The 136,618-nt window shown below is 51.9% G+C and overlaps 17 protein-coding genes across 17 annotated transcripts; 7 read left to right on the plus strand and 10 right to left on the minus strand.

Moving 5' to 3' along the window:
• Nucleotides 1–9,296: 9,296 nt before the first annotated feature.
• Mgat4a (alpha-1,3-mannosyl-glycoprotein 4-beta-N-acetylglucosaminyltransferase a) lies at nt 9,297–18,410 on the minus strand. Its single transcript, XM_003738311.2, has 5 exons — nt 18,261–18,410; nt 12,142–12,346; nt 11,100–11,233; nt 10,754–10,894; nt 9,297–10,284 (listed from the first exon to the last, which is right to left on the minus strand). The coding sequence occupies exons 1-5, from the start codon at nt 18,408–18,410 to the stop codon at nt 9,301–9,303; spliced, it is 1,614 nt and encodes a 537-aa protein (XP_003738359.1). The 3' UTR covers nt 9,297–9,300.
• Nucleotides 18,411–24,674: 6,264 nt separating this feature from the next.
• LOC100907544 (smoothelin-like protein 1) lies at nt 24,675–27,943 on the minus strand. Its single transcript, XM_003738298.2, has 4 exons — nt 27,903–27,943; nt 26,309–26,388; nt 25,219–25,370; nt 24,675–25,077 (listed from the first exon to the last, which is right to left on the minus strand). Exons 2-4 carry the CDS (start codon nt 26,378–26,380, stop codon nt 24,948–24,950), a joined length of 354 nt encoding a protein of 117 aa, XP_003738346.1. The 5' UTR covers nt 26,381–26,388; nt 27,903–27,943; the 3' UTR covers nt 24,675–24,947.
• A 2,532-nt stretch (nt 27,944–30,475) lies between these two features.
• Nucleotides 30,476–34,303, plus strand: LOC100897180 (voltage-gated hydrogen channel 1). The gene is made up of 5 exons (XM_003738312.2): nt 30,476–30,754; nt 31,166–31,297; nt 31,490–31,594; nt 31,729–31,861; nt 33,794–34,303. The coding sequence occupies exons 1-5, from the start codon at nt 30,626–30,628 to the stop codon at nt 34,006–34,008; spliced, it is 714 nt and encodes a 237-aa protein (XP_003738360.1). The 5' UTR covers nt 30,476–30,625; the 3' UTR covers nt 34,009–34,303.
• On the minus strand, nt 32,136–33,411 carry Gmer (GDP-L-fucose synthase-like protein). Its single transcript, XM_003738299.2, has one exon. It carries the CDS (start codon nt 33,143–33,145, stop codon nt 32,171–32,173), a length of 975 nt encoding a protein of 324 aa, XP_003738347.1. The 5' UTR covers nt 33,146–33,411; the 3' UTR covers nt 32,136–32,170.
• An 859-nt stretch (nt 34,304–35,162) lies between the features above and the next one.
• On the minus strand, nt 35,163–35,927 carry LOC100897325 (RNA-binding protein lark). The gene has a single exon (XM_029113005.1). It carries the CDS (start codon nt 35,925–35,927, stop codon nt 35,163–35,165), a length of 765 nt encoding a protein of 254 aa, XP_028968838.1.
• Nucleotides 35,928–37,939: 2,012 nt separating this feature from the next.
• LOC100897467 (serine/threonine-protein kinase PLK4-like) lies at nt 37,940–40,462 on the minus strand. Its single transcript, XM_003738314.3, has 4 exons — nt 40,135–40,462; nt 39,943–39,999; nt 38,775–39,803; nt 37,940–38,652 (listed from the first exon to the last, which is right to left on the minus strand). The coding sequence occupies exons 1-4, from the start codon at nt 40,264–40,266 to the stop codon at nt 38,041–38,043; spliced, it is 1,830 nt and encodes a 609-aa protein (XP_003738362.1). The 5' UTR covers nt 40,267–40,462; the 3' UTR covers nt 37,940–38,040.
• Nucleotides 40,463–40,741: 279 nt separating this feature from the next.
• LOC100897615 (tetratricopeptide repeat protein 5) lies at nt 40,742–42,874 on the plus strand. Its single transcript, XM_029113009.1, is given in 4 exon segments — nt 40,742–41,201; nt 41,381–42,082; nt 42,085–42,164; nt 42,273–42,874. Coding segments are annotated over 4 exon segments (1,278 nt in total). The 5' UTR covers nt 40,742–41,008; the 3' UTR covers nt 42,576–42,874.
• Nucleotides 42,875–42,905: 31 nt separating this feature from the next.
• On the minus strand, nt 42,906–46,755 carry Strip (striatin interacting protein). The gene is made up of 9 exons (XM_003738300.1): nt 46,568–46,755; nt 46,042–46,236; nt 45,634–45,870; nt 45,254–45,511; nt 44,861–45,105; nt 44,549–44,743; nt 44,259–44,420; nt 43,364–44,159; nt 42,906–43,275 (listed from the first exon to the last, which is right to left on the minus strand). Exons 1-9 carry the CDS (start codon nt 46,640–46,642, stop codon nt 42,994–42,996), a joined length of 2,445 nt encoding a protein of 814 aa, XP_003738348.1. The 5' UTR covers nt 46,643–46,755; the 3' UTR covers nt 42,906–42,993.
• Nucleotides 46,756–48,168: 1,413 nt separating this feature from the next.
• On the minus strand, nt 48,169–49,818 carry LOC100897760 (transmembrane 7 superfamily member 3-like). The gene has a single exon (XM_003738316.1). It carries the CDS (start codon nt 49,816–49,818, stop codon nt 48,169–48,171), a length of 1,650 nt encoding a protein of 549 aa, XP_003738364.1.
• A 9,870-nt stretch (nt 49,819–59,688) lies between these two features.
• Nucleotides 59,689–63,752, plus strand: LOC100897907 (oxysterol-binding protein-related protein 1). The gene is made up of 6 exons (XM_029113004.1): nt 59,689–59,823; nt 59,999–60,262; nt 61,318–61,468; nt 62,092–62,302; nt 62,420–62,685; nt 63,229–63,752. Exons 1-6 carry the CDS (start codon nt 59,689–59,691, stop codon nt 63,408–63,410), a joined length of 1,209 nt encoding a protein of 402 aa, XP_028968837.1. The 3' UTR covers nt 63,411–63,752.
• A 4,950-nt stretch (nt 63,753–68,702) lies between these two features.
• LOC100898053 (uncharacterized) lies at nt 68,703–80,989 on the plus strand. The gene is made up of 14 exons (XM_029113006.1): nt 68,703–69,291; nt 69,403–70,986; nt 71,050–71,642; nt 73,755–73,791; nt 76,689–76,910; nt 77,077–77,422; nt 77,721–78,278; nt 78,401–78,521; nt 78,691–78,886; nt 78,996–79,402; nt 79,507–79,783; nt 79,966–80,172; nt 80,317–80,696; nt 80,813–80,989. Exons 1-14 carry the CDS (start codon nt 68,703–68,705, stop codon nt 80,987–80,989), a joined length of 5,694 nt encoding a protein of 1,897 aa, XP_028968839.1.
• Nucleotides 80,990–99,577: 18,588 nt separating this feature from the next.
• LOC100898193 (dual specificity protein phosphatase 16) lies at nt 99,578–106,313 on the plus strand. Its single transcript, XM_029113007.1, has 6 exons — nt 99,578–99,640; nt 102,274–102,539; nt 103,278–103,537; nt 103,948–104,404; nt 104,549–104,868; nt 104,999–106,313. Exons 1-6 carry the CDS (start codon nt 99,578–99,580, stop codon nt 106,225–106,227), a joined length of 2,595 nt encoding a protein of 864 aa, XP_028968840.1. The 3' UTR covers nt 106,228–106,313.
• A 6,596-nt stretch (nt 106,314–112,909) lies between these two features.
• On the minus strand, nt 112,910–116,895 carry Hsp110 (heat shock protein 70Cb). The gene is made up of 4 exons (XM_003738302.2): nt 116,484–116,895; nt 115,583–115,769; nt 115,367–115,480; nt 112,910–115,244 (listed from the first exon to the last, which is right to left on the minus strand). The coding sequence occupies exons 1-4, from the start codon at nt 116,588–116,590 to the stop codon at nt 113,259–113,261; spliced, it is 2,394 nt and encodes a 797-aa protein (XP_003738350.1). The 5' UTR covers nt 116,591–116,895; the 3' UTR covers nt 112,910–113,258.
• A 246-nt stretch (nt 116,896–117,141) lies between these two features.
• Nucleotides 117,142–118,698, plus strand: LOC100908199 (uncharacterized). The gene is made up of 3 exons (XM_003738303.2): nt 117,142–117,272; nt 117,855–118,207; nt 118,313–118,698. The coding sequence occupies exons 2-3, from the start codon at nt 117,875–117,877 to the stop codon at nt 118,493–118,495; spliced, it is 516 nt and encodes a 171-aa protein (XP_003738351.1). The 5' UTR covers nt 117,142–117,272; nt 117,855–117,874; the 3' UTR covers nt 118,496–118,698.
• A 76-nt stretch (nt 118,699–118,774) lies between these two features.
• Nucleotides 118,775–121,843, minus strand: LOC100898338 (WD repeat-containing protein 43). Its single transcript, XM_003738320.2, has 11 exons — nt 121,672–121,843; nt 121,326–121,415; nt 121,146–121,245; nt 120,876–121,044; nt 120,659–120,752; nt 120,392–120,530; nt 120,117–120,292; nt 119,838–119,947; nt 119,513–119,743; nt 119,151–119,345; nt 118,775–119,059 (listed from the first exon to the last, which is right to left on the minus strand). The coding sequence occupies exons 1-11, from the start codon at nt 121,816–121,818 to the stop codon at nt 118,849–118,851; spliced, it is 1,662 nt and encodes a 553-aa protein (XP_003738368.2). The 5' UTR covers nt 121,819–121,843; the 3' UTR covers nt 118,775–118,848.
• Nucleotides 121,844–126,424: 4,581 nt separating this feature from the next.
• Lis-1 (LisH and WD40 domain-containing Lis-1) lies at nt 126,425–131,912 on the plus strand. Its single transcript, XM_003738305.2, has 8 exons — nt 126,425–126,768; nt 128,401–128,554; nt 129,123–129,232; nt 129,340–129,529; nt 129,651–129,855; nt 129,989–130,194; nt 130,284–130,494; nt 130,633–131,912. The coding sequence occupies exons 1-8, from the start codon at nt 126,731–126,733 to the stop codon at nt 130,755–130,757; spliced, it is 1,239 nt and encodes a 412-aa protein (XP_003738353.1). The 5' UTR covers nt 126,425–126,730; the 3' UTR covers nt 130,758–131,912.
• A 1,490-nt stretch (nt 131,913–133,402) lies between these two features.
• On the minus strand, nt 133,403–136,030 carry LOC100908858 (transmembrane emp24 domain-containing protein 1). Its single transcript, XM_003738308.2, has 3 exons — nt 135,753–136,030; nt 134,617–134,883; nt 133,403–134,512 (listed from the first exon to the last, which is right to left on the minus strand). Exons 1-3 carry the CDS (start codon nt 135,936–135,938, stop codon nt 134,285–134,287), a joined length of 681 nt encoding a protein of 226 aa, XP_003738356.1. The 5' UTR covers nt 135,939–136,030; the 3' UTR covers nt 133,403–134,284.
• Between the last annotated feature and the right edge of the window lie 588 nt (nt 136,031–136,618).

The raw sequence follows: 136,618 nt of genomic DNA on the forward strand, positions 1-136,618 counted from the left end.
TCGCTTCAACGCAGCCGGGACGGAGAAAAGGAAGACGCAGAGATGCTTCAAATGACAATCCAGATGGATCAGCTTGGAGACGCGCGACGTCAACTACGAAGCAGCCCAAATGCAATTGGTGGATTGGGAGAGTGGGGCGGGAGGCCGCCAACGGAGCTCTTCCGAAGTTGTCTCGTTGCTCTCCGTGATCATCGGCACCCCGATTAGAGAGCTCAAGACCCTCGTTCTATGGCTGTTGCGAGGCACGCTCGACTTGCGTTCTCTTCCACGAAATTCTAAATCCCGGGGAGGAAGTACATTTCGCATCTCCGTTCACTACGTCCCTTCCTACTTTTGCATAATTGGGCGGATGACAGGGAGGGGGAACTCCCCACTTTATCCAGCTTTTTATGCTTCGTACGCTCATAGAAACGGGTGAGACTCGTTCACGAGAGTAATTATCATCATGGAACTTCGGTTGAGCAAATGCCACGGCTTGGGATGCCATTTCCCGTCGACTCCCGATGTCCCCCGGGCCCGCATTTGAATATAAGCGAGAGATGAATGATTCAACGAGTTCTGTGCTTGAGGGCGGGCGAGCCCTCATCCTTGCTTGATGCAGGACTAGTGTCAACTTCCGTCCGGTCGGACTCGGTCAATTAACTCTCGAGTGAAGAGGGACGATAGCTACTGCGATTCCTGAAAGACTATCGTGGAAACGTCTCGGCTACTACAACAACGAAACATCCGACACTGGCGATGTAGCCACCGAGAGGTCATCGGAACGCTGTGCCTCCGGCGGCTCTATGCTGCTCTTCTGTGTTCCCCACTCGGTCCCCGATCCTTCAGTCGCTCGCCTTGGTCGTCCACGAACTCGGAAATAGTGCTCGGCGGAGAGGCCGACTTCGTTGCTGCGAAGTCGGTAACAGAATCTGAGAAGGTTCCACGGCGCCTTCACCGGTGAACGGTGAACTTCAGAACCTTTTCACCCAGCGGTGCGTGGAATTTCCCAACAGCCTCAGCGACGCTCGGAGAGACACGGACGGGCGGCGGCAAACACAAAAAGCAAGTGAAGAGCATGCGAATCCGATTCCGTCCGAGACAGAGCCCTATAGGAAAACGAATTCGCGAAGCTCCCTCACCAATGTTCCTCTAGGAAATTCTTCGGCGAGCCGGAGTTCTGGCGTTCGTCGGAGTAAATTGACACCCGCCAGGTGAGAGGCGGACTGCTGAGGCTCGTGTGGACTGGATTCCGCGCACCTGTACCATCCCTGCAGTGCACTTGCTGCGAAGCAGACGTCTGCGATCGGCTGTTTGATCGTGCTGATAACGTATACGAGCAAATCGACTACATACCTACGACGGCACCGATAGCTCGCGAGTCGAAACCGAGGCAACGACGAGAGCGATAGAGGGGCGCTGCCCAGCAGTGTGGGGGACTGAAATGCCGTCCTCGGCCACGATAATGACACGACGACGACGTCGACGATGACAACGATGACAATGATGGCTTTGATCACGACGTCGACGACGACGACCTCACACCACTGAAAGGAACAACAGAGCTGCCTGCTGTCGGTCGTCGTTGCCGCCACAGCAGCAGCCACCATTAAAGGCGATGCTGTTGGTAAAACCAAGAAAGGCAACAATGGCAAGATCAGCTCAAATCTCATTACTGATCTCGAGTTTCTCTATTTTGACTCAGGTATGGCAAACAGGCCGCGGATAATCACCAGAAGAGACAGCCCGATGACGAAGTTGGCGAAAGGCCTGCGGGAGCGGCACCCGGAGAAAACGTATATATCAGGGAGGAAACAATGAGAGCCGCGCTCATGGCATCACCGACTAAGAAATGGACGAGCGAGTGCATAGCTCGACCGATGAATTGGCGAGGCAACACATGGGTAAACAAAGGAATCGAGTGAACAAACAATTATACACGGACGACCGAGGCGGTCGAAAGCCACTTGTTTGTTCTGCGAGCTCGCCCATTGATCTCTTTAGTGGCTGGCGTGAAACATACGTCTCGGAAGAATCCACAGCAGAGCAAACAAGCATAGGAACGAGTGAGCTGGCCTGTCGGTGGAGAGCTAGGTAGGTACCTACTTCAAACGGAGCCGGCAGGCAACAGCGCCGTAACATGATTCTCGGGTTGCATGATTCGGTTACTTCATCCCCCGACAGGGAGGAGGTGGAAGGGAAAACTGCGTACCATCGCGAGGAGTAGGAGGTTCTCTAAGACGTCGTCGTTCTCTGAACGACTCATTCTCAAGTCCGAACGTCACTGATCTATGGTGCACGAAACTCAAAGTCGAATAGCCCGCCAGAGGAATGCCGAAGACAAAGTCTGACTCGTCTCGTCATTCCCGCCACTTTTCCGACGTCTTCCGCCGACAAGAAGAACACCTTTACGCATCGAGCTGCGGGGATGCGGCAGCAATATTCCGACGACTGATCGATCCACGGTCCGAACCGTCAGTTCGCCAGACGAATATCAAACTGACGCCGCGCCGGCAGAATAGAAGTTGATCGCGTGCTCGCTCGAAGGCTTAGCTCGCCTGGAACGTACGTGCACGGAGCCAGCAGCATCTGTGATACAAACCAAACGGTCATATCCTGTTCAATCGATTCAACACACAGAGACCGCCACGACAAGCATCACGAGTTTCTTCATCGGAGTTGACGACTAGCGAATTCTGTCGAGCTGCCGATGATTATGCACGCTTATTCTCGCTCCCTTGATTACTCTTCCCGGTTCCGATGTGGGTTATGCCCTCTATTGAGTGCCCTTAATCGAAATTCGAGACTCCGTCAAGGATTTCTCGCGGAATTCTCATGTAGCGGAGCGTAATTACTTCACAGTCCCTCTACGGACCAGCTTAGTCAAACCCCCGTGACGCCGCCTCTGAGCCGCCACTGAGCTGTTCTGCATTTGGCGGCTCGCAAACGACGACGAAACGTTCTCCTTGATGTGGGAATGACTCCGACCAGACCGATATATTGCTGAAGCGGGGAAAGCGGAGGAAAAACAGTCGAACAAGATCTCCGGCCGCGCTTGTTGATTGAGCCCTCGGCGACTCGGCCGAATACCCTTCGTGGGTTCCCGAGTCAAACGGGGTGTCCGGAACATTCTCTTCCCGTGGAATGGAGTTTTTTGTCGAGGACAACAAGCTCCGTTCAGGCACTTTCACTCGGAGGCGACCGTGGCGATGTACCAGAAGCGGCGCATTCCTGAATCAGGTGGAACGGTGCAGTCATTCTCAGCGGACCGCATGCCTTTTTCGGTAATTGAATTGCAAGGAGCCCACAGTGTGCGATGCATGTTGGACGTGCGTCTACTTGACAATCGCGCGGCTCCTCGCCGGACGCTTTGCAGCTCACTCTTGAGACTGACCCTAAGTGAACGCAGTCTTCGGCGCTGTCATCGCAGCGATTCTACGATGCGCCCACTGGAGGAGCTGTCTCGCGGCTTCCTACGAAAAACGAAACGGTGCCCGCGGGATCAGCTGGTCGCAAATGATAGAGGAGTGTCAGCAGAAAGATTCTCTCTCAATGATGATTTAGCACCCAAATATCGACCAGGGAGGGAGAGATCCCCGACGATAGCAGATCGTCGGTCTAGTCTCGGATTTTGACCATTACGCTGGCGGCGGACAGTATTATCTCAAGTCCCATAATGAGCTTATTAGACCAGAGCCGTGGGAGAGTAGTTGGCGCTTTTAAGATCGGCGAGGGCATCATAAGAACTTCAGGACCGAGCTCTCCTCTCTCCCGTGTTTTTTCCACAAGGACATTCTCTATATCTGCCTCGATATAGGAACTCGAGATCTTATCGGCCCCCTCGAATTCACTCCATCTCGCGACAGTCGTGGGGGCGGGATGATTTCCGAATTATTCCATCTCTGCCCATTTCCTCGGGCGTAGCAGGTGTTATTTTCCCCCACGGAAGAGGGTTAAATGAGAAACTGTTGTCGAGTTTCTCGGCAGACAATAGGAGCTATAAACATGTCGCAAGATGTAAGCTTCTCCCCGCAGCTCGCGTCAGCCAGTCCGGACCGCAGGGATGCACGGTGCTAGGAATCAATAGCTGCTGACTCGGGCATCGCATGCCTCTGGAGGCGACGACACGTCGGGAAGCTTCAATTCAGTTGCTCACCAATTTGCGGGTCGGAGGATCGCCACTTTGCAGCAGGCGGTCGGAGAACTCAGGAGAGTTTTGTCGTTGTTTCGTCGAGTTGGCACTTTGGCAAGATCCGTGCAGCAATACAAACGCATTGAGATGATGGACAGTCTGCGTCGACTGGACATTCAATCCTAGAGCATTGTACGAGGAGTCTCGGGGCGCATTGTTGACGCCGGCCGGGTTCACTAGGCTAGAGTTGATGCACTAGGGGCACTGGTCCGCGGCCAGCCGTTTGGCACACTGTCGAGTACGACTGTGTTCCTTGCGATTTCTTGCAGTCTGCTGAGTGTCCTCTCCCTTTTCCCGCTAACCGCTTTCCCCACAAGTCTTTCAGCGCCACCCCCGGCCGGATGAACAAGTGGTTCGAGTTTGGCGACGATAAGCTAAGCTCCGAGGTCCTCCTCGACCCTTTTCCTTCTTTCATTTGGCCGTCGCTTCTCAGCTGGGCTCAAGTAATATTTTGTGAGATGAGCTTCGAGCAGGGAAAATTGTTCCGAAAGGACGCGTCCGGGCTCCATAGCCCAGAGATGAGGCCCGCGACTTCAATGAAGGGACACCAATGCGTTCCCGGGCTATTTCTCCGGAATCGCTTCCTAGATTGGCCCATCCCACGAAACTCCGAGCGACCCGCGTGCATCGCAGGGGGTCGTTTTCGGGCGATCTCGCGAGAGACTCGCTCGGATGAGAATATCGAGAGTTCTCATCGAATGCCTACGAGGAATCATAGGACTTCCGTTCCAGACGACTGCCCCCCGTGCGGGCAACGAATTCTTCCAGAATCCGCGGACAAGATACCAGGGGGAAACGCAGCTCCCGTCGCGTGTACTTCCAACTGGGTCACATCTCGCGGTCGTACTCCTGGAATAGGCGTGAGACAGATTATCCTTGAAAGCTCCCGACTTGCGGATTTAGATTTGCTCTTTCGCAGCCGTCAGCATCGAGAGGAACATGGGACACGAAATCGCTTTCGCGCAGATATTCACGAGATCGTTTTCTCCAGTTGTTCGAATCTTGCCGTTGCACGTTCGGGACCGTTTGCAAGAGATCTGATAAGCCTCGACGCACCATCTCCCACGAGCGAGCGGATTCTGTGAACCCGGTCCGACTAAGGCCACAATCAAGCGACCTCGAGATTCTGCAACTCTTTGATAGAATCTCCGCGATCCTCACTTTTTCTCCCGGGGTGGTCATTCCAGGCTCCCCTTCACGGTAGGAATTTTTCGACCTCCCTCTCCAGAGGGGGAAGCTTGAGAAGCTCTTTTTGGAGGACGGCCTCTATTACAGAGCCCGGATCAGAATGGACGTCGCATCGTCATCGTCGTTCCGTATGGAGTCAGAAAACTCGAAACGCGGGCAAAACTCACCCAGAGAGCGATGTGAAATTTCATCTTCCCGTTCGAGGGTCGTATCCCCCAAGACTGACGTCTTGCCTCAGCTGTACGTTCTCCGACGTCTAATCAAAATAAGCCCTTCTAGCGAGCTCTCGCTCGAACCCTCTGATCCGGCGAGCCGAGCATTGAGATTTGAGGAGAGGTAACCCGACACTGCTCAGCTGATAGCATACGTTGTTCCTCCCTCCAGGTAATTGACGGTCCTTCCAATTGTCGCGGGATATGTGCGGCCACTATTTATGTAATTCTTGTCCTCTTCCTCGATCAACTCTATTCGTCCGAGAAAAAGGTACGAAGGAAAAGAACCGCTCCCGCCGATAGGTGCGTGGGTCGTCCCGCACGGGGGACGGTGCGTACAAACAATCTCGAGATGGAGCTCCGTCTGAGGTATCTGCGGATTCACTCAGAGTTAGTTCACTGTATTCAGGAACTCTCAACCCGGCGAATGCGATAGTTTACTGCCTGACCGCCGCGGGTCTCACCCGGAGACGATAATCAAGGAGGGTTCGGGCTATAACGCCAGCTTCATCAAGCGGAGAGTCCTTTCATCGAATCCTTTGCTCAGTGACCCAGACTTTATTCCAAAGGCAATGCCAGATGTAGACTCTTGGATTGGCACCGGGAATGTTCCGGACAGATTCCGAACTTCCCCCCGCGTCCGGTTGACAAACGTTGATTACCCGCTCCGTATGCTCGGGTTCCTGAAGAGCGTCGCGACAAGCACAGACCCTCTCCGGTGTGGCTTTCGCGGCCAACCGATACACGACATGATTACCAGGTACTAACTTCGAGGAACGAACACAAGTCACAATCGCCTGGTTCTCAGAAGAATAGTTGATTTCTTTTATTGACCATTACTCCTTATTATTCACATTGTCCTCCGGGGGCTTGATCCAACAATACACTCCCGCCACTTCTCAATATATTATTCTCTACAGCGACTCTATCTCGCGAATATTCCATAGCGGAGATATCTCCACATGAACTTATAACACCGGAGCGTTCTCTTTGAGGCCCACGGAGCAGCTTGCACCTAACTAAGTCTCGCACAATATCCTAGCCTAAACATCTTTCATCCCGGCGATCCGCCGCACCGGAGCTCTTACTGTCGACTCTCAGCATCTGTACTAATTGATCAGTGATTCATTTTTAGAAGCATTGGCAGGTATCATCCAAGAATACTTCTTTGATCGACTGTCAATCGGACTGCACTGGGCTCCGCCAGGAGGAATTCGAGGCATTGTCCGTAGCAGATTCCCGCGCCTTCTGATTCCCGATCGAGCGCTCCCCAGGAGCCGGATCGAGACAGAAAACTTTAGGACGCCAACTCCTTCGTATCGTACGAGTCCGTGGATGGTTTGAACCCGCTTCTTTGGCAGGGAGCACTAAGTTCCGGAGAATGCCGTGCACCGTTCCTCCGTATCAGGATGTCTCGAGATCGGTGCTCCAGGTATTCGGAGTTTGGACCAGCTCCAATTAAGCTCGTGGGAAGGGATGGCTGCGCTCCACTGGCAGATGATTTTCAGCCATTAGAGCACCACGCCTAATGGAACGGCGGAACAAGCCGAACAGTCCTCTGGAACGTCACGTTCATTGTGTCTGTGCGATGCGTCGTCTCAAAAATCGGAGAGCGAAGAGACGGACATAGCCCTCGGCCGAAGTAATTATATGAATGGCTCTAACTCGTGGAGAACAATCCAGCGAAGCCGCATGGAATGCATCAGACAATGCCATTGTGCGTCACCACTCGAGATTGAGTCGAATAGAAGAGCGTTCCATTCGTTTATTTCCAGACCGATCCCTTTCGAATCGGTTCGAATGGATCGGCTCGATCCCAAGTGCATTTAAGGCGGCTAGAGAAACTACTTGGGCGATATTCAGACGCATTGAGTATGATACAGATGGGGCGAGCTGTCATTAGCGCGCTGAGTAAGAAGTTCACAGAAAGGAGAGCCTTCTCAGATTTCGGCCAGGCGGCAGTTTCTGCCCTTCCCCCACCGAAGAGGTACATCAAGTTCCTTTCTTCCCGTCCATCAAACATCAGACAGCACAGCTAACCCGTAACGACTTCTGTTAAAAACGACATTTTGTCCACTGTCTGTGACGATTGTGCCTAAAATGGCTCCACATTGCCGATTCAACTGTTGGATCTGCTTTCGCTTCTGCCAACGTTCAAGATTCACAGCAGACTTGGCGAGACAGAAGTGAGCAATGCAGCCAGCTCCCGTAGGTCTTAGACGTTCCGACGCAGAGCTGACTGAGATCTACTTTAAGCCGCAAAAACCTCACGATTCCACTTTGGAGAACTCTTAAGAGGCTCCGGAAGCTCCGAGAACTTCTGCCAGAGACACGGAAGCCAACAAAACCCCGGCTTCCACGAAACGGGCAGACCCATCGTGCCGAACTTAAATTCAATTTCGTTTGGAGGGACCCAGCTCCGGCAAGAAGGGAGCCCCCTCCCGCCGTACCCAATCAGGATTTGGAAAGTCTCACTTATCTAATCCTCACCATTCCCCGCCAAGTGCAATATAGACATCCGCGGTATGTATTCGCCCCATTTTTGTTCGGGAATGACTCCATAGGAAATTCCGATCATCGGGGAAAAGAGGAGAGGTTGACCGGGCTCCTTCACTTCCTCTATGCTCGAATCACCGTCTCGGGAGAAAGTCAGACTTCAACGACGGCGCTGGTGAGCTCTTGCTTCTCATTCTTGTCGGCGAGGGAAAAGTACGAGTCCCGTCCTCCCTGCGAGTTGTTTCAAATCTTTTACCCGCCGGATATGTGGATCTTTGAACTACGCCGAGCCACTAGACGTCCGGGACACGTCACCAATATAGTTTCTCCTCCGAATCTCGATCCGATAGCAAACTCACGCTCTAAGACTCTGGTAATGCGTACTATGCTATCTTCAGTAATCTACCTCCTAGCGAGGAAAACAAGAATAATTCATTCGTCTCAATTCCCAAAACATCCGCACAAAGGAAGGCACTATTGAACGAGCAGCAACGTGTCACTTCCAGCAATTCCAGTCTATCAATGTACAACAGTATTATGTAAGCTAACAAGTTCCGCAAACAATGACACATCCGTTCCGTTCTCGGCACGCGGCGTGCTAATACATAATCACTCTCATCGGTGAAAATCAAGCCATTCACATCCCTATGTTACGACAGGTTTCCTAATTGGAAAAATTCTTGAAACAGACAAGTTTTGACCTCGAGCGCCCATTGTTCGATTGGTGGCCACATGCTGACGCATCATGATATATACCTATGTTAATATATATTATCGACGTATCCATTCCGTGGGAACGCAGCTCGTTCCCATATCACAATTCGCGAATCTCGACTGATACCATTCAGTCCATGTAGTTACGTATTGATATTTGATGCCTAATTGAGATCCTGTTACTGAAACGTTCGAGCTCCCTCCCTCGATCTAATTTTCCGATTCTCATCGATTTCAAGCCAAGAAAATGAGCTGGGAGCTGTCGAACAATTGAGCCGCTGTCCGGCAACTGCGGGTCAGCCGGGGATTGAAGTATAATAATTGAACCCTGATGAAAATCCAAACTCCGAGTAGGGTGCGCGTCAAACGAGACAGTAATGAGATGGTCGCTGACGATTCGTTTAAGACCATGGGACTACTTAACTTCAATGTCTACGGCCCCTCTCCCTCACCCGTGTTGAGTTTCGTCTGGTCTATCGGCTGACCCCCAAACTCTTGAGTATTGTCCCGGAACTTCTGTCACAGCAGGGCCTTATTGACCTGGTGCACGCTCCCTTTGACCTGCAGCTCACTCAAAACCCCCCAATGATCCTGATCCACCAACACCACGAGACGGACCCCCATCACGGGATAAGGGATCGGGCCGCTCTGAGCCACGCCGCTATGGTCGAATCTCGTGATTTCCTGCCACGAATCATTCCGCGGCGGTTTATCCACGGAGTTTGTTTCGATTGTTCGATGGACTTCGTCGAGCTGTTGTCGCGAATCCTGCTGCTGCTGCTGAGCGTAAGGCAAGACCTCGATGGAGGCGTTGACGAAACGATCGTTTGGATGTTCGGCGTCACCACTGCGGAAAAGCACTTTCTCAAGAATCACCGGTTCGTGGAAGGCAATCGTGATGTGGTCACCCGCCGCCGGTAGCAAACCCCAGAACAATGAGTCTCCGAGATAAGCCCGCTCGATGGTGAACGTCTTGTAACTCTTTATCGAAGTTGTGACTTCAGCGGGCACGTTGTCCCGGTGCGCAATGAACAGGTTGACCTTCCCGAACTGGCGATCCTTCAATTTCTGCGTTTTGCCCTTAAGTGATGAATGGGTCCCAACGTGTTGGAAGAGCGACGGTTTGTGGGCAATCCATATGGTCCCCTTCATTTTTCGACAATGTTTGGCGTCTTTGTCGAAACGGCAGACCTTCGTCTGGACGTAATGGTCGAGAATCCAGTCGACCGGCTGATCCGAAGCGAACGTCAAAATGTACGTCGCGAATTTCATGAGATCGACGCATTTGAAAAGCTTGCCGATGAATCCGAGTTGGCAAAAATCGAGGACGAAGAAATTCTTCAGGTTCGAAGCCATTTGCCGTTGTGCGAATTTCAGCATTTGGGTCACGAAACCCGGCTTGCTCAGGATGTCGTCTTCGAGTTGCACGTAGAACTCTCCTCTCGACGACGCGTACATCATCAGATAGGCGAAGTCGTAAGCTTGTTTGGTGCGCCATTTCACCTGGAAACAGTCGAGACGGAATGAATCCCAGAATTTCTTCCCGATCATCTGCTAGCGGGCTCGGAGAATATTGATATCAGACCTCCATGTGATTCGTGGTGGTCACGAGCGCGCGCGGACGAAAATGCAGAGTGTCGGCCTGTGACATGGGGGGCAATGGGCTGTCACGCGAACAATTGATCATCGACATCATCATCACTACCGTCATTGCTATCTTCATCGTTTCAACATAATTTCCGCGCTCTGTCACGTTTTTTTCCACTAAACAAACTACGGGGCCGTCGTGACGGTCAGCAACACGGTCATCAGCGATGCCTGTTGTCGCACATGACAGGTATCATGAGGTGATTTTTTCGGAGCCAACAAAAATGTCGATTTAGCGAGCGATTCCGAAAAAGGAATAAAGCCGAGAAGAACCGCTGTCGTTCGTGATTGTGATCGTAACGGGGAGGTGAAATTCATTACTCACTCTCTGAATGTCGTCTCCAAGGGTGGTTCCGAGGGCATTCATGTCGGGATAAAATTGTTTTGGCGGATTGATAACCTCCACGAGGCCTGATCTCAAGTGTTCGTCGAGAACAGCTCGTACGTCCTGGAGCTGCGCGTCCACCTGCGGAAAAGGAATAAGGTTTATGGTTTCATCCGGACTGCGAAAGTCTCCCGAGTGGCTCTGAGATTTCGTGTCACGAGCGAGCTTGGGTGAATTTGAGCCGAAACATATTGCTTCATCGGAATTCAATACCCTCCTCTCCCGCTTCCCCCGTGCGCTGGACTCTGTGGATACCGACAAAGAGGAGAGGAAAATTCGAACGAACCTTGGACGTATTCGTGTCCGCGAGCAAGATCACGATCAAAGTCATATCTCTTTCCTTTGGGTTCATGTTGGCGATGAGATTCTCCACAGTAGACGTGAGGTATGATTGGATGTCACGCTTTACCGACGGAATCCCTGTAAACGCAGAGCATATGGTACATATTCACGATCGCCGCAAAAATCTCGGATGAGGGCGCTTCAGATTTTGCTCCCTTGCGCAACAACCGTCCGAAGCAGACCAAGTTCCAGAACGAGAGGAAATTATCGGAGGTCCCCGGAGCATGGGAGTCCTGTTCGCCGCGCGCTCTCGACCCGATCGGAAGTCAATTGGATCGGAGCGACTCCTCGTTCGAGCCGTCGGTGTTCGTCCTCCTCGATAGCCGTTCTCTTGCACCATCAACGACACCACGAAGATAGCAATTGACTGCAGTGTTCCGCTCGCTCTACCCGACTCGACCAGTAATCCTCGTTCACTGATTCGAGGTTCGGAGCGACGATGGTGTCGTCGAGCAAGGTCGAAACCCAGCGATCTGCTTTTCTGATTCCTCGTCGCTGTTCCCCTGTTCTCGATCTCTTCTCCCGGGTCGCTCGTCGTCTTCTTCTATCGACTCGCTCGACGAAAATCATCGGAGCATGTACAAGAAGGGTCATATTTTTGCCGAGAACCGATCCGTCACGCTGAACCGCATGGAAATGACGGCGTTCCGTTGGAATTCACTCCGAAGCCGCACCGATGGAAAATTACCGACGGACTCGTGCGACACCTGATCATCAGTCCCTACACCGACAATGATTCGCGATGCTGTTCCGATAAATTCTTATTCTGCGTATTCTTGGGAACGGCTCCATGGCCCCGGCGGGCGGCGGTACTCAACCGAGTCCAGGATCCTATTGGGACGCGACATCCTCATCGCGAGAATAGGCCGGCATAGCCCGAGTACGCGGAACGCGCGGAAATCACATTTCGATTCCCGGGGCAATTCCACCCAGCTACCGGTGAGGACCAAAGAACACCGCTTCCGGAAGCACGGTACAGGACTTACCGAGAACGACTCGCACTCCTGATCTCGATGAGTTGGATACTCGAAGGGCGGGTTCCAAGTGCGTTGAGTTCCTGAGGTATGGCAAGAAATCGAAGATTGAAGGCAACGGAAGGGAGAGGTTCGCGTTGCCTGCAAGCCGTGACTCGGTCTGCATGACGTCATGCCATTTCTTCTGCACCATCAGTTCTGCGTAGCCGACCCTTTGCTGAAAAGATTTGAAAAATTGAGATGGACATATCGATCAAGATCGATATGAAGACTTCACGTCCAAACAGTGCTTTCGAATTCCAGAATCCAGGCCGACTCTTCCCTCGGAACCGCTCCGACACATCCCTAACTACCGGAGGAGGATCGGGGCTTTCTCCGAAAATAGGACTTCCGCTCGGAATTAGTCAGAGGAAAGCGAAAATACTCGGAAATTTCGCCAAAACGAGTTCCGACAGACTGTCTCAGGGGGCACTCCGGCTCACGCTGTCCGTGGTCGTGTCTTGACGTTCCAGAATTCGCTCCGGCTCGAACGACTCCTTCGCGAACTGGCTCCAATCAATGCGACGTCACGATTTCTCGGACCGGGCTTGGATTTCGCGACTTCGATTGTGCGTATCGATTCGAGTTCAGTTCGGTCCAGGCTCCTGCTCGTGAGTCCGGGGGAGGCGTGAGCACCGAAACCGTGCCGATGTTGATTCGGAACCGCGGATACACGGATAAATAAATAAAATAAAAAATCCAGTGAACGGACGCGTTCTCCGCAAGCGGAACGGAGCGGCCGGGTAGGGGAAGCGGGAACCATCGAATGCGATGTTTTCGTCATGTGTGCTGCCATTTCAATTCGACGACGTAATGCGTTTCGTAGTTTGCCATCACTGCTCTAACTCTTTCCCGAAAGCTTCTCGTCATGAGGGTTTCTCTTCGTGTGTTCCCCCGATTCCAGCTGTTCTCGGATCGTGCTGCCCCTCGACCGAATCGAAGTCCGATCGCGATACTTCTGTCGAACACTTTCAGCGGATTGTTTCTCCGCGCCGTCAGTGGACGGTGCGAACTCTTTTTTGCGTGGAATCCCGTTCCAGCCACCCGCTAGCGTAAATGAAAGCGATGCATCGATTCGACGTGAGGTCCTTCTGTGTGGAGCCGAATGCATCTTAATCGTATTCCGGGGCAGAGATGACACTGGGATAAGTAGATGCACGAGAGAGGGTCGTCAATCTAGAGTTCGAACCGCCAGACCTTATCGATACACCGCGCGCACTGCGACCGTCACGCCTGTCGGGACGACCGCATGGTGCGCGAGCATGAGTAAGTGCTGTGTCCCCGCATGGAGACCATACCAGAGCTCGTGAGACTCCTCTATCATTGATACTGAATGCGAATGCATATGAACAGGGTCCTGCGGATCGACGCTGCTCGCGGAAAGATCATACATACTTGGTCAGCTGAACGATAAACTGGAAGAAGCTCGCACCATCAATCACTGGTGTCGCTCCCTCCATGACGAGCTCAGCTGTTGGAATAGTATTCCTCGGTGCAACACGAAAGGAATTCACCGAGCGAATGGCCGGCGAGCGGCGGCGGTATTGTGGCGGCGACAGGCGAGCCGGACGGACGGTCGTCCGCGCGCATATTTGGAACTCGCCTCCGGAGGTCAGACAACGTCCCTCGGGCAAATGTCTGCGTTCGTGGTGGAGGAAGCAGTCGGAACGGATGTTCGTACTCCTGATCGTCTACATTTAGAGCTCGTTCTCGGGAATTCCCGGCTCGGAACTGGTGTTTGTCGGAATGCTTTCCCGTTCATTCGGGTATGAGCAGATACATGTAACACGTAATTATCCGTAGGCAGACTAAGCGGGTGACCGGGCAGACGAGCCAGCTCAAACACAATACGAGCTCAGGCAAAGATATCCTTACGAGATATACTCCGATTACCCGACACGTCTTCGCGTCGAAACCGAGACTCTGTATTGACTGTAATTGATTTTTTTTCGGTCAGCGAATACTCCCGTGTGTACTCGTCGGGGAACCATTAGTGAATCTGCTTCCCTGAGCGGATAACGAGGTCCATTGATCTTGAACTTCCGCGCGAACCACGGAAGCGTATTGTGAGTCGGAAAGTGAAGACGAAGTCGATCGACCGAGGCGCCGGCTTATAGGCGCGAGCCACAGAAGGTTTGGCGTTCAGCAGCCGATCCGAGGGCATCTCGTCGTGACATTCACGCATGAGCTGACGTCTGCAACGCACCTTCACTCGTGGAGGTTAGGTGGATAGAATCTTGAAACGAAGGAACTTCCGTAAACATTCGTGGAGTCGTGTTAGCGTGATTCGACAACGTGGACGCTCAAAGAGGCTTATTCACGCTTAGGAACGCCTAGCGACGCTGAACGGGAGAAACAGCCAGCGGCAGAGCAAACGTTCCGCTTAATTCTGAGAAACGCCGGAGTCGAGCTTTTCGGATCAACTGGCTGGCCACGGACTCTTTCGACCGGAGGCGTTATCGCCGCCGTCGCTCGGGTGCCGCTGATCCCTCCGCTATGCACCCGCTCCGAATCGTCGGGCATTGTGTTCAAAGTGGACGAAAGCGCCGGACCGAGCTACGAATGAGAAAGTGATCAACAAAAACGAATTTTCCATCCAACCCGAATCGTAATTCTTCAGTCGTTTCCCCTCAGGATGATTTCCCCACGAAGGAGCCCCATCGGGTCACCACCTGTGCAAAGGTCATGCAGAAAATCTCAGTCGGAGTCGAGCTCTTTCGGAAACCCCGCAATTGATAGCGCGACAAAATGTTGTCGGATTCCAGTTTTCAATAACAGTGCCGACAGCGGCGGGAACGATATAAAAAGAACGACCGGGAAACGACACGACGCAGGTGCGTTACGCCTTCCCGCCCCCCTTCGCCCCCCCCTCCTGGGAAAGGGGAAGATCTTCTGGGCGGAAGCTTTCCTGAATGTTCTCCTTCATTCACTCCATCGGTGGGGCTTTAATAAAAACCCGACGCGGAGAGTGTCACGGAGCGAACCATCTTGCCCCGAGAGCACAACTCAAAATTTAATACGCTTCCCACGATTACGTCGGCGTGCGTCGCTCGATCTCATTGCAAGCGAGAATATCAGGAAGGGAAGCCGACGCCGACGGAGTGCACGATGAAATACTCGGCGGAGACTCGAGCAACCGGCTGTCCCGTCGGACAGATCGTCTTCCGAAACAATGAATTCAAAATTCGATAATTTCTAATCGATATTCCGCATGTCTATCACGCAGATCGAGGAGAAGTCTCTCGCCCTCATTGAAGTCCTGAAAATATCATAATTCCGAATCAGGAACAGATTCGGATGGGAACTGCAGTCCATGCCGTTCCCGAAACGATGCCCATTCGTTTCCGGAAGAGCGATCGTTTCCTCCCTTCCTTATTCTCGTTCAGTCCCCTTCCTTTCTAGTCTTCCTTTTTTCTTCTTCCGAGCGATTCTTCGCATCTAGTTCGTGAGTGAACGGTCGTAGCTCTTGAGTTTCTCATGGATCCGATGCAATAACAGGGATAACGGGTTTCACTTGAGCGCCTTTACAATTCGGCCGTTCGATTTCGTTGGGAGCCGTGGTCGCTTCCGAAGTGAGAACTGTTGCATCGTCGAGATAGGCGCATCGATTACCGGCAACAGAAGGAGCAGCTGCATCGGCGTATGGAATGCAATTCTGCTAATACACCGCATCATGAGGGCGGACCTTGGACATCTACATACTTATTTGGAACTATAGTGGACGTATCGCGACCTTGGCGTTACGCCACGCTGACCAACTCCAACGTGGCCCAGCGCCTAGCGACTCGGAGCTCGCAGCGTCGACGTCACAATTTCGACCGTCGGAGAACGTGCGAGGCGAGAGCCGAGTTTCGTTACGAGTCGTATCAGGCTCCGAGTCTAGTCACTCGATGCCATTGCTCGCGTTCTGTCAGAGAATGAACCTCTCCATATTCGAGTTCGTGTCCCCTCCCCGAGAGGCAGGGTGCAGCTACGAGAAAATCTCAAAATTGGGGTACCATTCGAATTTGAAAGATTGTCGCAGAGTCGATAAGTCAAAAGAAAGCTGAGGACGGGGAGTCTCTTTGGGCATACAGCCAGAAGTTCCATCTCCAGCATCGATGCATCTGATCCGTCATCGGACCTGATCGTTGACACGGCCACGTCACACGTAGTGGTGGACGGCATTGGTTACGACACAATAAAAAAACAATTGTGGGAACGATTCTGATGCCGCTGCCACGCGGACATCGTATTCTTACGGCGGATATCTGTGCTTCACCAGCTAAATAATTACCGATTGAAATCTTTACGGCGGTCATCAGCTCGAACTAGAGAAAACAGATCTGGATATCGAGAATGACATCTGCCTTTGGACTGATGGTGTCAGAGTGAAGTTTGTGGCTCGGAAGAATTGAAGTTCTCTTCTCAGTCAGAAACTAAGCGCGCGATAGACCGCCCCTGTCGACGGCGCGCGCCAGAATTTTTTCTTCTGAAGAAGAACGATATTCTGAAATTCAATTTAAAGTCTATGCAAACAAGCGCGGTGTCGGAGGTTGAAAAAACATGAAGGAACATTACAGAAAGGAGTAGACTAAATGGAAAAACGGAGAAGCAGACCCCGGGAAGAAATGAAAGAAACGGAAGACCCTAAGGCTAGCACCTGCATCGCATTCCTTCCTATGATTCCATCTCCCGTCCACCGACGGCAGCCGACGGATTGAGCCGTGCCATCATCAGAAGAAAGACTCCGACTGCGGAAACTTGTATAGGCGGATGAGGGAATCAACCGAGGAGGACTCGACTCCTGTTTCGCGCAGATGAACGCCTGCGTTGGATTCCGCACATATTGACGATCTTCAAGAGCGTCACAATTATCTTTGTGGTAACAATCATGATCACACTGACCGAAGGAACAAGGGACCCGGGCTTGAATCATTGCTCAGTCGGCCGCGTCTGTGAATCCTGAGTGAATCGCTGATTCTACAGAAGTTCCGTCACGACATTCGAGAGTGACACCGATTCATGAACCGCTGTCGAATATCATCTCAAAGCGGATCGAACACTGGACGGGGTCTACACCCTTTTTTCATTTCGCGTTTCTTTCTTCGTCACTGGAAAGCTCGCGGCCTCTATCCTCTTACGACGCGAGCGGTGTAAAAAAACGACGAATAATATAATTCAAGCCCTTCGGAATGAGTGTCCGCGTGTGATTCAATCGAGTAGCCGGTATCAAAGTCGCACCAGACTTGTTTTGCACAGATTCTCACGATTCACTCACTCAGTCAGTCAGTCAGTCAGCCAGAGCACCGGATTGGACCGCAAATCAAAGCCTGCTGAGTAGTGGTATCTTGAAACAGGGTTGAAGAATGCGGCACGGGCGGACATTTGCGATCTTTACCGAGAACAAAAGATTTTCCACCGCGACAAGCAGGGGTTCCAGCACGAGGTGGTTTACGCTCGTTCTCGTTCCACGTCCATTAAGAGAGGCATAAGCGTGACCCAGAACGAGCCACCGAGTATAAACATCTTGTCGGCGGTACGTGTACACTAAACAACAGGTTTTCATCGAAATCTTCCAGACACTTCGTGGTCAGACAGTCTCTCGATCGAGATGAGCAACAGCACACCTCTAACGCACGCGTACCGCCAGAGAATCGAACGAGATCTCAACGAGTGATACTATTATTTATTCTCCATCACCAGGCTCGAGATTAGCCCGAGATTGGAAGTCGAGACTGTCTCACCGTCTGAACGACGGAACGCACGCGAGCACGGGTGTCTCGTATCTGTTTATTCCGAGAGAAGAAAAATTGATAACCGACCCGCCAAAAAGAAACAAAGGATGTTTTTTGAACAACATCCGTTCAAGTAGTTCGGCCATCGTGTCTTTGAAAATGGAAAAACTGACATTGTTTTGTGTTTTGAGTGACGGAGCAAGTGACAGCTCGCAAGCCAGCTAGCTGGTTTGCCAACCAGACGGCCAGCGGAGCGACCGACGGAGAGCTCCGTGCTGCTGCCAGCACCATAACAAATCCAGATGGAAGGATGGAATCAAGACGGCCGGCGTAAAGATAAACCACCGCTCGTAGGGACGAGATAGCGCGACTAACCTGTAAGGATTCGACCTTTCCTTGGAGATCGAATTTGACCGTTTCCATCGGCGGACTCGGCACGGTGAGGGCTCCGTAGTATACGCACAGGAGAGCTCCGGTTCCGAGCACGTAGCCCGCGAGCATCAGAAGGATTTTCGGCCGTACCATTCTCGAGCTTCATAGTTCGAGTAGCGGCATAGTGTTCATCTTGGGAACGATTGTTGGACTTTCGACGGCTGCCGCCGTCTCCGTGGTCGTCGTCGACACTCAAGACACTGTAAACCGTGTTCCTCCTTCTGTGTGATGATGTCGGCGGTGGTGGCATCGAACTGGATGGGCGAGGACTTCGACGCCGGTGGCAAGGGCTCCTCGTGGAAAGCCGCCGCTGCGAAGGAGAAAGGGACTTACAAACCGTCGACTGAGTGAGCCACCATACAGCGGGCTCCCTGACTGACTGAGATTCCTGTCGGTTTGGCTCGCCGACGGCTGACCGGGCGCCTGACTTCGCTTCGAGGCCGGCCGGTCGGTCTGCGGCTCAGTCCCTCGTGCTCGCAGTCTATCAGTCAGGCAGTCAGTCGGTCGGCCGTCGCTCGTTCACGGTCTGAGCCTGGTGCTTCAACGGTCCCGCAGGCAAGGCTATGAATGGCAGGCGATCAGGCGATTATCCCAGCCTGAGGTACTCGGATGGACCCGGCTCACAAAACAGCGAGGGGAATTAGATTCCGGGGGGACTGGAGACTCATGTTCGACGCTGATAAGAGCGACACGCTGTCAGGCCAGAGGAAACCATTTCAACACTTCGACGTCCGCATCTCCCTCGGATCGGAAAAGGTTCGGAGAGAATTGTATGCCTCGCATCTGGTTCGAACTGGGCTAATCGTTCAAAGTACCTAAATCAATAATTTGAACTCAGGACAGCCCGGTCAGCATCGTGTCGCCCTTCCATCCACGTGAGCTTAGAAACGTCGCTCGCCAGACGAAGGCAGACTCAGTGGTCGCGCACAAATTCGATTGCAATCAACGTGAGGTGATATCGAGTTCTTCAATCATGGAAACGGTACAGCATTGACTGTTGGAACGCGCATGCTCTGCTCCCGGACCCGCCCCGGACAGGGAGCCCGCCCACGACATCAAATATGATGTACTCACATATTGGCATGAGAAATGTTCAATATGATATGATTGCCGACGAGGACGATGTTGGCGGCAAACGTTAGCTGCGGAAACTCCTCGGCGCGCTCTGTTCAGGGCTTCCGATCTGCGTCCGTTCTGGGCGTCGCGTAGAAGAGACGCTGGCAAATGCACTCCCTAGAGCCTAGTGCTCATACTCCGAGGTCTCGCCCATATTCCCGATTCTCGAGCCCTCCTCTTCCTCGGAGACAAACGGGAGAAAGGTTCAAACGTGGTCAAGCCGTAGACCGAAAACGCAGAAAAATCTCATACTCTTCGTTTATTCAAGATCTGAATCACGTGAATGTCTGGTCCCGATCTGAGGAGCGGGTGTCCATTGGGCTGTGAACTCCCGTGACTGGATGAGCGTTGACTGTGGTGACTCACGCGGTACACCCGAGGAAAATCAGAATCTGCCTCACAGCTGGTCAGGCGGATGATGGGATAAATGATACTGGCCTACAATCTCTTCTTTATTGAAAAATTCCGAGTATCGAAATATTTTCCCTCGAGTGGTAATGGGCGCTCTCGCTCCCCCTCGGTTCCTCGTTCCCCCCGGAGGACGGTCATTCGTCCCCGAGTAGTTTTCCGCGGCGTTGATCACGAGGAATGAAAATCAGAGACGAACTCGAAGGGCGCGCTGAGAGCCTACAGCGTGGAATTAAGGCAAGACGAACTCGTCAAAGAGGGACATTGAGCGCGTTCGACCCATCGTGTCATTTCAAATTTCGGAAGCGACGGCTTTAGTGTCACGCGATCTGGAATCGCTCATGGCTGACGGGGTCCATTCAGCGAGCGTCACTTTCTCTGAAAGCTCATCGAGTTTCAATAAAAGCGGAGAACTTTTCACGGGCGTGATTTCAATGATGACAACTCTCTGCTGAGGGCTTTTGTGCATCCTATCACGCAGTCCTGCACTGAATTTATTCGCGATTTCCCACATTTAGGCTGTGAACATGAAACCGTGGAAAAAATATCATAGTCTCCGGAGTTTCCATCTTTCTACCGGCGGATTAGAATCAGAAATTTCCTTCCGCGTAGCACGATCATTGGATGGGGGAGCTCCTTATCGCGATAATCGTGATAAGGAAGCCGTCGGTGCAAGGAACTTGGAATTCCGGATATAATCTGCAGGGACAGATCTCTTGCCTGATCCATTCGAGCAACTCAGATTGTCTCAGCCTGATTCCTCTTCCCAAGGAAACGGAATTCGAAAATTCCCATGATCCCGGGGATCATTCCAATAGGAGAGGTTTAGCGGGCTCTCCTCGTGACCTAAGCTTCCTAGAGAAAAATCAATAGGCCCTGTCGCGTCTGGGGAGGGATGCGTTGGCATTCCAAGCACTCAGAGAGCGCACAACGCCCCGAGCGGGATTCAGGATTCTCCGTCTAACTGACGTATTTATGGATCCGTATTTTCGTTTCCATGGAATTTGGATGGGCGAGTGATGTACGGGAGCGAGTAGTTTGCCATGGAGAAGTCAAACAAAAGGAGAAGGCTCTAGGCGGGGTGTATCCCGATTGATGTTCCGACTATCCTACCTCGGGAGCTCTCAAGACCGAGCTCTGAATTCTGTGCACTCGGTAATTCAAATGATGGAACTGGGGACCCGGACCTAAGCCGACATTTCTCGACTCCCCGGCGCACAGCTCCAGGATGGCCCTGATTCAATATGGGAATCCTCTGAATTTCCATCCGAATATCTCGATTCGAATGCAGCTCTCACTCCCATTCTTCCCAGAGATTTTGATTTCTCGGAAACTCTTGGATCCCCGAGGTATTGTGCACTCCGGTGCTGCTGACTCAGCGACAATGAGCGGGAAGCTCCTGTGATGACCCCGTTCGATGCCTTCTGCAAGTTTTCAATTCAGAGGGACGGGGAACCAAGTAAAAAAAGATCTGTTATTTGGATAGTGCCCTGCTCTTTCGAACGCTCCCAAGCGTCGCCGTCGCTTCTTCCGCCTTGTTCGGCTTGTGTTACAAGAATTTCGGCAGAGAAGGGGCTCATCGCAGCCTCGCCGCTGACTTCAGTTTCAGTGGCACCAGGGAACCCTCATGAGGGGAGAATGTTTCTGTTATGCAGCACATTGAATTTTCGTTCCAGGAATAGTGATGAAGCGTAGGTTCTCGGAGATCCACGACCGGAAATCGAACAGACAGGAGCGAGCTTACCCGGAGACAATAATGAAAGCATCGTATGATTATCATCAAATACCGACGTCATTATACCATGAGAGGTGTTCTGCCGTGATTCGAGAGTCAGCAATCGCGTTTTCTGCATATCGCCGGAAATTCAGGGAAAACTCCGATGTCCGGGGCCGATGGGACGGGATCTCCCTATCCTCTCGCTCTTGCTACGAGTCGTCGTATCCAATCCTATCCAATCTATATCTCGAGAGAGCCAGATAATGCGAAGGTGAGCTCGGCACAACGGAGGATCTGTGATTCGGATCGATTCCGGTGGACGAATGTCGCAAACAATTATTGGCGAACTAGTGCCGTAGTTTCCTGGAATGCCGAAATACACAAAAGAGGGGTGGGTGGTCTTCGCTTCATTGTACGCCCTCGTCTCAACAGAAGTTCGTATCCTTCCTTCTCTCATCTTTGCGGCGCTCAGTGTACTCCGCATAGGCTAGCAAAGTTACTTCCGCTCGTAGGATCGCATGGTGTGGCCGGAGCGAGATATCAGCGTCAAGCATAATCGCCCGAATCATCAGAGCTGGGATGTTCTTTCCAAAAAAACTTCGAGCTCCGGAGTGGGATCATCTTCAAACAGGCGAAACCGGATTGTGGGAAGTCCTTGTGTGAATGGTCCTCCCTGTGGAGGGAGACTTATCCTCCGTTCCGAGATATAAGGTGTCGCAGATCACAGACTTTATCCTCAATGCGCGTGGTGCGTCCAAGGCAATGATTTCAGCGAACTCCATGGGAAGGATCGAATAATAGCAGCTGACACGGAGACATAGAAATTATTTGCTTTGGCGAATCGAAGTTGAGACGCTCGAACCTCCGCAAGACTATCCCGCTGCAAACCTGCGAGTTTCTGCCATCCGGATTCGGCACCGCAGGGTATGATCCGAGGAAGTTGAGCGATATCACTACATGGGAACATCCGCTCGTTGAGGCTGCTCGAGTCTCCCTCGAAGTCATCATAGAAAATGGCGATGTTCTTGATGATGGTCATCCCCACCGTCTCCAGAGAGCTTGCATTTCCGAGTTCAAGGTTTTCTCGGACTCAGTAGCCTAGTGAGGCGGGGGCGGGGGGGCGGACCGCCCCGGGTGGCACTTCCTACGGAGCTTTTAGGGGCGGCATTTCGGGGTTTTGCATCTAAAAAAACGGAGTGTTTTCGAGGAAAAAATATCTGGCGGGGGGCGGCATTTTCGTCGAGCACGGTGAAAAAACGGAAAATTTCGAATCACCGCCCCGGGCGGCGCTCCGGCTCGCTACGCCACTGCTCGGACTACCCGGAAATTCTATGCTAATCAATCCCTGTTGGAGAAGTCTGTCTCTGGGGGAGAATCCGCGCTGGGAGCCTTTAGCGGGTGCTCCCCTCGATGGAAACGGATAAAAAGTTGCAGCTCCTTCCGGTTCACTGATCTCCGATCATCTTCACCGACTCTGGACTCCCGCGGCGCGTCCCTGAGAGGCCCTCCATATGCCCACCCGGAGCGGGGTAGGGCCCTTGAACTTGATTTTTCCGATTCCATTCGCAGGGGCCCATGGATGACTTTTTCTGCGTTCCTGCTGTTCAAGATATGCGCTCGACAGAATCTTGTTCCACTGGACTCCTCCGTCTCGATAAGGCTTAGAACGGTCACCCGGAGCTTCTCCCTGTCACCGTATAGGATGCCGAATCCGAAGTCAAGTACTCTCAGAACACAATGTTGGTATCGCTGTCGCAGGATGTCACATAGCAGCTCCGATCGCGGAAGTCCATGAGGATCCCGACGATTCCACAATTTAGAGTCTCAATGCGAGAGGCCAGTGCGGGTAAGCGTACTCATGTAGCTCCTGCGGACGACTCAGGATGATGTGCATATCGCCCCGTTCAGCAGTCAGCACTCCATTCTCCGTGCTCCCCATTTCGAGCTCTCTTGAGCGATTCCCAGAAGCCATTGGGATGAGATTGTGAGTCTCTCCAGTTGACCGAAGAAGGCTCGCGGGCGTGTGGGCGGTCGGCAGTAGGTCGAAAATTCCTCAATTCTAGAAGTTCTCATACACTATATACAAGGCGAAGTGTCGCGACTGCAGGAAGCGTCGTTCCATGTAACCGATGGATGAGCAGGTTCCTGCGTTGATGCAACGGGATCAATTTACGTTCCAAATCCATGCTCGCGAGCGACGTTCTATGATGATAATTGATTGCCCGAGAATTTGAAAAATATCGCTGTAGTTTCTTTCACAGTTAGCTCGCTTCCAGGACAATCAGCCTCCATTGATAAGCGTTCCGCGCCAAGGAATGCAAGTTTACCACTGTGGTGCGTAAGCTCGAGTCGGCTCGCTCGATTCCCGAATTCGCCGAGCAAGGTTGAAGGATCAGGCCCTCATCGAGTCATTAGTTTGACAAAGAAGACAATCGGAGCAGTTTCAGAGGAACACTCACTCCTGACGCCCCCAGGAGCAGAGCTCCAATGATCGAGATATATCCGGATTCGTCGATATGCGTGATGCAGAATGGCCCAATCAACGAACGCACTTGAGAGCATCATGCACCGCATGAACCAACTCTCCGAGACCGATTCTGTCGATTGACATTGATTGACTGGACAAGCGAAGTCGCGGGAAGCGAGCACTCCGTAGAGTCAGAGATCTCCCCCGGACTCGGACAAAGCGACGATCTCGAAACCAAGCATCCATCGAATGAGGAATGGTTGTCCTATGCAGTCACCGCTCGCCGATCGAAATTCACTATGTATAGAGCCATGAAACCGTTGATCCAGGAGCGCCCGATCAGGTTTTGTGTCTTGGAATGCGCCGTACCTCGAACATCCGAACTGTACACGGAATCTACCGATCGATTGAATCCAATACGCAGAAAATATCCTCGAAGAAAATGTCCCTCCCTGAGGTTTATTCATTCTTCCTATCGAGAGCGAGACTGATCCAGGTCCCTATTACAACACCGCATTCCCCGTTCCCCCTTCGGGATAGGTCAAACACGGACTCGGGACTCATGGTCGTAAGGTCGAGTCGAGATAAAATTCATTCAATGAAGCCTCTCCGAAGCGGATTAGGTACTCTTCTCTCGACCCCCTCCTTCGCTCAGGGCACGCTAGAAGCAGCTCCTTGGGAAGAAAAGTTTAGACATCCTTGGAGACTTTGACAACAGCAGCAATAATAATAATAATAATAATAATAATAATAATAATAATAATACAGATACCCTAGAAAGCATTTCGACGTCGGGATCAGAACGTCTCGCTAGGCAGAAATACATTATCACACAAGCGGCTCTATACAAGTTCTCTTGTAGACAGCATCCGAAAACCGTAAGAATTTGTCTTCGGAAATCAGAACATCAGCTGGAGCCGCATCACTTGGGCTCCAGAGCGATGAGTTTTCGATAGAGTGCCTGGAGGTATGTGAAAATGCATTTCCAGTCGGGTTTGTCCGTCAACAGCATATCTTCAGTCGCCAGGAGCGGTGTGACGCCCAGTTTTTCCCTGCAAATTCCATTCAAAGCGATGATGACAAACATGTTTGATCATTGCACTCCAGGACGGAGTCGCTGACTCCCGCCGAATGAGTATCGCAAAAGCTGGGAAGCGTCCGTGTGTTTCCACAATATTCTTAGAGGAACCCACTCAGCCGTGTTGAAAGCGAGGTCAAAGTTTTCCTTCTTGTTCGCCGGATCTAGAGCGGAATAGTCGAAGGCATCGGGCAGATGGTGATGAATCAGAGCACAGAAAGCCAGACCGTTGTTCCAAGAGGTGGAGAAATTCTCGATGTTCACGTTCTGGAATGAAAATCAATCGGAGCTCTTCTAACTTCGATCGGGAAACGGCCCTCCGAATCGCTGCGGCCTTGCCGCGTCCTCAACATGCAGGCGTCGCCCAGCAATGACGCTCCTAGGCGTCGGCGTCGCGCCGGAGCAATGCCTCGGTTTCCGCAAGTTGCGTCGCGTTATAACGAATGGAACAGCACGCTAGGACCCCAATTCCTCTGGGTCATTCTACATGAACGGGAGAATAAGTTCCAATTTGACCGAACGAGTTCGTTCTTGAAGCTGCGAAAGGTTTGTTCTTCAAGAACCACATCTGCTTGCTACATGCAACTGAGGCTAAGAGCGCGGGAGGTAGAGAAAGCTGACCTTGGTCGTCACTCAACAAGTGTAAGGTGCATTTCGCTGACTGCAAACGAGCCTGATCGTTTTGAAACAACCAGACCTTGTCAACTGTCTCGATTTGAAACTTATCTTCGGGACTTTTCTCCGGCTGAAGGGTCGCGATTCGCGAATAACCGGCGATCATGCATCACCATGATGAACAACGATGCCGGGTGAGCATGAGCCTACAGACTCTGTCTACATGCAGCGAGACCCCGGGATACACTCGGACGTTGATGGTGCTTGCTTTCAACACTTTCTCGAAGCGACCCTGAGGCGCTTCATTTTATTGACCGCCAGCAAGATACGCTGACGTCTGACGAAACACTTCGGATGTCTCATCAAAATTTACGCGTAGCGGCTCACGACAGTCACCTTGAGCCCAGAGCTTCGAGTCGGCTTTCAAGGCAGCAAAGTTTTCCAGAATCGCTTTTGTGTTTATTCCGGTGGTTCCTTCCCGCGAGCGCGGGATCCGAGCTCGTTTTTTCTCCACACTGTAGAGTGAATCTCCGAGCAGTCCCATTGTCGCCACCTGGCGGGTCGTCTGATAATAATTCGGATGAACTCACATCATATTCCTTGGTCTTAGCTTTCGCCCATCTGAGGAGCATGTCTTTTGCTTCGGCCACATTCATCGGCATCTTGACTCCTGGAATGAATAGAAGACCTGAGGAATTTCATCAATCACTGTGTCAATCCGCTGAGCTTAAACGGAATCTTAATGTCCATTCCGATAGCTTCTTCGATTGTCGGAGATTAGAGCTGAATCTGATGGGCTACGAGATGACGTTTCGCGCAGAAGTATTACCTCGATTCAATCAAACTCGCGGAAAAACCAGACGATTCTTACGATGGGGGTAGCGTCCGGGAGAAGCCCCGTAAACTGCAGCCCATTCTGTTACGCTGAATTTTGAGCGAAGAGAATCTGAGCTCCATCAAACACTCGGAGCCTGATGAAGCCTCCGGACTCATGCTCATTCGAGGCTTCCTTATCTCATCGCAAGAAGAGCGAAGCTTTGCATTCACTCAGCTCGAAAGACATACGGACCTTCTCTCGCGGTCACCGACTGACTCATCATTGCATCTGTGACTCGCTTGAAGTCAGATTAGAACCTGCTCTCAAACACCTCCCATTGCCTCGAGCTCTGCTTGCGCGCGATCCCGAATCATCGAAGTTTCGAATAAGAAAGCCGGAGATAATCGGGAGTACATCGCACCGAGGTAAAGGGAATGCTCTAGTTCTTTGGGGTGCGACTCAGGGTTGGGGAAAATCATAATCAAACCTATGACTATGATTAAAATCATAGTCAAAATCACAGATATCTGAAAATCACAAGTATGATTATGATTAGAGTCATAATCATAATCATAATCACAGCAATCCTGTGATTTTGCCGTAATCATACCCGTAATCATAGGATTTCCGTCAAGACACGGGTTTTGAGGATGATAGGTATGTATCTGGGGGGTTTCGGCATACTGGATCTCGATTCTTGCATGGGTTCGCCCTGATCCCCCCTCCTTCTCCTCCTGCGGCTCAGGCGAAGGCTCTCCTCGTCGATGTCGCCGTGTCGCGATCACTCGCCTGGATGTTGACCTTCCGCTCGCTCAGCGCGAAGCCCGGGAAATTTTTTCGCCTGCGCGGAATCTTGCGATGCTGGAAGCTGTGACTGCGGGTATGGTCACGCCTGTGATTATGATTATGAATTATGATTTCAATCTCAATCATCTTTATGTTTAATCATTGAATAATCCTGTACCCTGTGGTGCTAGGAACTGTGATTACGGGTATGATTACGCCTGTGATTATGATTATGGTTATGATTACAATCATAATCATAGTCACAAAAATCCGATCTGTGATTATAATCATAGTCATAGGTTTGATTATGATTTTCCCCAACCCTGGTGCGACTCGATGATCTTGAGCCTATCTGAGCTTTCGGAGAAATATAGGGAGATGCAGCACCGGGACGCCGGCGCCGTCGGAACGTCGCTACAGATCGGCACGGATGTCACTCCATCGAAAAACTCAACGGATCTTCTATGATTCTCGGACAATTCAGGGCGGGGAAAGCATGTGAGATCAGCCTCCGAAACTCGATGGCCGGTGTAGATGTGAGATGGGATCGTCAGCCATGCAAAGGGATTTCAGTCACTCACCGACAGGCGTACGTGAGTGGTTCAATAGTCTGCTTTTCCAGAGCAGTGGGCTCAGACATCGGCTCTAGTTCACTATATGTTCAAGTCGTTCTATGTGACCGCCCTATTGAGGGAGGGAAGAGGGTCAGGCGCCTACTGCCTAAACCGCATCTCAACCTCAGCAATCTCAGTGGTCTCCTTGAACAGTTATAAACAGTCATCGCTGCTGACTATCGAGACTTCTAAAAAATAGATCTGACTTTCAAACCCGTCGTATAACCTTAAAAGTACATCGGGAGTCCACAGCCTGGCTCTCTATCCCATCATCGGCAGACTCGATCCATGTGCACCCAGACACTCGGAGAGGTTGGAGAAAAGTCTAGCTCAAGGGCTTTCAGGAGCTTGATGGGAATGGGGAGCGAGCATCTCGCATCTTGAGAAGTTCAAGACGATCGCCGATCGTGACTTCACGGCGCGCCTCCAAGAGCACGGACGATCACATGACTTCAATCGCGAGGAAGGCGGTTGTATGGATGCTTCCCGCTAATGAGCCTCGAGGGAGCTGACTTTCCAGTGAGATTGCGCAAATTTCATGAGAAGCGTCTCCTTAGACTGTTTTTTTTCGAGGCCTCTGGGAAACGTCGAAAGCTTAATTTATTCGTGGTTGAGGGTAGGCATCCTATCTCGCCACATTATCCAGTCTGCGAGAGGCTATGCAGAAGCGAATGGATGGGAACGAACTCCTTTCTCATTTACACCAGCAGGGGACCCATGGAATCGCCGAAAGCTCGAGGATGTCACTTTCGTCCCGAGGCTACGCGGCGTGCCCTAAAACGTAACAGAAATCCGTCAACTATGCGGACGGTATGTCGAGTAATCAGCTCCTAGAACAAAGCGATAGCCGCTCAGTCAGTCCTCCCGATCGATTCGCGAAAGTCTTTGCGCAGCGAGGAAAGAAATCGCGTCGAACCACGGCATCAATACATTGCACGGGCGCAAGTCCTTGCTTCGATTCGGCCCGCTTGATCCGCTCGTCGAGGGAAGTCTCGCCCATCCGACAATATGATTTCGAGTCAAGCACGTGCCGTATTCAAGAAAGGGTTGGAATATCCTCGAGATTGAACTTATTCTCACATCGGAGGGAGGAGTTTCGCGAAGACTCTCCTTCAAAAGGTTGCTCCGTACGGGAAAACTAGCCTGCGATCGTCGCCGAACTCCGGAAGGTCTTTTGAGCTTGGCAATACAATATGATATATTCTGGAGTTAGGTACACCCAGAGCCCGAAATCCGTATGGAACGACGTTGGACAGCTTCCGATCGACTTCTTGACGAGGTCGTAGTTGCTCTCTAGACAGGAGAGCGGTGTGACTTGAAGAGGAAGATGCTACCTGGCCAAAGTTTTGCACAGCCAAAGGCAGAGCACGGGATCCTTCTTGATCAAGACGATCAAGCATAAGACGATGAGAGATCCATTAGAGCGAGCTCCGATCGGACAACATAGGAGATTCGGAGCCACAAATTGATGTTCGCAGTCATGGTGACCCAGATTCCGACTGAAGGCTGCTGTGCGGGAGGAAATCCCGTCGAGGGTGCAGTCGGAGGAGGTGAGGTCAGCCGGAGTACGACAGTTTCGGAGGAAGACAATGCCATGACCTCTCATGTGCACTGAACGTCGGAACCACTGATCGAACTTCAGGGTAGATTGCTCGAACAGTCGTTTGCAATTGGGCACCACATTATCGAATCTTCTGCGTGAATGAGATGCTAGACGTTTGAGGGAATGCGATGCCGTCGATGTACAAATGAAGTCGGAGCAGGGAGAGCGTGTTTGCCTAGAGGGCAGCCCGGCGTCGCATCGGAGCCAAAGAATGGAGAAGAATTGACCTTAACCCTGGAGTTTGTGTCACTTGGGTGATCTCGCATCAGGCTCACCACGAAAGGGTTGAGACCCAGCGCGTGAAGTCTCCTCATAAGCATCATATGATGTAGCCCATCGAGATAGTTCCTATCAGAAGACGTTCGTTTGTGATGATATCCGGATTTCTCTTACAGAGGATGATAATAATTCTTCCCACAAATAATAGTTCTCTTCCGAACTCTCTGTGCCCAGCGGCCGGCGATCACCGCCATTCGCCAATATGACTCACGTGCCGGAGCCGTCTGACTATCGACCCATCCAACGGAATCAGCAGGAATCCGATGCCGAGCTCGGAAACCTTCTTCTCTAGGAAGGCGTGCCGACATGGCGAACGGGCAACCGGCGACCGGCTGGCCCGCGTTCTCCACAGTCAAGAGCCTACAACGAGTGCACGAGCAAGAATATCTTATCCCCCTGTGGAATATCTCGTCGAGAAGAACGAAGCTCGGCGCGTGGTGGTTTGATTGACTCCATCCCACGAGCCTGCCTCTGGGCCACTAACCCAAAGTGGATGGTAGTGCCGTCGGGCCCGTGAGGAGCACCGTCTGCGCTCCCGAGCATATGCAGTGGCACTTTCTGAAAAACCGAGGAGAGCGTCATGCTCTTTCCACTGACAACAGACCGCATCGGGCCCTCTCCAGAGCGTCACATCATCGTGTGTCTGGTTTGTTTTGCCATCGCTCACTGTCGGAGTTCGCTTCTCTCCAGAGGAGAAGGACTGCGCTGCAGGAAGAATCGGAGCCGAAAAGTCGAACAGCTTAGGATGATCCATGAGTGGGGTGAACTTGTTGCTTCTGATGTGTCTTAAGCGATTGCCTTCGATGTCATGAGCATCACGAGCGTTGACTTGACCGATGTGAGTCGGGGGCCTCCGTCTGAAGCGGCCACCGACCTCAAGAAACATGAGAACGGGCGCGAACGTCTCCGCCGCCTGCTGCACTCCCAACGATTCCAAGTGAGCTATCCGTCGACATACAGCGATCATTCTGATCTTGATCAAGCCATTTCTCGGAGTGAGAGGCTAGGATTAGGATCTGTTGTTAGATGCTGACTTTCAGCAACAGAGAGAATAGTAATAAGGCTCAGGATAGACATAAGCTTTGATCGAAGCTTCGAATCATTAATGCCCTCACTCCGACAAGTTTACCTCAATGGATCCGCTCGATGAGACGCGTTCTTTCCTCATTATCAGCCGTTCACGGGCAACCCTCCGCCTGGCTGAAAGTCATTGAAGCGCGAAAGCAGACGGATTCAAGCTCTTATTTTAATCCAGCATTCTCATCGAACCCATGCATTCGCATTGTAGCTTTTTCTCTCCTAGATGGGACTCTGTATATCCTCTCTGAAGGTTTCTCTGACTCCCCAGCTCATCGTTTGCGTACTGATCATCCTGGATATCATCTTCATTATCGTTGAGCTTCTCGCCGAAATGAAGTTCTTGGAAACGAATATCCTCGAACTACCGGAGCACTCATTGTCAGAGAGCCAATGGGCTCATGTGGGTATCTCTGGAATGCAAAATTTTCTCTCTCGAGTCGATACCAGTCGATTCGTATCGTGTGTCAGAAAAAAGAGTTCATCGAGATTATCATCTCTCTGTTTCTACTGAGCGATAGCCTTTCACCCCATCCCGAGTAGCGTGCCTGCAAAACTGAGGAAGCCGTCCAGGATGACGCCCCTTCAATTTCAGTGGGCTCGTAGGTTGTCGATCACCGTCTTATTCATATTTCTGATCGAAATCTTCGTGAAGGTTTACGCATTCGGTTGCATCGATTTCTTCAAACACAAACTCGAGGCGAGTCCGATGGAACAGCTGCATGTCGTGTGCATTCCGACGCATCATCCCCCTATAACTTCGAATATCATTCGTCCTTCATGAATATTACCATAAGCAGCGGGTTGTCAGTCTGAAAAAAATCAAATTCGCAGGTTTTCGACGCTTTCATCGTCGTGACTTCCCTAATTTTCGATCTCACATTCCACCGGACGGAGTCGGCAGCCTCAATCGGCTCAGGATTAATTATTACGCTCAGGTTATGGCGAGTGGGCCGTCTGTTGAATGGTAAGCTGGCCCATATCTCACAAAATCATCACAGGACTTGACGCACTAATCTCATCGTACCACCCCCCGCCCTCCCCCCGACGACTGCGCGCCGAGAACTGTCGACCGGAGTTCTATCGTGAATCCACATGCGTGAAAACCTAGGCGGTCGAGACGACGGACGCTCCCTCGGAGCTGGCGAACCCGACGGGGAAGTAGCAGCCTCCTTCCACGAGAACTGGCGCTCCGCTTGCAAGAAACTGAACTGTATCGAAGGCTCTTTATTATCACATTCGCTTGATGATAAGACGGCTGCGGTGAATTAAGTTTCTATTTCCGTGCGACAGCAAAGTTTGCAACAAACCAGTCCACAGTTTCCTTCACGGCCTGTTCCATCGGAGTGAACTCGAACGATGGCAGGTACTTCCGTAACTTGGCGTTGTTGGCAGTTTTCTTGAACTGTCCGTCGGACTTCGTCGGATCCGTTTCGATACCGTTGCGCAAGTTCATAGCTTTGCAAATCATCTCAGCGACATGAGCGATACTGACCTCCTGTGATTCATCAACAGATAGAATGATCGGCTCTACCTCCGGATAATCCCGGACGGCCCATAGCAGTAATTTGCCCAAATCCAGACTGTAGATGAACTGGCGGAGGGGTTTTCCGGTGCCCCAGACTGTGAGCGGCGTTCCGGCTTCCTTCGCCAAATAAGATTTATGAATCAGGCCAGGCAAAACGTGTCCGTCTTCGATATTGAAATTGTCGTGAGGACCGAAAACATTCGTCGGGATGACCGACGTGAAGAAACGGCCATGCTGTTCGTTGTAGGCTCGATTCTGAATGTCGATTAGACGTTTCGCGTAAGAGTAACCGTAATTGCTTTGATGAGGGGGACCATTGTGCACCATGCTCTCATCTATGGGGTACTCGGTCTTGTCGGGGAAGATGCAGGTGGATAGACAAGATACAACTTTCGTCACATTGTGCTGGAATGCTGAGTTGAGAACGTTGTCGTTCATCGCCAAGTTGAAGCGTAGAAAATCGAGATTGCGTTGCATGTTCCGAAAGAGCCCTCCCACGAACGCAGCCAAGTGAAGAACGTGTGTCGGCTTATGCTTCTCGAAAATAGCTTCTACAGCTTTTGCGTCGCGCAAATCTGCGTCTTTCGACGAGAGGAAAATCCATACTTCGTCGGGTCGAGTGTTTGCCGGGTCTTCGAGTACTCTCCGGACACCCTGTCCTACGAGTCCGGAACCACCCGTCACGAGGATCCGTTTCACGATTCCCGTACCGGAGTTCGGCATGATCGGAGGTCGAGCAGTAACACAGGACAAAGATCAGGAGCAGAGTTTCTCGCGCAGAAAGAAGGCACAGAGAGGAATGTTATTGATGATACCGGCACAACTGCTGCAACTCCTCCGCTAGCGACATCGAACGTGGCTCCGTTCGGTTGACAGTCAAGCCTCTAGTTTGGCGAACTGTTGGGCCGAGGATTCGGAGGCGGACCTTCGAGCCCGGAGCGGAATCGACTATCCCGATCGACGAGGAAGGAGACCCTCCTTACCGTCGAATGTGTGTCTCTCAGCCGGATTCCGCAGGCACGACGTCAGCTCATGTTTGTGATTTTTGCTGACACGAACTTTTGGTCGGGCAGCCTTTACGCGTGTCCAGGTGCACGACCTACTCGCCTTCCGGAGCTTCTGACGAGACATATATTTGGACGTGCTCCGGCGTTGTCTCCGGAGTCTTCGCTGGGAACGAATCGATCCAGTCCTCCGAACATCGCCTGTTATGCGAAAGAATATGCGATTCCGTAGTGAGCTAGCTCCGAAGACAAGGAATGCCGGAAAATCTATCGGCGGAACTCTGAGCAATCCGATTGGACCGGGGTGCGAATTTCGTCGAGAGCGGATTGAAATGACGAATTATCGAGCTTTTCCCGTGAATTGCAGGAATAGTATTGACGGTCAAGATGCAGGCCGAGCGTCAACTGGAAAAAGAAATTCAACTTCGCGAAGACCTCAAACAGAAAATGATGACCCAGAGGGATTATTGCAACGCCTTGGAGCAAGACAATAAGTATTTGCGTCAATTACTCGCGGAAAACAGGATAAGAGCTCCACTCCCGGTGGATCCTCCTCACCTGGAGATACCCTTGAACTTCTGAAAAATCGAGGGAAACGAGCTATTTGAGTTCATTCGTTCCCGATGAATCCAGACGCATTCGTAGTGGGAGTTTCATGTTCCTACGGTACCTTCGGGAAAACTTACTCCGTACTTGCGGCTAAGCTATATCGGAGTTCTCTCATGAAGGAGACGAGTGCCATGGGAATCCTCTTTTTTCTCATTCGAATCCTCGATCGGAATTGTTGTATATTCACATTTTATGGCTCTGCATTCGTCGCTTCGCATTTCGAGTTTGTTTCAGAAGGATGTCCAGTTTTAATTGACCTATATTTCCTGTTATCAAAAATCGAATAAAAAGGTCGAGTTTTAATCACCGCGCGTCGTCACTCGTGGTCCATGACGAATTACGATCGTGAATCGCCATTCCGTCTTACTGAGGATGCTTACTGGAAGAATCGATAATTCCTTCGTGAATGACGAGGTTATGCGTCAAGACGATGAAGAGAGAGAGACGAATATGAATGGTAGAAGAGGTCGCTCCTCGAGCACAATAATGACAAAATTTCGTTCCATTGATCAGGGCAGGTCTTCCTTTTTTTATTTATCCCAGACACTCACGTGGGGGATCTTGATGTGAATGGATACAATGAACTTAATACGCCGCGTACGGGGAGGGAAGGAATGGGGGGTCCGCAGAGGCCAGATCCCGTATTTGGACCCGACAAAATCCCAAAACATCCGCCGAAATCTCGATGTAGCGATTCCACAAACCCGCATAATTTCGTGGAACTCATTTGATCTGCGGTACGATTACACGACCCCAGTCCGTGGACAAGATGACCGATTCTCGAGAGCAACCGCAGCTCCGGAATTTTCAAGTGCGCGAATAGGGCTCCATCGACTTCGAGAAGTTCACCAAAACATCGAAAATATCGTACGCTCCGTTTCCGGGATTAAAGTAAGTTCGATATGGAAAGACAATGATGGAGAAAGCAAGGAATCGTAGTGGTGAAAGAGCGTCCGGGCATCCCCGGAATCAGATGAGTTTTTGACAGGGCTCCCGAGCCAGGGGTGCGGAATGGTAAGGAAATGCAGGAAGTGCCACAAACGAAACATGCCTACGATGATTCTCGCGCACGCACCGAGGCACGCAATCGGGCGGCCGCTCATGGGAGTTTCTCCGAACTGCTAGATTTAGTATCGGCCGCCGTATCGGTTTCCGGGTGGGGGACCGCCGAATCGCTCGGCGCCGTAAGGAGGAGGTCTCCGGTTGTCGCCTCTGAGCCCGCCATTGGCGTAGGCAGGCTCCGGTCTATAGTAATCTCTCGGAGGGCTTCGTCGCGCGTAGTAGTCCATGCGTCTGTCGTCGAACTCGGGCCGATCGAAACCTCCTCCTGCTCCTCCTCTGGCATAATCGTCGTACCCGCCGCCGCCACCAACGCCGCGGTTGCCGTCGAATCTATCGTAGGGTCTACGTCGGTCGTAAGGAGCTTCGTCATATTGAACTTCATAGTTTGAGGGCGGACCACGTCTTTCGAACGCCGGGGGAGGTCGTCTGTCGTAGGGGGTTGGTCTGCCACCGCCCTGGCCTCTGAATCCCCCGCCACCGCCGTACCCAACGCCCCCGTATGGGCCGCCGCCGCCACCGCCCATTCGGCATTCTTTACTCCAGTGACCTTGCTTACCACACCGGAAGCACGTCATTTTCCCACCCATTCCTGGCTTCTGTCTCACGCGGGATCGAGATTGCTCGACGTTGATAGCAACGCCTCGAAACTCGTGTCCGTTGAGTGCAGCGATTGCCGCCTGAGCATCGGCATCGTTAGCCATATGGACGAAACCGTAGTCCTTGATGACGTCGCACTCCTGAACTTCACCGTGGGCTTCGAAGAGCGCGCGAACATCGTCCGTAGAAGTGCCTTCGGGGAGGCTACCAACGAAAATTTTCGTGGGCGCCATTTTCACACGCCGATGTCTTTGCTTCGATCAGAAAGAGAGCGAGAGAGACAATGGGTCGTGATTTTTCCTCTAATCCCGAACGTCGAATGAAATTTCCCGTTTCTCCTGTATAATTGTTCGTTCCGAGTCTTCGCTGCTTGGCTCCACGCTTGTTACGCGACCGCGCGCTCTGTTGGTTCCGCAAATCTGTAATACGCGCCGCAATCAAAAACGGATTATTCATTTGAGCTCATTCCAACAACGGATGGGTGGACCCTCCAAACGATTCGGACCATTTGCTCGCTTAAATCTTAGCGTGACCTTTGGAATATTCGGAACGGTGGCGATGCCTTGCCGCTTAATCGAAACGCTGCGCAACTCAATGGAAAGACTATCGCGACAGATTCGTCGCACACCGCTGGAGGCGGGCTCAGTTCAAGTGGGTATGTCGTTGCTCTACGCGGAACGATTCCCCAGGGAGAGCGCGCTGCGAGACCCGGTACTCCCAATAGCTCTCCTGGAGCCCAACGATTGGATCAAGGTTGTGCCGCAATACCGTGAACCGCTGGACTAGACCCATGAGCACGCACCCTCAATGCCCCGCGGTACGGGACACTTCAGAGCTCGAAGTCGCGCCGATTCCGATCGCCGTCCATGTGCGATCAATATCTCAGAAACCCCAGCGAAACGTCCCGCGGATTCGAGGCATAAAAAATTCTCGAGAGAATCTCTCGGACCGCGATGACTGGCGGGTCATCTTCGGTAGCGCGTTCGTTAGGAGGGTAGCCGATCATTAAAAACGGACGAGGCATCGAGTTTTCCCGAATGATGAGCAGGAAATATATGTGATCGGTGATCACTGTAGTCTCGTTCTCGATGCGATCGAACCGCTGAGAGCCGAACGACGCTTTGAACTCATGGTACGCGAAATGCAAAACACGCTGGCGCGTCAACTCGCCAGAAGATATGTAAAGGAAGGTAATCCAGAACACGCGGCCTCCCGCGACACGTCTAATTCCACTCGATAGCACGGCAGAACGTTTCCGGCTCTAAGAAGTCACTGAGTCAGGGGTGTGGAGGAGACAATGCTCATGAAGAAAACTAAGACGCGAAAATCCAATCGGCGGACCGCCGCTTAAAACTAACCTCTTGCTGCTCGTGATTCTGTCGATGTCGCCGCACGCGCTTTCTCAACCGGTGGCAATTATTCGACCGTTGTTCGACCACGCTCAAGCTCCCGCAATTATCTTCTCTGTGGCTGCAGATGCACGTACAATGAAGCACGTCGTCGTCTTCGCCGCTGCCGCTTTGGGAAGTGAAATTCAGCAAATCGTCGCAACGCGTTTTTTCCTACTACAGGGACTCAGACACGCTTCCCCGCTTATGAGAGCCTCGAAGCCTGCTCCTCGTCCACTTGTTTCGTCGGTTCTCAACAACGACTCGGATCATGCGGTTCCCCACCGGCGGAGTCCGTCGACAACGAAGCCTGCGCTCCACGCGGAGGAACACAATCTCACCCAGTAGAGATCACGCGGAGAATTCTCAACACCGATGGGCGCGATATCCGGAATTCGGATTGCCAGAGGGATGATTTGACTCTGTGAGATGTTCAACGGGCTCGTTTCCCCAAACGCGGTGGGTTTATGCGAGCTCCGTCCTCAAAACAAACGAAGCCATCTTTAGAATGCGAGGGAGAGGAGGAAAGAGCGGGCGCGCGAAATTCAAAATTTCAGAGGCGTCAACCCGACCGCGTTCGTAATGGGGGATGTTTGAACAATAGCGGCTCAATTCTCCGTGAGGTGCTCTAGCAATTCGGAGTAATTCAAAGCGGAGCCATATCGTTATCGTGGCTCGCGCGACAGAGCGGCGGGAATCGAGCGGGAACCGTAGGCCAAACATATCAGCATTAATTCCGCATTGGAATCTTGTATCAACACGGTGTCGCTGGATCACATCGTGATCCGGGCCGACGATGGGGCAGACGGAAAATAAATCTCCTCCGCCCTCGTCGCCTGCAAAGAACTCTATCTGCGCTCGGACGACCGACTTTATTCATTGTTCAATCATCGTATTCCAGGAATTTGTACAAAATATGACTTTCTCGTGGGTATATGTACTCATTCGACCGATTGCGCTACTTCAATAGGTCGATGACTCTCGGAAGGTGTCCTAGGCGCTGCCGAACGTGGATCGGGATAGAACTGCCCTCCGGATAGGATGTTTTAACACCGTTTCGATTAACGAAACAAAACTCGCTCGCTCTTCCCGCCATCGGAGCTTCGATGGCAACTTTGGTTCGATCGTAGAACTCTATGATGATCTCGCCCGAAGGCAACCTCCTAGCCACTCCGAGACCGTCGACGTGAACCTCTCGAGCTTTGACGAGTTTCGAAGACTGCACCGACTCCGGGCTGCGGTCGACGAGTGATGTGAAGTTCGTGTTGAGGGTGAGGTTGGATCTCGTCGAAGTGTCTCCATTCGTAGTTGTGCGTCGACCGAATATAGCCGGGAACATCTCTGGACTCGGATCGACTGCGCAGATGGACTCTTCCAGAGCCGATAGTTTGAGCGCAACCGTTTGTAGGAACTGCCAATCCTTAGCATCTATCGACGATGGGGAAACAACTTGATTGTTCAGCTTGATAGTACCGTCTTTCTGTCGCACAATTTTCTTCGGCGTCCCGGCGATACCGGCATCTTTGATCTCAACATCGCCATTCTCCATGAGGAAGCAAGCAGAATCACCCTGCGGAGGAGTTTTCTCTTTATTTGAATCCTCTCGTCACCATGTCGAACCATTCTCCTGTTTCTCCTGATTCCCTCGGATCGTGTCCCGGCGGATACATATGAGGGTTCATCTTGACTTACCTGATATAGAATTATTTTCACTGTTTTCTGTCGGACGAGGTGCACGAAACGCGACGCAATCGCGTATTTCTTCCATAACATCTTGGGCAAGCTTTCGAAGGAGAATCTGTCGTCGGTACCATCCAACGGCAGTCCTGCAGCCTGCGTCGGATGCCAGGCGATCCTCGGCTGGTAAACAACGATCCACTGTCCGTCGGACGACACTCTCAGCACGCTGTTGATCATTTCCCCCTTGAGGAACTCGACGACCACCTCACCAGTATCCAAGATGGAAAGCATCATTTTGCCGGACTTGATTCGCGTGGCTTTGAGACGAGTAGTGTTCAGGGGCTCACTGGGTTTGGGACCGTAGGCAGAGTTCGACGCTTTGGAGGGCACCGGTAGGCGAGCCCTATTTAGAAGGGACACGCTCCTGCACATGAAGGGATGCGACAACACCTCCGAAAGTCGGATCCTCTGTCTAGGATCTTTCTGCAATAACTTTCCAATCAAATCTCGAGCCTCCGCCGATAAATTGCTGGGGATTTGGATACTGCTCATGACGACTTTCGTTAGCGTGGACCGAATTTTGGGATCGTGGAATGGCGGCGATCCAGTGAGGAAAGTGTACAGCATGCATCCCAACGACCACAGATCAACTTCTAGCCCGTGTCCGGAGCGGGCCGCGATCTCGGGAGGTATGTAGTTTGGAGTTCCACACATTGTCGTGTGTTTTTCGGAGGGGTACCTTAGTTGGGTAGCTAGACCGAAATCACTGATCTTCACTTGTAGATCCTGAGTCAGGAGGAGATTACTCAGTGAAAGGTCTCGGTGCAAGATGTTGTGGCTCTGTAGATATTGCATTCCGTGTGCGACCTGCACTAGGAAATGCCGAGCCTCCGTCTCGCTCAATGTTTCACGCGTCTCTAAGTACTTCTGCACTTCGCCCCCGTGACAGAACTCCACGATGAGGTAGACGTTCGCGTCATCTTCAAAGAATGTCAACAGCTCGACGATTGACGGGTGCCGGAGTCGACAATGTATGGAGACCTTGAAGCAGAGAAATTGTGTCGTTAGGGATAAGTTCCGAATATGAGAGCGGGAACGAACCGTCACAGGTGTACGGACAGAGCAATCGATTCCGATGGAGGAATCGGGAATCCACACCCACTCAATCAACTCAAATTACCTCTTGCTGCACTCTCGAAGTGAGTCCCGCCGCCCGCATCTGCTCCTTGTCGATCATCTGGTATGGGAAGAAAGAACGAACGTCAGGGCGACACAGTATCAGAAGGCTCGGAATTCATTCGGCTCACGGGTCTTCACTAGAAATGCTTTCATTTGACGTGAGAGGAAAGAGAATGTGACTTGGAGGTCATACCTTGATTGCAACATCGACACCAGTCTTCCGACAGGTGCCATGGTAGACATGGGCAAAGCCACCTCTGCCGAGGAGCTTTGTGATTTCGTAGTCTTCGATTCGCTGACCGAGTTCTTTCGTTAAGTCGATCATCGCGGTCAGTCCAAGTCATGCTCAGAGCATTCTTGAGTTTCGAGAATGCTTACGAACTCGGCACACTTCCACTTCATCAAAGACCGAAGATTCTGACCCTTTCCGTCTAGGATCTTTTGTTTTTTTCTGAAGGGCTGTCTCTCCACTCGAAGTGTACGAAAACCGCCAACGGCTTTTCGCTTTAAATATGGCGCGGCTCTGCAGACGCGCGTCGACGATGGGGTGCCCCTCACTCGTAGCGCACTTTACCAAAACTAACTGGAAAACGCATTAGTCGCGGACCGATAGGCCCGTCGATCCAGACTCGACCCCTTGATGAACCGTTGAGCCGCGCTCCGATATGGGTTTTTCGTCTGTGACAATCATACTGCTTCGAGATTCGAGATCCGACCCGCCCGACCCGGCGGCGGGATACGAGCAGACAGCATGACCATCATGATGATGGTGATCATCATCATCACTGCCAGCTGATCCGATATGTTCGTGTGCAATGAAAACAACACTTAAGAGCCGCGATATTCTCCCAAGTTTCTGATTCTCTTCTGACAGTTGCATAATCTGTGCTCTCATTCCGCAAAATATTTCAATCATGGTCCCCAACCTCCCCTTCACCAATGATCGGCATCTCGGGGAGAACTGAGTCGGGCGTTCGCTCACATTGTGTATCTCACGGCGGACCAAGTTCTGGGAGAGACGCATCCGATCATACTGTCGTACTCCTGTCAGAGGCGTTCTGGAGAACATGACAGAAGAAACACCGGATTCCGATGGGAAGTTGGAAGAATTCGCTACAGCGGTGAACGACTTTTACCATAAACGGAAAGTCTTCTACAAAGAACACCCCGAATGTAGAGAGTGTGATTTCGAGGAGATGCTCAGTGAGAAGGGCAAAGAGCTGCTGCAAGTATATGAACCGCTCCTGTCGACTTTTAGAGGTAAGAAAACATCTGTCACCGACGATGATTCTTTTAGTTGACTTCAATCCACATATAATATAAAACACGGTCATCTCGTGCCGAATGAATCAGAGCTGTAAATTCATTCATGATGTTAATGGGTCCAACACAAGATTCGACGACGACGGCGAGCTAATACAAAGAATACCCTCCCTCAGGCACGGAGAAGTCTCGATGCCTCATGCTTATAGGTCGAGTCCACAATGCCTCGAATACGTACTCGAAGCAAGCGGAAGAATACTTGTACAAAGCCGTTAAGATGAATCCCAAATTATCTGAGGCGTGGAACGCTCTAGGCGAATGCTATTACAAGAACAATCAAGTTGACAAGGCTGTGAACTGTTTCCAATGCGTGTTGAAGCACGTGAAGGACAAGGTGGCACTCAGGAACCTCTCGAAAGTCATGCGGAGTCAGGACAGAATAAATCCCACCAGCTTGCAAGAGAGCATCAAACGCTCACAGGAAGCTCTGGAGATCGATCTCAACGACGGCGCGTCTTGGTTCAATCTCGGCAATGCTTACCTCACGGCATTCTTCTACGGGGGGCAGCCTGAGCGAGTCCTTCGGCAATCCCTTTTCTGCTATCGGAAAGCCTTGGCGGACGAGAGTCAGAACGACGACCCCGACCTCCACTTCAGTCTCGCCGAGGCCTCGAAGTACACGGAAGATTTCCAGACGGCCTTGGCCAGCTACGATAACGCGCACAAATGCAACCCCACCTGGACGGTACCCTTGGAGAAGATAGAAAATCTCGAGATGTATCTTAATGATGTGAATGAAGCTGTCACCCTCAAGGGTAAACTTCGACCGAAGAAATTGGAGCAGATGCTAAAGACTATCAAACCTCATCATTGTACCGTTTCGGTACGACCAGGAAGGACCTTAGAGATATCGAATGGGAAAAAACGTCGGAGGACCATGATTGGCACATCATTCTGAAAGTGAGTTCGAGACAGTCGAGTTGCTCCCTGTCATTTCCTTATGGTGTGGATTTTGGTCCGGAAGATACCACGCTATCGGAATCGACATAATGTGTCTCCTTTCCACAGGTCGTCACGACGCTGAGTAGTCGTGCATTGGCGTTCACGTGTTGCGCCGTGGACGAAAACCAGGATTGCGTGGCCGTGAGCATCTTCAATTTGGATGAGGGGAAAGCTTTCATCGTGGGCGATACAATCGCGATAGCTGGTCCTGAACCGAAAGTCCATTGTGTGACTTTACGGAATGACGTGAAAATTTCGTACAAATCCCTCCGAGTGTCCGACCCGCGAACGATAGCGGTCAATGGACGGCTGATCACTAACAAATGGCTCGCCCCTGTGATGCTGACTACGGAACTCTACAATTCATGATTCAGATCGTTCCTCGAGCCATTCGAGGCAAGGATTCCGAAGAAGGTCAGACACTGCGGGAAGGAGACTCCCGCGCAATAGGGCTTCCCTTCCGATTTTCTGGCTTTTCCCACTGTCGCTCGTCTGGAGAAAACGCCCAGGACCATCATTCAACGTGCCTTATCTCATAGGACCACGAGGTTTTGCATGCAGCAATCGGTTGAGCGTAAGAGCCTCGACGAACATCCGAATGGTCTTCGCCAACCGCGTGGAGATCGCGACCGAATGGAGCCGCTCCCGGATATGATAATAATAAACATGAGGCATTCCGAGATGGGAGTATTTATTGTCAGCCTCTTTCGTTTGTATTTCGACAAGCTGAGTCCGACAGAATTTATCGTCGGACAATCTTTGTATAGTATTAGCTTCGGACATGGATTTACAGGTTCGGGGATTCGAGCAATTTCTCCCATTCGATCGAGACGTCGTACACTTGGCATTTGAGCCAATAGCGATAATTTTCCTTGAAATCAGGAAGTAGCTCGAATTGCCGTCCCAGCACGGAGAGGAAGCAGTTGTCCACGGGGGTAATGTCCAGCAGAGGGTCTTTATCGGAGAAATCAAGAGCGTTAGCCAGGCCTTGGTTCTGGTTGCCGGGCAGCCGATCGTAACGGCGTCTGTGATAATCGTTGATGGCAGCCTGGAGCGAAAACTCTTCTCCCTGGAAGAAAGAGTTTCTTGTGTCATGAAGCGGATCGATTGGAAAAAAATCAATGGAACGAGCCATGGCATCTCAACAGCTCCCTCACCTGGAAATCCCACGGCCGCGCGTCGAGATCGCCTCCGTAAGCCCAGTCGTCACCTAGGCGATGGCGAACCTTCTGGTAGATAGCCGACATGGTCTTCATGTTGGTCTTTCGCCATTGACGGCCCAGGTACTTGGTCTGCATTTTCAGCAGCTTGAGGGCGTACAGTTGAAGCATTGCCTGACGCACCTTGAGGGCACGCTTGAGTATTGGGGCGCTCTTAAAGACGACAAGCATCATGACCCGCGAGTGTTTGTTTTTGGTAAGTTTGTTCAGAATTCTCAGAAGGTTGATACAGGCGAAGACGTTACGCCAGCAGTATAATTGCCCCGCCACTTCCGTGGAGCCTTCAAGCATCTCCGAAGTCAATTCTCCGGGGCTTTCTAAGATCACTCTAGGGAACTCGAACGCCAGGAGGGTATGTCTGGCGGCGGCGTAGGAAACAACGTTCTGGTTGAAGAATTTCAGTACAAGCGGGATGCAATTGGCAAACATCAGTTGTTGCGCGAGGTATTCAAACTGCAGGCAGTGCGAAATTTTGACGTGCTTCACGAGCAGAAGCAGAATCGCCGAAATCGCTTTGACCAGTATTTCTTTGTGTCGATTGATGTCCGCGGCCAACACGGTACTCTGAACGGTGGTCATGCAGTTCTCCACCGTGAGGTCGTGCGTTGGCAGCAAGTCCGCGAGAATGTTCACCGACTCCGTCTTCGCCTTCGACGTGGGAGCCGCAGCCAGAAGGATTTTCAACAGCGAGATCATATGCTGCGGCATGTGCGGCAGTAGAGCCTGGTAGAGTCTGGAAAAGATGAGGTGCCCTCATTGATCTATCGCAGGGACCTCTCTCCGGTTATGAGCTCAGTCCGAGTGACTCGGGGGACGGTCTTAATCTATTTACCTTTCGATAGGTGTGTCAGCCAAATCAATCGGATGGGTATACGGATGTCTTTCGATTTTCATTTCGAGCATGATCTGAACTTCGCTGAGAGGTGTGTATTTGTGCTTCTCGAGAATTCTGAGGCCCTCGTGTACGGGCTCGGGCAAGCCAGCAAGCGTGGTCCTATTTTGGCAAAGACTTAATTTTGTTCAACTTATTGCGACCCCATATGTATCTATCGACGCGAAAGGACCGATACAAGACTCAAGGGATAGAAGAAAGGAATCCGATGACATGATCAAAGGACTCACGTGTCGTTCGGAAGCTGGAATCCCACGAACTTCATACGAGCTTGAGCTAGGAAATTATCTATATCTCTCAGGGCAGCCTTCGGCTGCCATGGCAAACAGCGTCTCTCTTTGCTCTCAGGTGACGACTTAGATTTCGGTTCTTTTTCAACCGACTCTGAGTGCGCAATCTGAGTCTCGCCAACGACTAGAGGTTCTCTGGAAGGAACAGACGAACTCTATTAAAGAGGTCTTCGGAATAAACCAATGTCGTGAGAGCTTTCGGAACATTCAGGGGTCTGAAGACAACTTCGAGCTCTCTCAGGCTGAACATACGCGATTGGCTCGTCGGGAAGAACATCCGGCATTTCGGTCGGATCGATTTGATTTTCGACGTTGTTCGCAGCTTCTTGGTCATCCATTGAGCTCTGTTTGACGAGACTCTGCCGTTTGAACTGCATCCGGAAAGACTTGCGTTGTTGTTGAACTTCGATCATGTCGACGAGAGCTGCCGGGGGCGAAGCGGGACGCATCGTCCGCACGACATCGGTCGTGTCGGGTGGGCCGGGAGGCAGACCTTCCTGTGGAAACGTAGAACATCGTATTTCCGATGATCATTCAAGAATGGAGGACATGGAGGATATAGGTCCGTCCCGAGTACCCGCTACTGGATTCGATTTTTCGTCCTTCTTCTCCCCCTATTCCGTTTTAGGCCGGTGGCAAATGAACCTTTTCCCTAGCAGCCGCTCGGAGATTCTTCAAGTCTTCGATTCCTCCGAGCGAGAGGATGAGAGTTTTCCATAGGAGCAACAGAAGCTTCTTCACAGGGAAGTGTTGTGAAGTCCCGTTACAGAAAGCCGTTATCATTTTCAGAAGAATCACGGCCATGATCTCGTTGTTATCGAAGCTGCCGGACAATTCGTCACAGAAAGCTTTCTTCAGGGCGATTTCGTCCGCTGGACTCTCGGGTCCGATGTGGCGAAACACCTGGAAGAGCATAGACGGGATCCCGTAAGAAACTCGCGTGGTCTTAGAGCTCGAGTCCCACCGTCACCTGACACTGGTTTCTGATATAGCATGATGGAAGGGAAGTGTAGCGCAATACTCGCCTCGGTTATGGTGCACATGGTGGTCAGAATGTCTCGGAGTCTTCTTGAATCCCCCATGGCTACGTTGGGGGGCGATTTGGGGGGCGGTTTTTCTGCTTCCAGGCGCAGAAGCTGCACGAGGATCGGCCACGCCCCCAGGCGATACAGGAGCAAGCAGTTCTCCTGGATATTCGAAATCACCCGAGGTATCCGGTCGCACATGTCTGTGTCCTTGATCTCGTGCTCCGCCCAGGCGCCCTGTGAAAGGAGAAGGCCTCCGTCGGATCCGTTCGTTCGCAATATCCTGGCCCGAACGACTGGGATCATCCACTACGAGGCGGCACGAGCCTCGCCCCACGGATTGATCTGATTCGATGTTTCGAGGAATTCCCGAATTTATGGTGGAGGAGACGGCACACGATCACAAACCTGTGCCACGTAGAGAATCGCCCGAACGGCATCCTTGCGAACTTTCGGGTTTGCGCTTTCTGCGGCTTCGAGAAGTCGTCGGACAACAGAAACTTTCTTGTCCTGTTTCCAGCCGGTCGAAAATTCTTGAAACTTCTGAGCACATGACTGGAATTCATTCTTCTCGGAGTACGAATAAATTTCAGCGATCTCGAGCTGGAAAAAGATCACTGTCAATGAGTACGATATTTAAAAATTGACGGGCTGATTATCGGGGTGGGAAAAGGGGATTCTGGCGTGACATTCACGCGCTCCCGACCGGAAGAATCCTCAGGGACATGTCGCAAAATCGTTTGAGAGAGCTCGTCAGCTGTTTTCGGCGAGTCTCTCGGAGGGATGCTGGCCTCAGCTGCCGTGTCGACTTGGTCTGGCTCCGACCGAAATCTTCATGCGGACCTTTCCTAAGCGACGATATCACGCAGCGAGATGGTTTCGATGGAATTCATTAGAGCGCACCATCTATCTAAATTCATGAGAGTGCTCTAACCTCAAGAGTGTCCGCATCGGCGTACTGGAAGTCCAGGTCACCCAACTCGGGGCCTGCTCCATTACCCTGGTCCATCTGGTCGTCGGCGCTCACCGATTCCGGACCCAGATCATTCAATTCAACGGATCCTCGTTGGATATCACATACTCTTTAGCGAAATGCGTTCCCTTTGCAGCCGACTGGCCGTTGGATCTAGACTGCTGATCCGTACGGCCTGGTGGGAGCCACGATCCGCATCTGTCCGCTACTCGTTTGAAATGGAAGCGGCCCGACAGCTGTCAAAGTTGGGCAAGAGCCTTTCTAAACAAAATGAGCATTCCTACATGAGCGAAGAAACTTCAAGTTTCACGCACTCGAGGGATGGACCAATCGTAATATCTGAAAATTGGCACTCCAGCTCGATTTCGAAAAGATCATGATACGGTCATCATGATATTTTCCTCATTTGCTCAACAGGCCGGAAAACTCGCCTGGAGAGCCTTGTTCACGACGCCTTTTCCGCAAGACTTCCCGGAAATTCGCTTCCAAGAGGGTCTCCGGCTTCAGTACATCGTCGCCTTCGTCCAATTCCGTATCGTGGACACAGGTCCTCGACACACAAGTATTCGGGGCTTTTCAGAGCATCCAGATCTGAAAGACGTGACACTTGACCCACGACATGCTCGGCTCCAGAGGTTGAAACGTCTAGCGCACTGGGAACGGAGCGTATTTGTTTGGCGCGGTTCCCGCACAGTCACTCTCGTCGCGTGGAAGCCACACGACCAGGGAATGTCCATTCCCGATGACAGTATCCGGCAGGAGTTCGGCCAGGGTCCGACTCGCCGGCCGGTAGACAAACTTGTGCCACAGAATTGGGAGCATTTGTCTTCAATACTTGCGGCCCTTTGTCTCTCGCGCGGGCGATACGTTTCGCGTGATCGCAGGAGGGATGAAAACTTGGGGGAAAAAATATCAATGCATGAAAGAATAACGCTAGGTCTGTGAAATTTTATCCGCGTGAACGGCACACGTTTATTCGGTCAGAACAGCTCGGACGCAGATTAATTGAGTTTCACTTCGTGCGATTCCGCGATTTCCTCGGAAGCGCAGCCGGAATCTTAAGGCTAAACCGAGCCGACCTTAAACGTACAACCGCAGGAAGCATTTTCTCTCGCGGAAGAGCGAACTCAACATAGCCCGACCGGTGCGGCGGGAGGATCGATTGCGAATTCATTCTAAATCCGTGATACCTATCTCGATACATCCATAGCTGGCTGCGACGCTCTTCGAAAATACATCATGATTCATCGAATATATTTACAGAGAATATGACTTTTATCCACCCTGTACGTTTTCCCCTTCCGTCTCAGACGTTTTATCCCTCTACAGTTCCGCTTTGGAGTTCATAGAAATAAATTACGACTGGAGCTGCTAAGACAGCTCATCAGAAACTTCATCAACCGGGCTGAGCGCCGGAACGCTGCAACATCTTCGGTTAGCAGTCAGATCCGTTCGTCTCGGGACTTGAACATGAATCACAAGCTTTGGTTTGGGGCTCGCGCATCACGCGAGATCGAAATTCTCGAGCACTATTCATCCGTGTCAGCATTCGGATCTGATACCTAAATTAGGATGTTCCGTCCATGGAAAGTGCTGTAGCCAGGCGACGGTAATTCGTCGTCGTTGTCGTTCATGAGGAACGACGTGTCGTCGTACCGGCTAGCACAAGTGCAGATGAGACGTCCACGTTTTCTGCGCTTGAGGTAGCGCTTCAGCAGCTTGACCGGAGCCACTGGGAATTCTCGGTCCGTTTCGAGAGTATCCTTGTATTGGACAACGATACCGGTCAGCGAAAGGACGAGCCATATACAGATGAGAATGACGTCGATTACGGCGAACGGTACTTGATTGTGAGTATGGATGGATGTTGTTGCCTCGAAGCGGGCCCTGGCAACGTCGACAATCTTCGAGAAGGTCGAATGGAGGAAAACTCTGTCCACAGCGTACAGACTGCTGAAGGATCCGACGACGGCGGAGGCTACGATGCTCAGAAGCTGCGTGGTGGGTAGAAGCAGCGCGGTTATGCTCAACATCGTGCAAATCGTGACCGTTCGATAAGCGAACACAGACCTGAATATGAACAGATTTCCAACGGGCGTGAAGAAGAATATCGCCGTGATCAGAAGACCCAGCAGAAAACCAGAGGGGATCACGGCGATCACTGGGATCCCGAAAAAGAACCAAATGCCCAGGAATAGTGTTGCGACGGATGCGGCCAGGGCCACGCTCGCAACGGGGTCCATCAGGGGTTCGAACACCAGGAGGCTGAGCACGAACGCTGCCAAGGCGATCTGGGTCTTGAGGAAACGGTGTCCTGCAAGAGCCATGCACAATGCCATGGCGGTAAAAACGGCCAACGCTATCACCGAACCCGTCGATGTCCGGCATGCCGCCAAGAAAGGATAATCGCCGCAGCCCAGGGTCGCTACGGGCACGTAAGCGGCGGCGGTGGAGTACCCACTGCGATAGATCTGCGTGACGACCACGCCGTAAATCGCGCGATTCTGCGGATACGCGACGAAGATATTCCTCGTTTTCGGTGAATCCAGCGTGGCGTGGACTCTGGTCGCGTGTTTGCGAATCTTGTGGGCATCGCTCATCAGCTGCAGGGCCTTGTGGTAGTCCTCGTTGTGACCCATGTAGTAGAGATAGATTTCGTAACGGAGCGCGGAAAAACTCTCCTGGCAAGTGGCCTTGTCCGTGGCCAAGCTGCCTGCGCGGGCGTGCTGGAAGTCGATGCTGATCTCCGTTGGTGAGTAGAGATTCAGTCTGAGGTACGGGGCTACCCTCACAGGAAACTCCATGTTACAGCCGCCCGGAGTGGGGTCAACTTTGCTGTAACCGACCGCTATCAAGAGAACAGTCAAATTTCTGGAGGTCTGCTCGTTGATGAGGAACACTCTCGCGTCCGAGCACGGCCGGAGCAAACCGGCGTTCCGCGAGCTGTGACTGTTGTTGCCGCGGGGGTACTCGTCGTACGATAGCGTGACGTTGGCTCCGTACTTGGTGTGGGCTTGGAAGAGCACGAATGAAACTTCATCCGGGCATTCGGCTTCGACCGTTTGTTTCTCCCTCGGTCGCAAGACGACGGCCGTCGCCGGACTCCGGTTCGAATCGCTGATCTTGAATAGCACTTCGGCGCTTGCACCCGAAACCCACAAAACGAATGAAACTGTCACCAAAATCAATGCGGAACGGCTCCCCACTGCCATGTTTGTACCCGTATCTCTTATCTTCTGGATGGAAGTCTACCAGCGAGCTTTGTCTTCTTTTTGAGCACTCTCCAGTAGCAAAAGCGTCGACAACGACGGCGATGGCAGCGGGAGCAACACCATCGACCAGGGTACTCCTCACCACCTCCGGTTGCTGCGGCGGGGTGCTCGATTCAAGGAACAAACTCGTCCAGTTTGTTTGGGCGGCCATTTTTAAAGGTCACAAGCCGCTCGGCCAGAAAGGAGCGATGTCATCATAGAAGCTTTTCAGCTTCGTTCCTAATTTCCACAGCCGCTCTCGACTCGCTTCTTCCGCGGTGAGGGCAATCGGATCTTCTCGAATTAGCTCCGGAACTAGCAGAGCGATACCTGTTCCCACCAGAAACCCTGCGAGCTTGACCCGAATCCTTGGCTGTCAGAGCGCTCGGGGCCCGCGCTGTAGTTCCATTTGACACGTAATTCCGCCGGAACAGAACGAAGATACCCTCTGCATGCGAGAAACGTAATTTTTTGTTCGGCGGGATTGTTCCAGCAAGCTCAAGAGAGACCGTGATCGCGACAGCCGCGGGCGGTCATGCACGTAATGCTCCTAAGTGAGTAAGAAGTCGGATTCCTGGGGGCGTTGTGAAAGTCAGAGGCTTATTATCGGCGGAGTTCAAGCCTTTCGCGCTGCTACCGCGGAGCCAGACCGACGTGCTAGCCAGAGTTCCCTGAAAATCGTCTAACCTTCTCAATCCAGCTCTTAGCTATGACTGCCACCCGTGCGCTTGCTCCCGAATGAGTCGCGCCCCAGAGAGATCCGGAAATTTTCGTAGTAAAACTCCTGATCGTCTTGAGAGTAGCGCGTCGGATCGATTATTATCGACGCGCAGCCACGAGCCCGAAGCCTGACCTATATTGCATGTTAAGCGTTTTTCTCCTTTTTTGAACTTCATGCCGGTGAAATAAGTTTCAAGAATAAGCTAAGGCCATCAATCTGGACCAGCTGCCACGATTAGCTTGACCACCAATGATGAGGAATCTCGGCTCCGCTCCGCAAAGCACAGCCTGGAAGGGTGCTCAGGGGGTTGGGCGCCCGTCCATTGACGACCCTCCCGAGATGGGTTGAGGGATCCACCTGATGAGCGAACTCGCTGCTCGGGGCGACATTCTTGGCGGAAAAGCCTCGGTTGACGTTCACGGCGGAATTCGGGGATCCTCACGCTCATCTACCTACTCGCCATTTTGATGTATGCATTCGTCCGCCAGATCGATGTCTCGAGTGATGAGCGGCGATGTTGAACTCCGGCTTGTCGCTCTCGGGAGCTTCGACTCGAGGGATTCAACTTTCAGGTACGTACTCGAAATGAGCGATCCTGGGCGAAGATCGTCGAGGCTACTCCAGTAAGCTGCTTATCAGCATGATGAACAGTCTTATCGACTGATAAGACTTGATTATTGAGGCAAGTCTCGATCGGTCCTCGTCAATCGCCGAATATCTAAATCCCGATATCGCCGATTGATGCTTGCTACCGCGAAATCGCGGAGGACACGACCTCGGAGGCTCGCCCTTGTGAGAAGTACAACACGCGACGGATCGGATACCTCAACCAAGTTTCAGGGGGTAGCCCTGGAACTTGGTGGTTGTTTTCCCTCTGTGCTCTCGATCGCGGGAAAACCAGTTCCTTCGGATACATGAAGATCAACGACCGCATGCAAAGGAGAATATGTCAGCAAAAAGTCATTCAGACCCATGGCCGAGGTCGACGCCAGCGGGAACAATCGGTAGGGCACCTTAGATCGAAAAGACGGCGCGAAATCGATTAGCGCATCCCTGTAATAAGCCGTTTAAACGCTGGGTCGATGACGATCGACGCAGATCAGATTGATAGGCTTCTCCAGCGGAAAGACGAGGGCGGGGATGATTTGCAATCTTATCTCACGGGAGAAGAGGTTCAAACCTTCTTCCGATCGAAAATCTAGAGCGATTGAACGTTCCGCGGGAGAAGAGAGCTAACTAGCTCATCGAGGCCGACGGCAGGTGTTCTCGAACGCCGGAAAGATCGCCTCTCGAGGTGAAGCGGTCGCGTTTTCCCGTCTGCGGCCGGATCGAATGTGTGGAGAACCTCAATGGTGGAATGCGGTTCCCCAATCAGAATAGCGCAACCTTGAACTGCTCAATATGTATAACATTAGTCGTCGCTGATCACAGACCCGACTATTCGCTCGGCGATCTGAAATTCAGGCCGCAAAATGTCCGAAAATAGGTCGTCGCTCATTAGCTGTCCTCAAGACGACTGTGGGCTTGGACGAGTTCCAAGGAGTCTAATTCGGATAAGGGAACTTCACGAAGGGCACATCACGACAAGGACTCGACGGGATTCAGCTAAGCAGACTTTGCCAAACGCGAAACTTCTCCCTCACCCGAACGTCGATCGACCGCTTCATTATTCTGAGAGCGATTGCTGGAGGGATTATTCCTCGGGGTGCATGCTCACGATTAGAGTTTGTTTCGCTATTTCGTTGCGCACCTCTTTTCCTATAACGGGTATCAGCTACGGATTTACGAAGCTCCAGCTACCGGTGGATCGTATCACTGTCGAGTCTCTCTCTGTTGTGATGCCATTCATGAGATAATGATGTAAGACGCCGTTCGAGCTCTTGGTGATGTAATCATTCAAGGTCGATCAGACGACTGATGCCTTCTGTCTATCGGAAGTCTGAGAACCTCGTCAGATCCGGACCTTATCGCTAGGGCTGGGCACTGGTCGTGATCTTCGCCGACGATTCTCGGCGATATCTCCTGGCTCGCGCGGATAGCCCCGAGATCCTACACGCGTCGTCATGCGAGGCTCCGCGCTATCGCGCCTGAGCACAATTTCAAGGTGGACATCGTGGAACGTGGAACCAATTCTTCCAGTTCGCCCGGGAGAACTCCCACTACTGCATGGGATCCAGAGCTCGACAGGAGCTCTCGGTGTATCTGGCAAGCTTTCCCTCGCTCCGGATCCCACTCTGACGGCACGTCCCGGAATCGCTGGTTCCGTGGGGCCGTCGGCGTCCAGTTTAATCTCCGAGGCCGCGCTTATTGCACGTCGGATTCTTTCTTGCTGCTCGCACCGTTCCCCTTCCCGACAGATGCTCCTCGTCTCACTTGCTTTAACTCTCGTCCGCGGGACGATCTTTTAAAGGGAGCTTCTCGGAAACGCCCCATGCCTGAATGTCGTTCACCGACTCCTCATGGAGATGCGATTTACTCTTCTGAGAGTCCGAGTCCCCTCGAACCGGGATCGGAGGCGCGACCTTTTCATTCTTCCAGCTTGCTTCTTTTGTTTCTCATTTTGTGACAGGCCGAGCACTCCCTCGACGCTGGAGGACTGCCGTGGGCTGATGCTGCGGATGCCTTCGAGTCACATTTCTTCTCTGAAACGATGACTTCAAAACTACACTTCCCTATCCGGCGCATTGAGCGCCGAGTTTCAGTCCCCGAACTTGTACCTGTGGCTCTCGCAAAGACCGTTGGCACCGAGAAATTCTGAGCGTTCCCGAGAGCAACCAGTCTGCGTCTGATTTCGGGGCGTTTGATTCGGTTGTTGAGCTCCCCCCCTCGGAGCTTTGGGAAATCGGGAGTATCCCTCACGAGAGCTCGCGCTGGGTACCTGTATATGGAGACCGGGTATAAACCAGGACCATCGAATGATCTCCCGAGGAATAATCCCGCTCCCACTTTCAGGTCGCTAAATGATTGAGATCTTGCGAAATTCTCGCACCTCGTTCACAAAATCCACACGCTTGGACTTTCCCAATCATTGACGTCTGTCTAGCGTACTCAACGAGGACGGCCGAAATTCCCGATGCGATCTCTCATCGCCGACAGGGACAGACTCCGACTATACAGAATCTTTTGGGACAAGGGCAAAGCATACGGCAACCGAATTCGAGTTTTTCGACGGAGTTCGGGGACGGTGCCTCTTCAGTTTTCGCATGGCGGTGGATCTAGTGTTCCCTTTACGCCTTTGCTGTGGATACTCGACCCGCGATTTCCGCCTTGTGAGCGTGTCAGTGCGCGCGAGGGCGAGAGTTAGCGGCACTGAGGGAGAATCGGGTGAGGGGAACTTGCAGTGGTCCATACGCTTGCCCTTACCGGCTGGCCGTGTTTCCCTCGCCACACGGACGAACGACAACTTTGAGCTCCACCAGTTGGCAATCTCTTCTGTGTGGAGCGAAACGGAAGACTTACAGCAGACGCTTCCATTAGAACAGATCCCGGGTTTAGGCAATTATTCCCTGGAACTCCTGTCTACCGTGCACTAGACCGCAGCTGGGACCCGCAAAGCCGAAGCCGCTCGACGATCGCTGCCCGACGGGGATTCGATTGAAATCGACGCTTCTCTATCTGCCGCTTTCACAGAGTGCTTCAGTCAGTGAGAGAACGTGAAGTCGCCGGTGCTTGTGCTCTGGATTCTCCTGATCGAGAGTCGACGCTACCGTTGACCCGACAAAGCTTTTCAAGAGGGGCGCGCTCGACAGAGAGGTGAGTACTAACAGTCCCGGAGCAGTGTCTGTGTGTGAGTGTATGTCAACGTGTTCGAAGCATTGTTTCCGTGGAGTGTCCGCAGTGACCGGAGGACCCTTTGCGGAGAATCGCCGATTCCGCAATTTCGCTATCGACTCGACGAAAACTATTGTTACGATCCTAATCTGATAGACGGCTGGCTCAATCGAAGAGTCCACAGCTCTGTTCCCGAAAACTTAACGCTCACAGTCGTCGATGATGACGTCTGCTCATCTGCGACGCGAAGGCTTAAGCGGAACTCGGAGCTCTCTGTCACTTTCGAACGCTGCAGCGATCAGCTGATCGCGAGCCTAAGCGAGTCTCGATGACTGATGTAAGAGTAGATTATTCAAAAGCACTCGCCGCCGACTCTCTCAGAAATCCAATGATCATGAGACGTCAAGTGATGCTCTTGTTGTTTCCTAAAAAGCACACTCTCGGGTGCAGGAAGACAAGAAGGTTTCCGCGATAAAGCGCTCACAATCAGTCAAATGAGAATGTTATTAGGGCGAATGGAAGCGCGGCGAGCCGCCGATCGGAGGTTTCGTTCGCCATCGTAGCCGTCGGCGATCGGAACCCGAATTGCGGTGTCTTACTCAAGGGCTATTCGCTGAAACAGGCAAAGCTGCGTTACGATCTGACGTAACGAATCGACGGCCTGCGCCGCCGCCGCTCTGTTCACCGACTATTTTTATATCTACGTTTTCCTATGTGAGCTTGTTTCTGTTTGGATCCTCGCAAAATTTCCTGCGGGCTTCGTAATGCGTCGTGAATGAAATAGGTGTCCTGGGAAGCTTTGCGATACCGTAGTGATGGTGCTAACGATGACCGATAATAGAAATCCTCGTCCGGCACTGGCATCGCCGCGACATGGGTCCGCCGCAAAGCGGCCATTCCGCACACACTCTCGATTTCGAATGCCACGATTTGGACTATGCCGACTCCATCTCGGAAAAGAGCATGCGACGTCCACAAGATCATCATAGGGAAATCCTCCCAAGCGCTTCCAATTGTTCGTTTCCGCTTCTCGAAGAATTTAAAGTTTCTCCGGGGACAAAAATCGCGCTGACGTATGGATAGATGGCGGCGCAAACAGCTCGAGTTATGAACATTAATCGCCGGAACCTCGCTAGAGAGAAGGGTAAGCCCTGCCCGTCATTCTCTTCTCAAGATCGCAGCGGGGAAGCGAGAGATGAAGCCGCGTGGCGGAATTCTCCTCCGAAGCTTCATCCGATCGGAAACGCGAGCTCTCGGACTCGGGCTCGTTCTGCGAACTGTAGCGTGAATTAGTAACCAATATTTCCAGAAGAGATGCTATGCGCTAGCTCGACGACTATCCGGAAGCTCACCATTTTCGGATAGGGCGGTCTGGCCAGCTAGTCCTCCCGCGGCCTGACGGGGTTCTCGCGAGCCCGACTCGACTCGCACTATCAGGAATCGCCGCTCGCCACAGGGCGACGTGAGCCGCCAAGGAAACCAGCAGCCCTCGCGGACTAGAGGGGAGGCTTACTTGCCGCGAGCGTCCTCCTATGTAACCCGTCACGGTCATGGCGGGATTGCGATGACCTTTGTCAACGCGGAAATTTCACTCGCTTACGAAAGCCCCGCCCAAGGAATCGCTCTCATGCGTCGCTAGCTTGACACCCTCTTGCGATCGCTGTTCCTGTTTTCGGTCTTTAACGAGCCACAAGAGGTAGAGTGTGCTAGAGGCAGCAATTTTGTCTAGGATCATCCTTTTTTTTATAGTCATCGCCTCGTGCCCACCTGAGCCGCTCAGTCACGTGTCCCGTGGGGAATGTGGCCTTGATGCGCAAGGCTCTTCGAGAGGCATGGGATCGACGCTTGATGACTCTCATCGATAGAGGAAAATCGACGGGAGACCGAGCTCTGTGACACGAGAGTAGCGATTCACGCATGCCGGAAGGCAGTTCGGCTCCACGGAGGATTCCCTCTGATTCGCTTCTCTGATAATAATCCCATCGGACTGAACCCCACGGCAGAACTCAACGTCTCGGATGTCCCTGAGGAGGTGCTCTTGTTTCTCTGCATGGATCTGGAGAGCGAAACCACTCGGGAAGATCGTGGTCGAGACTCATGTATTTCCCGACGGCCGGAATCGAGCTCCAGCACTCCCTGCGGCTCCGCTCATCGGAATGGGAACAGCAACGCTCAGATTCTGCGCAGAATTCTGATACCTATCTATCATGTCTCCGTCTCATTCCGCCGTCCGGCGACTAGATTCCGAGGCTCTGTCGGATGCGAAAAATCCTTAGGTTCCCCACCGTTTCATAGGTCCACTCTGTCGACTCGCTTCCTCTGCTTCCAGCCTGAGCGAGTCATTTTGCCAACTCTCTCATTTTCTCGGAGCTAGAACTCGGTCTTGATGGCGCACTAGGTTGTGGAAGTGGATCCTACGCTGCTCTGATCCCTGAATAGTTTCTGCTTGAGTTCAGAACGGTGGAAGCCTAAGCCCTCTTGATCCCGGACTGAATACTTCACGGCCAATCGAATGAGCCTGATCAAATACTTGTGGGAAAAAGCCAATCCGGCCGTAATTACGAACTAGCGGCGGAACGGAGGGGAGCCACTCGGAACACAATTTTCTCGCCGCCGAGAATGTGACTGCGGTTTCCCTTCTCTCGGGCTTTGTCCAGCCGATGGAGTAGTTTTTGTACTTCGAGAGCTTTTCTACGTGATGTCGACCCCAGGAAATCCCGGTGTTTGACGGCGGATTCAATGAAAAAAAAACGAAGGGCGACACGGAAGATGCTCGGGAGAAACTCTTCTTTCCCTGTTTGCTCATCAAGAAGCATCAGCACTTCCTCTCAAGTGTTGGCCTCCAAAGCTCCGTTTCCTGGACCGAGCCTTTTATTAGGGTTCCAAGTTCCGACTGGAGGAGCAGGCTCAGCGATGGTCCAGACGCCCAGACAAGCTGCTCCTCGGTGCTCTCGAGCGGCTCTGAAGGCCTTCTGTCCGCGCCAATGTTTGATCCCTGAACTCACTCTCGCGTCGATCTTGGTTCTGCTTCCGAGAACGGTAGCGACGAAGCAGACGACTTTCCTCCTTCCTCGAGTGAAAACTTTGCCTGAATTCATCTGCCGATCTTCGGACCTTCTGCTGGATTATGAAAGTGAGACGAACGATGCAAAGTCGATATCCGACACTGCTCTGATGGTCGCTTGAGTCTCTCGGCAGGATTCTGCCTGTTGATGGCTCATGATGTCCCCGACCAGAGGTCAAGTTCGCAGTAGAAATTTCACCAACATCTTCCCGAATCGAGGAGTCCATTGCAGATCAGCGAGTCGGATTTTTTCGGCATCTATTTTCTCGGAGCGAAGAGCGATACCTTCGGCCTTCCCGGTTTCCTGCTTCTGGTTGATGCGCGGAATATACGCGGATTCTGATGCCCCCGGCCAGAGCCCAAACTTGCCGCAGTCGGTGCAATTCGACTCCCAGAAAAAAGAATCGGCTCGATACGAAGGAGGGTAGCCCTGATTTGCGGAATCCCTCAACGAGTTGAACTCGATAGGTAACTTGATGTTCATCTGATTGGCGTCGATCACGAGATCAAATTCAAGAGCGATCGCGCGACTAAGCTCTCGAAAATTTTCATCCTGGAAGTGACTCAAGATAAGATGATTACAAAACCTAATTCGAATCGATTGCTCCATATCTCGAGACCTTTGGAATTGGAATCCTGGAAAAGTGTCACCGTTCGTACCGGTGACAAACGACAATGGCAGCCTGAGATCCTAGGCTCGGTGAGCTACCACATCCACAGAATCGGTGACCGTCAGCCTCAACCTTAATCATTGCCATTGAAACTGATGGCGACCTTTGACGTTCAAATGTTCCAATCAAAATTCGTCTATTTCAAAGCGCGGCGATTCCGACTGGATCGCCGCGTGACCAAGGGTGGATGGACCCGGGCTGCATCGAGGTAAATCGGCTCCTCCCCCAATATGGCGTTCGGACTAACTAGCCATTCGGAGCACGAAATGTGAGAGATGAAGGGACTGAGCGGAAGACCACAAGTCCGGCAAACCCGGCTCGGAGTCAGATGGTGTCCGCAATCTATTCGGTCTACGGACAGTGCGGCCCATGTCTCGGTCTCCAAAAACTATCCCAGAAGAATTCGTGGCGTCAATCGAGTATGATGCCCACTTTTTGGACCGTGGAGCGTCACGGGACGGCTCCAAAACTCGCATCGCCCGGGTCAGGACGGGAAGTCCTCGCTGGGCCCACGGTGTACTTCCGTCCTACACAAACGCTTGTCAGCAGATGCAATAGAAATCCTTGCCTGAGCCCCGCAGCCAGAAGCTTAAAGAGCGATCGAATCTCTCGGAAGCTCAGGTCAGCATGTTAGTTTCCCGGAATCCCTGCCGGGTGCACGGCCGCGGCTTAACGGACAGTTTCCGTATCCGAACCGAAGAGCAGGCGAAACCATATATGACCCATGCGGCCGGCATGCGAGCATGCGGACTCGGGGCCGTGCATTCTCCGAGTCCTGGCGCTCAGCGCCGGGCAACTACAGAAATTCTTGCGGACTAGGCTGCTGCCGCGAGACGTCAACAAATTTCCGAGGGTGATTCTGACAGAACCTTGTTTGTCCCCTTCGACACTCTCCTACGATTGGGGGCGGGGGCTATCTCGAGCGATGGAACGGTGCTTCCTTTTTCCGTTCGGAGCTCCCGTTAATGAAATTGGGGGGACCCTCCCATTGCTCGGCTCTCAAGGAAAAGATTGAGGCTGGAATGGTGAATTCGGTTCTCGGCTTGCTAGGATGGTCTTTCGGAATTCGACTCTGATAATTTCCGAAAAAGGATCGTTTCCCCGTCCTGACCTCCCCAACGAGGCTCTGCAGCGGGGGTCGCTCTCAGTTCTCGTGTTCGCCCATGACGCAACGTAAGAGTATATCGAGGTAATGCAAGTCCGTTCATGACACCCTATGACAGCTCTGGCATCTCCATGCGGGAGTTTCCTGTTTTCGTTCATCCACCCTTTCTCTAGGGGGGCACACGCGGAGTTCAGAATGCCGGGCCCAGGGAGAGGCCTTCGAGGGAGAGGCCTTCCTGGGCGGACAGCTCCTCTTTTTCCCTTCAGCCTCCCGTTCGGTGCATTCTCCGATGAATATCCGGGAACCTTGACTGTCTGAATACGCTGACGATCCGTATCATCATGAAAACGCCCCGTAACGATCGCTCCATGTTATCCAGCGTATGCAAGAGATTTCGTCCAAGTTCTCACGCTAGATCTCAACTTCCAGGTCAACGAGAACTATCTTTCGTGGGAGTTCCGTGTGAGAGCACGGACGCCTGAGCACGGGGCTATTTACGATGTCGAACAACAACTCCTCGAAAGATCTCCCGGAAACACCGGGGCGCACCAAATGGGGTCGTGACCGGCTGCCGCACAAACAGTGCTGCAACTCGTGGTCGTTATGGGCGATACTCAAAAAATGCCTCGGAAAGGTGAGTTGCCCGAAAATCGAAGTTCGTTCCCGTAATCTCCATATCAAGCCCATCCCGAATCGCTCCCTCGGTTGATTCACGTTCCCTCGAGGAATAGTGGAACCGCTGAGGACTTGAGGCGGAGTCAATATGACTGATGGTATATACCTTGACACCGGTCACTCGCTGTCTGCAGGAGCTGTACAAAATCTCGATGCCGGTGGAGTTCAACGAGCCTCTTAGTTTTCTTCAACGCTTAGTCGAAACCTTCGAGTACGTGAATCTCCTCGACCAAGCAGCCAACGAGCCGGACCCTGTCCGACGGATGCAATTCGTAGCGGCTTTCGCGGTGGCAAGCCTGAGCTCCAATCTGAACAGGATGAAGAAACCCTTCAACCCTCTTCTGGGCGAAACCTACGAACTCGACAGGTCAGTTTCTGCTTGTCTTACAGCTCATGAAGCTTCGCCGAGTGTCCTCCGCAATGGATGACGGCGGATCTCGCAGATGAGCTCAGCGCCCCTCGTGCCTCGAAAAATCACCTCGAGAGATCGCTCAGATCAAATTGAGGATATTTTCGATGTACTCTACATTGGCTCCCTCTCGACGCGACGCATATCGATGAAGGACGAAAACTGGAGACCCATCCCATTCCGATGAGCGCGGCGGCTTTAAATGCATCACTCCGTGAGGGATTGGTGGACTTCCCTAAACAAACAGAAAATACGAGTGGTGTCATTTTAAATCAGACTCTTCGGTGTCCGTCATACAGAACTTCTCTCGGAGACAGGAAAAAACTAAATGCCTTTCCGGAACAGATCGCTCACATGTTTGGAAGAGCCTCTTCGAGGGGATCAAGCTCTCCTGTAGAGTATTTTTCCGACTCGACGCTCTGCTTTCGCCGAGTTCGGTCTCATGTTTCTGAAGATCGTATTTCTTTGCGCTAGTTAAATTCCGTGCTGCGCCACGACCGCCACAAATATTCGCGCTTGCTTCTGGTTACTCTGGTTTAACTATGTCCCCGCGTCTGCCCTTGTCCTGTTGAAGAAGCTGTTCAGCCTGCTCACGGATTCGGCGAAGTCGGCCGCAGCACTTCGCGGCTCTTTCCGGCCGGCGGTATGCTGTCGAATTGGGTCTTTCGCCGAATATTGTAGCTAGCATTCCACGCCGGGGAGCGTCCAGAAGATCCAGGGCGAATATTTTAACCTCCGCATACAAAGAAGCAGCCTTCGGGCTCACGGAAATCGAAGCGTAGTGCCTTCAACGAAGGATCAAAACCAAAAACGATTACTGCGGGGACTCTTGGTACTTGTTCGAGAGCGGATTTCGTCCCGAGTAGAGACCGTGATCTTCGAGATGAGAAGATGATCAGACTCGGGGCATACGGTGACTCAGAGCAACTTCCGATCTGCTAGGCACTAGTTTGTCCTCCGGAGGGAGGAGCACCCATCAAGAGGGAATTCGAGACACATTCGATGAGTTGGAACAAAATTTTTTTTCCCCGCAGAAGTGCCGAGGATGGCTTCCGGATCATGGCTGAACAAGTTTCGCATCATCCCCCGATTTCAGCTTTCTACTGTGCCAGTTCCAAAGGCGAATACGAGGTTGAAGGTTGCTTGAATCCTCGCTTGAAATTCTGGGGCAGGAGTGTCGAAATCAAGCCTGAAGGTGAGATTTTGCAGAGAATTTTTCTCGCGTTGGGGCTCAGAGCGTCGGCGGATCCGTGGAGATAGGGCCCGGATCGATAAATTCCCGGAGTGACGACCCCGTTTGCTAGCCGTAGGCCAGGAGTTGCGGTCGGAGCAGTCTCCTCATCAACACATTCGATCGGAGGCGGAACCTCTGAGGGAGATCGGTCATAGGGGTCTGAGACACGTTCCGAGACAGCACCCCCGATTATGAATAACCATTACCGATCAGAATTCCATGATGACTTTGCCGCGGATATGTGTTTAGGGAAACGTCTCGACTCTCGAAGCTGACTGAATATGAGGTGTGCGCTTGATCGTTTTGAGTGGAATCGAGCGAGCTCCGAATTCTCGTCACGGCACGGGGGTCATTGTAGAGCCTCTCAATGGAGTATCGACTCCATTCACAGAAGGACCCAGTTGTCTTAGCAACTGACGAAGGTTCACGATTGTATTCGGTGGGAGGGTTTCGTCACCGGAGTTTATCGAGGATCCCGAAATAGAACGGAGCCCTACATCGGCGCGCTGCGCAAGGGTCACAGAAGAGCGCTAAGTTCATTCGATTTCGACCCTGTCTAAACGTCGAGGCCTCCGTCGTTACAGGTTCTATTCGCGTACGCTTCCCGAAACTGAACAACGAAGAATACGTGTGGCAGAACGTTGACTGCTGCATCCACAATATTATTTTGGGCACGCTATACTTCGAGCAGTACGGCGATCAATTCATAACGTGCAAGGAGACCGATCTATTATGTCGAATAAACTACAAAAAAGCTAACGGACCAACTGACATCCAGCTCCATAGCATTCTCGGGTGAGTTTCCATCAATCTCCGTCCTTCGGGGAAGAGAGCCTGCCGAGGGGAAAGGTTCCGCGAAGCAACCTCCGTCCCACCTCTCACGGTCTGAATATATTTTCGTTCGGTTCGCAGGTATATCATTAATAAATCAGGACAGAAAGTGTCGAAGATCTCCGGAAGGTGGTGTCATGAGGTGTACACATCCTCGATGGCCGACGAAGAGAGCAAACCGGTATGGCAAGCGACGCCTCGACCTCCTTTTGCCGGCGACTACTATAACTTCACGACGATGGCTATGGCATTGAATGAAAAACTTCCCGCCACTTGTTCTGCCAAACTACCGTCGACAGACTCCCGCTTCAGACCGGACATCCGTCTCCTCGAAGAGGGCGATCTCGGTGAGTAGAAGCGCGAAGGACTCGATGGGCGCTTCGCCGGCAAATCCCTATAAAAGAATTCATGTATGATACATACAATATCACGGGGACCTTCTCAAGACCTGAGCCCAACGGGAGACGCAAACGAAGACCGGAGATGTTGCGCGGCGGTGAGACCAATCCTCGACGTTCATTCGATTCGGTCCCGTGGAGTGAACTCGATACCCTCGTGAAGCTTTTTTGTGCTCTTTGCGGCACAGGAATTGTTCACACCGGAGCAAGCCCGCTCATCCGTATCTCGAGTCTTTTCCCATGCTCATTCCGAGGCAGCGTCGGAGGAAGCGATTCTGTGATTTGTCAATTCCTTCCGGGAAAGGATTTCGGCTATTCTGAGCCAGAGCTTGAGTCTCTCGAAGCATCATTATGAAGTGCCAGAAGCGTAGCAGACGACTTTCGGTTGCGATTCATAAGAGGACGGTGTCCGTGACGTCCTCGAGGAGACATATCCGACCCAGATGACGCATTTCGGTTAGTAATTGAAAATTTCTCCATTTTCCCTTGCAGACGGAGCTTCCGCCGAAAAACACCGTTTGGAGGAGAAGCAGCGGGAGGCCAAGAAGAAACAAAGCAAGACTTCGGCCGAGTGGAAACCCTTGTGGTTCGAGAAAGTGACCGATGTGCACTGGCGCTACACGGGCGGCTATTGGGATCGAGCGAGCGATAAATGTTCGCTCGATATTTTTTAAATCGTCTGAGATTTGTCGAGCTAACGAGTCACTCCCGAATATCTTAGCTTCGCTTCCTGGACAGCCATAGCCTCGAAATGCGCTCCTCTTGATGTGTCACCTCGAAGGGACAACTTTCCGGGAATCGAACCGTCCAAAGTCATGGAGATCTGAATGAGCATTGTCTCGGATCCACGTTCCGTAGCGGGGAATAGTTGAACAATTTTCGTAGATGAATCGTGTCCATCGATTACTGTATCATGGTAGTTTCTATTGGCGGTTGTCAGGAAGAATCAGCCAACGTCTGATTCGAACCAACGAACTTTTCTCAAACAATGAAAACAGAAGTGCAGCTCCCAGAGACTACATAGGAGGCCTTGTTTAAGGAAACAAGACCGGACTCGATTTCGGCAAATAGGTATTCAATCCAGGATGACTGGAGCGACAGGCGTTGGACTTCAGGTGGCTCCTTCATTGCTCATCGATTGTGAGCTTTATCGTGAGGGCGATTTTGTCTCTGGACGGTTCTAGAAAGTGATTACGGGATGCCTAAACATGGACCGCGAAGAAGATGAGAGGAGCCCACCTTCGAATTCTCATGCAGATAAATCGAATCGAATGGTATGGTATGGCGGTCGACGGGAAACTGGTATCTATCAGAATCGCCCGAACTTCGCACACTACTTAATGCTGAATTGCAAGCCTTCTCGATGGTCGAATCGGTCCTCCATTGGAAATGCTTAATGCAGGGTCAAATGCGCACCGAGAAAACCATTGCTTGAGCAAGAGCAGCTGCCGATCTCTCGCGAGCGACCGTTCATTCGGAGAAAAGAACACAGGGAGACATGTCTTTTCCGTCACTTCGTCACCTCTGTGACGGGTCGTCTCGACACCAATCGAAGCGCTTCGGTGAGAACGCACAGGAAATGAGGAGTCGCCTCGCGATTTTCGGCAGTGCTAGCGGGCGGAATACCCCGCTCGTAGGCGCCAGATCGCAGGGATGTGGAATGATCATGCTTGATGTCATCGCATTCGGCAGAGGAGCTCAATCCCGAGCGGGGGCGACGCGACGTGAGAAAAATACTCGAGTGTTGTGGTTTTCAGGTCTATTGAGACCCTCAGAAATTCAGTAGAGGTGTGCTGATCGAGATCAAAAGTCATTGTCGAGCTCGGACTGGAGCCACTTGATGATTGGGGAGTGAAACTCGGAGGATATTGCAAACCGTCCACAGAAAGCTGCTTGAGAATCCCTTCGATTTCCGCGGACGATAGCTGTATGAAGACAGCGAGCCATGAAGAATTGATGCCGAGCCAATATAGTCCTTGATTCCGCCCGAAACGGAATAGAGAAACAAGCTCAAGAGACCATGAACGTGAGATCATCTCGGGGTGAAATTGATTCGTATCGAAGGCTCCGATCGCTAGATGTTCGAATACTACAGATATTAGGACCGTTCTCATCGTCTACCGACGGGCGTATGGCATGTGAAACGGTGAATTGCGAAGTGAACGGCGCGAACAGGACGAGCTTCATTCGGTACACCTCAGGGAGGGCGCGCAGATTGATCCGTAGAAATATGACGACCAGAAATCCCCTTAGTCGGAAGAATCAATGCCAGAGCCGAGAGAACATTCTGGACGATCGTGGAAGAATGTCCCGTCGGCTACGGCAATGATTGAAGATGAGGAATATTGTGGGGGATTTTGCTCGAGCTCACAGAATGATTTTATGTTCGGTTGGAGTTCGAATATAGACAGGCGACGTAGGGATCGCACCAAGGCAAGAACAATCAGATGTCAGTGAAGACTAACTCGAACGACGGTGTAGATTTGACCTAGGATGCGGGGTGAGTCACATGGAAATTGTGGGCTGGGAACTTGTGAAATCGGTATGACTCCGGAATGATATAAATATGTGCAATGTTGGAAATGTTAGTTTGAGCGAATAGCGCTGTCTATCGTGAATCTATCCTGAAATCCCAATACATTCCGATTCGTCCACAATAATGATTGTGCGAAGAATCTGGGATCAGTGTTTATTGGCTGTGTTTTTCTTGTGTTTCGTTGCTAGGGTCGTCCATACCAGGAGTCCCTTCGGGTCATCTGTAATCATTAAGGCCAGCTCGTGGTCGAGCATCTCTGTGATTTCATTCGCAGAATCAGTTTCGATTTGCTTGGAAGCGCGATGTGTATCGCTCTCCCTTCGGTGAGGTTCCCCGAGTCGGGCCGATACTGCACCGGGGAGTGGATTGATACCTAGGTCCTACGTCAGCACTCAATACGGGGAATAAACGACTCCGAACCTGGCGGATAATCCGGCAATGACGCGCCCGCTCCCCCAAAAAGTCGAACCCGCCAGTGATTCATGGCGAGCTTAAGCTTGTGTGCAACGTGCTGAGAAAGCAGGTGATTAAATGTTTCTTCCTGAGCTGCCGCTCTTTTACGCCCGAGGATGCTCGATATTAGCGAGAATCCCGGTCATGTCCGTGTTCCATGCTGATCTGGGCAGTTTCTTCGAATTCCCGGGCGAAAACAGGACACTCCCCGGGAAATCGTCGCTGATCGCGCTCCGAGAGCTGCACGGAGAACTTCAGGGAGCTGCTCTCCTCGTCCCTGGCAACTCTCATCAGCTCCGGCCGCTGTACCGATCCTCCGCAGACGTCGTCCATGAACTGTTCGACCAAATCGGCACGAGAGTCGTGTGCCAAGCATCCGCAATCGCGGCTCGCTCCTTTCGACTTTGATTCCAACATCCGAGGGACTAGCACCTGCCTGTGACCGAAGTATCGGAAGAGGATTCGAAAGAGGCCACCGCGTTCGATGGCGCGAATCAATAGAGAGGATATCTGGTCAACAATATCCATCGACCGCAGGACTGAACAGAGAAAGCTGATCATCTCAGGCTCTCGTGATTCGTGATATCCGCCGCTCAGATCCGGCTCCTTGCACAATCATGCTTTGGAAGTCAGGGCATCGAAACATACTCGAGAGCCTCTTGGGGCTGCGGCGGGAGTCCGTTATGTTCCTTCCCAGCCCCTTAGCTCTGATACTGGTGAGACTCCGATGTCCCTCAAGAACTATGCGAGCGGAAGAGCCCGTGGGTTTTCCAGGTCGTTACCGACAGTTTTGGCTACAGGAGTTCGCCACAAACTTCGCATTAGTCATGTGATGAGAAGTCTGCCAGCTCGACCGAGGAACACGAGTCGTGCGAGGGTGATATGAGGGTTGCTTCGACCTCGAGGTGGCGGTGCATTTACCACCGCCATCTCCGACCATTCGCATTCCTATCCTATCCGAACATTGAGGAAAAATGCAAACGAAGCATTCAACACCGGTTCACAATGTTTTCCGTTCGAAATGCTGCCGAAACGGGAGCCGAGCGCCCTTTCTCCCTCAGATTAGCCGTGTACTTGCAAGAGCTCATTCCTCCGTCATCGGTAGGTCTCATCTCGACGTCCTCAAGCCTGAGAAATCGTTCATTGAATCATTTCATCGGACTCATTTCGAGCGAAATTTCGCGAATCATTGCGCTCGATCGGCGTTTTCTTTGATAAGAATACGATGCGGACTCGTTGGGAAGTCCCTATACCACGGAGGTATATCAGTGAGAATCGCTCAGCTTGAGCCCATGAGAGCCGGAACCCTGAATTAACAGCTGCGAACTCCGGAAGCGAATCGTTCCGGGAGTGTCTGGGGTGTCGAAGACAAAAGGGGATGCGGAAATGGGTTGGAACGCCGTGGTCGAGACGGGAAATCTAAGAGCCACACGTCGAGAGGATGCGGGGCTCCCATCGAACTATCTTGAAGATATTCCAAGAGAGGGAGAGGGACTGAGGACGAACCTTGCCCCAGCGCCACACATGGTGAGGAGTGAATGTCTGCAGCTCCATAGAATACAGCCATCTCTCCATCGGGAATTCCGAAGGCGAGGAAACAATTTTTCCGGCAGAGGAACCGGGGAAACGACTCAATTCGACGAAGTGATCTACCCCGGGCTGGGAGCAATACAATGAAGAGGTCATTTAGCGGCAGAAGGAAGGGAGCCGACGTATCAGCCAAGGAAGCCGACGCATCAGCGAAGGGAACCTGGCTCTGGCCTGGAAGCATCATAAGTCGATGACAATGTATAAGACAACACGGATAGGTATCCATGAAAGTCATGATCAGTCTCGCCCTCCTCAGGCTGTTTAGGGATACATCGAGGACTCGAGTGGATAGCCGAGAAACGCCATTGAACCCTTTGGGTCTCCACCTTGTAAAGATCCACGCGAGCCCGACTCCGACATCTCGTCTAAATAGGCTCTTTCTGCGAAGCTGGGCGAGATTCACTCCCTTCTTGAAACAGAGACGCAAAAAGGAACCAGATGAATGTGATAGAGATACCGAACGCCGAATTTCGGATAGTACGGAGCACAATCGTGAGATTCAGAAACAGCTCAGGTTCCGCCTCCTTCTCGAGGTTGCATCCTTCTACAGAACGCTCTAACTGAGACCCAAGTTCACGGGTCCCCATTCGCTCAATCACCAAGCAGAACCACGGATTTCTGTTTATTAATCGGGCGACTTGCCGCGACCGTTCGAAAATACAGAAACGTTGTCGTCGAATCGACGCATTTTGAGAGTTTGTTTTCGCGCGCGCTGCGCTCAATATGGCGGCGCCCTCCCTGTCGAGTTTGTTGTTTGTTGTAATGATGATTGGCAGTCGATGAAACAGCAACTGTAGCTCGAGTTGGGAGAGTTTTGTTGAGAATGCGACTCTAGTTCTCCGTTAAGTTTCGTCCGAGTCGCACATCTTGTTGCTGAGTGTGTTTCGTTAAGTTTCCGAGTACCAGAAGCCGCAGTTTGAAAGTTTGGTCGGTGGCTCACACTCACAAACACACTCACACCACCGCGAACAACACCGCCACAGATCCCAAGAACAAGTTCGGAACCAAGTTTCCCGTGAAGTCGTCTCCACACTCCCGAGCTCCCGGCCAGTGCGGATCGTGGTGTCGAAGTTTCTAGTGTCTGTCGAGCTGACCGGAGTCCTAGGTCTCCTTGAAACCCAACTCTCGAGTTGGGAGTCCGCGGATCACCCCTCCCTCGAGAACCCCTCATCGACCCCTTGAGCGGGGGAGCGAAGCAACAGGTATCCGGACTCGAGAAAACGACAGAATTTCAACCGTTATCGGCGTGGGGGAACGCGGGGGCCTAGAGATGCTGGAGCGTCGATGAGTGTTCGCGATTTCAGCTGCGATGGTCGGAGTGCTACCCGGAATTACCGGGGGGCGCTTCAGACAAGACCAAACTGCAGTTTCATCGCATCACCTTAACATGAGCGGCTCGATGGCAAAGGTGTGCTTCGTGTGTGGAGGAGTTCCCGCGAGACTCGTTCTCTTCACGAAACAGGTTGTCGATGCCAACGGAATCTGTCTGCCGTATTTTCCGTTCCTCGAAAAGCATACCGCACCCCAAGGTGCCGAACGAGCTTCAGCGGATGGTCGTGTTCTCGCTTGCAACGTCTGTCACGCGCTCCTGCAGCAGCAGTGGGAAACGCACGAAATTCAACGAACACCCCATTCTAAACGAACTTACTGGTTGAAGCGTGTAGATAATGGACCCTTCAGCGGACTTGATCTCCGACAAGAAGACTATCAATCTCATAATAACCCCCAACTACAACACAATCCGAATCAGCAGCAGCACCAACAAAACAGCCAACAGCAGCTGCAGCCGCAGTATTTCGGCGCTCAGCAAATGCCCTTGAATTACCGTACGTCGACGACGTCCTCGACGACCCCCGCATCAGTGAAAGAACCGATCTCGAGGACACCAGTGAGTTCATCGAATCAAAATGACTCCAATGGACAGAATATCCTCGACCTCTCGAAACCTGTGGGTCGTGTGAACTCCGAGAAGACTGGTTTCGTTTTGAACAACTTGAATACGAACGTTCTGAGTCGCAGCCATAGCAGCGGCGGCAGCTGCGGCGTGAGCAGCAGCACCGGGAACAACAACAGCACTGGCAATAAAGATATCATGAGCAACAACAATAACACGATCGCGTACGACTTTTCGAAACAGAGCGGCCAGACGACCGCGGACAAAAAGGAATGCGACCGTACGCTGGAGATCTCTTCTCAGAGGGACGGTGCTTCGGAGACGTCGGACGTCTGTTACGTATGCGGAGGTCGGGTGAAACGAGGAACTTTGTTAAATATCTTCGCGAAACGCATCGCGAACTGCCCGTTCTTCCCGAGTCTGCTGAACCACGAGAGACCGCCCCGAAGTTTTCCTGTCGACCACGCGATGGGACGCATCAAGGCGTGCCAGTCGTGTCACGCGTTTTTATTGCACCAATGGGACGCCTACCAAAAATTGAACGTGCCGCCGAACGAACGCCACTACCAAATGCCCCCGCCCCGGGCCTCGGGCTGTCCCGCTCTACCGATGGGCACTTTGCCCCCGCCCACGATCGTTCATAAGGCCAAGGAGATGACCGTTGCTCCTTCGGCACCCGCGCCTTTCAACCCGAGTGCGGGGAACTTCGTCTGTTTGACGTGTGGGAACGAGCAGCCGTCGTCCATACATCGACTCGTATCGACTACGGCGCAGGCGGACAACGAGTCGTACTTCGGCTTCCTCCGGCGACTGAAACCCCCACCCGGAGCGCCCCCAATGAACGCTAAAGGTCAAGTCGTCATTTGTTCTCCTTGTTACAAGAACTTGCAGCGTCAGCACCGGGTTTTCGAAATATCAAAAGTTCCCGAACACAAGAGAAACTACAAAGTGATGATCAACAGCGAACAGCTCGAAGCTCAAGCGTGTCCACCGTCGTCGTCATCGCCGTCACCGTCGTTGGGCCAATCGGCACCGTCGTCCCACCATTCGCTGCCGGCAGCGACGAACCTCAAAACACAGGCGGCGGCTACTGCTCCCACTGTCCCCTCCAGCACACAGGCGGTCAAGACGACGAGTGCAACAACGACCCTGAAGTTGGCCACGACCAACCCCATTTCTCGCTCGTCGAACGGTCCAAAGTACGTCGGCTGTTACATTTGTGAGAAGATTGGACCCATCGACATGCTCGTTCCCGTCGATACTGCGCTCAATCGAGAAGGCCGAGCCTTCTTCCCGGTTATCGAAGATCTACCCCGACCGATCGCCGCTATGCCGATGGACTCCGCGGGAAAAGTTCTCTTGTGCAACGATTGTCGGAACAACCTGATGTTGCAGTGGTCGACGTTCGAAACGACGGGAATCCCGTACAAACACCGAGTGTACCAAGTCAACACTACTCCATCACCGACCGGCGGGACTTCTGTTTTCCAAGCGATGAAAACAGGCCCGTCGAGGCTTCCGGTGATCTCTCAGGCGAGCTCGGCTCGCTCGAGCAACGAAAACGCTGCGCTCCGAGTGCAGGTGTTGGCGACCGCCGGCGAGGCAGCGGCCAGCGGGCATCCTTCCGCTTGCCAGACATTACTGACGACGGTTCCTACGAGCTCGACGTATTCGACTCCGAGCGTAGCTCAAGCATCTACGAAAGCAGCCGCGGCGGGCCAGTTCGTCGGCTTGGATCTCAAGGTTTCGCGACCGAAAGCGGCCGTGAGCCCTGTCAGCGCTACTCCGCTCTTGAAACCAGCTGTTGTTGCTGCCGCCACCGCCGCGAAACAAATGAAAGACATGGCATCGTCGAACCTTCCTCAGCATGTGGCAACGCAGCCGAGCGCTTCTGAGCACGACTGCTTTTTTTGTGCGGAGCGTACGTCGACAATGTATACCGTATGCGCGCATCCAGTCGACGACCAGTCGGCGTTTTTCCCGATCATAACGCGAATTCTCGATGCTCGCCGAGCGGCGGCACTGTCTCAAGACATGATCATCGATAATAATCATACGGAGGGAACGGTGGTCACCTGCAGCTTCTGCTACCACTCGCTCATGGCTCAGTGGTCGGCGTACGAGATGTCGCCGCATATCGAGGATCGGGACCGAGTGAATCGGAAGTACAATACACACGACTACGTGTGCTACATATGCGGCATCATCACATACCGGAAGCGTGTTCGTTGCATTACTGTCAAGGACTTCCCGTTTTTGATGTCGCATCCCCGGCACGGAGGCGCGTTGCAGCTGCACCAATTCGAGAGCGTTGTCACCTGTCTGACTTGCTTCGAAGGCCTAACGGGCCAGTGGCGAGAATACGAGAGATTGCGAGTCCCCCTGGAAATGCGGAAGTACAACTGGATAGCGGTCCCGCCCCCGCCAGAGCAGGTGAGTGAAGAGTCCATTCCGAATGACAGTCTCTGATCCTATATCAGGTATTCTGACGGAGAGCCTAGCCCATCATCCACCTAAATACACCATAAATTGACCAATGAATTGAGCCGAATCGGATGTCGTGAAACTTGTTCAATATTTTGATTCGTCTGGCTTTTGCAACGCTGTACCATGGCTGTATCTCCACAATAGTTTTTGCCCTCGTCCGTCGATGCTGGTCAAGGACGGGCTCCATCTGCGCGTAACGCGACTTCAGGACCTTGGCGTAGTCGGACGCCGAAGGTCAGCATTTCCGTGCGCGAAGAAGCCTCAGGGATGGCAGCTGTCAACTCTTAATGGATCCGACAGCTCTCATCGCCGAACTCGTCGATATCTTATCACTAATATACGTAGGCATGTGATTCCTTATATTTTCAGTGTGTTCGTCTGCCAGCGAATCGTGGAATCTCGCGGTATGAAAGTGGGCGACTTGGAGCAGATAAAACGGGGGAATACATCTCTGTCAAGGCACTTCCGCTTTCGTGTTCGAGGATTTTCCCTCACTCCCTCCCTCACAGAGAGATACCCGGCTCGAACCATGATAGATGCGTGGTTGACTCGCGTCTATTCCTTGCATAGCCTCCCCCGCGGAATGGGAGACGAGATCACGAATCGAACGGATCAGGGCTAGGAAAATCACGAAAAAAGGATTCCAATTCTTGGAAGTCCCTCAGATATTCGAGATCTTTTTCTAGCTCCGAGCCATACGCGAGAAATCAATCGATCAACCCATTCCGATGATTGACGCTGTATCCAGCCGAAGATTTTAGAAGAATGCACATCGGAGCTCGACTCCAACATTCCAGCCGGAACCGTAACGTGCTCTCATTCCTATCTCGGAAGACGATTTCAATCGTGGACCGATAAGAGCGGCTTGGAAAAGATAATGACGGCAACGTCAACGACGATCAGCGCGGCAAGCGCGATGATGCTACCAGACGCTCTATTCAGTACATGTAGTAGTACCCATCGGAATGCTACGACAGCGTTCGGTTGTAAGCATCCGTGGCGCTTCTGTATCACGATGCGTGCCGACAGATGGTGCGTCTGGATGAAGAATTTCCTCCCTCTCGCTGGAAAGTCCTCTGCTTTGCTGAGACTGGATGCTAATCTCGGCGAACTCCTCGACCGTAGATTGCACGGTCGACTCACTTGAACGAGAGCGCCGAACCGGTGCTGGCTGGCTTCCTCTGCCGAAGAGCCTACAGCAACAAAGTTTCTATCGGTGGATCTCTCCCGGCCTAATCTAATCCCATCTTGCCAGAATCTTATCTGCCTAGCTTCCATCTACCTACTCTGCGCCGGCTGAAACCGATTCAGAGACTGATCCATTCCATCGACGACCCGAATTTCCCGATAGTACCACATGTGATATGTCACTTCAGAGTTCGCGCCTGTTGGCCCAGGGTTGGTGACTTGGGTTTTCTTGGTCTTCGGCGTCCCAATCCGGAAAAGGATGGAGCGTTCCGACTGTCCGAGTGCCTTACGGAATCTCTCGGGCAGCGATCCTCGTCCGACCTTCCAAAGAATTCGGCTGCCTAATTTCGGTTTGAGCGGTTTATCGGGGACCGCTCTTCTATAGCGCTAGAATGTCTCACAACCAAATTGGCCGTCTTCGGGAAACGGGTTGAACACATATTACCTGTGATAAGTGACGATGGCGTTCTCTGTGAGGGACCCGCCACCGGGCTGTCCTGCCTGTCAAAGCCCACCACGAATGATAGTATGATATTTTTGTCAAAGACAACAAGCCGAGCGTTTGCGGCACCTGACTTATGATGTTCGGAAGGTTCTCTCCTTGTAAAGGTCGTCGATGAAGAAGATAACGGAGTTCGTAATCTTCCCGTGGTTATGAAGATCGCCGCGCCGTCCTTTAGATCGGGAATTCGGACGGGAAGCGAACCTCTACTGCCCGTCAATGCGATCGGTATACGCGGGAGCTCTAGACCCGGGAGCCATATTCCAGCTAGTCACGAATTAATGGATGTAGTACGCTCGTTCTCTGGATTAGAGACCATAATAATGTCGAGTCGTGAGAAACATTCTCAATCATGTCCTCATTTTCAGGATGAAGACAGTAATGGAGCGCCTTGTTCAGGAGATGGTGAGTTCTGGATCTTTATCATTTGTCTAGTCAGTGTCCTCACGGCAAGAAGAAGCTCCGGTGCGCTGATTCCGGGTCCCGTGAACGGAGTAATTCCTCAGGGGAAAGGAATCGGCTCCCGTTCCGATGCGGCTGAGTTGATAGTTTGAGGTTTCTGCTTTGCCGAGCTCCAATATCAGAGTTCCGATCTGAAATTCATTTGCATCAACGGCCGGAGAACAATCGTCCTTCCATCGAAAGTTACTCGGGATAGTTTAGAGCGGACAGCATTAGATCGTTCCGAATGTATTCGGATCAAACTCCCAATGAAAGTGGGGATCGGTTCCCTGGAAAGCGCTGATGGGGAAGACGGGCAAATCCGTGGTCTTGACACTTCGGAGAAGCCACGAAATCCGAATGAGGACCGAGCGCCCAGCTTGTCAAGGATTCAGCTCGTGGGGAAGGAGCGGGGAGAGGCTCAGGGATCAAAACAGTCTGGGAGGAGAGATCAGCTTCTAAGTCAGCTGATTGTGTCTGTTTGGGTGAAGCAGAAGTGCTCGGCTCCTAAGCGAACGGGGGAGGACAAAAGCGAGGGAGAGGGACAATATGGTGGAAAGGACTCCCCATTCTCCTGATGGCTGGTTACAACCTGGAGCGAAAAAGCGTGAGTCTCGCTCTACTCTGCACGCAGCAGCACCCGCACCCTACTAGCCTACATCGTCAAGATCGGAAGCATTGTTGTTTCCAGTGAAAGATCCATTCTTATTATTCTGGGGAGTCCCAAGCACGTACGGATTGAGTTCATTTCGATCGATCCGTGACGGTAGTTCATGAAGAACGTCGCATCGGAGTCTTCCAGTTTTCACTCATCGTCAGTGAAACGTGCGTCTGAAGTGTGAGCGGCTCCCCCTCCGGAATCTGATGAGGACATTTCGAAGCAGACAACTCCCCCCGATCCCCTTGTCCCCGAGGGCCCATCGGAACGGCACTTCTAGACGTTTCGTCCATCACGGGACGAGTGAGGTGCAGGCGAGCGAAGCATCTCGCGGAACTTATCAATAGAAGTGCATCGAGTGAGCGACTTGGAGCGGCTCCTCTCGTGATTGACGGTCGGCTCTGTCGGAGCGAGGAATAGGGAGTGCGAACGTCGTCGTGACGGTCATCACGCTCAAAATGTGAAACCGCGTCATCTCCCAACTATGCAATGAGTCTGAACAATATATTCGGGGCTTTGCCCCCGCTACCTGGCGGCGTAGTGAATGGTTTGCCCCATCATCCGGTCGTGGCGAACCATTCGGTGAATCCTCTCATGTCGCCGTCTTCTCTTCTGTTGAGTCCCGTGGCACCCCCGGTCACATCGCTCTCGCCGGGTACAACTCCGTGTCCGCAGAGCTCTGCGTCGGCCGTGGGCGGCGGAATACCCACGACAAGTTCGGCTTTCAGCTTTTTGCGACCGTTTGCCTTCCCGGAGTACGGTCTGCCACCCCCTCAGATACCAGGTGAGTTTCCACTCCGAGCTGATCTCCTCCGAATCACCGACCACTTCAGAAGCCCCGGAGCGAGAGACAATTGTCGATGATAGACAATGATACCGCGCCGGGTTCCAACGACAGGAAGTGTCGATAGTTCCTGGCCTCAATCAATGGAACCTGAGGCGCATACTCAAGATTCCTGAAGCGACAACGGTTAGGGGATCCACGCCGGTCATTAGGGAGTTTTCCGGGCACGAATACGATACCTACTTATTTCCAAGTCGTGTCAATGAAACATCGCCATGGAAGTCCGGGGAACGAAAGACAGAGTCTTACAGAGTCACCCAGAGCGACACGAGACTCGAGCTCGGGACGGAGTCCGGAATTCACGGAGTGGCGCGAACGGGGAGGACTCTGCCTAATCCGTAAAGCCCCCGACGGTCGGCCGAACGCGCGAGTTCTGTCTGCCTGAATCGCGACTGCTGCTCCGCTTGAACTCCTTTCCCGTGCCTTCACGCATAATGACGTCTGATTCGGTGCTATTTCCCCACCCGTTGTCTTCTCAGGCCAACCTCGTCGTCACCCGTCCCCGAGCAGATTCAGAATCCGATCTCCATGTTGATTACTCTGGGCCACAATCCCCGGAAAATCCCGGCCGTAAAGGGCGAGGGAATGGTACTCTAACTCGACTTTCTGCCTTGTCGGCTATTACGGACCATGCGAGCTTTGCAATCATGGCTTCTGTATCGAATATCAATAGAGGTCTCTGTCCGGCATGGACGCTATCGCCGCGCGTGCTGTCGTTCATTCCTCCAAATCATGGACGCCGATCAAAGGGATCTCGATGGAGAATTCTCGTTCGAGAGCTCGGCGACGAACCGACTTCTAGACTCCAGCTTCATGCCCGATGCGGTATCCCGACTCTGGGGCTTAGAGCGCTAGGCTTTGAGATGCTTGTACTACGAGCGGAGGGAGCAGCGCCTAAGATGTGCCTACCCTCGCCCGTGGGAGCAACCCTACCCCGATCGTCCCCAAAGTGTCGGGGCTGACCGCCCGAGGGAAGAGTCAGCGCCACCGCCGCTCCTACGGCTCGGATCAAGCGGAGGTTGGAAGACCGCAAGAACCAGGGGGCAAACGAGCTGAGGAGGCACGAGTCACTCCTGAAGGATGTAGAGAGGAATTCGATGGAAACAAGCTCGATACGAAGGTCTTCCTTTGACCCGGATACGGGAATCAGCACCACTCACCTGACACTTCGCTCGAAACATAATTTTTCCATTGTTCCGACTGGGAGAAAAAATATACTCTTAGGGGCACACCGTATGTCCCACGGCTCTCCGTTCCGAGATAATCGAAAAAATTCCAAGAATATTCCTCGCTCAGGACGGATCTGATCCGGTAACTTCCAAGGTTTCCAAAACTGACGAGCTCTGGTATTTCTTCAAGGTTTTCCAGTCGCCAGCGCAACCTCCCATGGGAACGGCTCTGTTAACTCCGGGGGTAAACACAGCAATCGGTCATCGAATCAAACCCAATCGGGATCGCAGTTCAGTCCTCTGAATGGATTCCTGCCTCAAGGAAACGGTGGTCGTCCGTTAAGCGGAGCGAGAACGTCCAGTTACGCTGCTGCTCTTCGGAAATTAGCCAAACAAGCCGTCGATCCCGCGGGTGCGTAATAATTTCAATCGTAGAGCAGGTGGATGAGTATGTGGGACGGAGCTCTTAACATCGCCCTCATTTATCAATAGCGGGGAATGAACGATGAAGCTCGAGCAAACGATGATTTATGGAGAAACACGTCATAATGCATTATATTCTCCATCTCTCACGACAGATGTCGGCAAGGAACCCCGCTCTCCGGGCATGCAGGCCATGTCTCCGTCGCCTTTGCCCAACGGAGCTCTACCCTCAAACGTTCCCGTGCCCTTAACGTCATCGTCGACGTTATTGTTGCCAACGTCGGCTGCGGCGTTGGCAAGCTCAACAATCTTGTCATCAGTGGCATCGTCCCCGTCGGGAATCATCTCAACCTCCACCTCGACGGCCACCAACAAGCCAAAACATTGTCCTTCACCTAATACTGGGACAGATTCCCGAAAACCGATTGACCTGACGAGCACAATAGCCGAGCCGCAAAAGAAACAGCAACCTTCGCCCAGCAGAGGATTCCAACCTTACAGGTGAGCGTGCTGTTTCCCTGAATCCTCGGGAGCGTTAAGAGTCCTCTGTTGTCTCGAGCAACGATCTTGCTCAGACGCATCCGAGCAAGGGATTCGATCAAGGTTCTAAGATATGTGGTACGATCGAGAATAAGAGCCAGCGTTCACGGATCGATTGATCGAATGCACGTGCCGTGTGGAATACAAAGCGCATGCTTTCGTCAAAGCGGTTGGCCGCCTCATTCGACGATCAGATTCCTCCATGTACACATGTCCTGTGGCACAGAATGATAAGGATTTTCCCTCATGTCGTTTCCAGAGCGGGCTCATCCTCAATAATCTCAAACGGGTCCTCGTCGCAAGCCTCCGATTCCGTGTCTCCAACATTGATTCCCCATCCCTCACCGTTGGCTCCATCATACGACTACAACCAATATCTCCTCCATCATCACCAGCAAATGGCCGCCGTTCAAGGCGGTCATCCTGCGTTCCGACTCGATGATCCGATGCTTTTCGATCCGCGTTACGCTCCCCAATTGACTTATCCATACATTCCCGCCGGAGCGTCTCTTCCCGGGACACAACGGAGCGATGAATCCAAACGAGGTCCCGCAACGTCTCGGGGTTCTATAATTCAGGGAACCCCGCGTTCAGAAGCATCTACGCCATCTTCGTCGCTTAGCCTGTCGAAATCGGTGACTGAGGGTCTTTCGGAAGCTTCCGATCTGTCCGCGTACGGCCTAGCCGGAATCCCCGGACCCCACAACGATCCTCAGTGGTTCGCACAAGCGAGACTCGACATCGAGAAGCGCAAGGAGTTGCAGTTTCAGCATGAACTCTACTTGAGGGAACAGCAGGGGGTCGCTCGCGCTCAAAGGTACTCGTCCTGTCGATACACACGGAATTTCGGAATGTACAGAAGCGAAATCCAAGGAGTCCGTTCGAGCTCAGGTAGAGAAACACCTGACGGAGCCTAATGCATAGTTCTGCTCATTTCAGCCAAACATCGTCGCGGAATGCCAGGGCAGCTGCTCAGGATCCGGGTAAAGTCCCGTCGTCCTCACCACATCCTCAGCCGGTCGGTGGTCTGCAGCATCATCAAAGCTCGAAGTTCATGCAGGTCGGTAGTTACGGAGTGACAGCGGGTCTAATATCGTCTTCCGTAGCTTCATGAGTCAACTCATATGATACGAATTCAGCGGAGCCGTCAACGGAAAATATCAGCCGTTATTCCACGGTGCGCCCTCCCTGAATGGTTCGTTATCAGCACGACCTATCTCGCATTCTAGGTCACCCCCCAAACGAGTGGAACGAACGGCGCGAAAATCCCCTCCATACCTACAAGCTTGGCCGGACAGCCCTTGTCCATGTCCGGACTTCCTGTTCAGGGTCTCAATCTCAGTCATACATCGGGCGGAGCATTTACGCAGATCATGCCGAACTCCCTCAATGAGAACAATAACGTGATCAATTTCGGGGAAGAAGGTGAATATTTTTCGCATTCCACGATGCTGATTCGAATCCGATATTTGTTGAGGACTCCCTCCAGGATGTTATATCCGAACGTGTAATAATCTCGATTCTTCCCGGAAAGGTATGCACGCGCGATTATTGGAGACCCAGAACAAGCACAAAGTAGTCAAACCAACGGTGATTCAGCAGAACGGCATTCCACCGTTCTACTCACCGTTCTCAGCTGATTCGCTCCTGGGGCATCCAGGTGTCTCGTACGCTATTCCCGTGCCGTACGCGGGTCCCGGCAGCGCGTCATACTCGGAAAATGTTGCTCCCGTGAACGCAGAGAAGGAACAAATGATTGTGGAAGCACCATTGTTCGGACTCGCGCCTATTCCGGTAGAACGTGACGAGGAGGGTATCATGTCAGCGCTCGATCTACAAGTCAAGGATAAAGACGCTGTAGGGGGCTTCATCGAGAGAGACTTCAACGTGTTCAGCGTGACGTGGACGGGACCCAAAGCAAAGCTTGAGTGCGATGACAAGGTGATTGCTCGCTCATAGTCGATGATCGTTACCCGAAATGGATCTCGGCGGGTTTATGCTGCGGAAGAGAACTAACCATAATTTTCCCCGCCATTCCTCCTTAGAAACTCGAGTTCCTTGAAAGCTTCGGATTGACGACTCACAGAAAAGTGAAACGACTCCAATGTCAGCAGCTCGTCTGCAAGCGAAAGCATGATGAGCCCCTGCTCATCGAAGAGACGGAGGAATTATCCGAGAAGTTTTGGAAGCGTCTCTTATTGCTCGATATCGAACAAAGCGTCCCGGAAGCGCGCGATTCGACACCGAAGACCTCGAGCTCGAAACCAGAACCGCATTTACTAAATGCGCTCGACCTGGCCGCCGCGGTCTCGAACAAGACAGGTGTGCTGTTATTCCTGGGAGAATTCGGGGAAGAACTCAAATCCGTCCGCTTCTCATCGACTATAATTATCGATTGTTATCGGGGAATCGGATCGGGCTCCCTTCTAGCGCGTGCTCCTATAGATTGATTCTACTTAGAGAATAATAAAACGAACAAAAGTGAATAATTTTCGCTCCTTCAGACGTCGAGTTGCGATGGCGAGCCATTCTGAAAGATCGAGCGAGACGGTATAACATCATGCTGCCTGAGCCGAAGAGAAACCTGAGAACGCAGGACAGAGCCAGCGAGGCGTTCGACGAGTCACTCCTGAAAAAGGCACGATTTGATCCCAAAAGCTTCGCTCAGGAGTTCCACGAGTCTGTGCTGAAGGATACTAGGGAAAAACTCGGTAAGTCTCCATCTACCTATGCTCCAGTACCATGGACATGGTTTCCAGGTCACTATCCTGAATCGGGTATCGATACGCACCTATGCTTTGTAAGCGGGAGGTAGTGTATTGCCGGAGATTTCAATACTTTTCCCTTCACCGTAGGCTACGTCGAGGAGCTCTCCCCAGAAAATCCGTTCAGCGGTGTCTCGCTGCCTTCATTCACGCGTATCATCAGTTCGAGGGATTCTAGCCGATGCGACGATACTGGTTCATGTGAGGCGTCTTCTGTCAATAGACCGCGACGCGTGCATCCAGCTTTCCGAGTGGGTTTGGCTGGCGAGCAGAGTGAGCCAAGCCCGTCTCCTGAACCTTCCCAGACACCGTTCCAGTGGCCAGGCGTTGAAATCATGATGGAGGCTTACCACCGATATCATGAGCTCCTCGCTCAGGAACAGCGGTATCTGCGGGAGAAGTTCGAGAAGCACAAGGAGCAAGGAGTTCGACTGCAGCAGGAGTTCGCAGAGGTCAAAGCGCATATGGAGGTGAGCCCCGGGAACTTCCGATAGTTTCCAATCGGAAAAAAACAGCAGCGGCTCTCCCCGTGTCACTGTGTCTCCGACTACGTTTCGGCGAATTTCAAGCTTTTTCCCATCCGCAGAAACTTGAAGAAGCGAGTCGGACGGAGCAGAAGGAACTCGAGGCCAAGGAGCGCGCCGCGGAGAAACTCCTCTCTCGAATAAAATTCCTCCGTCAGCTCGGGAGCAAAGCGTCGACAACACCAACGACGACGACATCGACAACAGTGGAAACATCGATTTGCAACGGACACTGCTAGTAACGCAGAGTTTCAAGCACGCACATCAAATCCTTCTTAAATATCAAGTTGAGAGTTCCAGTCGTCGATAATCAAATCATATAGCCTCATATGAGGCATCGAGTGGCGATAGCCTCGCGGAAGCAAACGCATTTCGAGCAAGTTATATGGTGAAAACCTCTTTATAACGCGAGGCCGAGATTCGATTTATCCTGAAGACCGCGTCATTTCCCGCGTTCTTATTGTTGAAACCGCGGCAAAGACCACAACAACGACGACGGCAACCGCTGTGGCTCGGATCGGCGTCAGCGAGAATCGTCATTGACCCCGAACTGAGTTAGATTTCTTTCTCGATTCTGAATTCTCAACCCTGCGGGATTGAGCATCGAATGAAAAAAAACTGTCCAGCTGCTCATTGAGATATCAGTCAAATTCTGCCTTCCCTACTTGTCTCGGCATGGCGAGAATGTCGGAGCATGGAACGAGCTTGCGCATTGTCCACTTTTCGTCATATTCAGTGCGAAGTAGGACTCTGAAGTTCGTCACAAATTCCTTTTATCAGCTGTTCGTTGCCTATGAATCCGGAAGGTCCGAAGTGGGGAGCGATAGTTCTCGATGGATCCCCGTCGCTGTCCCTCCACGTCTCCTACAACTTATCTCAGATATGGTGTCTCACCATTTTAAGTAAATTCATCGGCTGAATCGGATCACCGTCTTGTTCGAGGTGACGACATAATTTCCCCAAAAAATATCTACATAAGAGTTTCCGTGATCCCGTACTCGGGAGCCCTCCGGAAGGTTTTTTGCCTCATGATTGACGGTTCTGACGGGGACCGAGCCTGTTCCTCGCTACGAAAAGAGCTCGTCGAACTGTATATTCACTGCATCGTCATTTCCTTATTTTTCTCCTGGTTGCCCTCGGTTGTCGAGTGGATCTGCTCGCTCATTTGCCCATGTCTCTCCTCGTAGACGCTGTCGACCAGCCGAGCAGTGAGCCGTACTACCTACCTATCTACGGAATAGTTATTCTAGAATTGAACGAGTATGTACATAGACAGGCGTCATGAAACGCTGTAAATAATTTGACCCAATGCATCGAACGATTCAAGGAGTTTTTGCAGCTTCCCGAGCATCGAGTGAAAGTCGACGGCGGACATTCACAAAATCGAAGGAGCTCCGAATCACGCTCTTGAAAGTGCGAGCTTAGTGTGGACGAAGATGACCGCGAACGAACAAGCGCGCAAGAGACGCTGTCGCAAGACAGTGAAGAGCAGTCGAGGACACAGAATGGAGCGATGAACGTGAGGCCAAATTAAATGACGGAGAGCGAACAAGGATTGAAGGGGGGGGGGGGGTGAAGAGCCCTCGGATCAATCTGGGGAAGTATTCCACTGTGAAATGTGAGAATAGATGTAAAAAGTTCCGTTTGGAGCCTTGTGACAGCAAATGCAAGAGTATTCATCGATTGTGAATAAAATAAATGCCTACGCACACTGTCATTGAAACGATTTCTACTGCTTATTACGAGGAGACCTATAGTCGAGCGGATCCCTCCGATAAGAGCCCGAAATGATATTCTTTGCAGATGGCGCCTCTATGCGACCCTTCTCAACGATGTTTGACGAAAACCGACAGGTCCTGATCAGCATAATCAGCAATGCCGGAAACGAAATTCAAAGATGTTCAATCAAGGCATGCGGGATCTGCGAGCGAGTGATTCCCAGGTGATCACATCATCCGTGCAAGCCGGCATATCACTGGATCATTCTCTGAGTTGATTCTAACCGATGATAGCCTCATATGTTTCGATCCGCTAGCTCTGCGGATAGATCCTGTTCCGAGATGACCAAAGGGACTCGGTGACGATCGAGATACGGACTCGTATCTTATACTGAGGTCATGTTAAGCAGAACGGATGGAAAAACCCACAGACGTCGATCAGCTTCTCGATGCATAGATCCCAGAAAGTCGGTTTTAGATTCCCGCTAGAATCGACTTGGGAAAAGAGCAGGCACCTCTACTGACGGGGTAAAGGAACAGGGATTCAGCGCGAAGTCTGCTGGGTGCCAGGGTCAGAGCGCTGGGTCGTTCAACGAGAAGCCCCTGACTTCCCTTCCTCGTCGATTCGCCTCTCCGCTCACTGGCTGGTTGTGGCGGCGGTGGTATGGCAAGCAGCCTCGGGTGGTAAACGCCAACCGTAAACCTTCGGCTCATACGGGAGAATCTGTGTGGCTGTTGGGACACAGAGTCAGTGGACAACGATCTCTCCACGGAAAAACAGGCCACCGGTTCACTGCAAGGAACGTGATTTCCGTGGATAATTCGAAAGGATCGACCTTTGTTGTAAACTCTCGAGACAGATAAACGATTCTTCGTCGAGGACTCGAGAGGAACCGTTTCACTCACTCCGAGAGAGATTCCGTCCTCAATAACGATCGTCCTGGCCTGGATTTGCGAGGGAACCAGTGCAAGATACGATTTGTGTTCGCCAGCGTAATCTACAGGGAAGCGAGACCGTTCCGCTGCGAGTCCGGAATATCGGCCCCACATCTCGTTGGTGAGTAGAAGACGCGCTCGGGAGAGGACGGCCTACACTGGCCTACACTTGGAGTTTTCTTGATATTCGAAAATATATCCATTCGCTCGTTTCTCGAGTGTGTTCGCTCTCGATGGTTCGGGCACTCCGGTGGGAAGCAGAAGAACAACGGCCCAGCGAGCCCATGGACTATTTCTGTCGAATTTCTGAGAGCTGCCGATGGACATCAGTCCGTTGAAAACTCCAGCGGAGGACTCGATTCCCGGGTTCCATGTATGGCATCGACATTCGATCTCACTCTGAGACCTTCGTACGGTTTGCTCCGCGTACGTCACCGCCGTTTTTCAATGGATGGCTCTTTTCTTGGCGATCACCGCCTTGCCTACGATCTGCTATCTCCGCAAGGACGGGATACTCTCATTCAAGCTCCATACACTGTTTAGAGAGTTTTATTATCAAGCTTACTGAATAATTATTATCCGTGAGTCGACCTTGATGATCGTAATCGAGAATACCGAAGCGCCCGACGACTGTCGTCACCGTAACCGCCAGTACTCTGTAGCACTTAATACGCTCGAACGCGAAGTACCTCTGTACTTCGGCCGACGACAGAACTCGAGCCCAGGCGGAGGGGACGAGAGACCATCAGTTCTTTCGAAGATTATAATCAATCGAACGACCGCGTGGTGGGAACAGAGAAAACCCGACCGTGCGCGTCTGTGCCACCGGGTCTCAGATATGTGACCTTCGTGTCAGCGTTACCAAAACCCTGTTAAAATCTGATGATGGCACTCTGACAAGGGTGGACACCAACGCTCGGTCAAGCGATCGAATCTCGCGAGCGCAATTCACCAGCGCGATCTCATGTATCGGCGTCGAGAACGGAAGTCGATGAGCGATGCAATGTAATGTCATCGATTGAGCTTTCCGTAGGAGAACTTCCTGCTGACATGAAACGTCGGTGGAGGGTCGACTACGGTATCGCAAACGATCGAATCGTCGGGGTTGCCGAGAGTTCGAGACGGTTGTCAACCGGAAGCTCTATCTGACTTCCGGCCTAATTGATATTTCATAATTATCCGGTATATTGTTTTGAATACTTTTGAGTACTTGTTCCGCATAATTCGAAAATTCGAATGTTGATTCTCGATCAAAATCGATAGCCGGAGTCCATCGGGTACTGGGAAGCAGAAGAGAGAGGCTCGAGATAATTGCATCGCAATGATAGTTCTCCGGGCAGATCTGGGAAAATCTGACGCTTGGCTTGACGTCGACAGAGTCGCCAACACACCCACACAAACGCTCGTCTCGCCGTTTCCTCGTTCGACGCTTGTGGGTCTAGTCAGTAGAGCAGTAGTTCTTGACCTTCTCGGCGGGAACGGGAAAACACATATTGAGGTGAGTTCGATCCCGACAAGAGGCTTCCGCGGGATGGAATATTTCAGTGCGGCCCTCGTATACAAATAACTTGTCTCATTGGGGCGCGCGCGTATCTGAGCGATGACGTCCGTTAACGTCACCCTACTCGCTCTCCCTAGCCGGCACGGCAGCCTTACCGGAACGGCCACGAATGCCCTCCCCCTGTCCCGACGTCGGCGTCGTTGACGCGACGTCGACGACTGCCGCCGCATCACCGGCGAAGGAGGCGAAGTCAAAGACTGAACAACTAATCGTAATCGAGGGAGCCAGCCTTGAATCACGCGCTTCTCAGAGACTCAACGTCTCGAGCACACGGTGCGGCACTCCGCTCATGTAGCTGCGTGATTTCGAGACGCTCGTTAGAGTACGATGCGAGGCTGCGCAGAGTTCGCGACGGGTCTCACACGAAGCGCGAAGCCGACCTCGAACTTCCAAGACAATCCGTCTGGTGAAAAATGTGACTGGATGGGATGACATCATAAACACCGAACTATATCGGGAGCCTTCACTTTCCTCAAAGCAAAAGAGCCAGGATGATCCCTATCCGCCCAAACGACTGGAAGTTGCGGTCATGTTGCTCATTTAGGCCCGGTTGGAAACAACGATTGAAACCAGATGACACACTCTCTCTCCGGCACTCTTCAGCATGTTTTCCAGCGATGAGGGTAATTTCAAGAGAACCACGCCTGGAGCTGGAACGGCAGTGAGTTCCCCTGGCAGTTTTCCCGATGCTGGAAGTCGACTTGGGAATGCAGCGTAGCGCTCCTGTGCCCGATGTGGGCCTTTTAGGAAAGGTAGGTTCAAGCTTTCGTAGGAGTACGCGGAAACGAGCTCACTCAAGCATTCAAAAGCTCGTCTGTGATGGTGATCGCTAGAAAGTGGATGCTTGTGAGCGTTTTGGGGGCTTGCCCGCTGGCAACCGCTGCTGGGAGTGACCTACCGCCCCTCAGCCAGCCAGGTATCGCAACTCATGACAGGCTTCGCTTACCTCACAAGCCGTGTACGTCATAGAGCTGCCCGCTGGGAGTGGCATCGTGTTCCTCTTCGACGGCCCTCATTTTGACTTCCGAACACAGCCATGAACCGCGCATCGGGGGGAATTGGCTCGAGTGTTCGCGCAAACCGTTCGAGCACCCCGAAAACTGACAGACTCCTTCGAGGGAAGATGCAAGAGTCTTTCATTTCTCTCGATATATCGCTCAATTAGTCCCGATCGAAAGATGGATATCATAAGAATGCTTCCTCGGAGGCTCGGTCGGGACGCTTGGACGGGACATCCGAGGCTTTCAAAACAAATGTCATCGCCCTGTCAGGACGCGGCAGGACTTACAAACAAGAGCCCGTCCAGATGCTCGTCGTTTCCTTTTGGAAGCCTGAACAGGTTTGCAGGTCGTCATCGCTCTGGTGTTTATTATTTCCGTCGCTGCTGACGCTTCCAGCTTCTTGAGTGACTTCTTCCCTCCCCAAGTCCATAAATCTCCCACTCTGATGTATGACATCGGTCGAAAGACGTTGTGGCACTCTTTGCCGGTCGTTGGGTCTACGCGATAAAGACTTCTCTCGCTCGGGACCAGTGTGGAACTGAATAACGTCAGCGTGAATCTCACGGACCGCTCGATCTGAAATCTCTGCTCGAATCATGGTGTCCGGAGAAATCGATTGTAGAGCGGAATTATCTCCGATGAGATACGTGAAATGCGGAAATATTCATCAGAAGAAATGCCGTGGAACAAACCCGCGAACGGAATCAGGCTGGTGCTGGGACCGGCGAACAACAAAATGATCTACTCATCGAGTCGCTTTTGACTGTGTTCGTGTACAACTCGTGGGTGCAAGCGACGTTGAAGACCCACCCAGAACAGTATTTGCCCCTGGGAAGCATCGAGGGAAAACTGTGACTCATCAACGAGGCCAGCCAGGGGCTGCCGAACCCCGCGCACCCTGCTCGGATGACTAAGGCCCTCGCTGAGGCACTCCTGAGCTGAGGTAACTCTGCAGAGACCACGCGCACGAGTCATCCGAAAATAGGGAGACGGAGATTCTTGAACAACTAAGAAGCTTGCCCACCCAGGGTGGCGACAGCCGGTCGACTCCTTGAAATCCTCCAGGCAAAGTCTCGAAACAAGTCAAGAGCCGACGTGGACCTTCTCCGCAAACCTTGTTCCACATCGAGCCCTCCAGTCCCGCAGTTTATTTCGGTCGTGTATCTTCAAAACGTCTCAAGGTGGAGTTTGGATGTGGAGATCTCAGCCGCGGAGGAAGGAGCGGCTCCCCGCGGGCTTGGTCGGCTACGATCTCATAATCTCGCTGTTTTCTAAAATGAGGAAATGAATTCTACACTCTCAGAGCAGAACCTCGGAATGCGACTGCGGACGGCTCCTTTGCTGATAATATGGTCGATGCTCCCATTGCTCGCGTCGACTCCGCGGTTTCGTGCTCTCCGATAATAACTCCGACCCCTCTCCAGCCTCGCTCGAGGGTCGCCCAACATAATATGACGTCAACGAGTTCCTTCTTTTAATCTCATTGTTTCTCGAGTGGCGGTCGAGTATGTACCTTGACGGGATATACGTCTCATCATCCGTTCCCACGCGATTCCACGTACTCGGCGTCAAACCGCATTACACGAACTAATGGATGGAAGAATTGATGGAAGCCATAATCGTCGACAACGGTTGATTTTGAGAAGGACTCGTCGCACTCCCACGTGCCGAAAGACTTGTCGAATCGAATCCCTCGGGTGTTCGCTCTCGAATGACGACAACAACCGTGATGTCAAATAACGTCTGTCGCCAACGCCGCTCGATCTGGTCATTGGTGTCCAAATATGTTTTTGATCAACATCTCGTCTTACACCGAGGTCTGTGAATGACTGATGTCACGATGCTCGTCGGAGCTGACGGGCACGGGATCTCCTCCGCCATCCCGGAAACCGGGTCACCCTTGCCTCGGTTCACGCGATCAGAATTCCTCCGCGCGACCGAGGGATCAGCGGAGCTGTAAAGTGCTTGTTATCCTGCGGTAATGAATGTTTCATCCACGCGGTGACAGTCAGAAGCGATGTGGCGGCTTTTTGAGTTTTCCTTCCACCGTTCTTGATCGACGCCGAGATTCTGGAGATGAATTATCTGCAACTCTCTCTGGAAGCTGTCAAATGACGATCGATTATCATTACCTGTAATTCGAATAGTACCATCGACTGAACCTTGTGTGGTTGATCGTCAGGATGTCAGTGAAGATGGCTTGTTCGATTCTCAAGCGAGCGCGACTCTCCAATTCTCCGGCGCTTGCATACGAGCTACGGATTGGCAAAGTATAGTCATCTGGATATGTTGGTAACACCTGGCCACTGCTCGCGCTTCCCGGCGAGACATTTTGTTCGGTTTTACGCGATCGCCTCCGATAGAGGGATGGGGGGGGGGTATGACTCCGCGTGATCAGAGAATATATTAATCGGCTTGGAACTTCCTGAGAGCTTGCAACATGAGTGCAGCACAGGCATTTTTGTCGTTCATTTTGATGGGGGATTGTGCCGTTCTTTGCCTTTCGTTCTTGTTCGCGTTCCATCCGCGGTGATCGACGCAGATCTCCAAATAAACGAGATATTTTACAATAGCGGGAGCGACGAGCCTCGTCATACAGAGTCATCGAGGAGAGGACTTCGCTCCGAATCGTCACGGCATTCCTGTTCTGCAAACATCTGTAGCACACCGTGATCCTACATATGATCTCAATATATGTATATATGGAATCTCAATATAGTATATGAAAGTGCCTCTGCGTTGCGGGAGGCTGAGACTTTCGAGAGGAAACTGACACCGGATCGGACGGCAAATCACTTCCGCTTCCCTTGGACGCATCGACATGTCGATTGCTCCATTGACCGGCCGGGGACGAGTTTCCGGAATAATACGACTTTTATAGCGTCCTCATGGAAGAAAGTCTGCCCCGGCATTTGTGGTTCCCGATAATTCAGATTTCGCTTAAGGAAGGAAAACGCCGCGGAAGAGGTCGACATCATTTCACGGAGCAGCTGGAGTGTAGTGAGAGACGAATCAGCTGTGACTGGATGACTCATCGCTCCTTCATAATTATCGATGGAACACGACCAGAAAGAGAGCCGGCTCCGTTCGACTGAAAGTTACGCAAGAATTCGATTACGGCTGATCGTAGAATGCGATGATTCTGTAATCCTGTGCAACTGCTCGAGTAGAACTCGCGTGAAGGAGGAAAGGATGAGATAACTTGCGGAGGCGCCGCCTCGTAATCCTCTGAGCCGGAGGGGAGCGGAACGAAGACTGTCAGGTTCCACCGTTTTTTTCTTGGAGCTCTCTCTTCGATTTCGACGTACACGAATCGGAAATGAATTTCTAGGCAGAGCTTGCGCCCATCGCCGGGGAGCGAGGGCCTGTCCCCGCAGGGGGGTCGAGGGAGCTCCCCGCCGAACTGTTCTCCGCATTGAAGGTGGAAATACTCCGCGAAATCGCTCGCCGACGCTTCGGTGAAGTGCGACGTATGCAGGGTGGCTCGTTCTCGTGTCTGCGCAGAGTAGCCCTGGCGCTGACTCATCGCAGTCAGCGGCAGCGACGAGGACTGTCTTGTGGCTGCCTCGTTCTCCGACCCGTCGCATGATTGTTCCGCGAGGAAAAAAAACGATCCTGGTTTGCGTTCACATTCTCACCGATCTCTTCGGGCATGTATGATATCGAACGGTATCGGAGGCGGTCGCCATGTACATACGTATGCACGATGACGTATGCCGTACTTGGCACGTTTACTGAATGCGATAAATCTCTCTGGACTTTGGATCGGACCGTATGACGATTTCTAAGGGTTTCCCATCCTCATCACAGCGCACGCATCCGATCCACTGCGGGGTAACCCTGAGCCCTTTCGAAGGCGAGACAGCGAGTTGAGGTATTCAGCTTCGATATACGTGACGTGCTCAGTCGGATTCGAGAGACACCGGAGACTGGTGGAACGCTTGGGGGTTGGGAAGATTGTCCGCGATCACTGTGATCGGTGATCACACCCGTCGATCGCGGAACGTCAGCAATCCGCAAACGTCACCATCACATTGCTCTCCCGAAGGTCCGACCTTCGTGGCACCTCGCCCACTGGGCAAACTATTACTCATGACTGATAACACAAGACTATTATTTTTCTGTTTTCCCTCCGCGCGCGTTCTCCCGATCCCGCGGAAAAAAATGACAGAGAAGTCGGCTTGAGGGACTCTCAAGAATGAGCATTGCTGTCCCGAGTGACCGCGACCGATCGTGACTAATAAGCGGTCCGCTGCAATATTCACTTGAGAGTTTGCCTAAAATTTACTTTTCCGGTGAGTCGAGATGGAACCCGGAACCGGCGATGACTCGCCGGCCTCAGACAGCCATCGAAGCTTTCAGCCGGTTATGACACATCACATAGCGCCGCTCGGGCCTCCGACCAAACGAGAACTGAACATAATCCCAGAGATGCGAGGGGCACAGGCTCGGAGACTCTTCCTACAATAATGCACATACGTTTCTGTATTATTGCGCACCTTCCTCTCCCGAATTCGCCATAAGTGGACCGTGAGCTGGAGCGAAGGCTACAACATAATGTGTTTGAGCAAGACCAGAGCTTAAAATAATGATCGAGTCTCAGCCGGGAAGAGCTTCGATGTGTCTCGGAAAGCAGAGACTTGATCGGAACGAAATCAAGATGCTTCTGACCGAGGTTAGAAGGACAAAGCTGTAAAACACTAGGACAGCGGTTCCCAACCTTTTTGGCTCCGCGGCTCCCTAGCGAACTCAGAATTCCCCCGCGGCTCCCAGGATACCCAGTGCCCACGCGGCTCCCGCGGCTCCTACCTACTCTCCCTTCTTTTTCCCCTAAAAGGACCATTCGCAACTCAACTCACTCATAACTTGCATGTACATATATTGTTTACAAATATTGCGCCTCCCTCCCGTCAATTTCCCGTTAAAGAGACTGAATGGGAATCTCCGGAGACAAGCAGCTCCTGGCTGGAGAAGGTAGCCTCGCGGGCATACCAGAGCTCTCTAACAATTGAGTCCAATCTCTCTCGATGGAAGAGAAGAGTTGAGCTTCTCGAAGCTCACGGGAAAAAGCTTAGTGGTGTACGAAGTCTTCTCTGCGGGGAAGACACAAGGAAACAAAAGGTGCTCCGTGCGGTGGTGTGAAAGCGAGTGAGATTTTATTTTAGCGTCGTTCACTTCTCGATAGAGTTGGGCGGAGTAGGTTTGAACCGAATGGCGGGAACACAACCGTGGCAGATGAAGTCGATCCGTTTCGGAACCTTCCCTTGGAATTGACAAACCCTGACGGCCCGGACCTACACCAGAAATTCGTCCGCGGCTCCCCTAGGAGCCGCGGCTACCAGGTTCGGCGGCTCCCCCAGAAAAGTCCCGCGGCTCCCCTAGAAGCCGCGGCTCCCAGGTTGGGAACCGCTGCACTAGGAGCTGCCGGGCACCCGGATTTCATTTAATAACTTGACTCACTCAGAGAGCTTCCAGGGTTTCCTCTGTAGATTTAGTCACCAGCAGGATGATCTGACGAGGTGAAGTTCCGCTCAGATATGAAACCACTTATCCGAACCGCCTTCTGTTTTACACCTAGCAAGGTACTCTCATCCGGATCATTTCCCTCTGGGAACCTGCGATTTTCGATTCAGGAGTCCGTCCCTGTCCCGTGCGGACTTTCCCACAGCTCAGTGAGATGGAACAAGTCCGAAAATCAATTCTGATGAGTCTTTAGGATCGTTTTGCTCTCCAATTATTCCCTTCGCTTCTCTCGTGGCGAGGCTCCGTTCAAGTAATGATCGAGGTTTTTCGGTCACGGAAGCAAGAGCACCGTCAAGAGAGAATTGTGAGGGTCGAGAATACCTCCGGGTATATTCAAGCTGGGCTTCCAGAGCGGCGAGTTCCCGCGGACTCCGGTACACTTTGAGATCTCCGTCTGCTCTCTTGAGAGACTTACCGCGCTCTGAAGCGGAACTAAATCGGCAGATCAAGCTTTGCGTGAGATCTTCAGCTCTAAGCACCGTGCAGTGGAAATTAAAAAAAAGCAGGGGGGAGCTGTAGCAATCGCAACCTTCATCATGAGGGGAAGTCCTCGAAAGGACAGATCTCGCAGAGCAGGGACGCTGCAACACTCGTGCGTCGCGCGTTAAGTACTCTTTTACGTCAGTCATTGCTTCCTGGGGAAAAACATTCCATGTGGAAAAATCCGATCTTCGGGCGTGAACGCCTGGCGAAGCCCACGGCAGAGGATTCGACCGCATATTCATCTCCAGAGACAACCGCATGGAACTTACTCTCCACTCTCTCTGGACCGTCCCGAGTGGAGAAGACGCGATTGATTTACGTGAATCCATGCAGAAAATGCTCTCATCGGGAAGGACAGCCTCCGAAGCAGCTGAAATTGCCGGATATTCCATTCACGTCAGACTCTCATTATCTCGGGCATCAACGGACCGGATACGATGAAAGATTACCTAGTTGAAGGAGATCGATTTATTTACATTCCGATGATTATCTGGCTCACTACTTAGCTTCTTTGCCATCTGCTGGAGAATGCGAACGCAAGGGGGTTCTCGAATACGGATCAAGCAGTTACACCCTAAGCTCCTCTGACAGAAACTTCCGAGTTTTCTGATTGAAGCCGAAAGGAAACCGATCGAAGATCCGATCACCATCCTGAAAACGTATGCGGAAGGGAAGAGTCCCGTCATGCGCGGGGCCGTCAAGGGCGACCGCCTGACACCATTTGGTAACTGTCACGCTCATGGAGCGTGTCGCTAGTCGCGAGCTTGCGACAAATTACATTCCGCTCACTTTATCGGCTCTGCGGTTTCACGCTGGTTTCTCTTCTTTCTCTCCTGATCCGCCACTCTAGCTCCCGAATCCTCTAGCTGGCCACGAAAATGTCGCCGCACAGCTTTCGCGAGAAGGGTGTCAATGTCGTGTCGATGCAACTTCGAGGGTAATCTGTTGACCCCTTGATGGATGAGCAGCGGAAGTGGGCTTTGCAGTCATATCCGGTTTGTCTTACATACACAATGGTCCCATAGGCACCGATATACTCGCCCGCGCACACAAACCACCCAACAGATATGTGCCTCTGGTGACTAAGTCTTCTTCCTGACTCAGGCAGACAGACAGGCAGGCTCGCTAGCGAGTGAGTGAGCAGGCGGTCGTCGGCAAGCTATACGACCAGCCAGTCAGCGCATCAGTCGCTCGCTCGTGCTCGAGGAGCACAGTCACCAACAGCTGATGGGAAACCCCCTCCGATTTTTCGGGAGGGCCTCCATCGCACTCAGTCAGCGCTCTGAAAGATCTGTTTCAATTTCTCGGACCACGGAAAAGCATCACGAATTTTTGTATCTATATTGACGTATCACAAAGAAGTGTCATGAGTCCATCATCGACTTCTCGGGCTCGGATTCCCGGGCCCGGCGGGGACTCCCGTTCCGGGCAACCTCTCTCTATCCATCGGAATTTCTGTCAGGAATTCGCTTTTCCGGTTGCGTCTAGATCCACCTGGACCATCAGAGATAATGGCTACTGAGGCGCAACCTTCGTATGAAATGACGAACCAGGTTCGTTGTAAATTGGGTTCTGAAGTGGCGAACGCTTACTCACGAGACAGGCTCTCCTCACCCTACTTGGAATGACTCAAACGGCCCGGGCCTCGGGGATGTAGTCGGTCCCCGCTCCCTAGCTACTCCGCTCGCTCACTCACCTTGTGGGGTTGGTACTCCTACTCTCGTGCTCGCTCACACACATTCAGTTGTGACCGGATTGATTCACTCACTAGCTCACTGCATGGGAGCCCAACAGTCATCCAGTAGCAGCCGCAGCTGCAGCAGCAGCGTCGTCAGGCATTCTGACCGAGCAATTCAGCGATTAGTGTGCAACTTGAGTGTATACATACATACATATATCGCGAATATGAATTCGCGCGCTTGTATGCGAAACCCGCGGACTCGGTTGATAGCTTGTGACTGATTTTGCGTACGGATCGGATGATGCGATTCGATAGAAGTCGATTGCGGATCGAGGAAATACCCTCTAGGTTCGGGCGATACTTGGTTAAGGGTCCCGATTCCGAATCGTTCTGGGTTTGGATCAAGGAAATCCGCCGCAAGTCCGTGGGGACTCTCGGTGATGATGTGAGGCGTCAATATGTCCCACAGACGAAGAGGAATCCGACTCCTTCTCTCATAATTACAGCCTCTTGCCGGCCGATTCGTTGACATTGAAATCTGGGAATCCACTCCCCATGTACGGGTATAGACCCATGTACGATCATTGAGGCTCTTCTGAGGCAGACCGGCCCGCGTCGTCGACAGCGGTAAAACAATTGAGAACTCGTCTAACTTCTGAACCGTGAATATGGTACCGCACTTGCCCACTGTCAGTCACGCCGAGCGGCAAGCCGTGAGGGGAAGACTAGACTCCTGAGCGGATAGGAAGTGAAAGTCCGACCAAGGATCCTGGAAAATACTCGGCGCTCCATGGACGTTTGCAGTCATCAAGTCGAATGAGAGCTCCGACGAGATGCGAGCGTCATCAACCAAATCGCAGCGAGATGAATCGATTGCGAGACATCATGCCGATTCATTCTTCTGGGTCTCTATAATCGTTCCCATTTCGATGACTCTCCGGATGATTTCTCGCTCGTCTGACAGTCTGGGAGATCGGATCCATGTCTCGGTGCAGATTATCCATCATCTCAGAAAACACGACTGCAGGAGAATCGTCGGGAGTTATGAGTACGCTTCGCGTATGATGTTCAGACGACTCGTGGCTTACGCAAGTGATTTATGTAAGTTGAACAACACCTCGACATAAGAAATAATGTCTGTGGTCTGACTGTCCGAACGCGTTGCTGAGAAGGGGCTTTCATTCCTCCGATGAAGCCTCCTTGATGATGCATTATATCGGCCGAATAACTCCAATGGGGAGTCAATGGAACTACGGATTCTGTTGGGAGTGAGCGTCACTCACAAACAGAAGTCGCGTAGGTACGCTATGATTCGTTCTCGCCCGAGGGTAAGATTGTTCCGCCGACCACGGAACAGCTGATTTCCTCAGATGGAACTCAGATGGCGAATATGGATGATGGCCGAGGACGCGACCGAAGCAGGAGGAGGAGCCTGGGAACCGAGGACAGGAAGATGTGTTAAAGTATTTGTGAAGATATTCCGACCCTGGCACGAATGTAAGGCGGTCAAGATGAGACGGGGGCTTGATCGACGGTGCAGTCACTCCTCGTCAGCGGTGAATTGATCTATGCGTGGAATCTCTAGCTTAGTGGCCGAAGCGGAGAGCTAGTTTACGAAAGTAGCCACTTCATGAGAGAGCCACTTACCACAATCACGCGCAAGATATGCGGTATCACGTGGCAGAAGAAAAGATTGGCTGGAAGGAGAGCGAACCACAGCTCGGACTGAGGCTAGGTCCGTCCTGCGACCAAGTCTCTGACCACGAAGAATACAGATTCCCTAGCGGGACCGGGACGAGTGTGCAGGACAGGTGGTAAACGTAAACAACAAGAACGGGCAGCGGACAAAATGACGACGTACTTGACTCACGGTCCGCTGTTCCCCGGAGCAAACAGTCTGTCAGCTCACACTTTTCTAGGCATCGCTCGTCGTCGCCCCATTTTCGAATGGCTTTACATTGCATCAGTATTACTCAGTCAGATCCATCAGGAGCCACGTCTGTTTCGGCGACGAAATTCAGTTTTTCCTCGAGTTATGCCTTACTGTTCTATGATCGGCTCGGGATAAACGGAAAGATGAGCTAACAGTGACTAATCGAACCTGGAATTCTTCGCCGGACGCTGGAATTGTCACAGAACAACGATTCTGAGAATTAAGCCAAATCACCAGATCACTGGAGCCAGTGCTGGGATAGAACCGCCACGACGATGATTCGCATCATGGTGGCGGAGTTGATGATGTTAAAGCTTCCGACCAACGCCACCCAAGCAAAATCTACGGGAGCGGGTGTGACCTCATACCGACCTTGACCTTGGTAGGTGGAGTAAGGTAGGAGTTTCGATTATTATGGGACGACCTCTCTGTGATATTTCTTAGAGCGACGATTTTCCTCCGGCATTCTTTTCATCCGGGGTACTCATTCTCGGATCTCTCGCTTGCGCCGATTTCTAGGACCGATGCGACGACGAGATGACCTTTCATTATCCCCATGGAATTATCTCGAATTCGGGAGCGTGTTTTCGGAGGAATCGATCGATCTAATCTCATTCAATTACACGGCTTAATTATTATGGAACAGTCATCCATGATTACTCCAGGAAGTGTGCAATTGAACGGCAGCACCTGACGTGGGACCATACGCGGAGCTTTCCATCGAATGGAAGTCACAGTCGTTTAACTCGAGCCAGTCCGCTGGCTCGGGAGACGGCCGGGAGAGGTGTAGATTAGATTTATCTGTTTGGCTTAGCTTGGATAGCAAAGCAATAGTTTGAGGTGACAACTCACTCCCCTCTCTGCTTGCTTGCTTGCTCCGGCCCAGAGCCTACCTAGTTCTTTGAGCTTGTTCGCTCGCTCGCTCAGTTCGTCCGTCTGCCTCCCGGCCTCCTTCGTCTTCTTCGGCGACCCCACTCTCACAGACTATCAATTTCTATGTACAAATCAGGCCAGGTAAGACCGGCCGAGGAGGGGTCGCGGGGAGTCAGGGAGCACGATGGGAAGTGTATGAGAGTGTATGTCTATGACTAAGCTTCAGCTGAATCATATACGCTCCGGCTGCTGCTGCCGATGCTGTGTCATCGGTGGTGCTGGCGTTGGTGGATGACTCGTTCGTCTCGGAGCAATGACGTAATCAGGGGGGTAGTTGGTTAAGAATAGAATCAAATCTCGCTTTTTTCAAGGCGTCTCGCTAAGCTCAATCTAGGGCATCCACTGTTCTATTTTTCATTCTGCTTAGAGATTCTAGGCTAGCGACGGCCCCGGTTCCCACGTGGACTTTCCGAGTCATTCCTTGTCGTGTCAGAGCGCGACTTACGCGGCTCACGGGGAATGTCAAGGGAGGGGTTCCCCGATTGGCTCTGTTTGCGCGCTTCCCTGATGCCGCCGGATCAACTAGTTTTCCCCTTCCAATTAAGTCTCGACGAGTCAATGACGTCTCGCCGTCGATCGACGTGCGGGACTTCGGAGGGTTTCCCCATCGGACTGACGTTGCACGTTTCGGCCTTCGTGACTTTTCTGATGAAAGAACCGGCCTAGCTCTCGGTCAGTCATTTGAGTACAACCGAGTCCGCAATTGAAGAACTTCATTCTGTCAAGAGGAGCTATACCCAGAGAATGGCCCTAAATCCAACAAGTCTGAACTTTCTCGAACCGGGAGCACTCTGCTTGAAGCCTAAGGGTCTGATTGTGTTTTGGCGTTGAAATTTCGTGATCTCGTGGGAAACCGCGGAGAGGTTCACACACGTCATCGATGAGTGTTCCAGATGATCTTGTACAGTTGCTGTTTGAGAATTCTTGATTCATCATCCCATCCATGGGATTTTCTCGAGACATGCACACAGAAAGGGTATGAGCCAAGATGGCCACATCGGACGGGACAAAATCTCGACAATCATCGGAGTACGACAATCAGAACGTTCTCGGGATTAGGATTTCATCGGAAAGACGGATTTCCGCATTGAGATACGAATGGGGGGCGTCCCGTTCCCCAAGGATCTATCGAAACGATTTTGTTCAGAGACACGACACCGCCAGTTTCCCCCAATGACATAATTCACCGGGCCACTGACTACTACTACTTCTTGACTACAGTGAAATACTTCTTCCACGGCGAGCGCGTACCAAAGTCATTCTTAATTTATAATAAGTGCACCGGAAGAGGTCGCGAACGACCATTATCGATTCCGTGCACGCCGTCGTCTTGTTCGCTATAAGGGAATCCGCAACAATGCCGCCAAAACCCCCAAAACGAGAGCACCGATAGAGTCGGGAACACAGGTAGGAAATCCGCCCGCTCTTCGCGAAAGGGTCTCCAGCATCGCGGCTGATTCCGCTCAAAGCCGACCGAGTACCAAGGTCAGGTCCTCGAGACTATCCTCGAGACGTCGTCATCACCCGATTTATCAGGAGCGAACACGATCTCTGTGCTTGCCGAAATTCGTCGCGCAGGAGAGCGAACCAATAACCTTGCCGCAGCGGCTGACGAACTGTGAAGAAACGTTGACCCTCGATGGAAGTCGGCTCGGACGCACGTTGCTCTTCAGAATTCAAAAGCTCTGTGTCATAGGCGCTATCATCGACCGGGTATTCCTGTCGCTTTTCTGTGGAAGAAAATCTTCCGGGTGGGATAAAACGCGATTGCCGCGAAGCCCTGAGACTCATCCGGCTACTCCTGAATCCTCGGTTACTTCACTGTTGGTTCAAAGTTCCAAATCAAGAAGCGCCTCTTCGCGAAAGGGAGGCGGGGACGGCTTGCGGCGGATCATCGTCGAAGACTCCAATCGCGCTCATCAGAGAGCAACTCCGGAGCTCCGCGGAAGAATGCGATCTGAACGGTGATCTCGCCAAACCGACTCTCGGGAACGCTGCTGGCATCCGGCCGCCGGCGTTCCGGGAGATTCCCCAAGAAGAGGTCATCGCGGTGCCTGAAGCGGCCCAGAAAGGAAGTCTAACTCAGCTCAGGGCCAAGGCCCTCATCATGAAGAGATCTCTCCTTCCCGTGGGGATGATGCCGCAGGTCTCTGAACTTTTCCGCGGTACCCTCCCGTCGGCTGCAGAGTCGAGAAGAAATGTGACCGGCCAAGCAACCAGTCGGTCGCCAGGTAATGTACAACATAGGTTCAATCGTTCGCGCCCGCTCGCTAGCAGGCTGGCTGGGTCAGCCAGCCTGCTCGCCCGCAAGGATGATCTCCGAGTGATTCACTCTTAGTCAGCGATATTGAAGGGAGCCTTCCTTGCTGCTGCTGTCGACGATGTTGGCGTTGTTGTCGTCGTCGCGGTAGCGCGCGAGAGGGACCAGCTTCCTCCTCGCCACCACATGAGTCACCAGCGGCCCGCGCACTGAACATGCCGACCGACTGTGTCCGCCACCACCAGCAACATTTGGATCAGACCTATCTAGCCCGCCGGTCGAGCTGGTGCTCCTTAGATTCATAGATAAGAGGCAGTGTACTGACAGAGAGAGAACGGTGTTCTTCTCGAGTACCGAGTCAAAGTACAGCGCACAAAACACTGCCAGTGAATCTCTCGCCCGTTCCCAGAGACTTGGACGTGACTAACGTGAACTAATCATCGCCAATCCGAGTGTGCTCCCAATTGTGACTCGATTCGTGATCCTTGAACCGGGCGACGACGACGGCTCGAAGCTCATCATCTCCTAGTCTCAAATTGTCACTGCCACGAGCCGTTCAGCGGTCGGAGAGCGAAACTGGTTCTTATATCGCACCGTCGTCTTCATCATCAACATCACTCTGGAAGAATTCGCCGTGAGGGTCGCTCGACCGATCTGGAAATCGATCAAATCGCCTGTCAAGAAGCGTTCATCTCCGAATCTTGCTTCGGTGACGGCTACTTCGTGGTTGCCGTCCCCATCCCTCCCTCCGACGGTCTACGATCTCCTTGATGCGTGACATCAGTCTCGCTGAATGACATGATGACTTGCGACTCATGCACAGATTGTCCTGTACCGATGAAACGTTTCCGCAGTGGTCAGGTATGAAGACTCTCTAGACTTGTAAATACTACGACGGGATTCAGACCGACTCGGACTGACTGTTCGACGCATTTACGTTACGCGCTCACTCGGCTAGATATACGCCGCTAACCACCGTCGTTCGATGCCCTCAACCGTAGATATAACGCAATGATACGTAAAGCCCGCAACGTCTCCTGATCAATCGTTCACTTTCGCTTGACTTCCCAAGTGGAAGGGAACACTGAACGAATCATGTGGTCACTTGCTATTGGACAAGAATGATGGTTCCACTCTGAAGATGATTCATGAGCTGCTCGATGACCGTCGTGTCTCTTCAACATGATGTTGAGCATGATCTAGACGAGAGCTCATTGTGGAAGAGACATGATGCCGAATGAGCTCGGGTCTGTAGGTACTATGGATTAAGTTGGAGTTATCCATCGATGGAATCCCGAGCTCGATCAATGAGTCAGCCTGGCGGACCGAAATCGCGCTGAGACAAAAAGACCGATCTGAGTTTGATCGAGTCCCTGTGACGTTGTTGCTACCACGCACCTCCTTGGTCTCGATAAAAGTCTTCGTTTAATTATTGTCATGCGTTTCCTGCTGCTTCAGCTATAGAATTTCGGCTCTCTCTCCCTTTCATTCGGCCGCAGCTCGCTCACTCGATCGGTGATACGTACTCTGTATCGGCTCTGTCTCTCGAAGCGCCTGCCCGGCAGTGGAGCGACGGAGAGACGATGACGGCTGACGTCAGGAATGATTCACGCTCGTTCTGGGCGACTTGTGATCCTTCCAGCGTCTACTTGCTACAACGGAGACAATGTGTTGTGGCGCTCGCCAATGCTGCTAAAGAGTGCATTCAGTTGACTAATTATTCTTGAATTTTGCGTTCATCCGACGGAATCGTCAGAAATTGTGCTCTGATGGAGTTTATCCGGGAGTATTCTGTGAAGTGACTCGAGTGTTGTTCAGGGATCGCAGTACCGCGACCCCTGTGTCCAGAGTTCAAAGATATTCGCGGTCCTGAAATTCGGCTTTCGAAACTCTCTTCCCGAATCGATACCGAGCAGATGGAGGTAAAACAAGTTTCTGGAGCTCCCAATCAGTCGCGGGGGCGAATCAGGGAGCGGGTGACATCGCCCGACCTGATTCCTGACATGTAATTCGAGGAATCAGTGAACTTGACAAGGTTCGGGCAGACGGTGCGGGACTGCGGGAACCCAGCCGAGCTCGAATTCAATTTCACGATTTTTTTATCATTCTTTAACGTAAGGCGTCTGTCGACTCGGGTCGTCAATGGAAAGGAACCACCTCTCGAGTTCATGTTTATCGGCATTCGGCATCGATTCGATCGTGACACCGGCGACAATGGCTGAGGAGTGCTGGAATTTTTTTTCGTGGATGCATTCGTATTTTCGTGGACATTTTTGCATGCGCTTGAGGTGAGGCCAATGAGCTTCTGTCAGATCGAAACGCGCGGCTCGTCCCCAGGGGATGTGAATTCTGCGTGACGGCTCCTTGGCTAGTCTCCGGTATGGAGCGATCGGAGCTGCCGCTGTATTAGTCAGTGCACTTCGCGAGCGAGCGAGCGAACAAGCGAGTGTGAGTCATTCCAACCAGCGGAGCTGTACAACGCAGGCGTTAACGCGACGTTCGACGTCAGAAACGTACGAGCAGAAGTATCTTTTGAATTCTCGGAGGAGTTCTCGTCTCAGAACTAGATACGTCCATGAGAGCCGAGTCGCGAGCGGCTCGACCAACGGCGCAAATCCCACCGAGCGGCGAATCAGGGGATGAGCGACGGGCTGTGGAAGTCGGTCGCGCTCTGGAAAAGCTTTCCTGAGCAACCATTTCTCAACCCTAGAAGTCTTCGCTGACGAACGGTCGGTTGGTCGATCGATCGATCCGAAGAGCTATCCAGTCTCCTCTCCGGAATAGCCGTCCATTTTGGAATCGTCAAACAATCCGTCCGCTCCCTCTCCGCGAATTGTGCTGACGATTTTCGTCGAGCCTCACGATTTTCGAGAGCATATTTCTATGCATATAATTTTTTTCGGATACCTAGCCTAGCATCATCATCGATCCACCGCGCATTTCATTATCGGTACCGCGCATCAGCAGAATAATCATGCGGAGGATCTTTTTGTCTTGCGCTAAGCAATTTCGCAAAACATCTGTGGCTGAGTCATCTCCTGGCGGACAGAAAGGAAGGCAGGCAGGCATCCATTCAGTCAGTTCGTCAGTCGGTCAGTCAGTCAGTCAGTAAGGGAGGCACTTTTCGCCGCTGCCGCTGGAAATAAATCGGCGACCTCGGTTCGGCTTGAATATTTTCCTCGTTCTTACGAAATCCTTTCCTCAGCCGGCTTCGCTGAGGTCAAGAATACTCAATGAAATCTCAAACGAAAAGCGGGAGCTGGAGGAGAGATAATTTTAATACTGATGAATAAAAAAAGAAACGGGAATCGCTCGCGACGGGGCAACCCATACGGTCGAGGGGATTGAATTCCAAATACCTATGGAGAGACAAGGCATCCGTCACAGAATATACAGCGTTTCAAGGGGCCACCGAAAAGCCGAAAGGGACCCTCAATGAATCTACTATTCTCGGATCAGACGTAAATGATAGAAGCTCAATGCTTTGCTTGCAGGTGGACTGGACGGAAGATGCGGAACAGCCTCCTCATACAGCGGAGTGCGTCTGTCGCGTGCGAAGACTGCGACAATCTCGCCGGACCGCAGTGTCCAACTCCTCCTTGTTCACGCTGAGTCTGAGCCGGCCCCATCTCAAAAGACAGCCCCGCATCAACATGGACGAAGTTGCCATCGGACGACCCGGTGTGGTTTCGGCCATGGATGTTCACGAGCTGTTTGCACTTCTCAGCAAACGAGATGACGTGCTTCTCATAGATTCTAGGTGAGTTTTCGAATTATTCGGATCTGGCTCCCAAAACCAAAAAGAAAATAATAGAGCGATCGGGGCGTTATAACGACTCCCGGTGGAAGCGACCAAAGATCGGGAATCGGCGTTCATCGATTCGCTCCGTTACGGCTGCCACTCGGCTTTGGAAAAGCTTCGCATGACGATAAGTGACCTCACCGCACGCCGTATTCGACAAATCTAAGATGGCGTCACCGCTGAAGCCACTCCAGCTACAGCCGCGGATGCCATGGAATAATGGAATCCATCGACGTATAGGGGCAAGGGCAAAAATCGAATTTTGTTCGTCATGGACTCGAATCCCACCTGCGAGAATGACATAATCCGTAGAGATCGGCTGAAATTTCCTTCTTTCCGTTCTCGCCTACCTCGGAATTTCTGATGCTTCCGACAGGAGAGTTTTTTTTTCGGTCCGAGAGCTGGACCCCCGGAAGCTAGATATTTTCAAGTAGAGCATAATTATTCGTTTCGCGCAATGGATGGTCTCGAATCCGTCGGTACCGACGGAGGGAGGTTTCGTGTGATTCAGGTCTCATCCGCCATGGGAATGCCCTTCCGGCGCAGCTCTGCGGAATTTTTCGTCACTCGAGACTCTTACGGAAATCGACATCTGATCATATTGTATCATAAGTCCGGGGAAAAAGAATGATATCTGCGGTGGGAAATTGAAAAGGCCTTCCGATCTGACATGTTCTCGTCCTTCCGTCGTTGCAGGATCTTCATCGATTACAACACGAGTCACATCACGCGATCCGTGAACGTGGCCAACTCGAAAATCATGAAGCGGCGTCTCGAGCAGGATCGCGTGTCTGTGCGAGATCTTCTAGTCAGTAATTGTGATCCGGATTCCTACTGTTGGGCCGTAGTGTACGACGGCAACACCAAGAGTCTCCAACAGGTCGCCACCGATTCATTCACCGCTGTCCTGCTCGATAGGCTATCGTTCGTTTTCGAGCGCGTCTCCTTCCTCAACGGTAAGCCCAGACGTGCTCGCTCTCTCTAGAATATCGGAGTAACTGGTCCCTCGCGCTCTCGTTGGTCGCTCCGTTTCTGTCGTCGATGTATCTCTCGTGTGTCCGTCCTTCTCGTCGAGCTTCTCTCCGGACAAGTCCGCCGCGCTTGGATAGAACTCTTCTGGTAGATTACCCTGACTCTCCACGGGCCGCCGCAGCTACGGCCAGAGGCGACCGACGCACGGCGGCCGGCGGTAGAATGACTCATTCACCGATGCTTGTCCAGTAAACTGAGTTTGGCGACGTTCGCGCGACGGGAAAGAAGAGCCGTGTCGATGAGCTCCTGGGGTAGAATTTCTCCTCCGTCATTGCCCCTAGGCCCGGTTTTCGTCGAACGATTTGATGAGCCGTATTTTCCTGGTTCCTTGCAGGCGGTTTCAGTGAATTCCAGAGCTCCTATCCGCATCAGTGCGAGGACAAGCAGAGACCGTGCGCGCCTCTCGCTTCCGCGCTGTCTCAACCTTGTATGCCCATAACGAACGTGGGTCCGACCCGGATCCTGCCGTTCCTATACCTGGGCTCCCAGACCGATGCACATAACCGCCAAGTACTCTGGGATCACAACATCACCTACGTTCTGAACGTCTCGGCGACATGCCCGAAGGCGGACTTCATTTCTGAAACTCAGTTTATGCGTATCGCGGTCAATGACAACTACAGCGAAAAGCTCATGCCACATTTCGGTAAAGCATTCCATTTCCTGGACCGCGTTCGTGAATCGAGCGGATGCGTTCTGGTTCATTGCTTGGCCGGAATCTCGCGCTCTCCGACGATTGCGATAGCTTACGTCATGAAGCATCTCAGAATGTCCTCTGACGACGCCTATAGGTGAGAAACTGATCTCGTCGGTCCTCGAATGGATAACGTCGACCGTTGCCTTCGTATCATCACTCCGGCTACGAACTTGCGACCGGGGACCGTCAAGGATTCCCTCAGCGAAGTATTCGTCCTCAAAGAATTCCTCCTTTGCAGGTATGTGAAGTCCAAACGACCGACCATATCTCCGAACTTCAACTTCCTCGGCCAGCTCCTTGAGTACGAAAGGCAGTTGCGGTGTGAGAAAGTTCTAGAAGCCGCACCCGACATCTGCTCCTCAGCACCTGCGCTGCCCTCGTTACCCTACTGCAGTTCGAACGAAAGCGGCAGAGAACGAGAGGCGCCACTTGTCAGTCAAAAGAAACAACGGCTTTCGAGATTACCGATCTTGCCGAGGCAGCTCACGCTCAGTCTCAAACGCCCGATGGAAACCGTTAAAGCCTCGCCTCCGGACGGCAACAGTCCGGCAAGCGGAGGTAAGAGTCCTCGATCTTCCCTCACGCCCGAGTCCCGAATATGTACTACGCTTGACGCCGTCTTCTATAATACTGCGACCGCTCTGACGTGCTTAATCGATCGAGACTAACGCTCGGCTTTCGTTTGCAGCGATCTCACCGACCACGGGCATCGCCAGACTGAACTTCGGCGGTAGCCAGGAGAACTTGTCAGTGCCCGAACCCACGCGTCCTTTCGACGTCGCTCGGTCCCTGAGCTGCAATCTGGACTGGTTGGGCTCGCACGAAGACGAGAACTTGCCACCGCCCGAAGCAGAGGGTTCTGCCACGGATCGGACCTCGGACATCGGCGATTTTGCGTCGAGTTCTTCATCGTCATCGTTGGCGAAACGGAAAGAGAATCCCTTGAAGCTCTGCAAAACGCTGAGCGGAGCTTCGCTGAGACGCCACCTGTTGCGCTCCGACTCCGTATCGACCTGCGGAACAAGCGGCTACGGGTCTCAAATCTCTGAACAGGTCGACCATCTGGACGACGAATCGATGTCGGACGCTGAGGACGCGGTCGTATTGCGCACCGCGGCGCCCGGTGGCCACAAAGTACACTCGAAAGTTTCGCGTCACGACAGCGCCTACCGCTCGATGACGTTCGAGGAGGGCCTCACGACCGGATCCAGGGAGAGCTGTTCTACGGAAAGATCCTCGAGAACCACGTCGATCCCTCTAGAAAGCCCTCTGAGTCCATCGGAGCAGCACCTTCTCCACGATTTCGACGAAGAGCCGCCCGTTCTCCGCGTGGCTCTGGGAAGCAGCAGCAGCAGCATGACGTCGAGCACCAAGTCCCGATTCGATGCCGCGGGATTCAGCGACTCGTGGAAAAGCTCGAACACGACCGAGTTCGAATCGAGTCACGACTCGGGCTTCATGTCGTCGATGACATCCTCACGCAGCAGTTTGACATCGTCCATGCGCTCGTCGTGCGCCATGAGCACGTCGGCGTCATCCAAAGGATTCAAGGAGGTGCTCTGTTCGAGCGCGGCGTTTTTCCGCGTCCGCTGTGATATGTCTCACAAGTTGGAAGAGCAAGAGCAAGACGAAGCTGTGCATCAAGCATCATCCTCATCGACCACATCTTCATTGCAAGTCGCCAAGCGAGTCGGAGACTCTTCCGTCCCACAGGCTCCGTTGCTCCGGACCAAGAGTCTTCCCGGTCTCGATGCTTTCAAGCTCATTGAAGGGGGAGATAGCACCGGCAGCAACACAGAGCCGCCGTTCGGTAAATCACGGAACCGACACTCGTATTCAGGCCCCGCAGATCTCAATCGAGAATCGACTGCGCCGTCAGCAGCATCCAATCAGAGTATGAGCATAGCAGTCAATTGAATGCTGATGGAGGCAACGATGACGATGATAGTTATGATATTAATAATAATGATGAAATGCCTCGACCTCCCGCGTACGAGGAACTCATCCGATCCCAGGTCCCGGGCGTCCTCGGGGAACCCTCCCAGCAGTGAGCGAATTTGGAATGAAAGCTCCCCGTCGAAAGGGATTCCAGATTAAAGATAGAGTTAAGACGCATAGTTTTCGATGAAGTCCAACAATCGCATGCGAGGTGCCATCTATGTAGGATCAACAGAATAACAGATGACGAAGCTTCGACCGCCGACGACGGAGAGCTTCGCGAGGGAGAGCTTGTACTGGCATCATCGTATTTCATCAACATAGACCAGGACATCAACAAATCGAGTGCATGAGCCGTTTCAACTCTTCCTCGGAAGCTAAACATTGTAGAAACCAAACCATGATCGGGTTATGAACGATTTTATCAATCAATCCCGTGTATAGTGCAATATTAGCAAGCTTCGAAAAGTTGGATATTAATAATATTATAAGCACATGTATTTACGTCTAGCATTACTCAATGAGGAAGCGGTCACCCCTCCGTCAATTCCCTTGCACTGATCATACCTTTCCTTTCGCCTACCTCCCTCGAAACCGATAGTTCTCTACGCTCTCCCGCCACCCGCAAGGACTCCCATCAGCGGAAGAATCTACCCTCGCGGCTCCTTAGAGTCGAATCACATCCTCGAGGATATGAAGTTTCAGTCGGAGTATGACACCGTGAAAGCGTGGAGCCTTCTTAGCGCAGGGAAGCGCCATGAAGCCCTGCTCTGAAACCTTCACTCTGAACCACCACCATCCCAGAACCCCAGTTCCTAGACCCCTCCCTAAGCCCGAAGGCGAATGATGTCTCTCCTGCGAAAAATATGTCACATAATACATATCACCATGTGTCCCTCACCATATCAGCCGTAAATTCATCGCGGGACAATGCACAACCCGGAGCGGCACTGTGTGTTGTTGAACTAATGTTTGGGCGAAAAGCGTAATATCATCGTACGAATATTTGAGAAAGCAAATTTAGATGTTGTAGAGGGCTTTCGTCGAGCGGGCGGTGCTTGTCAGGAGTTATACTTACAAGCTTAAATGTACATAAGGAAGACAAACGTGCCACGGAACTATGTCGGTGTTTTTGAAGGAGTCGTCCACTTCTTGAGGGATCGGAAATCTTCGGAGGAAGGGGAGAGGGGGGGGTGGGAGTTGGTGCCATCCTCGAAGAGGTGTGAAATCTATCCACATTGAGAAATCAAGAACACACTGAAGCGTAGCGATCGTTGGCACTGTCTGCAGGGTCCCTCGACCCTCCGTAGAGGGGGGAATTCCTGCGATGCACCGCCCCTGAGACGAAGGAAATCGCACAATAAAGAATGATGACCGATGTATCTGAGGGAAGTATGGGTTCTCATTCACCATATTATGGAATTCATGTCTGCAACCGATCGGAAGGCCGAAATCGTGCCTTTGAGTCCCCCGGTATGCGCGGCAGCCCCCCGATGTATCCGATGTATCCTCAAGGTATTTTCTGTCCTTCGCTCGTCGATTCTGAAGCGATGGGAACGTCGATCGGAGTTTCCGCCGACGATGACGCTCGCCAGTTCAAAGATGGCATGGATGAGTCAGCGCGACACACATCCTGTGTGAGGATGAAGCGGACCTTGAAATGATTTTCGCCTCTCTAATGCTGCGGAGCTGCTGTTACGGAAAAGTACCGCATATAGATATTACATTTTCCACGACGGGAATCCTGTCAAGCCTACCAACTACAGGGCCGATCGCATGGAAATTCCGAAAGACACGGCAGCCCTCCCGAAAAGTTTCTCTACGCTCGGTGAACGACGACGCCGTTTGTCTCCATAAAAATATTGTTCGATGCAAGCCGCCGCTCCGGGAAGAGTGGGACTCGCCGCGTGTTTCCAGAAACTATAGCGAGCTACCTCCTGTCGGGAATGTTGAGCTGTCATTATTCGGCATCGTACCCATACACCCAGCTTTCGATCGGCCCATAGCCTAGAGATTGATAAAAGGAAACAGTTCCTGGGTCATCTATACGGTACAGTTCATAAACCGTCTCGAGCTCATCGACCTCGCCTTCCGGCTCTCCCGAAGGAGTTGTTACCCTCTTCCTCCTACGCGGAGTGGCATGTTCATGAAGATCCGGGAACCTTTCAACGCCTAAGGTACAGGGTTAGCGGTGCCTGAAGTACAAGATGGCATTGGTTTACCTGGATAGTATAATTATCCGTTTGAAAAACTTCGACAATTGTCTTGCTGATATTGGACAAGTTCTCGCGTCGATTCAAAAGAAGGGCTCAAGCTAAGAGCAAAAGAATGAATGTCCGCCGGGACCGAAGAGACTTGTCTTGGGCACAGGGTCACGTCGCATGGAATCGCACCCGACTCGGAAAAGATTGCAGCTAAAACTTATCTACGTGCCCCCTCCAACTTCAAAGACCTGAGAAGTTCCTTGGGACTGGCATCAAATTAGCGTCGATTCATCGATAATTTCGCGAGTGTCGCCATTCAGAAATTCCATGCTGATGCGTATGGACGTCGTTCCAAAGTGGTCACAGACAGTATGACACCAATGAGGACCTTGCCGCTCGCCTCGGCCTAAGCAGAGAGCTGAATCCAGCATTGGTGAACGAAACGAAGCGTCTCCTAGAAGCATGGGAACGCGAAAGAAGAAAAGGATCCGCTGAGAAACTCGCGCCTGAAGTGAGAGGTTGATCAAGCTATATACACAAATCAGATCCGAATAAACCATAAACCATATGTCTCTGGAGTATGTACATACCTCAGGAGCAAAGCCAAGCTGTCTCCTAAGCTCATCAGATTGGCCTTGGGCATCCAGGATTACGATTTCGGAGTGGTATACCGAAGAGGAAAGGATGATCGGAACGCGGATGCGCTGTCCCATCTGACCATTGCGCCAATTCAGCTCGAGCATCTCCGACAGTAACTAAACAACAATCAGCGTTTCCAGCGGATTTCAGAACAAGTTCGGGGAATCTATCGAACACCACGCGAATGCTTTGCTATACCGACGCGGCTGACTGTTTATTCCCGGGTGACTAAGTGAAGAGATCATCAAGCTATGCCATGAGGCTGCTACGGCAGGGCATCCGGAAATCCGTGGGACTGAATGTCGGGTTCGGGGGCGCTTCGATTATGGTAGAGAGCTGCATCGTCGAGTGCGGCGGTACGTTAAGGACTGCGCGGTCTGTCAACGGTGCAAAGCTCCCTCACAGAAGATAGGCGATCTGCAACCAATTATCGCCGCAAAACCTTCCGAAAAAGTGACTTCGCGGGTCCTTTTAATGTTCCGCGGAATCGGCCGCTGGGAATCGGGAATCGGTAAGGGGAGTGTAATTCGATTATTACAGCGGTTGCGATCCTAGTGTCTAGCGAGCGCAATGGCGGAGTTCTCCGTCGAACACATCGAAACAATCTTTGACCGAGGCTTCATCGTGCATCACGAACGCGTGATGTTGCGCCCTATCAAAGGAGACGGCAGACCAATTATTGAGAGAGACAGAATTCCGAAATTCTTTCGTCGCTTATCTTCACGATTTCGGGTGGAGTGTCGCTATGATGAGCTCATTCGCCGATAGATATCACAGTCTTCCTCCGAAGAGCGAATCGTCTCCAAGCACAGAACCGAGCGAAACCAATATTTAGGAGTCTTTCGGTCTGTTTCGGGGCTGCGTGCGAATGCCGAGCGGAAGCGTCCGAAAAAGGTTGGAGATTCGGGAATCGGTCGTGAATCTGCGGGGAATATCTAAAGCAGATCTGCAGCTTACTGTACCCATCTGCCCGCCAATGTTCGACGCGCATAAAAGGATTAGATTTCGTTGCAAGGAAGGCGGAGTGTTCTGATCTGGCCAGTACCGCCCCCTGGAACTTATTTTGCGTCAGAAATTGCGGATGCGGACCCAGATCCCCCACAAAGACTCGTTTCCGCTTCGCCCAGGTTGCCGTATTGCTGCAAGGAAACCGACTTGCGAGTCGTCCACGTCCTCTGAGCTCTGCTTGGATGAAATTCTCTAGCAACTGACAGTATCGGTCAGTGTTCACTGTCACTGTGTCCTTCCTCCTAGGATAGCTTTGGATAGTACAAAAGTCTTCCCGCGAGAGCAGCTCGCGTCGGCGCAAGTAGAGCTGTGCTTGCGGCTCGCGAAACAACGCCACCCACCACAATACCAACACCAGCAACGATACCGGCAAAAACATCAACACTAGCAACAACAATACCAACAACAACATCACTACCAACAACGAGAATACCCGCAAGAGCAACACCAGCAGTGACAATACCAATACCAGCAACGATACCAACACCAGCAACAAAACCCACACCAGCAACAGCATCAACACCATCATCAACAACAACACTACCAACAACAAGAATACCAGCGAGAACAACACCAGCAACAACAGCAAGACCAACGCCACAAAGAACAACTACAACAACGATACCACCAACAACGCAAACATCAGCAACAATACCAACACCCATATGCTAGATGGTGGGGCAATGGAAGCAGTGTAGGAAAGGTCAGTAGAGTCTTCAGTTGACATCTCGGGAGACGGAGGCGAAGTATGCATAGGTTGAAGCATTTTCGCCAAAATGGCTTCTGGGAACTGGGAACCCCATAATCGAGGCTTCTGCGGACATGCTCGTTTTTTTGGGTCCTGGAACAGGGAAATCGGCTGAGGTCCATTTCTTGTCAAGAAGGGCGACGCCCAAGACTTAATCAGCAGAACTTTCAGCGGCGGATGAGTCTCTCTTGAAACGGCGCAGGACAAGGTTCAGGACCCGCATTTTTTCAACAGGATGAGAGTTGTACAAAGCTTCGCGTACCTGACTTTTCTTCGAATCCATCCCTCGATCAAATCCGAAAGTGATTGAGTAGAGACGGTAAAGAGCATACGAAGTATTCCGGACAGGCAGAGCGCGGGGTAAAACTTCCTCCCCCCGAAGTCGTGGAGTATTTTCGGAAAACCATGGAATACGGGCTATCCGGCTCGACGGTCCCGATTGCAGTCCGTGAGCTCCCCTTATATTGATGTAAGGCGAGTCTTCAGCTGCTGATAAGACCCGTCTGAAGAGGTTCGTGATGTTGGAGTCTTTGGCTTGCGCAGATGAGGGATTGGAACAAGACCGCCCCGCATGAGTCCATTCCGAGCAGCCTGAGCGGTTATCCAGGACAAGCTTAGAGCTCGCTCAACACATCTGACACCGCTCATTGTGGACCGCTCAGAGGGCGCAGAGTCCCACAAGATACTCCTTTCTCGTCTGAGAGCTGGAGCCATGGTCGACACACTGAGGTAGGGAAGGTTGGATATTTCCCAGAGGAACAAAAAGTTTTTTCAAAATTGACAGAACTGGTTTGAACACGTCAGTTATATGCAACCGTAATCGTCGTTTCTCCAACGAGAACTCAGGAAGATACCTTGGTCACCTGCTAAGCAAAGACTAGGTAATTTCGCATCGCCCCTGATCGAATTGAGCGCATGAAAGGAATGGAGAAGCCGAAAGGCGAGAAGGAACCCGATCAACAGAGTCATGACTATCGAAAACTTCCGTGAGGCGCTGCATCTCAATATTTCCCGCCGGTCCACAATGGGAGGATCCAATGCTAGATTCCAAGGCACATCGGCCTAGCTCCATGATGTTGGCCCGCCGAGTCGTTCTCTGTTCGGGGACGCGAAGGAAATTCATGCGGGGAAGAATGTTTCGACCAGGATTGGTTTCCCTTCATCTCTCGAGGAAATGTGAACGGAACGTCGTCCCCCTCCCATTCCGTCGATCGTCGATCACGGAATCATTCCCGAAATTCGTGGGAGAAGCTCATCGAGAAAACACCTCTGACGTTTTGATAAATTTATTTAAATTAATATCACCTTCAGCAGTCAGAGAATGTCACTCCTCTCGGTGCTCATAAAGAAGACAACAAATCAATCGTGCTTTTTTTCTCCCGTCAGTGCCAGTGATGACCGACTTATTGTTGGCACTTCGAATCGATTCAACCATTGACATGATGAAGTTTTCGCGGGACATCCAACCTCCTGCTCCGGGAATGATCCAATTCTCGAATACCTTGTCGACGGGGGAGAATCCCCGGTGTTTCCCGCAGCCTCATCGGAATCGAAACGAAGGCAATGCATGAACTGTTACCGGACTCCGGACCAGTCCGTGTACGCATGATAAGAAACAAAAATAGTTACTCGAGTTGTTTCAGCTGACGGCACGACATACGACGAAATGTCTCCTCCCTTCCCCATTCCCCCAACGGGAAACCTATTCCTCCGCTATTCACGGGAGACGACGACCAAGTTACGTTTGATCGCCACAACCGAGGCCTTCTCAACTCGTATTCGGAGTCGGTCGACCGTCAACGAGTCTCCCTACCTAGATCGAATCATTCATGTACAAGCCATGTTTGTTCTCTTCGGTCACCGCTGATTACTTTACACCTACAATGTATTTTGGATGAACTGATTTGTATCCCATTCCACCTTTGATTACATGACTGAATCTCTGGACCCTCTGTCTACCTCGCAAGCCTTTCGCAGCCAGATGATATCGACCTGTTCGAGCCGCGCAACACGAGTTCGCGATTCATCTCTACGATGGGCAGGTATTCATGACTGCTGTCTGACTGATACGCGGTGTGGGAGAAATCCAGCTAATCATACGAATCGGGTAAAATCATCAATTGACCTCGCGAATCTGGAATGCTTCAATCAGTTCGTACAAAATCGAGTTGAAACAACAGTATTTAATCGGTCTTCCGGGAGTCTTATGTAGAGTAGCGTTCTCATTCGGATAACGAATTCCCCCAGAGGGGAGAGGGGAACTCGTCGACACCCGGATCGACGAAACTCAGAATGTCGTGATTGGGTACTTTTGAAAGTCGCTTGGCAGGAACGGAGAGTTCTAGTTAGCGCACTGTGAAGTCGCTCGGTGAAAATGTCGAAACTTCATGAGGTGGTGATGCAAACAATATTTAAGCTGTTTCCATCGGTTCCTCTGGAACGTCTTCCTTAGGCGCCTCTTCCATGGGTTCTTCTTTGGCTTCTTCCTTCGGAGGACTTGGTGGCGGCGGCTGCGGTTTCGGTTTCGAGAGGATTTGATTCGCGACTCTCTCAAACGTTTCCGTAGCTTCTCGGATCTGGTGAATCATTACCGGAGGCGGTAAGTGCTTCGGGAGAGCATTCAGTTTGCCGATGGTCTCATCGAAGAAGGCTTGTTTCGTGTCGAGCTGCTGTGCCAAGCGGTCCATATCCTCCTTCGCTATATGAGCGTACTGCTCCTCTCCGGCGGCGAAGCTGTCGAGAGCCTTGCGCGCTTTCTGAAGAGCGGCTCCCATCTCCTCGAGCGCTCGGGGTCGCTCCTGAAACTCGCGATATCTTTCAACGATTGGTTGACCGAGAGCGTGGAGACTCTCGAGACGCTTGACGTACTCGCTAGTTGCGAGATCCTCCCCGTCCCCATAGAGCCAATCCTCGGTGCTGGTCAGATGTTGAGAAAGCTCGGATTTATCCGAATCGGACGCGTAGTCCTGAAGGGCATCGGCGAGTTTGTCCCTCATTTCGTAAACGTATTCCTCAACGGCGTTCTTGGCATCGAGACGTTCCTGCTCGGTACGATCAGCAACGATCATGTCTTTCTCCTCTTCGAGGTATTTCATCACGTAGCCTTGGCCCTCGAGATCGGCGTCGATGGTCACGCTCTCGATTTTGCACTCGGTCTGCTTCGCGCTCGGAGCTTTTTTCTTTTCGGGCTCGGCTGGAGCTGGAGCAGCATCCGAAGCGCCATTGACGGCTGCCGAGTCTCCCTCGTTCATCGGGGCGTCCTTGACCTCCTCCATGGGCTCTGGGGACTCATCGCCTTTCTCGAAAAGGGTCGCAGAAACTACCGTGAAGACTCCGTTCAGGTTGACCCTGATTTTAACCTTGACCTTGTCTTCCGGAGAGGCTTCTGGATTCCGGGGCTCGACCTTGACGTGGAACTTCGCGATCTGCTTATCTTCGAAAGGAACTTCTTGACGGTAGAATGCCTCGACTATGAAAGGTTCTCGTCGAAAAACAGAGATAATCCTGGAATACGGAACTTGATGATACTGCGGGAAGATGTCGTACTCGGATCCTTCACTCGGGTCGAGCTTGGGCAGGACCCTCACCGCAATCGGATACGGCTGAAGATCCGTAATGGAGAAGTTCTTCACTTTGAAGTTGGGCGACAACATCGCGCACTGGAGCGCACATCCCCGGGAAACAGCCTCGTCAGCGTTAAGAGTGGTCGAAGGCTCTTTGCCGAAAATCTTCCTGATGATGGCCTTCACCGCTGGGACCCGGGAACTTCCTCCCACGATCTCGACGGATTCCACGTCTTCCAAAGTGAGGATTCGATCGTCTTCCAATCTGCATTTAGCAATGGCTCGCTGGATCGTGTCCTCGATGCGCTGGAGGATCCCGCTCGCCAACGACTCGAATTGATCCCTCTTCATTTTCCCAGAGACGTCCTTGTCCTCCATGAAGCATTCGATGTTAATCGGAAGTTCGAGAGCAATTGAAGACATCTGCTTCTTGAGCTTCTCGCATTCAGAATACAATCGAATCATTGCTCGCTTGTTAGATCGGACATCGAGCTTGTAGCGCGCTTGGAAATCGTCGCAGAAGTATTCAACGAGGACCCGGTCGAAATCCCGTCCGCCGACCACGTCGCTTTCGCAAGCGAGCATCTTCAACCGTTCCTTGGTGAAAGCCACCACGGAAACTTGGAGGGCGCTGTGGCCTAGGTCGACGAATGCAACGATCCGTGGTTTCTCCTCGGAGAGGTCGTGCTTGTAGAATCCGTAGCTGAGCGCAACGGCCGTAGTTTCGTTCATCAGCTTCAAACAGTTGAGACCCGCGATTTTAGCCGAATCGAGCAGAGCTCTCCTTTCTGCGTCGTTGAAGAAGAATGGAACAGAGATCACGCAATCGACCACCTGCAAATTATACGTCGGATATGTCTTCGTTACGAGGCACGCTCTGCGAGGAATTATTCTCGAACTTTCTAGAATGAGAAGAGATTATCTCTGACTCTCACGACATGACATTGGTACGGTACCTTGATATGAAGATCAGCTTCAGCGATTTGCTTTAATTTCGTGAGCAGCATAGCCGTTATCTGGCGACTGCAGAATTTCTTGTCTTGCTTTCGGTACTTGACGCATACACCGACCTAGAAACGGCACGGTCGTGATCGTTATTAGAGAAGAAAACTTAGCCGATTCCGAAGTGATTGATGTGACCTAGAATTGTCCAGAGATCGATCGGAACTTACCTCGCCATCGCGCGATTCCACAATTTCATAAGGCAAGACAGACTTCTCATTTTCCATTACAGGATCGCTGACTTTCCTCCCGATGTAGCGTTTGAATCCATAAATTGTCGATTTGATGTTGGTGTTCTGCTTATTTTTGGCGGAAACACCTAGATCTCTTTGCTTATCTCCGAAGCCGACGTAGGACCTGACAATAAAATGGGCGTTTATAGTTAGCTACCTCAGGCTGTCGGTATCCGACATCGTCGGTCGTTAGCCATAGTCCTCCTCGGGGTCTCAATGGCTATCACAGAATCCCGGTAGCCTGACAAAATATACTATCGCGCGGTCGAAAAAAGAACCCCTTGGGTCAATGGCTCGACTCGCACGCTGAAACCCGCCCACGCATCGGCAGCGCCTAGAAATTGCCTTTGCATCGTTGCCGCCTCAGAAAAGCACTAAGAAGAACAAATATACCGCATCGAAACCGAAAGCTACGAGGAATGAGATCGCCGGATCACAACGGAACAGATCATGTCAGACCCGCATGGAATCGGATATTTGAAATGGAGCGGTGACATCATCTCGGAAGTGCACCGGGCCTCGGTCGAAAGATGCTCGCCAAAGCTCCTCCCCCGCTATGGATATCGAGGGACCTACTGCGAGTTCATCGTGATGAGGTCCCTCCTGGTGGAATCGAAAAAGTTTTGTCTTCTGGGGCTGACGTTCAAACGTCGAGCTTTCCGGGCACTTAACTGCACATTGGTAGCCCAGGTCTAGATTGGCTTCCGGCAGTCGTCAGGAGGAAATGCGAGGGCGACAAGCTTCGAACGGCCGACTCCCGATGCATGATGCGTGATCCATTCGCGAGGAATCGGATACTGAGCCCCAGCTCCCAGCGGGGATCTCGAAATGTACTTACGGGGTAACTCTCTGCGAATACTCGTTAGCGATCGTCTCGATCCCCCCGGCGCGAGCGACCGCGATGAAGCAGTTCTCGTTACCGAAATCGAATCCGATCACCGACATACTGGATGAGATCCTTCTGCGATGCTCAGGAGAACTTCAACACTTCCCGGAACGGTGTTCAGTCCGTAAGCGAGCTCGATGACTGTCCGTCGACGAAAGACAGACAAGACCAGAACGATGGAAGCTCTTTATCCTGCTCGAGAATTGTACTGGACCGGAATCGAAGCCTGTCCAATCAAACGTGTCACCAGAACAAAAAAGAATCTCGTGGAGAGATCGCTCTGAGATAAAGTCACTAGTCGCTTTTCAATGCACGAGTTTGTGCTGCAGCAATATAGACGAGCCGCCGGCGACGATGTCTGCTGTGGATACGTTGACAGAATGGAAACCAGTCCCTTGGCGGGTTGTCACCCGACAGGGTGCGTCGTCCGAAGAGAAAACGAGCCACCCACAACACGTGTTGATCCATAGTCGGCGGGTTAGTGTGCTTCCAGGCTAGAGCTGGAGTCCACCATCATCCGAGGTAGTTTTCCGGTCGGAGATTTTGTTTCCGTCTCCCGAGAAATCGCGCACCATGGGAAATTCGTCCGCCGATTTAGCGGAATCGTGTCAGTCAGCGCATAGAACGGGATTGTTCGAGAAATTGCGCGAAAGTTGGGGCGATTTCCAGTCTCTCGTGCGCCAGAGTTCTACACTAGGAGTAGAAGACATTGAGTAGAGGTCCAACGGAAACTCGGAGAAGGTTCGTCAATTGACATTGGGCTCCTTGTTCTTGCGATTCGGCAGCGAAACTTGGTTTGGTGTGACTTCCTCCAGCTCTAGAGTAGGAGCACTCTAAGGTAGTTCGTTTCACGACCGGTCCTCTTCTGAGTTACTCAGTTCGGAGTGACTACGCCGAGCAAGCGAATCAGGCGGGCAGACGAGATAAGATGTCTCCAGTATCACGACTCCCGCTGTCGTTCAGGCTCTCGCTCGATATTCGGTCGATTTTCGTCAGCGGACTTGGAAACTTGGTTCGGCTTTATTCATTCAGACTTGAGCGAGAAGAAGCGTGCTCTCTTTGCGAGGTCGAAGATCTCGAAGTCGAATCCCTCTGCCTGGATATGGATTCGACGGATGCGATTCATTGATTTTCTGATCGATTCTTATGAAAACTCTGAATAGCCAACTGTACGCGATCAATGATTGACCCCGCTCACATGCAGGCGTCAAGTCATCATTGCGTGAGGGAGCGATTATTTTTCGCGTCACGACGCGAGGGAGGATGAACGAATTCATTTGTATTCTGCGTCGAGGCGTTCACATGTTTCTTCATGCATTCCAGTAACAAAGGCGCAGGAAGGAATGCTGGGACGTTTCTTCACTGGAATCTTCCCGTCCTCGGTCTGCGAGTCCTGCGGCGCGCCAACTACACCGGAACCGGTCACCGAAAGACCCGAGCTCTACTGGGTCGACAGCTTGCGCCGTTTGTTCGACCTCGCGAACTCCGCCGGTCAAGAAGGTTTTGGAACTCAGTGCATCGAAAATGTACGGACGAACATGGTCGAATGCGATCTGCGGCAGTTCCTGAATATCAGACCCGAGAACATCACCATCGATGTTGATGGCCACCACGTTTCCCTCCGAGGCCAACAGGAGGATAAGTCAAGCGATGGCAGCAGCAGCTCCACGCAAATGGTACGATTCAAACACCATAGAGATACCGTACCAATTAGTTACCGAGAACAAACCACGTGGTCGGTTTTGCTGAACATGATTAATTTTTGATCCTCCGCGCTCTAGGTGCAGTCGATGTTCACCTTGCCCGCATCAGCTGATGTGAGCAAACTCTCAGCGCACTACACGTCTCATGGACACCTTGTGCTGAAAGCCCCGATGCTGACCCCACCCACAGCGAATAAGAGCCGACCGGGGGTGGTTCCCATCCAGATCAATCGGCACCGACTCATCGAGGACAAAGATTGAAGTCCCTCGTTGAGCTCCTTGTGGATTAGAGGATTTCTGTTGGACCAGGAGTCATGACCAGGAGTCGGAGTCGTAGTTCGGAAATCGACGTTGAACGCCGACGAGATATAGCTCCTCCATGAGCAGCTTCGGCTGACCCGTCGACCATCAGGCGAAGGATGTAGTTTGAATTGTGTATGGGAATAAAACCAGTGATCTAGTTGGAAACAGAACCGAACGGATACCTGCTATTTCTCCACGTTCCTCTCCCGCGCAAGGAATTCTCCCCAATCCAGTCGACGCCCCGTCTTTATTAATCGGTGGCATTCACAGATTAGCAGACAAAGACTCTCTGTCAACGATTGCTGCGACAACTAACCGATTTTCATTGACTGAACTTCGTGATCGTCGTCGTCCTCGTTGCTCTCATCGAGCTCATCGAAATTGCCCTCATCCTCGTCCTCACCATCGTGGTCGGAAGATTCTCCACCTGATTGCGCTGCGTCGTCCCCTTCTACCGAGTGAGAGTCCGAGTCTTCCTCAATTATGCACACGTCCGCCTTCGGCAACGATTGCTCGGGAGATCTGGGGAATGACAATGACGCTTTCAGATTTTCTGCTTCATTCGAGGAGAGCTCATCGGAAATCAACCGAGTGTCGTACCGGTACCACTGACCTGTTTGAAGCTAAGAGGGTGTCGAGCCGAGATTTCACCTCCGATACTCGGTCCGCATTGATGAGTCGGCTCTTGAGGATATATTCTAGAGGTTGCAACATGTTCGGACACGATTCCAAGTATGACGTGTGGTGAACCAAGAGCGATTTCGTCCATCTCAGGATCGGAGCAACAAATCGAGGCCGACAGTGTAGTCTGCAAGGAAGGGACAATTGAGTACGTGTGTCGTATTACGGGAATCTCAAAAGTGCTTCGAATCGGTCGAGCAGTGCCCTCCATGGACCATTCGATCAACCTCTTACTAGTTGAAGATCTCATCACTTGACGGTTAGCCTCGGGAACTCAAGTGATAGACTCCTCACCTGTCCTGAATTTCTTTAACAAAGATCTGTATCGCATCCAATGGTAATCTTCGGACAGTGTTGTCGATGACCTCCGGATCGTTCCTGAAGATCACAGCGTTCAACATGGATTTATCCCCTGATTGCAACCCTTGCAACAAGAGATGCACCATGTTATCCGTCCGGGGGTTCACAACGGGTTGGTCTTCGAGCTCTTCGCCCTTTCCCGAATCTGAATGGCACTCCAGTAGCCTGAAATCATGGAGGAAGAGGACTGAATTCGCATCATTATCTCAGGATTCCGAAGAGAGCTCCCGAAGAGCCGTGAGCCCTTGCTTGGACCCACCTCTCCTCCAGCGAGACTTCATCTTTCTCCTCGAAACGTGGAGCTTTCCGCGCTGTTTTGTCCACGCGTTCGTTGAGCGGTCCGATAACTTTGGCGTTTGTCGATTTGTACTGGAAGACACGTAAGACTTGGGGATCAAGTTCCGTACTAATCTTGAGCCCGCTCCGGTGAGCATGTGCTTACTCCCTATGAAAGCTTCAGGGGCCATTTGCGACTCGCAGCCGCCCCCGAACGACTCCAAGGTCGGAAGGGGCTCGGGAAAATTTGACCGTTGCTCACCTGCGTGACAGGAACCCCATTTTGAGGCGTGGCGAATGCGGCTTTCTTTATCGTTCGAATGAAGATTTGATTTCGAGAGGGTATCGGAAGCGTTTCAATGCGGGGCCGGCTAGGTGGCCCATATACGACGATGACGCCCTTCTCAATGAGACGGGCTTCATGGATTTCCAGTACCTCTGACACACGCGCGGAAAAAACGATTTAGCACACTGAGTCGAATCGGCATGACGTCACTTCCAAACGATCGGAAATCATGATAATTCCTACGTCCTTACCGGCCTCGGGGCTCGCGAATTGTATCGTTGTCTTTTTCGAGGTGTCACGATCGTGCAGAATGCATTCGCCAGTTTGGGATACTGCCGCGATCCGTGAGCCCAGACTATGCACTGAAGCTATACTCGATGAACTCAGAACCTGTGATCAAGGCCTTAATTGTTAGTGTCCTTCCCTGGAGTATCCCAGCCTTCACAGTGTATGATGAATCATAGCTCATGAGGATACGACGCCCAAATCTGTCTGTCTTGGAATGGAAGCACACCAACCAGAGTATCTTCGCAGCAGAGTTTCTTGCTCCAAACCACCACATGGCGATCCGCACCGCTCAGCAGTTTGCCGTCATCCGCGGCCAGCAGGAACCTGGAGATAGACAGACATTCGAGTTCATCAGTCTCGTTGGGCTTAGGAACATTATTCGACTTCTTCCGGTACTCTTTCCAGAGGAGGGGTCACGGGATGCTTATGCCGTTTCTTCCAACTCACTTTACAGGGGACACGTGTTGTGTGACGACCGATTTGAGCAGCTGGCGGCTCTGTGCATGGAAAATCCTCAACTGGGAGATGGAAGCAGCCAAAACTCTCGTATTCCCCCGAAACAAGCACAATGAATACAGAGGATGTGCTTGCTCACTCTCTTCCCACCGTAGACGAGCTGAAATTCACAAATGGATCCGCTGAGCTTGTCGCGCAAACGTTCGCCCTTATCGCTCCGCGGATTTCCGAGCTACCTCTAATTTCAGAATCTTAACTTACTCTGCTCGGTGAGATGATACTCATGAATGGCTCCGTCCTGACCACAGGAGAGAACTCGTTCCTCCAGGACGACGACATCCTCGACGGCACCGGCATGCGTCTTTGAATTTCTAAAGTTAGCCATGTCTCTCTGATAATTCGCCTCAATTCGCTTGCCGGACCTATTCTCATCATGCTCACCTTTTTCAGAAATGTTTTGACCTTAGCCTCTAGAGCATCGAATATGATCACAGTACCGTCTTGTCCTCCGATGACGAGCAAGTTGTCGCCCTGTTATAGCGAAGTTATGGATTATTAGGACCTTCAGGATCGGCTCATGTCAGAGAACACCTGACACACACATGCGGAACATCTTTTTTCAACTGACGGAGAGACTGTCCCGTGTTCATGAAGGTGCGACGGACTCGCGGAAGGTATCCGGAGTGCTAGTCGACGAGGAGGCGGATCAAGGTCCCCGTAAAAAAAGACCCTGACTTTCTTAGACGGCCGTCGTTTCCTAGATAGATCAGCAGCGTTCCCGACCTACCTCCCATCGGACACAAGTTGCCGTGCACTGAAGATGACTTTCCGGAACGTACTCGCTTTTAACAGCAGCCGAAGCATTCTCATATATAACAATCCGACCCGAGTCCCAGACTTGAGCACTGAATTTCGCGCCCGTTCGAAAGCGCATTTTTGTTGATGAAACCCGGCAGGAGGCAGCCTACCGCTGCTCTCACGTGTAGTCAATGTTTGGCGTATGTCTCTGTGTGGGATCGCGCCGCCGGTGTTCAGCTTTCTCAAGCGGAGGATGGCGCGCGAAACTCAAAGTCTGAGTGAGCTTGATCAATATTTGAGACCGACTGATGAACGCTCCCCTTCCCCTTGTCCCATGGTTACCTTCCTCGATTCATAAGACAAGGACCTGCGGATTTTAAGTTCTTGCGTTTGGACTCGGGAGGCGGAAGGAATAATACCTTTTTTTCACAGCCAGTGACTCTCGAATCAGTAAGATTTCCCAAGGAGGGGACACATCCACCACTAGAGCCGACGAATCAGAAGCCCGACTCGCACATCCTTGACATTCCGGATGCTGACCGGCTCTAAGTTTCCCCGGACAGTCTCATTCGTTCTCGGCACACTTTGAGAAACTTTGGTATCCCGGGGCTCGTGGAGCAACCTCTCATGCGGTTCCCCGGGGATGGAATCCGCTCGCGAAGATATAGGTCTCCTGTCCCTTTCCGGGAGAGCTCCCTGGACTCCTCGGACATTACATCAAGCGACGTGTACGATATGAGAGCGTCATCGCGCTCCGGATAGGGGAACGCCCTCGCTGGGCCGAGGGAATCTTGGGCGTCCTCATGCTTTAAGATACCCTTTCGAGTGGAATATTTCGATCCGCAGAGCCGACCATTTATTACTATCAGCGATCCCCCATCGGATACACACAAAGTCCATCCGCATACCAAGCTGCGTGGTAATCCAAGACGATATGAATATGCGTCTGTGGTACCGGATACCGGTCGGCAAATTTATCTTGATGACGGTCCCGCTTCGAGTACAAATGAGCAATCTGTGCGAAAGTCCGGTCTGAGAGGCATTCGTTCTGTGAATGTTCTGACAGGAGCTCCTATCCGATAGTGTAGACATCGAAAAATGAATTGTGCGCTTCGTGTTGGATTAAGTTGAGGCATAATTTATCCAGACACTTACTATGGTGTGTCGATCGCCGATCCTTAATCCTGGAGTAGGCTTTGCACCACGGTCCCGCAATCACCTCCTCGACTCGGGATGGTCTCTGAATCAATGCGGAGCTCCTTCTGTTACGGAATGCAGCGAGGAATAGCGATCGGTTCCGGGAGCCTTTAGAACTTGAACCAGTCGAGATAGCGAAGTCCCGGGAGCGCCGAGAGTTGCACATTTCTCCCCAGCCTCTACGAGATGAAAACGATTCCGATCAATGGATCTGCAGAGCGTTGCGCGAGGAAGTATGGGAGAGGTCTCAATCTGAGCGAGGACTAGAGTCAGTCCAGTAGAACATCGGTGAGTGCGTCCCGAATGCTGTCTAGTGAGGCTATTCGAGCAGTCATCTTCACAGTTGAGTGGGTATGGATTGAAGGTCCCAATCGAGCTCCGTCCAGTGAATGAGGCGCCGATTGGAGATCTTCACGAATCTGTCACTGGGTGTTGTTTCCGAGATTCTTCTGCGGATATGAGGAGTCGAGAGCTCTAAATTAGTTCTGAATCTGTTCATTTTGTCGTGTTACAGGTGTCAGTCGAGCTCCGAATGAAGCAGCCCGAGCATCAGACGGGGAATGAGACTTGTCAGCTTGCTCCTGAGCCGTAGGAGTTTCTTCAGATAAACTGGTCCGGAGGCCGAGCAGAAAGGAAATCCGTCCCGGTTCATGGGGACCATGTCGCTGAGGGTCTCAAAGATCTCAATCTGCCTAAGGTTTCATCACAGATTCGCGGGACATAGAAATAACGAACTCTGCGACTGGCTGTCTCTTGAGGCTAGAAACTCTGAGTTCGGGAACTATCACCGTACGCTCACGCAGCCTATAGCGAATACACGCTTCGAAAAATCGGAGCGTGGCGGTCAATGGGGAAAGGACCTAGAATTCAGGAAACTTCCCTGTGATGATTGATGATACACCCCTCAGACGCATCGGGAACGCGCTAGGCACGGACTTCTGCCCCATGAGCATAGCCTTGCGTCCCTGTTGGAATTCGAGAATATTCGCCAAATATTTGCTCGGCCCCCCTGGGCCTACGCATGAGTTTCCTCAATCGTCGCGCCTCGAAGATGATCGGGATGGATCTCATAACCTGATGATTCACTCCCGAGAAAATCTCCCGGCGACACTACTGAAAGGCCCGGAGTGAGTACCCCCGATTCCCTCCGGATAGCCCGGGAAGGCCGACCTTATTTCAGAGAATCTACAGAGCTACGGTGAGCTGTCGTAATCTATATATATAAAATTGAATGTCCACTTTTCTGTCATGGTCGCCTATTCTTGGAAACTAAAGGTAGCTTAGTCTTGGAATTTGTCGTGACGAGGCACGTAGTACCTGGGAAGGTTTTAAGCCTATCAGATCCGAGAAGAACGGACCCTTTTTCCGTCATTCAGTCATTTCGTGTTTCAAATTGCCTCTTGGGGGAGCTTCGTTATTTTTCGTTTCGCGCTCTTTCGTTTAACATCGTTATTTTTTGATGACATTCCATGAATTCGATCGGAATCGGACTCCGGAATAATCTCTGATCTCGCTCCTTTGGGAAGACATTAGCTGTCGGTGCCGTAGGTGCTCTTAAGGTTTGTGATGAGTCCAGCTCAGTCGGGATATCCGATGTCTAAGCTGAGACTCTAACAGTTTCTTTCGTGTTCTCTCCGAAGCGTCGAGGGGCTTTCGACGGTGTTGTCGGCCTGGCTGCAGCTTGACAAAATATGGCACTCGCGAGCGCGTTTGACAGAGGATGAGGATCGTCGAAATGCGAAACTGGAAGTAGACCGTTTGCGGCATTCGAGGACACGAGTTAATGAAACGAATGAGCGAAGACCTGCGCGCTTGGATGGGGTCCAATCTCATACTCTCCAAATCCATTCCGAGGAAACGGAGGACGAACGGGTGGAAAGATTGTTGGCTGATAGAGCCCGGCATGTTCAGGTCAGGCGTAGCATACATAATGATTTGAACCTTGCGGCTTTTGAGTATGACCCTGGTATAGATTACAGCAAGCATCGTGGTGTGAATATAGGAAGAATGGATCAGGTATGTTATTTCTGCCGAGCACTCAAATTTGCTAAAGAGACCCCAGGCATGTGCTGTGCGGGAGGAAAAGTCAAGTTGCCTGAATTGTGTCCGCCGCCTGAGCCCTTAGCGACATTAATATCTGGGAGCACGAATCAGTCAAGACATTTTTTGAAAAACATTCGAAAGTATAACTCATGTTTCCAAATGACATCATCCGGAGCGACGGAAATCATCCGAGACAATTATATGCCCACCTTCCAAGTGCAAGGTCAGGTATATCATCGCGCTGGGTCTCTTTGCCGCTACCGGGGGCTGATCACCAATTCCTTCAGATTTATTTCATGGACGACACAAACGAGCAAATCGATCAGAGGCGTCGTTTCAACAGTGGAACAATCCGTGAGATTGTTGCAGATTTACAGGACATGCTGCGTCGGCACAACGAATTAGTACGAGTGTTCAGATCTTCTCTTGAGCTCATGCCGACAGATGACTATGTGGTTGTTATCAAAAAAATGTTAAATTGTTCTTTCTTGGTGAATTTTTATCAAGTGGTGAACAGGGGCGCGGCACAGCGCGCGGGTCGCGCTGTGCATATCCATTATGAACCGACGATTGAATCAACTCGGATTGTTCGCAACTGATAGATCAGGGAATAGAATTTCTGATCCTGATATTGACCGCGGAAGGAACTACAATGCTCAGGATTTAGCCTTATTCGTGGAAACAATTCTCCCGAAATTGTTACCGGAACAACGTGATGTTCACGATACGCTCGAGGAAGCAATTAGGATGCGTGAAGGAAGGTTCTATTTTCTAGATGCACAAGGGGGACAGAAGAAACCTCCTTTTCATCGCTTCGCTTGGCGAGAATTCGATCTCAGGGTAGGCTTGCACTAGCAATGGCTTCATCTGGTATAGCGTAAAAAAGCTATACGTATTTAATCGTTTAGAATAGGTCATATGAAGACTAGGTCCCTGTTCCGACGCTTTTTTTTATCGTTGTCATTTGTGAGGGATTCTTTGACCTATGTAGTCTGTTCTTATAAATTGTTCCTTCTTGGTGAATTTTTATCAAGTGGTGCACAGGGGCGCGGCACAGCGCGCGGGTCGCGCTGTGCCGCACTGTAATCCATCATAAGCGCGACGCGAGTTCCGACTGCGATGGGAACCGAGAATCTTTCGCCTCTCCACGACAAAGATCATCGACATCATCTACCTCACTGTTATGGGTCGAGTAGTCGGTCTGCAACCCAAGTTCACTCCGTCTGGCAATTGGGATGATTATGTCCCGTTCCCCAGCGGTCCTCCCTTCCCTCGTCCAGGAACATAACTCTAAGACACGGCTCTGAGCGTACAAGTAGGGAAGTCGAGCTCGCGTTGCTCAAGTCCAAAGTTTCCTCACTGAGCGACGGCATCGAACGAGCGAGCAGACGACCATTAGGCATCGCCCCTGTTTCTTGTATGAGAACTGCCGTGGTGTTGCGGTTGCTGCTGCTGGTGGTAGTGGTGGCTGTTGGTGCGGCGGTGTCCTCCTCCAACAACCAGTTGTCGTAGTCGTAGTCGTCGTTCGATCGAGACGTGTAGTTTGTCGAGACCCGAGCTGTTCGTTCTGTCTGCCCGCGGTGCCGAATCGAATCCCTCTGGCAGACACAGGCACGGCCGACTGAGGTTCAGGTGTTTCGGCACTCGATCTCGGCCATTCTTGGCCTGTTGTCTTTACAGCAATAGCGGCGGCGATTTTGTGGTCGCTAGTTGAACTGTGAGTGGTGAGAAGTGTAGCAGAAGTGGGTGGCTGTGTTCAGCAATAAACATAGAGGAACTGTTCCACGAAGATTTGCTGCCAAGTCGGCATGAAAATGGTCCTCTCACCGAAGTCCCGTGAGGAACTGTAAGTTTCTTGAAAGCGGTTTCCTGAACCGCGATTGCCATTTTTTTTGTTCTCTCTCTCTCGACATGAAGTTGACAGCACTTGCTGCGGTGAGCGGTCAGTGTTGTATAAAAGATTTCGCTCTGTTCTCGACGATTGGGGGCTTGTTATTGCCGCTCGTTCAGCGCTTTTCCGTCGCTGAAAACGCCTATCCTTCTTTAAGGAGAAGGGAGCAATCCATTAGTTCCACGAGAGCATTTTCCGGATTCCGACTCGAACACTCCCGGGCCGCGAATTCCGAGCCAAGCCCACTCTCGACGATCTCCAGAGAGCGAATCCGATCCCGACGACTGTCAATATGTTGCCTCCCCTTAACAGAGGAGCAGCCCTTAATGGGGAAGGCCGGGAGCCGGTGGCTCACTTGTCATAATAAACGTCCGCTGTGGGATGAGGACTCGCCGTCGGAGACTCGAGCTCGAAACTATTTCCACGAAACCTGGCGAATGCAATGCATGAGCAAACGTCATCTCGACCCTTCATTAGAATTTCGAGACTTGGTAAGGATGCGACCGCTAATCCGAGACGGTTATCACCCAACTCGGTAGGTCGAGAGCGGGCGATTCCCGGACCTTTTGCTGTCATCGTTCATGGGGCATCTGTCCTCGATGATTCCATGATCACTGGCACTCGTCGCTCGCATTGCGATCCCCTCCCTGGGGACCCGCGTTCGAGGATGGACTTTACTTCTGCTGTCTCGGAGTAAGTCGCCTCCCGTCCTCTTGGTGGATGCTATGAAAACAATCGTGTTCACAGAGAACCGCAGGCCTCGGTCGGCGGTTCGTTTTCTCTACCGTGGCGTATCGATGGCAGGTGGTGTTTGAGCTCTCGTCCGTTGACATTCGGCGCCACCGTGACTGTGGATGGGACCCTTCTCAGTGTTGAAGAATCATCGTCGGTTTCGTAACGCACCACGGATCAAAGGGTGGACGTAGGTACCTGGCGTACGCATGAGTCACGCGTCAGCCCATTCAGGAACACGGAACGCGCTTGTAACACCGTAATGAAAATATCTGCGGTACAGATAATTCCGCGAGTCGGTATCAGAACGATCAGCTCCGGCCGCGAGGTCAGTGAAGAATGATTTACCAATTGTTCCGTGGGAGGATGAGAGCTTGACTATTACGAGCTTCGTGAAGCGAGTTTTTCGACCACTCTTGTGGGCGACGGATGTTAACTTGAAAACAGATAAGAAACCCGATGCGGACTTTTTCCGTGTTAAGCGGCTCTTATTCGAGCCACTACCTCCGTGTTCGCGGGCGAAGTCAGTCGTCCAGCGCTTCTGGCCGAAGGAACTTCAGAAGTTGTCTGTGAAGGCCCGAGTGGAAGCGTGATGACTCATCGGAAGACTGACATCATGCCATACTTGTCTGCGTGCCGGTTTGCTTGACTGGCCGACTATTCGTCTTCGGGACGGCATTCGTCGGAAGGATTATGAACTCGATCTTTGACGGCCGACATTCGTGGTCAACGAATTCCCGTCGAATATTTCCGGAGACCAAAAGTTTGGGATAATTCACGCCGCTCACCGGGTGGAAGTACCAACGTATGTACCTACGGAGTCTCTCGATACTGAACGATGGATTCCTCTTCCAGGCACAAGGCAATTGCTGACTACCTCAGCAGTCAGGGCTTCATGTCGGCGCTCGAGTCTTTCAAAAGAGAAGCGAATCTTACTCAAGAGCAGGATAAAACCGCAGCGGGTCTTCTAGAAAAGAAATGGACCTCGGTCGTGCGAATGCAGAAAAAGGTGAGAAAAATCATATGATCGAATTTCGAGATAGCGAGAGATTGACGGTGTGGCCACAGAGGCGTCTCGGTAAGAAATGGGGGAGGGGACTCCAAGCTTGCACCTTGGAGAAAGGATTGAGATGAGTGACGGGCGAGATATCTTATTTTTCCATCAGAGCAGGAAGACAAAGGGTGGTGATCTAGATTTGATGAAATTTATCATGATGGTTTCACTAGAAGCTTTCTGATCTCAAGAGATGAAGGGCAGGGTTCGGGAGCCGACAAGCTGGGGCTCACGGAACGATTTCTCCACGTTGTTGAGTCGTCTCACGATGAAGAACTCGCGGTCTGAATCTCTCGTGATCTCGATGGGCTTGTAGTTGTCTCCGTTCATTAGTTCTACATAGTCTCTTCATGCATCATCACGATCGTCACCGACAGCCCACATACTTCCGTCGCGATGCTGCTGGAAAACTCAGTCAATGAGACACTTGCTCGCTCCCCCTCTCCATCCACTGTCATATCGCCGAGATATGACTGACACCTGTCTGTCGTAAGATCTGAATGAAACTTCTGCTCCCTGACAGGTGTTCGAATTAGAATCGAAAATCGCCGCCCAAGAAAAAGAATACATCAGTGGAGCCCCAACGCGGGACAAACGGTTGCCGTCAGAATGGATTCCCCGACCACCCGAAAGGTGAGCCATTAGCTGACGATGACTGTACTCTCGGCTGACGGACCTGGTTCTGTTCCAAAATCCTTTATGAAAGCCGGAAGATGACTTTCGTGTCCGTCCGTCCCCAGGTATTGTTTGTCGGGACATCGAGGACCAATCACATCCGTCATCTTCCATCCAACTTATTCTATGGTGGTGTCAACTTCGGAAGACGCTACAATCAAGCTGTGGGATTACGAGAGCGGAGACTTTGAGAAAACGCTCAAGGGTCACACCGACGTCGTCCAGGATTTAGCCCTAGATCCTAATGGCGGGAAGGTATTGTTCGGATCTTTTGATCTGCTTGGACAATGATGTCGTCGCGCATATAGCCAACTCTGCAAAATGCCGATGTGGATTACTCTTTGCTAACCTATTCGTTATTCCTGCGAAATCACAGCTGTTGGCGTCGTGCTCAGCGGATATGACGATAAAGCTGTGGGACTTCGAGAGCTACGAATGCGTTCGTACAATGCGCGGTCATGACCACAACGTCAGCTCCGTGGCCTTCTTGCCTTCGGGGGACCATCTAGTGTCCTGTTCTAGGGATAAAACAATTAAAGTATGGGAGGTGGCAAGCGGTTATTGTGTAAAAACACTTACCGGTGAGTCTCCGGCGAACACGTAGTGCCTGGCCGCAGGGGGTTACATAGGACGAAGCATCGAAGGGGCGAATTAATATAGACAATATTCCCTTTCCCTCATTTCCATTGAAAAAATTGATACGTGATCCCACAGGTCATCGGGAATGGGTTCGTCGGATCTCGTGCCACAGCGACGGCTTACTGCTGGCGTCGTGCTCTCAGGATCATTCGATCCGGATCTGGGCCCTCGAAGCCAAGGAATGCCGCCAAGAGATGCGTGAACACGAGAACACGGTCGAATGCATAGCTTGGGCTCCGGAATCTGCCGCCGAGGCCATAAATCAAGCTGCCGCTCCAGACGTAAGCCATATACGCAGACTTTCATCTCGAGTGTCCGAAAATAGCCACCGAATCTCGATCTGATTGAACATGATTGGTCGGTATTCCAGAACGCTTCTGACAAGAAACGGCAGGGACCGTTCCTCGCGTCTGGGAGTCGGGACAAATCTATAAAAATTTGGGACGCCTCTACCGGTCAGTGTCTGCTCACCCTAACAGGGCACGATAACTGGGTGCGGGATCTCAAATTCCACCCAGGTGGAAAGTACCTCCTCAGTGCATCCGATGACAAAACTGTAAAAGTTTGGGATCTTAAATCTCGTAAGTGTTTTCTGCAGTCACGCTTATTTCCGAAGATCCACGGGGTGACTCGTGGCCCACATAATGATACCCAACCTATGCTTCTTTAAGAGTATTGGGATAACCGGAATACTCTATACATTATCGCGCCTTCCTCAGGTCGTTGCTGCAAGACGTTGGACGCTCATGATCACTTCTGCACTACCATGGATTTCCATCCTACGGCACCGTACTGTGTCACGGGAAGTGTCGACGAAAAAGTCAAAATTTGGGAGTGCCGTTGAAGTTAAAGACTTCGTCAGAGAAGGAGTTCAAGCTCTTCTGTCATCTTCTCCTCCCTTTCAATCTACCGTATCCGGACAAGTGTGTTCCCATTCGTCCAGTCAATAACATTCTCACCAAATGCTGCAACGTTCAACGGCGTAGCGTCCTCTCCGCGGACTCCGTTGACTCTTCACAGAAGCAGGGGAAAGAACATCTTAACATAAATCTCGACTCCGTCGAAATTCGGATTATACCGCCTGCGAGCATCGATCAGTCGAACGATCCCGGATACCGTTCCAAATGTTGAGAACATGTGAGCGAATCCCACCCGGTGCTCTGATATTACAGAGGAGGGGAACAAGGCGATTGCCGCGCGATCCACCGAGATCGAATCGCTTCTCGAATGTCAACTCTTCGTCGCGATGTCCCCCTCTCAAGATTCCTTGCGGGAACGATCGAAGTACAGATTATATGGACTAATTTTTAGAACCGCTGTGATGTGTGAGGAGTAGGGAACAGTGATACCAAGCAAGATGAATAACGCCTTAAATGGCGAAGACTCCATTAAGTAAGAATACACGGGAGCACACGACACCGATCCGTGGCACATGGGAGATCGATTCTAAATGGGAGCGAAACAAGAACGATTATGAGAGAAACTTCGTGTTTTACGCACAGCAGGTTGTGTTGCCGACCCGGATGGTTGAGGTTGGCCAGGCGGAGACGGGGTGTGAAGTTGAGCACGAGCGAGACGCTAGAGAAGAGTTGGAGGGGAAAAACTCAATACAGAGGAGGAGAGATAATCCAAATGAGCGATCGAACGGAGAAGAGCGTGCAAGCTACATAGGAAGACCCATAAAGGAACGCGAAGGTCAGATGTCCACAGGGGTTGGGTCTGGGAGAGTAGAAGACATTTTCACACAGGGAATTCGAGCTGATGTTCACGGCGAGCCATTCGCAATCTGAGCTATTTCCATCGGTCTGCATCCTGTTTTCGGGAACGAAATTTCCCGCGGCCTGACGACCGGAGCTAGTGGCTGTAATCAAAGTGTTTTGGTCCGTTCGTGAGGAACTATCGATCAAAGAGTCAGGGGTCTCGTTTTTGGTTGAAATAAAAAAATCCGAATATTATGCACAAAACCTATCATGCTCGCGCTGGGCGGCAAAAGGTACGTTCTGGTCCCCTGAAAGGCTTCGTGATATTTCTTCACACATCCTTACCCTCGTCCCTCAGCTCTCATCCGGGCCATCCAAGGAACAAGGAAGGAGTGAAGTTCCGCGCCTCTGACGATTTTTGACGTAGCGGGGTCTTCCCCACCCGCGGTCGCCCCGGAAGCCGAGCATACTCCGGTCGTTGGTGTCAATATTAGCTTTAAGCGTCGTCAATCGACACATAGAACGGTTAGCCTTCCAAGTTAGAGCATCCTCATGTCACGTTTCCCGACACAAGCCGAGGAAGGAGTGCGAGACGATTCGACCGCTCGTCGCAGACATTCTCGAGGATTTCCTCGATTCGCTCGTCTCCGACGCATTACAACAACCGATTTTTCTTTGAGAACCGAGCCCGTGTGAGGACGTCAACGGAGCAACGTCCCGATTGCTGACACGTCGCCCGGCTAACTCACGAACCCACGTGATCACCCAAAAAATCACCGGAACACACATATAGATAGGTACACGGGGAAGATTACACGAGTAAGCGAAGAGATTGGAGTGTTTACGAACGCTGAATCCGAACAGGGAGAGTGCACTAATTCGCGGACTTTCTGCGGGTCGGCTTCAATCACCGTGTATTCCACTTTTAGAGGAGTTTTTCGGAGGAGAGGGAAGAGACGAGATATGAGATATTTAATGAACAGAGAGTATTTCACCAAAAGAGAGAGAAAAAGGTTTTCACAGAGGCTGGTGACGGATGGAAGATCGATGACAACGATACAATAGTTTCTGGTTGTACATGAGCCTATAAATATAGAAAATCCGTGGATCAAACTTTTAACTCGTCTTAATTCTTATCATGCGTTTCCTCGAACTTCTCTGCATGGGGTGCTGATCCCTACCATAGGTCGCAGGTCGCTCTCGATGTGGAATATAAGAAATTCTGCTTGTCTGCCTGGAGCAAGACACACCACCATGGGCCCGAATCACCTGCTTGGTCATCGATCGAGAAGATGGTGGCGGATAATAATGGATATTGCTCTCACTCAGTACTCGACACGCTCCGGAACGCGTCGTGCTGCTCGGGAACCTTCGGCGGAAGTTACTCTCGCAGAGGAAACTAGGGTGACTTCCCCGCATTCTGCGCTCGTTGCTCCGACTCGAGTACAACATGCTGGCGATCCAAGGTTCGCGCTGCCGTTTTTGTGCGGAGGAGAAGGTTAGGCAGGGCTGTGTTGGCTGTGGAAACTTCGTCAGCCTCGATTTTTCTGCGAATCTCTGCAACACTCTCTTGCTAGAAAACTAACGCGAGAATACACCTTGCCCTAGGAATCTAGGGATGGACCTCACACATTTATTCTGTTGCGACCGAAATCCCACAGCAGCGCGGTCAGCTCTTCGACGACGCTTCATAGAATTCGCGCAGTTTTCCAATGAGCCCGGTCGTGTGAGATCCCGCTCATCGGCTGTCACAAGTGTCTCGGATTAAGGAGAAATTATACGGAAATAACTCAATTTATTCATCGCAATCTCTGACTTACACTCATACATACATTCATGCCAGTCACCACGGGTTCGAGGCGAACACATCACGTCCATCTGGTCGCCCCGCTCATCACAGAAAACTCTGATGAGAATCTTTGTCGCCACCAGGGGCGATTAGCAAAGAAATTACACTACCTACTTCGACTCAGCAACGCAATTCTGTTTGGGGGGAATAAACTGGCTGATAGCAAGAAGTATGATCAACCTCGGCTCCGCGGCAAACTTTGATTGAGCAAACATAAGCGGCGGAATCACCCAGTTCGTCATTTGTGTATTGATGCTCATCATCATCGAGGTTGAAACAAAAAAGGAACGCGTTGAGAGCCCTGGAGAGCGCAACTTGTCCATCGATAAGTCCATTCCAGGTATGATTGACATAATCGCAGTGCATGGGAAAACTTTTTCAGCCTCCCAATTATGTGCTTTTGGCATGGCGATTGAAAAATCTCTACGAATCCAATAGATCATCAACTAAATCAGTAGAACATCCTCACGGGAGCAGGTTTCTTCAATTAGAAAGGAAGGCACTTTCGTGGCTCCTCCGATTATATATTCCTTCTTCGACCTCTTCTTCCTTAAACACGCGCTTCCCCAGGACTAAACCTCTAGGAGTTCGCCTCGGGAACTCATTCAAGTCGCAGTCTTTCGCACAACCTGCGCGTCTCGCACCCCTTCACCTCGAAGCCGTTCAGTCTCTAAAATCACCGACTTCGATCCATCGTCGAAGATGGGATTGCCGCGATGAGTGCCAACGCGGCATTTCATCCTGCCGACATGACGTCACTTTTCCTCGCCAGGATGAGCAACGCCTGTATCGCATGTTTATCGGATACCATGGTTAATATCCTCAGATCCTCGTTTTTCCACCGCTTTTCGGATCGCTGAAGAAGTTCCGGATGAAGTAAACTTGTGCGGCCGTAACTAAAATTATAACACTGCATTGCAATAACGACCAATACAGAACCCATGAATTGTTCCCTTTCAGGAGGTACCAATCGACCACTAGAGTGTTCTTCGTGTGTTCTTGGTATTTGGAGATGTCGTTCAAATTCGATTCGAGTTTTTCGATGGTCGTCTGCAAAAAAAAACGGGGAGTCATACCGCTGTAGGCTCAACAGAATGGGCTCATGCAGAGGAAGCTCGGTTTTCCGACCGGAAAGAAATCAAATGGTCACCCACCGTGAAATTGCTGACGGCGAGACCGTGTTGCTCGATTTCGGCGATGTATTGATTCCAGTTTTCCTTTATGAAGGAGTTGAAATAGATCGAGACGAGCTTCTCGGCGAAATGTGAAAGACTGTTGTCTATGCATAGTGTGTAGTGGCCCGTGATCGGCGCTTCTTGCTCCTCGAAATCCGCAGACGTTTTCCACTCGTAGGGCAGTAGAACATGACCGGACGGACCCGTGACAGAAAAGGCAGCGTGGCCATCTCCGCCCCGTATAACCTGCGGAAGAGATATTCAATTGTCGGCCCGAATGCTTCAGCCGGAGCTCTTCCGAATAAAACTATGTAAATAGGAAGCCCATCTCGGTCATCGTCGTCGATCTCTGATAATTGCGCTAAAACGTCGAATCACGTGGCTTCTGGGAACAGAGGCTAGTCCTCACGGACAGTACTAGGTATGAGCGTTGGGTGGTCAGAGAACTCAGAGCGCGCCTGAAACACGAGAAGTATATAGCATCCAACCGATTCGGGTCGCCGTCGCTCCGTAAGCCTCCGAGATCGTCGAAGAGACCAACTCAGCGTCAAAAACTGGGCACCGATATTTTCTCCGGACGAAAATTTCGTTCTCGAATTCGCCACCGCGACAAGAATTCTCTGATCTGTTGGAGCTCCAAAATTAAACATGAACGAGGAACGGTGGTGAATGATGAATATTTGAGATCGCGAATTCCCGAGAGAGCGAGAAATGATCAGGTCGACGTGAGCTCAGTCAAGACTCGCCGACGGAAAGAAACATAGCGGGAACCGCAACCACGGTAGGCCGATGAGCCCCGGTTCTCGGCTCTGCCGCGTTTTGACCCATTTTCCCTGAGGAGAACATTCTCCTGCTGGGCGAATCCACGCGGGGTATGTCAAGACATTGATGCTGGGATTGATTGTAAAACAATTATGGATGTTCTCGGCAAATCGTGTCAGTTTGAAATCTTCCGGGAGCTCAAGATGCAAAGCAGCAGCTGTCACCTGCTCGAGCAGTGCACCATGGAGCGCAACAGGTTTTCCGCGGGGAAGTCACATGAGATCGCTTCGGAGTCTATTGGTGGGGAGGAAAGGAAAATTCCCCAACCCAAGCTACGGGGAAATACCACTCACTTGGAAGGAAACGTAGACCGAGGCGTTTTGCTCAACATATTGATAGAAACACTCCTCCTTGCCGGCGTCTACGTGTAACTTGAACTCGTAGCTGACTCCGAGACTCTCCGACGATAGATGAGTCTCTGCGTCGCTCTCCACAAAGAGCGCTAATAGAGCCGCGGCTAGTACCGCTGACCTGTACATGCCGAACTTACGGCGACGTCAACCTGTGACGCCAAGTACGCGACGAAGGTCCCAGCCGGTTACGGACTCGCTGGCTGCAGCGACACACACACACACTCACACACAATAACAAACCGTGGATGGTCGTCCCCGTCGCTCGCTCGCTCGTCTTCTTGTTCGCTGACGGCACACGGCGGCCGAAGGAGCCGGCTTGTACGATGCATCTAGTCGGGGGTCGGATGGCGGCAAGCGCGGTGCATCTCGTAGGGCTGCAAGCCGTCGGTAAATTCAAGTTCAGGGTGCCTATTCGTCACCTTCATGACAATCGGGGAACATGGCATGACATCACAAGTCAGTATAGAGCACCACGGGCGGGATTCTTGGAGTCTATAATCCCGGTGAACGTTGGGAAAGTACCTTTTCGCATAAAGAAACTGCGCGGTTTCGATCATCAGCAAGAATAAATTTCAAACAGTGGTCTGTACCTCCCCGGATTCCTCGGATGCGACCGTGACCGGGCTGGGACGACCTGCAGAATCGATTGCGTCGGAAACGATTAGGCCTGGAAACCGTCCTTGCTTACTCAGGCATAACAGTACTCACCGTGTGTTTTCAAGCGAGGGCATAAAACGTGTTCAAGGTAATAATCAATGAGAAGGAGATCATCTTCCCCAGAGCCGTTCGGGGGTCGTCCTCGCAAA

The sequence above is a fragment of the Galendromus occidentalis genome, unplaced genomic scaffold (assembly GCF_000255335.2).
Source record: "Galendromus occidentalis unplaced genomic scaffold, Mocc_1.1 scf7180000075883, whole genome shotgun sequence".
In the NCBI taxonomy this organism is placed as follows: Eukaryota; Metazoa; Arthropoda; class Arachnida; order Mesostigmata; family Phytoseiidae; genus Galendromus; species Galendromus occidentalis.

What these genes read in the sequence shown, in the direction of transcription:
- LOC100897467 (XM_003738314.3), bottom strand. Translation starts at nt 40,266, where the DNA reads ATGATCGACTTAACGAAAGAACTCGGTCAGCGAATCGAAGACTACGAA. An exon ending in GTGTCGATGTTGCAATCAAG is followed by an intron (nt 40,000 to 40,134) that starts GTATGACCTCCA and finishes TTCCCATACCAG; the next exon opens with ATGATCGACAAGGAGCAGAT. An exon ending in TGAAAATAATTCTATATCAG is followed by an intron (nt 38,653 to 38,774) that starts GTAAGTCAAGAT and finishes ACTCCTCCGCAG; the next exon opens with GGTGATTCTGCTTGCTTCCT.
- Lis-1 (XM_003738305.2), top strand. Translation starts at nt 126,731, where the DNA reads ATGAAAATGGTCCTCTCACCGAAGTCCCGTGAGGAACT. An exon ending in CCGAAGTCCCGTGAGGAACT is followed by an intron (nt 126,769 to 128,400) that starts GTAAGTTTCTTG and finishes TTCCTCTTCCAG; the next exon opens with GCACAAGGCAATTGCTGACT. An exon ending in TCGTGCGAATGCAGAAAAAG is followed by an intron (nt 128,555 to 129,122) that starts GTGAGAAAAATC and finishes GCTCCCTGACAG; the next exon opens with GTGTTCGAATTAGAATCGAA.
- LOC100907544 (XM_003738298.2), bottom strand. Translation starts at nt 26,380, where the DNA reads ATGCCGATGAATGTGGCCGAAGCAAAAGACATGCTCCTCAGATGGGCG. An exon ending in CTAAGACCAAGGAATATGAT is followed by an intron (nt 25,371 to 26,308) that starts GTGAGTTCATCC and finishes TTTTCATTCCAG; the next exon opens with AACGTGAACATCGAGAATTT. An exon ending in CTCGCTTTCAACACGGCTGA is followed by an intron (nt 25,078 to 25,218) that starts GTGGGTTCCTCT and finishes TGGAATTTGCAG; the next exon opens with GGAAAAACTGGGCGTCACAC.
- LOC100898053 (XM_029113006.1), top strand. Translation starts at nt 68,703, where the DNA reads ATGAGCGGCTCGATGGCAAAGGTGTGCTTCGTGTGTGGAGGAGTTCCC. An exon ending in AGAGGATTCCAACCTTACAG is followed by an intron (nt 77,423 to 77,720) that starts GTGAGCGTGCTG and finishes TGTCGTTTCCAG; the next exon opens with AGCGGGCTCATCCTCAATAA. An exon ending in GATCAATTTCGGGGAAGAAG is followed by an intron (nt 78,887 to 78,995) that starts GTGAATATTTTT and finishes CTTCCCGGAAAG; the next exon opens with GTATGCACGCGCGATTATTG.
- LOC100908858 (XM_003738308.2), bottom strand. Translation starts at nt 135,938, where the DNA reads ATGTACAGGTCAGCGGTACTAGCCGCGGCTCTATTAGCGCTCTTTGTG. An exon ending in CGGTCTACGTTTCCTTCCAA is followed by an intron (nt 134,884 to 135,752) that starts GTGAGTGGTATT and finishes TCTCTTCCGCAG; the next exon opens with GTTATACGGGGCGGAGATGG. An exon ending in TCGCCGTCAGCAATTTCACG is followed by an intron (nt 134,513 to 134,616) that starts GTGGGTGACCAT and finishes TTTTTTTTGCAG; the next exon opens with ACGACCATCGAAAAACTCGA.
- LOC100897907 (XM_029113004.1), top strand. Translation starts at nt 59,689, where the DNA reads ATGTCGAACAACAACTCCTCGAAAGATCTCCCGGAAACACCGGGGCGC. An exon ending in TCAAAAAATGCCTCGGAAAG is followed by an intron (nt 59,824 to 59,998) that starts GTGAGTTGCCCG and finishes CGCTGTCTGCAG; the next exon opens with GAGCTGTACAAAATCTCGAT. An exon ending in TGTCGAAATCAAGCCTGAAG is followed by an intron (nt 61,469 to 62,091) that starts GTGAGATTTTGC and finishes CCGTCGTTACAG; the next exon opens with GTTCTATTCGCGTACGCTTC.
- LOC100898338 (XM_003738320.2), bottom strand. Translation starts at nt 121,818, where the DNA reads ATGCGCTTTCGAACGGGCGCGAAATTCAGTGCTCAAGTCTGGGACTCG. An exon ending in CAACTTGTGTCCGATGGGAG is followed by an intron (nt 121,416 to 121,671) that starts GTAGGTCGGGAA and finishes TCGCTATAACAG; the next exon opens with GGCGACAACTTGCTCGTCAT. An exon ending in GTTAAAGAAATTCAGGACAG is followed by an intron (nt 119,346 to 119,512) that starts GTGAGGAGTCTA and finishes CCTTCCTTGCAG; the next exon opens with ACTACACTGTCGGCCTCGAT.
- Strip (XM_003738300.1), bottom strand. Translation starts at nt 46,642, where the DNA reads ATGGACCAGGGTAATGGAGCAGGCCCCGAGTTGGGTGACCTGGACTTC. An exon ending in CTTCCCGACGAGCCAATCGC is followed by an intron (nt 44,744 to 44,860) that starts GTATGTTCAGCC and finishes TGTTCCTTCCAG; the next exon opens with AGAACCTCTAGTCGTTGGCG. An exon ending in GCTGACACACCTATCGAAAG is followed by an intron (nt 44,160 to 44,258) that starts GTAAATAGATTA and finishes CATCTTTTCCAG; the next exon opens with ACTCTACCAGGCTCTACTGC.
- LOC100897180 (XM_003738312.2), top strand. Translation starts at nt 30,626, where the DNA reads ATGAGCATCACGAGCGTTGACTTGACCGATGTGAGTCGGGGGCCTCCG. An exon ending in TGCACTCCCAACGATTCCAA is followed by an intron (nt 30,755 to 31,165) that starts GTGAGCTATCCG and finishes CTGACTCCCCAG; the next exon opens with CTCATCGTTTGCGTACTGAT. An exon ending in AGTGGGCCGTCTGTTGAATG is followed by an intron (nt 31,862 to 33,793) that starts GTAAGCTGGCCC and finishes CGTGAATTGCAG; the next exon opens with GAATAGTATTGACGGTCAAG.
- Hsp110 (XM_003738302.2), bottom strand. Translation starts at nt 116,590, where the DNA reads ATGTCGGTGATCGGATTCGATTTCGGTAACGAGAACTGCTTCATCGCG. An exon ending in TATTCGCAGAGAGTTACCCC is followed by an intron (nt 115,770 to 116,483) that starts GTAAGTACATTT and finishes TTTTATTGTCAG; the next exon opens with GTCCTACGTCGGCTTCGGAG. An exon ending in AAGCTGATCTTCATATCAAG is followed by an intron (nt 115,245 to 115,366) that starts GTACCGTACCAA and finishes TATAATTTGCAG; the next exon opens with GTGGTCGATTGCGTGATCTC.
- Mgat4a (XM_003738311.2), bottom strand. Translation starts at nt 18,410, where the DNA reads ATGGTACGGCCGAAAATCCTTCTGATGCTCGCGGGCTACGTGCTCGGA. An exon ending in GAAAGGTCGAATCCTTACAG is followed by an intron (nt 12,347 to 18,260) that starts GTTAGTCGCGCT and finishes AAATCTTTTCAG; the next exon opens with CAAAGGGTCGGCTACGCAGA. An exon ending in TTGGAGACGACATTCAGAGA is followed by an intron (nt 10,285 to 10,753) that starts GTGAGTAATGAA and finishes GACTGTTTCCAG; the next exon opens with GTGAAATGGCGCACCAAACA.
- Gmer (XM_003738299.2), bottom strand. Translation starts at nt 33,145, where the DNA reads ATGCCGAACTCCGGTACGGGAATCGTGAAACGGATCCTCGTGACGGGT.
- LOC100908199 (XM_003738303.2), top strand. Translation starts at nt 117,875, where the DNA reads ATGCTGGGACGTTTCTTCACTGGAATCTTCCCGTCCTCGGTCTGCGAG. An exon ending in GCAGCAGCTCCACGCAAATG is followed by an intron (nt 118,208 to 118,312) that starts GTACGATTCAAA and finishes TCCGCGCTCTAG; the next exon opens with GTGCAGTCGATGTTCACCTT.
- LOC100898193 (XM_029113007.1), top strand. Translation starts at nt 99,578, where the DNA reads ATGATGACTTGCGACTCATGCACAGATTGTCCTGTACCGATGAAACGT. An exon ending in GCGCGTCTCCTTCCTCAACG is followed by an intron (nt 103,538 to 103,947) that starts GTAAGCCCAGAC and finishes GGTTCCTTGCAG; the next exon opens with GCGGTTTCAGTGAATTCCAG. An exon ending in CAACAGTCCGGCAAGCGGAG is followed by an intron (nt 104,869 to 104,998) that starts GTAAGAGTCCTC and finishes TTTCGTTTGCAG; the next exon opens with CGATCTCACCGACCACGGGC.
- LOC100897325 (XM_029113005.1), bottom strand. Translation starts at nt 35,927, where the DNA reads ATGGCGCCCACGAAAATTTTCGTTGGTAGCCTCCCCGAAGGCACTTCT.
- LOC100897760 (XM_003738316.1), bottom strand. Translation starts at nt 49,818, where the DNA reads ATGGCAGTGGGGAGCCGTTCCGCATTGATTTTGGTGACAGTTTCATTC.